The 135,334-nt window shown below is 40.1% G+C and overlaps 1 long non-coding RNA gene across 1 annotated transcript; it reads right to left on the minus strand.

Annotated features, from left to right (window-relative positions):
* Positions 1 to 36,018: 36,018 nt before the first annotated feature.
* LOC150040143 (uncharacterized) lies at positions 36,019 to 86,835 on the minus strand. Its single transcript, XR_016534061.1, has 5 exons — positions 86,725 to 86,835; positions 83,902 to 84,004; positions 66,866 to 66,995; positions 36,809 to 36,880; positions 36,019 to 36,105 (listed from the first exon to the last, which is right to left on the minus strand). It is a non-coding gene; the product is annotated as an uncharacterized LOC150040143 (long non-coding RNA).
* Between the last annotated feature and the right edge of the window lie 48,499 nt (positions 86,836 to 135,334).

Below are 135,334 nucleotides of genomic sequence, written 5' to 3' on the forward strand. Positions count from 1 at the left end.
CTACCACTTGAGCTTCAGCACCACTTCTGGCTTTTATTTTCTATGTATGTGGTGCCGAGGAATCAAACCCGGGTCTTTGTGCATGCTAGGCAAGCACTCTACCACTGGGCCAAACTCTCGGCCCCATTCAGGAATTTAATATCTATAATTACATATATAACTTATCTTTATCATATGTATATATATGATAGCCACTATAGCATATATCATATGACCTTAGAAGAAATGCATGCTGTACATTGGGTGTATATCATACATATGATATGTGTCTTATGTGCATATATAGTATATATATAAGATACATGTGATGTGCTGAGATATATAGGATATGTGTGAGATATATATTTCTTTTTTCTATTGTTATAAATCTTGAGAAACAGAGAAGCCACATTTTGAGCAGCTGAATTGGGATTCTTTATTGGAGAGCCAGGTCTTGTCACAAAGACTTGTAGCCCCTCAAATATACTTAACACTGTCAGAAAACTGAGCCATGAGAGCAGGGGAGGAAAGGAAGAATAGAAAAACAATACCGACAAGCCAGATCAACCCCAAAGGAGAGCTGAAGTAGGATGCCGTGGTGACTGGAGAAGCGCCAGGAGCCAGGAGACACAGGACATAAGGCTTGGTGTCAGGGCACCTTAACTGGTCTTGGTCAAAGTAGTGTCAGGAGCAGGGTCACAGGAAACTCAAGAGTCTCTCAAGTTCAAGGCATAGGACTGACAGGTCCACTCACCTGTCATCCAGGTCTCCACCCCAGTCTCTAGGAATTCAGGCAGGCCTCTCCCCTAGGAGGTAGGATATCACCTTCCTCCACCATGAAGATAAGATGGCATCAATTAAACCCAATTCCCTGTCTACTATATGGCCAAGATGGCCCCGACTGGACCCAGCCTCCCCATTTCATTATATATGTATATCTCACATACATACTTATATAAACACATTTATACACACCTATCCTATATCCTATATATAACAATACCTTTTATCTGCTTATTAATGGCTGTAGATTGCAATGATTCATGTAACCACTTTCTTACTCTTGATAAGTATGTAGATTGCTCCTGATGTAAATGCAATTAAAAAAAAACCACCTTAGATGTGGAATACAAACTCAGACAACAGGAACATTTTTTTCCCCCTTAGGAGAGCTGATTTGCCTAGTCATACCGAACCTTCACAATTGCAATCTGTTTTTAAATACTAGTGCTTTGTGCATAGCAATTATCTAATTGTTGAATGAATAAGTAGATGAATAAGTAGTCATTGCACTTTCAGTGTTTGATAAGGCTACTGGCCCACGAAAATCATTCAACATGTGTTTGTAGAATGAATGAGTGAACTCAGGCAAAAAATATTAAAAATAGTCATTCATGTCTGAGATATGATAGAGATGATTCTAGAATATAATTTACTTCTCCCCCCCCACCCTGCCCTTGCAAGCAGCCAAGCCCAATTACATACAAATACTTCCCAAAGTGAGGGCTAACATCATACTTTGCTCTCAGTAAGGTTTCAGGAAATTAATTGCTCCATTTCTTAAAGACTTTTTTTTCTGTACCATAATTAAAGGGGGAAAAAACTATCCACCATAGCACTTATCTATAATTACTAATGAAAACAGGTGTCTTAAATGCCTTTTCAAGTTGAAACATGAATGGTTCATTATCATAGCAGGCAACTCCCAGTATCCAATTTTCAATGGGATGTGGAGAAGCAAACAGAATGTGGAGAATTGAGGGGGGGGGGGTGTACAAAGGAAATGGAAGCATTCTGGATGCTGTTCCTTAGAAGAAACTTGGCAGAGGGGCAGAGGTTGACAAGCATTAAAATAAGAAGCCGAGAGCTCCTTGGGAATGCAGAATACTGTGTCATTGAGAAAAGTACAAAACAGTAGCAGCAGAGAGGAATAAAAGCCTTTTACTCCCAACCCTCCAGCTCTTGATTTCTGTGAATTTGTGAAAATAAAAGACAGGCCAGATGTTAGACAAAAACAAAATCTAAGCACTAAAAATTAGAGATCTGTGGGATGGGAGGTATGTCTAAAGTGGGAGAGCGCCCTTCTTTGAGTGCAAAAGAAATTGGTGCCATTTCCTGATGCAATGCATTCTGGGAGGTATAATTTAGGAGCTAATACACAAAGCAAAAAAAAAAAAGATGATGGAACTTGGCTTGGCCAGGCTGTCTAGGACACACGTCCACGTGTTTGGGTGATGGACATTTTTATTTGTATGGAGGAGGCATTGCAATCCCTGCATCTTAGTTATGGTTGAAAACAGTTGGAATCAATACTTCCTCTTATTTTGTCCTTTAAACATACCCTGGAGTAATCTAGAGGATTTAGTGTGTCATATCCATCCCATTAATGATAAAGCTAGTTAGCACTTGGCCCCGGCCCTTGTTATGATTTCTGCAAAATCCAAGTCCCAGAAAGCTGTTCTGTGTGAAGCGTTTCCATGGTCCTTTTCCCCCTGGGAAATTCACTCTGGAAATGGACAGTCTCATAGCAGATAAATTTGATTAGCTGAGTTCATCCCCTCTTTCCTTAAAGCCTTTTGGGTCACAGGACTCCTTTTATACTTAAGAACTATTAACATCCCACCAAATTCATAATCTCTGGAGCTTTTTTCTATTTTTTTTAAGCAGAGAAGCATTGGTTCATAGTTTCTAGTTTTCCCCATCAAATTGTAAGTTCTTATCAGCATGGGGAAAAAAAAGTCCAAGAGAAACGGAGCCAAAGGACAATAGTTTCTTGGTTTACCCAATGTATGCGCTTTATAAATTAATCCTTCTCTTCCCTGGCAGGGGAACCTGGTGATTTTCCCAGTTACTGTTCAGAAAGCATAAGACACCCTGTTTCAGATTTCTCCCCGAGAAGGAATCACGTGTAATCCATACTTACACTGTAACTTTTTACGTGCTAAATTGGGCGGCCTTACTCTTAAGGAAGATGTGCACCCCAAGACTGACATGTCATGCCACCCCAGTCCTCTAGTTCCAAAAGTTGGTTTTCTACTTAAGCCAGGCCAATCAGAGCACTCCTCTGGCAATTCCCTAGAATTTCTGCTAGAGAAGAAAGCATTGCATATCACAAAGCTGAATGAAGAATGGTGACTGGGATCCCCGGGGGACCCCAAACATTTCCCTCCACTTGGAGAAAGCCTGTGCGGAACATGAACATAAGTCCAGGCCACTCCATCTAAGAGATGGAGAGACACAGTGCTCACACCCACAATTTCATCCTTGGATCCATTCCTGCCTCAAACCAGTCCTCTTTTTATTTTTGTCAGATACACTAGCCAATCCATCTGCACCTCACTTTTTTCCCCTCCTTGAGCGAATTTGAAAAAAAAAAACAACTAATAAATGACCACACATATCCGGCACCTCTTTCTTGCTGCTACATTCTAAAAGAACTCTTCACTGTTATCTACCATGTTGTCTATTCCTGGGGTTGGTGCTAGGCACTTCTTTCTGTCATCCCATCACACAGCATAGGGGCCCCCTCGGGTTCCTTGCCTGAACAAGCCTCATCATGTAATGGAACCCACATAGATTCCAACATCCCATGAGTTCCGACAATCCCCAACTCCCCACAGCTCATCGTTGCTGGGATTGCTGAGTTCTGAATCTGAGCACTTGTCTGCTTGGTTTGCAGACTTCAGCACAAACCTTAAACAAGTGTCTCAGAAGTGATATAAAAAGCTTTCTTTGCAGCGGGTATCAGTGGGAAAAGGAGAGGCTCCTGTCCACAGTGTGCCTGCTCTGCCAGAACGCTCAGCAGCAGAGTCACTGTCTGACAAGAGCAGGACGAGAAAGTGTTAGAAGTCTGTCTGGGTGTGAGGCCGTCTTCAGTGGAATGAAGACATGCAGAAGGGAATGGAGAAAATGGTTGGTTCCGTCCATGGCATTCATGAACCTGTCGGATATTACAGGACTAGAAGAACTCTGCCAAGGAGTTCACTTATCATTGCAGATTTTTTTCCTCCTCTTGTATATGTATGATATTCAAAGAGAGGATGTTAGGAGAAAAACGACACCAAAACAATGCTATTTATTTCTTTTGTGTGGGTATAGATCAAGCCTTCTTTTTTTCTCTCTTATTTCAGTTTTTATATACGTGGATGATATTTTCTTTGCAACAGGCTTGAGTTTGCCTAGTCTAGTCTTAACTATTCTGAAAATACTTTTATGTTATAATTGATAGAGAAAAGAGAGACAGGAAGGAAAGGAAAGGAAGGAAGGAAGGAAAAAAAGGAAAGAAAGATCAAGATTTTTAACTCTATATCCCCATACTTTAGCAAGAGATGTGGAACAATAATGTTTGGTAGGGAAAATTATTTTTTTAACTAGCCGTTTCTCAAATTCTGTTCCTATTTTGAGAGTCCCTGGAAGCTGTTTAGCCTCGCCTAACTACTTAGTGTACTGAAAGAGTGATCATTTTGTGGAGGTCATTTCCCTACCCCTCTTTCTATCTGACACTATGTTTATGGACTATGACTCAGCCCAGCCAATCAACAGCTTCTAACCCTTCTCTGGTGTAGGTGATTGGTTCAAGGGTAGATGAGTGACATAAGCCCATCCAATCATAGTGAATCTTGGATATTTGGTGAGGACCATGGAGTGTACAGTGCTTTTCTCTGGGACTCTACAATGATGGAAACCACTGTGCAGACATGGATAAGAGAACTGCAGAGAAACAGAGCTGCAAAACAGTAAACTCAACTCTGTTTTGGCTCTCTGTAGCAAACCACACTTGAAATCCATCCTAATTCTGGACTTTTCTGTTGTCCAAGTCAGTAAATACACACGCACACACACGCACACTCATTCTCTTGTTCATTTTATAGCCAATTGGAGTTTACTTTTTCATTCCTTGGAAGTCATGTAGGTAGAGTCCTACTTTCTTCCTCATGAACTTTTCTCCAGTGAGAGTTAACGCTTCAAAATTAAGTCAGTCCTTCCAGGTGGTGTGATTGACTTTAGCTGAAAGTGCAGGCTGCCTTTTGATCTTCTGGGAATTCTCCTTTCCTTTCCTGTAATCTGATCTGTCAGCATTTATTGAACGCTCACTTTGTTCTGAACCACAAAGCCAGATGCCCCGAGACGTCCCAGTAATAAGGGAGATTCCATCTCTAAGGTGCTGGCCGATAGCAAAAACAGAAGGAAAGCCTGAGCCATGGCTTAGGAAAGGAAGGTTTCTCCGGCTCCAACTGAACTGTGTGTCTTCTTGGGTCATCCATGTCCTTCTCTGAGCTTTTGCTTCTCACCTACAACATTCACCACTTACCTGGCTGACAATTCTTCAAGATCCTCCCCAGTGTATGCCTGCTGCCTCACTGCACATTTACAAATTATGGAAATGTTCTCGGTGTTGTCTGTGTTTGGACTACAGAGCCTCAGGCTTCCTAAGGCAGCCAACATTGGTTAAGAGTTGTGTTCTAGCAGTTGAAGATGTAACAGTGAATAGAAATAGTGGCAAACATAATCCCTCAGAGTTTATATTCTGGTGGGGGACTCAGATCATGTACTGATGATAAGAGATACAGATCCATTTTCACGGCTTGCAGACTCTATATTGGACATGTCTGTCTTGGAATTGCCTTGTTATTGGTAACACCCAGATCAATGCCCAACGCACTGCTGCAGCCTTTTACAGACATGCATGTAGTTCTGCTGGGCCGGGCTGAGGTTCAAGAGGGAGGCGTTAGTCTCCATGTTCTACCAGTTTTACTACTCCACACTTGAATGTCCATTTGTTTTTATGTTGTTAAAAAGTTTTATTTGTAGATTTCAAACAAATGATAAGATCACCGTGTGCAATCATTTTACCAAAAAAAAATGGTCTCTTGGAAACAAATTATGAAAACATATATCTCGAGGCATAGTATTTTTTAAAAAAGTATATGGTTTTTTGGTTACTTGTCTTGTTCTTTGATGCCAGTATTAGAGCTTGAACTCAGTCACACATTCTCTCCAAGGTTTGTTTGCTGGTTTTTGGTGGATGGAGGAGGCTCAGGGTTGGTGCTCAACTACTTCAGCTGTGCCCCTAATTGCAACTTTTTATTGCTTAATTGGAGAAAAGACTTTCTTGGATTTGTCTGCCCAGGCTGGATTTGAACGTGGAACCTCAGATCTCAGCCTCCTAAGCTTCTCAAAGTCCAGGAGGGAGTCACGGACACTCGCCTTTCATCCTTTTCTTTGCCCACCCTTAGACACATGTGACCGGACTGTGATGCTCGCCTTCCCTGTGTTTTCTGTCCATGAGCTTACTGTTTCAAGTTTCCCTGACACAGTGCTGAAATGCAAGATAAGCTTCGTTCAGCCCTGAGTTATGTGGCTGCCAACCACAGTTCAACGTTCATGAATCACAGTGTATTAGATAAAAGGTCTTTAAAGAGCAACACACAATAAACAAGGTTATGTATTGATTGGCTGAACAAAATTCTGCAGCCAGGGGCAGGGAGGGAATCCTCCTACAAGGAATGGCTCAGGACTGGCTTACTGAGAGTTTGTGAAGTCCTGTACAGAACACTCAGAAGAGGCAGCCACTCGGCGTGCCAGCCTGTGTTAAGAGGGAAAGCAAAGCAGGACAAACGAAGGATGGCCGTGCTTAAAAGGGTGCTGTGTGCGTTGCTCTTTGTGTTTAGTTGCTGCTGGTGACTGGTCTGGCAGAGCAGGAGGGAAGTGGGTTGCAGTGGGAGAGGAGATAAGGTTGAGGAAATATTGGGGGCCATGCCCAGTAGGGCTTTGTGGTTTCCTGGGGATCAGGCTTTGTTCTGATTGCAATGGGAGCTGGTCATTGGAGAGGAGATGCATGGTGTGTCTGTTGTTTTTTTTTTCCCAAAGTCTTTCCAGCCATGGTGTGGTAGACAGGACAAGAGCCAAGAGATGGAGGCAGAGGGGGGAGATAGAGATAGGGGGACAGAGTGGGGAAGTCCATAAGGAGGCAGTGGTGGAGGGGACACGGGCAGGGGGCTCATGGTGGATCTTTTGTCATTGGCCTACTGCCTGAGCAGAGGATGCTGGGAGTCTGAAAGGCTCTTGCTTACTGCAAAAGTCCTTGAACTTGAAGCAATCAATTATCCTCCAAGTTCTGTGAGTGCACCTTGGTCTGGTGTTCTCTCTCTCTCTCTCTCTGTCTCTTCCTCTCTCCCTCCCTCCCTCCCTCCCTCTCCCTGTACCATGTTCCTCCTGAGAGGAAGCTATAAATAAACAAAGATCTGCTCTCATTGGGGAAACAGTGCTTGGAGCCGCCTTCCGGATACATTAATAATTACCCTCTTGTTGCCCCCAAATTAATCTTGTTAGGAGACAGCTTTGCCACCAGAAGGAGTCTAATCACCAGATAATCCCAGGGCTCAAATATCCTGTAATCACCAGTGAAGCTTTCTCATGGCTGTAGCGGTCACAAAGGGGGCAAAGGACCCCTCTGACACACGCTTTCCCAGGCAAATCCATTGCAGTGATTTAGGGGAGACAGTGTTTGTTTTAAAATCTAAGGATCTGAATTCTTCACGGACGGAGCCACGCTTGCATGTCATTTGGACAGATTGGATGCAAAGAACAAAAGAAAATTCAGATTCAAAGAGAAGGCATGAGAATCCAAGCCTCACTACTTCCTTAGAGGTCGTAGAGGAGGAGGAAGAAGTACTCGTGGAGTCTGTATTTCATTCATTCACTCATTCATTGTGTCTTAGACATCTACTATGTGTCAGGTGTCGTTTCGGCATTGTGCCGAAGGCCACGTGATTTGCTTCCCTGACAGATTTACAATCATTTAATTAAGATTCGAAGAATTGGTGCCCAGGGTGGAACACAAAACTCTGGAGTCAGGTGGTGTTCAAAACTTAACCCCGGTGGCCAAGTAGTAGTTGTGGGACTGTCCTTGGGTTTGAACTCAGGACCTGGGCCTTGAGACTCTTTGTGCTCAAGGTTACCACTGCAGCCACAAAGTAACATCTGGCTTTTTCCGTTGATGTGGTACTGAGTTATCAAACCCAGGGTTTCGTGCATGTTAGGCCAGCACTCTACCACCAGGCCACATTCTCAGCCCTTTCCTTTCCTTTCCTTTCCTTTCCTTTCCTTTCCTTTCCTTTCCTTTCCTTTCCTTTTCTTTCCTTTCCTTTCCTTTCCTTTCCTTTCCTTTCCTTTCCTTTCCTTTCCTTTCCCTTCCTTTCCCTTCCCTTCCCTTCTCTTCCCTTCCCTTCCCTTCCCTTCCCTTCCCTTTCCTCCCCTTTCCTCAGTTTCCCCCTGCCATCCCCACCCACTAGTTCATAGGTCATTTTCCGCATAGTGTATACTGAATAGTATAGTTGGATTTGCTCATTCTCTCTCTCTCCCTTTTTACAATCCCTCTCTACTCCCCCCAGAAAAAAATGAAAGTAAAATCAAATACCAGTACCACCACTACCAATATCAACAACATGTTTCCATTTCCTTAAATAGTATTTCAATAAGTGTCTATAGTGTTCAGAGAAGTTACACCTTAGGGTTCCTCCCCTAAGGGTCTCAAGCTCTAGTCTATGTGTAAATGCCTCAGTCCTATTTGTATTTGGATATTTGAAATTTGATAGGGAAGGGGGGAAAACCAAGACGGGTAGGGGGTGTGGGGGGGGAGAGAAATGGGTACCAAGACATGTGAAAGGGTATCAATGTATGTGAATTAATGCACCTTCTATCTGGCAAATATCATGTAACCCTTTTACTAATTACAATAAAAAAATAAATAAATAAAAATGCCTCAGTCCTTAGCAGTTTCTCATATCCATCTATGAAGATCTAGAGAAAATATGTGCCATTTTGGGTTTATTCTTATTCATCCTCATGTGCCCTTTGTTTTCCTGCCTTATAAGAGACTTAATCAAGCTTTCCTAGATTTAAATGAAGAACCGTTACTTTTCCTTCCATGGGATTTCTTTTCATTTTATTTTTTCTTTTAGCAAAGCTCCTCATTAGAAAATAAAGAGCTTGTATTTGAGAGTTAGGACTAACATTTGTCACTCTAGACCAAGTGCTGAGAAGCAACTTGTATTCAGGTAGAATATTCTAGTGGGTAGTAATAACTAAAAGTTAAGTACTTATTATAACTAAGCACACTGCTAACACTGAATGGTTGTTGTTTACTATTTAATCCTTACTACCACCCTGGGGAATTTTCATTTGCTTGCTTAGCAGATGTGGAAATGGAGGCTCTTTGTGAATGAGTGGTGGAATAACTTTTAAAATTCATGCGATGTGATTTTGTTGCCTACTTTTTTAGACATTGGAACACAGCTTCCCTGGCTTATAAAAATCCCAATGAAATAATTTGAAACCATTGCAAACATTCCAAATCATTACATGGCTACAGGGCTAGCAGTTTGTCTCTATTCCTAGGAACAGATTTAACGTACAGGAAAAAAAAGTTTCTGAATAAGTGAATGATGAATGAATAAAGGCAAAGGCAAAGGGCTGACGATGCAGCCCACGTCTAGCCACTTCAGTTTAAAAGAATCAGTTTTACCTCACTGAACAGCAAAGGCAATTTTTTTGTTGGAATCAAATATCCTCCTTTATTGGAATCGTATTTTGGTAAGTGTACCTGGCCTTGGGGAATTGGGACCCTCGCTTGAACCCCTTTATCTGCCCACATTATCTCAGCCTTGCTATTTCCTGGATGTCTTCTTAGGCTCAATCACACACTAAGAACACCATTTTGAGATGGGCATGGCTCATGCCTGTAAATTTAGCTACTTAAGAGGCGGAGATCAGGAAATTGCTATAAAAGGCCAGCCAGATTGGAAAGAGTTCCTGAGTATCTCAGTCAGTGGCACACATTTGGCACCCCCATTTGAGCCATTTAGGTTTGCTTTAAAACCATCAGTTTTCCTTCATTGAGCATCAGTAGAGATTCATTCATTCATTCACTCACTTATTCAGCACTGTAGCTGGGTATGATACTTCCTCTCATCGCCAGGGACCCTAGGCAAGTGCACAGTGGAGTATCACAACTTGGGCAGGCCCCTGACTTAATGTAGGACCCTATGTTGACCAGTAACCAGCACATGAATGAGCTGGAGGCACGCATGACCCCAGCAGTTGAGTACCTAGCTAGCAACTGTGAGGCAAATAAATAACTAAGAACAAGAATACCATTTTGAGGGCTCCAGATGTTCTATTGCTATTAGTTTCCACCCCCATGACACACTCGTGTATACACACACACGCATGCACGCACACACACGCATGCACGCACACACACGCATGCACGCACACTCATACCCCTTAGTATATGTAGATTACTTGAAGGGCCCTTCATATACCCCCTAAATGCATTTCTCTATGGAATAAAAAAATGTCCTATGTGAGCAGCAGCTGGTGAGGCACACCCCACCCCTTGCCACTCTGTACTAGTCTAGCATCTTGTAAACATCTGTGAAGCAAGGTGAGAGATCTGGGGAGGAGGGAGGGCTGGAATTTGAAATCGGTGCATTTGTATCTCCTTATCATCCATGTCCCCAGGAACCAAGTGAGGGTACCCCCATCAAAACGAAGCACACAATTCCTCAAGAGCGGTCTTCAGGTTAAGGAGTTGGCCTGGAAGAGGTCATGCATGGGCTGGAGTCTCCAGAAGGTTCAGGGAGCATGAGAGTTCAGTGTGTTGAAGTCAGTGAGAGAGGAGAGCCTTTGGTTTCACCTCTGGTTCGCTTCCTTATTGTCTGAACTCCACATTTCTTGTGGTGTGTGGTGTTTGTTTATGGACTCCGGTACAGTAAGGTAAAAAAGAAAATCATGCCTTTTTAGAATTAAAATGAGGTAGAAGTTGTGGCTTCCTCTACTAACTACCTTCCTGAGCCTCAGTTTCCTCATCTGTAAAATGACAACGAACACTAGCCAACTGGTTGGGATTGCTTAAGGGTGAGGCAGTGAAAAAAAAACCTGGGTTTTCAAGTTTGCATCTCCTTCTCTTTTGAAAGTTTCAAAAGGAAACTTTCAACCTAGTTCAGAGTTAATACCAATTTCATATCCGATATCTGATGCCTGGAGGGAGTTGAAAACCCAATTCAGGTTGCTTTAACTGCAAGAGAGATTTTACAAGCGCTCCGAGATTCAAGATGGAATGATGTCTCCACCAACCCATGGGAGGTTGCAAGTATCATCCATGGGAAATGTGTGTAATGCACTAGATGTGATAGTTTAAGGATAAAGTGCTTATCGAATTGTTTCTTTACCCTCTGATAACATGGCCAAGAACTCACATGTGGGACAACACCCCTCTGTATGTTCATCATCAAGGAAAGAGACCTACACTCAGAATTTAAAATATAGCTTCTACTGAATTAAAAGTTTATTTTGTATAAAAATAGAGAATTAAAAATGTTGGGCTGGGAGTTTGGCCTAGTGGTTAAAGTGCTTGCCTAGCATGCATGAAGACCCGGGTTCAATTCCTCGGTACCACATACATAGAAAAAAAGCCGGAAGTGGTGCTGAGGCTCAAGTGGTAGAGCTCTAGCCTTGAGAAAGTCCAAGGACAGTGCTCAGGCCCTGAGCTCAAGCCCAGGGCTGGCAAAAAAAAAATGTTTCACTTCGTGTGTGTGTGTGTGTGTGTGTGTGTGTGTGTGTATGTACATGCATACATGCTGGACCTGAGGCTTGAATTGAGAGCCTGGGTGCTGTCCTTGAACTTTTTTTTTCTGAAGCCTGGCACTCTACCACTCGATCCACATCTCCACTTTTGGCTTTTTTTTTGGTGGTTAATCTGAGGTAAGAGTCTCACTCCTGCCCAGACTGGCTTCACACTATGGCAGAGCTACCCATAGAGCAAGAAAGCCCACTTCCTGTAAGCAGTTAGTTGCTGCTCATCTCATTGGGTCAAATTGCAACCCATTTTCTGAGTCAATCAAAATGTCTTCTTGGAGTATGTGGGTTGTTTTGGGGGTGAAGGAATGAAGGGAGCCCAGTACGGCAGGTCTTAGACTGCAGATAGGCACGTACTACCACAGACCTCTTCAACTGCACCCCTCACCCCTGTGTGAGATGGGAGAATCCAAAGGGAATGCAGACTTGAAAGAGAGTCTTCCACCCCTCCACTCCTCCCAAAAGTTAAAAGGAATCACAAATGTGAGATGCAATTAATATGAAGGTGTGGGACCGAATGACTCCCTCTGGCCAGAAATTGATGAAACCCTCCCATCCCCCAGCCAGTTAGTTCCCGGTAGAACCCGACCTCAGCCTCCTTTTCTTCACAGACATGGACACCAGGCCTTTAGTTTCAAGGAGCCTGCATCTTATTTTATTACTACTTCCCTCGCTTTGATATGATTGATTTTTCTATTTAAGAGCAGAAAAAAAGCCACAAAGCAAAAGCAAAATGCATGCCTAACCTTTTAATAATTATATTTCTGTTGTTTAGGTCATTCAGGAAGCAATATGAACTTGTGTGTGTGTGTGCACACGCATGCATGCTGGTACAGTGATTGTGTCTGTGTGTTGTGTGTACCAGGAGGTAGTGAGATTGTGTGTATTGTATGTCTACATCCCTAGTTGAATATGTATTCACGTATGTGGGCCTGTCTCATGTCTTCAGATGTCTGTGTATCTCAGGATTTAAGGGCAAGCCTAGATGCATGCAAATCACAACTTTGCTGTTAAGTTATAGGTTTGTTTGTATCATGTGTGCATTTGTGAGTATGTGAGCTCCTTAGGGCAGGCACATGTAAGTTTTGCATTTGGATGTATACGTAAGCACCTGAGTAGATTTGCTTGCTTTTCACAGATGTACTCAGACACATAAGAATATGTACGCATGTGTGAACAGGGGTGTGTCACATCAATACTTGGGTTGAAAGCCTTTGAATAGAAGCTTGTGTTAGTGAGCATCATTAGCAGTTGTACATCTGTTGTGCTTGGGTCTATCTGAGGGGAGTATTTGAGGTGTGTGTGTGTGAGAGAAAAAGAGGGGCAGAGGTCTTCAGTTGATTTTTATCTTTGTCTTCTATTACTTCTTGGACCAAATACGTTCTGCTTTGCTTCTTTGTCATCATGCTTTGTAAGCAGAATGTATTTGGTCATGATAGTAAAGATGCAAGATCCTATCTCAGAGAGGGTGGGAGGAGAGGGTAAGAGAGACAGAGACAGGGAGAGATAATTAACTAGTTTCTCCCGACACCTTCACAGTGAGCACTTCCTGTCATTTTATTTTTAAAGGGGAGTACTTTTCAAAACACAGGTAGGAAGTTGTTTTTTACAAGCATCCTTGTGTATCTGAAATTCTTGGAAAAACCTGGAGTCAGAAAAATCTAGCCTCTTACCTGTAAAAACTGCTTTGTTTACATTTAGACAAACCCGCATATCTGAGAGAACACACTGAAAACCCCTAGCTTAAGCTGTGTCTTTCACCGTCTCACGCTCAGGGCTTGCAATGTGACACATGATGCTGGGGGTATTTTCTTAGGGCTTAAGTGGAGGAAACTGGATTTGAATCCTATGATTTCAGAAAATGCAAACCATAGAACCAGCGTTGTGCTTATTCTTTGTCTAGTTTAACTTTTTTGATACAAGCACGGGGAAACTGAGGTCCAGGATAGGGGAGACCCTGAGAACTGGAGAACGATTCCTATAGAGCTTAAATGTAGCCAGTTGATGTGGACCCTTGCGCCTTTCTCCCTTGTCTAGCCACCATGCTTTCTTTCTGCTCCTCCAAGCTCTCTCCTGGAATATTCTGGATCTTCCCGTGGTTCATTTCTTCTCATCACCATTCTCAAATCTAATATCTACCACACAGCGAGCTCTTCCTTCTAGGCATCAGCTACATCATGCTTCAATCTCTTCCAGGTTTGGCTAGTGGATCACTGTGTTTTTGTGGTCTTTTCAACATATGACAATCAACTTCATTATCAATTTTACTGGCCATAGGCACGCCAAGTCAGATGAGATGGCATCCTTCCCACATGTGTCTATGGACGTTTTTCCAGAGGCAATTCCAGTTTAAATCAGTGGACTGACTTAAGAAGACCCTTTCTCATGCATGCGGGTGAACATTATTCAGTCCACAGAGGGACCCTGGAGAGGAACAAAAGGAAGAAAGGGAGATTTTGTTTTCTCTCTCTTCTTGGTCGAGGACATTCAGCTTTTGGACACAAGGGCTGTTTTCTTTGTACATGGACAGAATTTTGGCACTGGTTTGTCTTATTCTCCAGTTTGCAGGTGGCTGGCTGTGGGGCTTCTCAACCTCCATAAATCTGGGAGGCCATACCCAAAATAAATTTCCATCCTTTAATTCTAAATATATCCTATTGGGACAAAGATACGTTGGCACAGGACGCTGTGGTTCGGCCTAAAGAAGCTTAACATTTTCCTTGGAAAGACCTGCTGGGGTTGCAGGAGTTATAAGTGACCAAGTCTATCTGAAACAGGCTTAAGCAAAAAGAGGTACATAAAGGAAGTACCTGGATATAGGAAAGAGGGATGAAGGAACAGTTTTTGGGGGGATTGGCAGGGAGTCTTTCTATATCTCTTAATTCAGGCTCCCTATGACTGGCTACATCAAATTTCTATTTGACCAGTTTGGCAAGAAATCCCCACCCCGACTCCTTATATTCAAATTAGAAGACCCACAAAGAAGTCTGACTAGTCCAGCTTATATCCCGTGTTCTTCCCTGAAGCCAATCATTTGTAGCTCATTTGAAGAGGTATCTCTGATTGGCCAGCTTGATAGGTGTGTGTAGTTGTTTATTGTCACTTTGCCATTGATTTTTTGCTTCCTGGGCTATTGATAAACCCAGTCCCCAACTGTCCTGGTGGCTGAGAACAGCTTTTAGGAACTCAAATTCTTGGATATTTCTTACCTGCCACCTGGGTAGCTTTAGGGAACCAAAGAAAGTTGTCCAGCCTTGAAATGGAAGTTATAAGTTAGGCTGATGTGTACAGAGGTGGGAGGAACAAGAGAGGGGAACATTATGAGTGCTTGTTGGTGCAAGGGTTCTGTGTGTGTGTGTGTGTGTGTGTGTGTGTGTGTGTCCACACACATGCATGAATTCTTTGTGTATGTGTGCAGAAATATACACACACACATGTGAGCATGCTACAGACATATGCACTGGGCATCGATGAGAAAAATAAAATCAAAGGACTGGATTGAAAATAAGACTTGAATGGCCTTGAACTGCCATGGGGAAATCTGTTGCCACATGAAAACCTGACATCAACAGAGCTGAAGCTTTGGCTGCCAGGCCTTCCCTTCTTCTAAACAAGTGTTATCTCAGAAGCCCATGAGGACGTCCGGTAGACCAACTTCCAGGTTCTGCCATAGTTCCCCCATTGCAACAAACCCACTGGAAGTGAGTTTCTTAACCCAGTAGCCCTTTAAATTAAAAAAAAAATCCCTTTTCATTGCTGCTGGCCAAAGGCATTGTTATTAAAGTTTTGTGTGGAATCCTGCTTGCCACCCTTTAAACAACCAAAGATGCCATCTGGTTGAGAGAATGGATCCCTCCCAATTGAACGAGTGCAAGAGTTTCCGTAGTGATTTTCTTCAGGAATGACTTCTGTCTGCCATGTTTCTGTAGTTGGCACTCCACAGCTCAGAGAAATGGGCCAGACTCCCTCATTTGTGATGGCCTTTTCATCTTGTCTCTTGCTTCTGCGCTGAACCTAGCTGTGATGTTGGAGCCCACCCTTTCCCCTGCAGCCCATCAGGAACACTGAGATAGGAGGCCCCAAAACATGCAGTGCCCTTGACAACAAAGGTTCCCATGGATATGGACAGACCTTTACAATTCTTTTATTTTTCCCCCCTCACAAAGGACACAATTGCTATTGTTTGCAATATGTCTTTTTCTGACAGTCGAGAAGATGTGACGGATGAAATGGTTTGGAAGAGACTGGCTACTTCAAGCGGCTGAATAATAACACCATTTTTTTTCTCTTGTGAGGTCTATCAAGTGTTCTGGCCAGGGGGAGGAAGAGGGGAGGGCAGGGACCTGGGTGCATGTTCGGCTGGATGAAGACATTCAGTGTCAGAACAGCAGTGTTGTCTTCTCACCTGAGGTATTGCCACAGGATGATGATGAGAGAGCTAGACAAACAGAGCCAGAGACAGAGGAGAGAGGGAACAGAAGAAAGGCAAGCTCTTGAAAGGCCATTTCAAGCGCCTGCTAAATCTACTCCCTCAAAGATATTAATGACTTTTTAGCACTGTTCCCTTACTCTGCATAGCGGACAAGATCATGTGCCATCTTTGAAGAATCCTGAACTCAAAAGATGGAAAGAAACTTTAGGATACTTGCACAGCAAACACACTTTAAAACAAAAGTTATTTATTTTATCAACAAAGCTAATAGGAGAAAAACAATCCCCCCCAACCCCTTCCATGATGCACTTGATTTTTTTTACCCTTGTGTGTGTGTTGTATATGTTATTTGATAGTGTCTCGTATCATATTGTTTATCCAAAGCTCTTTTGGCTGTACTGTTTGTGTCCTGGCTTCCGTGGTCCTTACCCGAATTGCCCAGGAGCTGCCAGAGATGGACAGCCTTTAGTGAGGGCTGGGCGTGTCTCAGAATCCTTGAATTTTGTCTTCAAGGTTAACAGCTTGCCCACCAGGGAATTCACCCTTCACTTTCTCTCTCCATCCCAGATTGTGTTCTGAGCCAGGGATAAGTCAGTGATGACATCTGGTTTTCATTATCTTTGTGCTGACAGGGAGATAATGAGTCAAATTGGCCCTGCTTATGAAATGAAGACCTAGAAGAGAATTATCATCAGACTCCTCAGTGGGGAGAGCTAGGAAAGGGGATTTAAATTGAAGTGATAAGTGCCAATTTGGTTGGCATTCAGGCAATCTGTCAGGTCTTGCTTCGTTTGCATGTCATCACTAAATGAGACAAAGCAGGTGACCAGTAAGCAGGGAGGAAGGTAAAATAAGGCTCGTGTACTATCATGATTCATCTCCCATAGTTTTCTGAGGCTCCAGGCCACACATCGAATGTGAATTGTTTTCCTTAGACCAGACAATAATCTTGCCTCGTAGCTGTGGCTTCGCATCTCTAGTTTGCAGGTAGCCAATTGAGTCACCATGTAAGAGGATATGTCCCGCTCACATCTCTGGCTGCCACATCATTTCCCTCTTCACTTTTATGGCAGTTCCTCCTCTCTTCCTTCTACTTTGCTTAGCTGCTAGGGGAGATGAAGAAGGGCTAGATTTAATTTCTACATGGTTGGGGGGGATGTGGAGTAGATTAAATTTCTTGGTGATCTTCCTCTCCTTTCTGCTGTGAACTTTAGTCCCTGTCACTTACCATTTGTGTGACCTCAGGGAAAAAGCATTTGATCTCTCTGAGCCTCATGCTAGCCATGGAGGTGATGATAATATCCATGTTACGTGGTTATTGTGATGATTCAATATGCTGTATACATAAAATTGAGTCTGGCCCATAAGTAGTATGGGATGTTACTATTTTTATAAATCATTGCTGCCATTTGAAGAAAAACAAATACTGCAAGCAGTGATCTGGCTAGAAAAGAGGCTAGAAAAGAAGACATTTGTGACAAGAGCTAATCATTTGTTAGTGAAGTTGCCGGGCACAACAGTTGACTGGAAACGAACGATGTATGTGTCACTTCATAATCGAGAATGCTCTGAGATCAGATGCTTTTGACAGAAATGGCAAGTTCAGATATTTCAAATGATGATGTCATTTATTGCTATCTGGAACAGGAAACTCAGACAAGATTCCTTCTTCTGTGTAGGCTGATGCAGGGGATCAGAGGACCCAGAGTTTGCAATTTTGTTTCAGTGTCTCTCTTTTGTTTTGCCCCATGTTGGCTTTACCCATGGGCTAGCCACCAAGTGTATGTGGCAGTCCTGAACATTAGGGGATACAGACCAGATGACATCCCGAAATAAGATACTGTTGAGAGGGTGAAACTTTTCCCAGAAATCCCTTGTTCGTGTTCATTGGTCAAAATAATGCCCCATGGTGAGCCTTGAGCCCATGAGCTGAATGGAATTCCTTCTACCTGAAGCAGGTCACTCTTGGAGCTGAGGGTGGGGTCAGTCCACTTAGGAAAGGTGTCCCAAGAGCTACATGATGCCATGAAGAAAGGAAGAAAAAGTGGATGTGGGGCAGGAAAACATCAACGTCTGCTTCCTGGAGGTTGTGCTATTATTATTAGTAGTAGTAGTGTTTTCTAACAGAGAAGAAAACTGAGGACTGAAAGGTGATGTAATTTCATAGCACTATCCAATCAAAAAGTGGAACACAGACCCACCCATGTCTGGGAATAAGATATATGTCATTTTGGGATCATGCCAGAGGTTCATGGTGTATGGAAAGAAGATCCCACCATTTCCTTGAGCATATGCTGTGGGCTAGACACTTTGCAGACCTATCATAAGAATCGTATTTGTGTATGTGTGTGTAGGTGTGTGGGGGTTGTGGGGTTTGTACTCAGCCTGGGTGCTGTCCTTGAACCCTTCAGCTCAAGGCTACTGCCCTACCCTTGAGCCAAGCCCCACTTCCCATTTTCTAGAGGTTAATTGGAGATAAGAGTCTCGGGTCCTTTTGTGCCTGGGATGGCTTTGAACCTTGATCCTCAGATCTCAGCCTCCTGAGTAGCTAGGATGACAGGCGTGAGCCACTGCAACCGGCTTCGTTTTTTTTTTTAAATCAACCCAATGAACTAGGCATTTTAACTCCATTTAAAAGTGTTGCGAAGGTAAGTTGAGGTTCAGAAAAGGGTTATGGTTGGCTGGAGACCACTAAACTAACCAAGCAACAACACTAAAATAAACTTTGAACTCAAATGGGTCCAGCTCCAAAGCCCCAACTTTTTCCTATAATCTCCCCCCAAAATAGAATGTCCTTCTCACATCCCTCTATTTTGGGGATTCATATGAGGAAACATCCAACTTTTAATGAGGATCCTGTTGCATTTCAATTCAATGACCTAGTTTTTTTTTTGGTAAGCATTTTTCTTTTAGAGACACTTTCAAAGCACATGCCCCAGTGAACTTTTTCCTTTTTTTGTATTCAGAGTTCTGACCTTTCCTTCCCACCCACCTTTATGGAGAGATGTGAGGATTAAATATGGTAATTGGAATGTACCTTAGTCCTCATGGATAGCCAGGAGTATGGAAATGGCTCCACACTGGCTTGGATGGGCGAGAAGAACTCTTTTTCTCCCTCCCTAAGCCACAAGTAAGGGGAGAAGTCAGGAGAGGATGACTACGTGACAGCTGGGACCCTGCCTGGGTCTTGAAGGGCATGACCTTGACAATCTCTCCCTGAGTCTTCTAAGATCTCTTCTAGTTCTAAGACAGGATTGGTGATTCTGATCGGTGGAGAGACACCTGACAAATTCCCAGATGACATATTCGTGTTTCATTTGCACTGATCAAAAGCAAAGATGATGATGGTTGGCAGGGAACAGCTTTCTGAGTGTGGGTTTCAAGTTGACCTGTGTCTGACTGTCAGCCTCAGATAACTTCTGTCGCGTTTCCTGGATTATAAATCGCTACGTGGTGCCTGCCAGAGGATTCCTGTTTCTTTGCATTCCTTCCCCTCCTCATAGTCTATACCAAATTATGATGGCTTAAGATCTTTGGGCTGTGAGTTATGCAGATTAGCAGAGACAAAAGGAGAAGATTTGTTATACATTACTTAGGTTCCAGAAGCACACGGGAACAGCCACACTTAAATTCCACGAGGACTTTTTTTTCTTCTAGCTATTAAATGAGATCTTCTCTGTGTGTCTGTTTTGTTCTTACCACTTTTAACTACTCCCTCCGTCCCCCATTGCTCTGATATGAGAAAAACATCAACTTGCCAGGACCTCCTCATTACATTAACAGGACCAGCCAGTCACATGGCAAGACTACTCTCTCCTTTTCCTCTCTTTCTCCTTATGTCTTCCTCCCCTTTCCCCTGACACCCCCAGTCTCTGTTTTTAGACAGGAGATCCATTAGCCTGACAAATGTTGCATTTCACTGTTGGTTAGAATGCAGACCAGTGTAGCCACTATCTAGGAAGTTAAAAAAAACCCATAAAACTAAAGATACAACTATCCCTTGGCCCTGGACTAACACTCCTGGGCAGCTACCAGAATGAATGAAAGGTAGCGTACAGCTGCACACACCTGTTTACTGTGGACCTTTCAAAGCCATCATGTTATTTGTGGGAAAATGGAAGGAACTGAAAGGCCACCACTTTAAAATTGGACTCACCAAGGTTGCTATCCTATCTTGGGAAGGAAGAAGGAAGGCCAATTGGAGGTGATGAGTCTACATAACAGACTTAATAGTTGAGACAACTACACAGAGTGTGTACTCAGTTTACCTTCTATGTAGGTTCAAAACAACGTAAGTCTTTTGTGCAAATAATGTATAGAAATCACTAATAAGGGGGTGAGTTGCTTAAACACCCCCTTCTGAGATTTCCTAACCCACACAACAGAGCTAAGAACCAATGGTTGTAACTCTGTAAAAATCACCCAGCACTCTTCAGACTTCGATCGTCCTTAAAAAAAAAATGCATCGACATTCCTTATCCAATCCTACCCACTTCCCTTTAAATCAACACACAGAAAGTAGTTGATCAGGGACCGGGAGTTTGGCCTAGTGGTTAAAGTGCTTGCCTGGCATTTGCGAAGACCAGGGTTCGATTCCTCGGTACCACATACATAGAAAAAAACTGGAAGTGGTGCTGAGGCTCAAGTGGTAGAGCTCTAGCCTTGAGAAAGTCCAAGGACAGTGCTCAGGCCCTGAGCTCAAGCCCAGGGCTGGCAAAAAAAAAAGGAGTTGATCAGGAGAAATAAAACCTGTGAAATCATGATTTTCACTTGCTAATTATATTTTCCCTAAAATGCATTAAGAGGATGATTTTTTTTTTACTCTCACACTACCCAGACACATCTTACATGTCTCCTGTGGCCTCTGTTATCACACTTTGGTGATACTTTTTTCAATACTTGTGAGGGAGCTTTATAAGTTCAGTGTTATACAAATTCAATGGGCTCTCATCATTTTTTACCTGGGCAGAGCAGTTGCTGTAACTACCTAGAAAACAAGGGAACAATGACAGCAGAGTGGCTTTCCCAGGGGAGATTTCTCTGCTCTTGAAGTTTGTCTGTATATCAGGAACAGCCTCTTGAACCTGTTACCCCGTTGTCTCAGGACTTTATAGTTTCCAGGATGCTCTGATAGTACCTCCAGTGCGAGATGGTGGATTAGAAGAATGTAGGGAATTGGAGCGAGAGTGCGCTTGACTCTTAACAAGACCTGTCTGAGTTTTTATTATTGTTCTCCTAATGATCAGAAAACAGGAATTAGTCCAGAAGCGTCCTGTCCATGGTTCTGACAATCGCTTCTCCTGCAAAGTGGGGGTGGGAGAGATAATGTCATTTCAGAGCCTCATCTGTGCGTGCCTTCCCTGCCAGCCTGTGGGCCTAAGGCTGTGTCTTCTTGATAAGAGGTCCAGACAGCTGCTTCATACTTTAAATTGGTGGTTCTTTGTCCTGTGTGCTATGACAAAAGGATTGGGAGTAGGCATAAAAGGAGATGCCATCATGTGTGTGCATGTGTGTCTGTGTGTGTATGTGCACATGTGTGTATGTGCACATGCATTGCTGGTCCTGGGGCTTGAACTCAGGGCCTGGGTACTGTCTCAGAACTTTTTTTTTAATAGGACCTGAGGCTTGAACTCTGGGCCTGGGTATTGTCCCTGAGCTCTTCAGCTCAAGGCTACTGCACTACCCCTTGAGCCACAGACCAGCTTTGAACTGCAATCCTCACGCTCAACCTCATAAGTAGCTAGGATTATGCCACACCTGTCTATCTCTGAACTTTTTGCTCAATACTAGTGCCCTATTACTTGAGTCACTTCTGGCTTTTTGGTGTGAAATTGGAGATGAGAGTCTCCGGGAGACAGGTGCCCGTGGCTCACGCCTGTAATTCCTAGCTACTCAGGAGGCTGAGATCTGAGGATCAAGGTTCAAAGCCAGCCCAGGCACAAAAGGATCTGAGGCTCTTCCCTCCAATTAATCTCTTGAAAATGGGAAATGGGGCTGAGCTCAAGGGTAGGGTGGTAGCCTTGAGCTGAAGAGCTCAGGGATAGCACCCAGGCCAAGTTCAAGCCCCATGACCCACAAAAAAAAAAGAGTCCTATGGGCTTGGAACTGATAATCATACCTCATTTTCCTGAGTAGCTAAGATTATATAAGTGAGTCACCAGTGCCTGGTCTTATTATTTAGAATGAAATCCTGTCTTAATTGAGATGTGTAACTCTAGGACAGTTCTCCATAATCCCTGTTTCCCCGTCTGTGTGATCACAGCTCTGAGCACAATGGCTCTTTGCTCTCAGTGTGAGAATTCAATGGAGCAATGGTGAGATCTTAGAACAGCGCAAGACGCACGGACAATGCTGGTCCATCTGCTAATTATAAAACGTATCAATGCTCTACTGTCTCTTCAGGCCTTCTGTCCTCTGAATGGAAAGTCTATTCTCTTCATCCTCAATAGCAACCCTGCTGTTCACCTGTTTAGGTCCAGAATGAACCTTGCCTTTCTCTTTACCTCTCATACGAAGTCAGTGGTGTCACATTCCTCTGCCTCTAGGATATCATCAGGCCCTGGACCGCGGGTATTATTAACATGGAGAACAAGAGCTGTACCCTACATGCTGAGAATTGATTTTAAGTGATGGGGGATCAGCACGAGAGATGATACTTCCAAGCAAGGAATTGCTTTATCTCCATCAGTCTACTCTCCCTGCAGCTTTTATTATAAGATCGGCCTAGACTAGGTTAATATGGCTTTCAAGATAATAAAGAGGAAGAATCAGAATCCGTCTAGTCTCATTACACTGAAACCCTCGCTCACCTGATATTCAGATACATAGAAATCACCCTGAAGGTGGACAAGTCAAGCAAGGTGAAAGGAGCAGGAATGAGGCTTCCCCTGACTGGTTCCGGAAGCAAATGGGGTGGATGTCAGGAATAATGCAGTTTTGCTAAGGTGTCTACAGATGACCAAATCCCAGGGAAGGGGCCTGGCTGGCTGGGGAGGGGGGAGAAGGAAAGAGTGATGGAGGACAAATAATATCATGATGCCTATGTGTGCAGAGAGCATAAGGAAACTTACCGGAAGAGCTGTTTACTCGAGGGGTGGAGGAGAGGGGAATGGGAAGGAGCGAGAGCAAGAGATGAGGTTAATCTGGCTACATTGCCATGTGTGCCCTTAAGAGTCAACCTGGGGAGAGCCCTTTGCCCGATTAAAACATGCTGAAGAAAAACAATCACCATAAAGCAAAGCAGGCCAGGTTTGGGAGCAGATAAGCACTAGCCGTGGAGGGGTAAAAATGGGTGAGTCACTGATTCCATAAGAGGGAGTTATTGCTCGAGCTTCGTATTTATTTGTAAAATCTTTTATGCACCTATCTGATAGATAGAAGCTTCCACTAAGGAAGATTTGTTTGGGTTTTGGGGACAAGTGATATTTTAGTGACTCCTCTTAATGGTTATAGGAGAAAGTCTGCTAAAGGTAAAATGTTAACATACAGAATGCTGAAGAGCTAAATGGCAAAGGATTGTATACACCAAACTCGGTGCCAGGCCTGTGCTATTATGAAACACTCACACGAATACCAAACCACCACCAAATGCTACCACCACAACCCTGAGGGCTCTCCCAGAGATCGGCAAGATACTTGGTAGTTTTTCAACTTCCGTAGGTGATTTCACTGTGAGGTCATTGTAGAGAGCCCCTGAAGGGGGCAGACTTCATCCCCTCAGGAAGGTGAAGAGAAGCCAGAAGCCAGTGACTCATGCCTGTAATCCCAGCTACTCAGGAGGCTGAGATCTGAGGGCCACAGTTCAAAGCCACCCTCGCTAGAAAAGTCTGTGACACTCTCTCCAAGGAATGAGCCCAAAGCCAGAAGTGAAAGAGTGGGTCAGGTGGTAGAGTGTCAGCCTTGAGCAATGAAACTAAAGGAGAACTCAAAGCCCTAAGTTCTACCTAAGTGTGACCCAGGGTGTTCGATAGACCCACAGAGAGAGAGATGGGTGTGGTGCAGGGGGTTTAGAGAGTGTAGAACTCCATCATCCTTCCGAAGATGAAGGACTGGTTTGTAGGGATGTCAAAATCATTTGGAAAAAGTCGGGATCTGCGCAGGTTTTCTTTTTAAACACCAACATGGCCACTGAAGTAGATAATTTGAGGGAGAAGGAAATTAGCATGCTGTGTGCTTTCTCAGAGAAAGGTCTAGAAGATGCTAGAAATTTCGTATGTAGTGACGACTGGATACGAGCACCCTGTGTACAGGAAGGTCAACCTCCCCTGACCTAACCTGCTGTGGTTAACCTAACTGTGCCTGACTGATGAGAACGAGTCCTTATTCTACTCTCTGTTGGCTAGCTATTTGGAGAAGTCTTGGGTTCTTTTCTGCCACTTATGTCCCACTGTTGGGACCCTTCAAAGACTTGACTTGCATTTGTGATGTGTTCTTTGTAAGAAAGATAACATTTTGAGAAACTGCAAAGGGAAACTGAGCCCCCACCCCCACCCGTTTGTTTGGTGCAAAGCGTATTTGCTTTGATAGAAATATATCACCCCGAAAGAATGTGTTTGGAACCTTAATCTCTTAGGCAACAGAGGCAGAAGGAAGGGTCTGGGGTGTGTGTGTGGGGGGGCTCAGTTCCCAAGAGACAATGGGGGATCTCAGTATCTTCCTGCCACCCACGGTGAGCTCCCTAGGAAAGGATGACATGTCTGGAGTTCATCCATCTTTCCTTACCCATTCCCCCCTCTCCTTCTGCCATCCCACCTTCTGCCATGAGATCCTGCAGGGTGAAGACCCCTGATCCTTACTCTTCCCTGGGGGAGTTTGCAAGCTCCAGAACCGCAAGAAGTAAATTCATGCTCACCATACATCACCCAGTCTGTGGTATTCCCTTAAGGCTGTGCGAAACAGACCCACGGTGGTGTTCTGGGGTGCCGCTCATAGAATGAGGGATGAAAGATGCCACTGTGGAAATGCAAAGGGTGCAGAGTGGGGGCCGTGAAGCAGCTAAGTCCCTGTTTCTGCCATGATAGGTGAGGTGAGCTGGGCAGGAAGATATTAGCAGCTCAGCTGGCCTGGCAGGTGATGGAAGCGGATGAGTCTCAGTCAACTGCTCTGGGCTGAAATGCAGGGAGGGGAAACCAGCTAGACTGATGGAGAGGGAAGAGAGCCAAAAGCAGAATAGGGGATTTTCTTTTCCTACCTCATTTGGGGTCCAGAGGCACACTGTAGGTAGGTCAAGTTACTGTAACACAGAGGGCATCTTGAGCCAGCTTTGTGGCTGGTGAGGGATGGAAAGAGCTGGGGTGTTGTGGAGTCCTGGAGATTTGGGTGTTGTCTAAAACTGAGGAGGATTACTGTTGCAGAGGCAACAGCTGCCTATGGTGGATGGACTGCAGGCAGCGGGAGGGGTTCTAGAATCATCATTGGTCTAGTTACGAAAAGCAGCCATGGTAATAATGCCATTTCTGTAGAGAGAGAAGCAGGACCTGGCTATCTTACTCAGCCTCTCCCAGTTAGGGCAGGAGAAAATGAAAGCAGGCATCAAATCCAGGCTGTCCACTTCCAGAGATCTGGCCTAGATAGCTAGCCTGTGTTGGAACACATGTTTTGCACCTCTTTGTTTTTGTTTGTTTGTTTGGAAGGGATGATGCTGGGATTTGAACCCAGGGACTTATGCATGCAAAATAACACACTCTACCACTGGGCTATACCTGCAGCTTCCTCTGCCCCCTTTTTATTCTTTCATGGCTGACTGGAGAGGCTAGCTTTGAGCTTTGATGCCAAGGTCGTTGTCATCATCCAGACGATGCTGTCTCATACATGGGTTTCTTGTTCAAGGTCACATCCTCAAGTTCAAGGCAGGTTCTGCAAATATTTGCATGCACTTTGCATGGTATGCTTACCCTGCCACCCTGGTCCGATCTCAAATTCCTGCTCGCTGCAGCTGATTCGGTGCCAGGGAGGGTCAAATGCACGAAATTCTGGAGATCCTAGGAGAAATCCCACGTTTCCTCTCGGCTTTTACATCAATTACGTCCTCCATAATGAATTGCTCATCAGCTTCTGCCGAAGCTGGAAGTGATTGCCTCAGCAGGTAGCAATCATTTTATGCCAATTGCCACAATTATCAATCCCGTCAGGATGATTGGAACACAGCAATAGGGACCAGATGAGTGCAAGAGTTAGTGAGTTTGTTTTGGTTTTGTTTTTTAAGACATGGACTAATCTTAAAAACTTGGCCAATGAGAAATTATGGCTTTCCCAAGATGAAGATTTCTTAGCATCGGGGGAGTGATTAGAAAGTGCATCCATTTCTGAGTCTCTCATATAAGGAATTGAATGTATTCTATACATAGAAAAGGTTGGATGGCTCTGAAACATCCTATGGGTTCAATCTTTCTTCTTCCCATCCACAAACATACTGACACATGCACTTCTCTGACTGGTGTGTTGAATTTGAAATAACTATTCATTAGATGGCATTAGAAATATATATTTCCCCACCCCCAAGAAAATAATTTGACACCAGATGCATAAAAACATTGAAGATTCATGTACTGTTTTTCTGTGTCATTTCTGTTTTGGAAGTTTATCCTAAGGGGGAATAAAAAAGATGTCAAGAAAGATTTGAGTATGCAGTGTTATCTCGCATAGCAAAATATTAGAAAACACTTCAAAGTTCAATAAGAGCAGAATAGTTAAATAAATTATGGCTCATTAAATGATGGCATATTATGCAGCCATTAAAAGTCATGTTTTTGAAGAGTAGTTAATGACACATGAAAAATGTGTGTGTGTGTGTGTGTGTGTGTGTGTGTGTGTGTGTGTGTGTGTGTACATACATGGAAGGGGCAGATTTATATTGGATTGAAAAGCACAGAATTACTAAGCATGAATGTAATACTGAGTATGATGGGGCATACCTGTAATCCCAGCACTAGAGAAGCTAGAACAAGAGGATCACAAGTTCAAGGACAGCCAGGGATATAGAACACGTACAAACAAACAGAAAAGACTATTTTTCTATTTATTTGTAATGGTAATTTCCACCATCAGTATGCATTATATTTGCAATTATTAAAAAAGAATAAATATCATTAAAAGAAATACTGCAACAGAATCTTTCCTATATGAAATGAGATAAATCCCTTCAGTCCTAGCCTAATGATATCCTGTCTTGAACACAACCTGCTTGGTTACTCCTGCTTCTGTTCAGGGCTGATTTGGGCACGGTCTCAGACCTGCCCTGAACTGGGGCCCAAACTCCCTCCAACTGTCTCTTCCCACTATGACTCCTTGTCGCACAAGGAATCACCTGGAAGACAGCCACACCTACCGGGCACTGGTGGCTCACACCTGTGATCCTAGCTACTCAGGAGGCAGAGATCTGTGGATCGTGGTTCAAAGGCAGCCCAGGTAGAAAAGCCCCTATGAGACTCATATCTCCAACTAACCACTCAAAAACTAGAAGTGGTGCTGTGGCTGGAGGGGTAGAATGCTAGTTTTGAGCACAAAGAGGCTTAGGGACAGCTCCCAGACCCTGAATCAGGATGAGACTGGGGACTCTGTACCTGCAACTTCAACTACAAGAAAGAAAACAAGCAGAACAATGCTTAACCCAGCAAGAGGTTATACAGCACAGATATCTGGAGACAGAAAAATCTCTCTAATCATCTCAGGTCGACAACCTTCTAATGGGATCCTGACTGTGTTCCTTCCCATTTTGGTGACCTTGACCTTGGGGAAATTACTTTCTCTGCTTGCTTCATTGTTCTCGAGTCTCCAATGGAACAACAATAACAGTGGTTTCGATGATAAATACTGTTATTATGGTTGAATCTACTTGATAGACCAACAGTGTGTGTGGGGGGGGGGAGAGCTTGGCTGAAATGTGAATATGAAATGATTGCTCAAGCTTCATGTTTGAAATGGCTATAGGTCCTACATAATCTATTCTATCCCCAGCAGCTCCCTGGCCTTAGTTTATAGGCCCTCCTCTCTTCTTACCTGGCCACCCTCCTCTTCGCTTTTTCCAATACAGGTAGCACAAGGGCCTTGAATTGGTCCCTCTCTAGACCTGGTTATTCATACGTCTATTTCTGTCATGTCCTTTCCTATGAGAGCATCCAATTGAAAATTTCTACCATTCCTCCCTTCTCATCACACTGGTTAATAAACAACTGTTGGGTAAGTGCATAGATAGATGGGTGGGTGGATGATGGACAGATGCGTGTGTGGATAGATGGGTTGCTGCATGGATGGATCCATGCATGCATGTATTGATGATACATGGATGGATGGTTGAATGGCTAAATGAATGATGGATACATCAATGGATGCGTGAGTGCATGGATGAGTGGTTCTACAGAGCATGAGTTAAATGCCTTTTCCTAAGACACATGGGTCGAGGCTCTCTGGACAGTACAGAGACTAGAGGGTGGTAGATGGGTAACAACAGACTGAACAGACGGTATTTACTACTTTCACCAAAAGTGCCCCTTCATCTCCTGGTCTAGTAAAGTTCCTGAAGAAGTAAAGCCACAGGCTTGCCTCTCTGTCTTTTCTAGGTTTCCTAGTGTTCCTCAGGAAACAGCAGTACTGGTTAGGAAGTATGGTGTTGAGTGCTTTGTAACACTCCTCTATAACCCCAGGTTGCTGTGGATGGGATCAGTAAGAAAGGAGAAAGCACAGAGAAAGGTATGGTTCTCAAAAGAGAGAGGACCAGGCAGCAGACAAAGAAGTGGAGACAACCTGCTTGAGTATCACCTTATGAAAAGCAAAAATCTTACTATATGAATGTGCAAACTTTACAAACCTCAGTCGCTTTCCACCACCAAGGCAGAGTTACAGTCACGGCAGAGTAAACTATCATTGCATGGCGAAATGGCCATTTCTAGTTCCCAGAGAATTGGTGGCCCATAGGTTTTTTTTTTCATAACCCAGTTCAAATCCCTGTTTCTTACTTCTCCTGTTTTACTGGTTATTTTTCCCCCTCATGGGCAAAGATCTCCCTCGGTGGCGATAATTTCCATAATCTTGTCACCTTAATTGCTGCTGTCACTGTAAAGAATTGAAATTAATTTTGATTTCTTTTTGTTTCTGCTTAGCACTTCGAATGTGACTAATAGGATTATTTTTGGCATTGGCTTGGAGCAGGGTTTCCAGGAGTTTGAAGAGCAACGTTGGCCTGCACTTTTCCTCAGGGACCACTTTCTGTTCAGAGTCCCTCCAGTCTCTGGAAAAATCTCAGGGAAGAGGGTCATTTGGTTTGTGATCATGTTGGCCATGGCATATACATGGAGCAAGCTTTGCACCATGATGTCTGTAGTGGATATTGTTTAAATGGCTACTTTTTAATTTCCTACACATCGACTCCATTCCTGTTCTGGTATGAAACTACCAGATTCTCACAGACTGTCCTTGACCTGACCTTGTGTGCTTGTATGATAGGGTTCTAGCCAGTTTCCTTCTTCGTTATTTATCTATATTCTGATTATGTAATTATATTGCTTGTCACCATTTATCATTGCATATGTCTCTGTTGACCCATTTATTCTCTGCCTCTTCCCATTGATTTTAAAGACCATAGCAGTAAAGACTACCTTTGCTGCATCTTTTTAACCAATGGATCTTTTGTATCTGCCACTGTGCCAGGCACATGGTAGGCTGACACCATACATATATTTGATAAATAAACAACTAGTAGGCTACACAGACAAGACACTGCCTTGAAGTCATTCTAGTAGCTTGTCTCTGCCTTCCTGGGACAGAGCACTTCCTGCACAGGCCTATTTGAGCACCCTGTGCAGGTCAGAATGTGACAGCCACATACCATGTGGCTCAGCCAGGACCTGGAAAGTCCAAGAATTATGGGGCTTAGTCAGCTGGAGTCTTCTGCTGTGTGCTCAAATGCTAGCTTGCTTCGTAGTGGTTTGGAGAGAAGAATCTGACAGACCACCTGTAAGAATATAACCTACAACTCTTCCCTTGTGCACGAAGTATTGCTAAGTGTACCCTTAGTTCATTTATTCCTCTCCCATCTTTCTACATTCTCTGTCAACATCAACCTATCATTTACCAATCAATCTACATCCAGGACTCTAACTATATCTAATCTGTCCATTCTGTCAGCAAGTACTTTGAAGATCCTGTATTATGTGCCAGACATCTTTCCAGGTATTTGAATGCAATGATAAAGAAAACAGATGAGTCCTATCCCTAAGGAAGCTGCTGATAAGTAGCAGGCAAGGAATTGGTAAGGAGTCTAAAGCCATATAATTACAAAGGCAGTGCCATGGATACGAACACACTCACACTTGCCCCGCCCATCAGTTCTCTTCCATGACCTTCATCATCCTCAAACACCTGAACCTCCCTCACCATCTCATTTCCCCTCCTCCTTATCATCTCATGGTTTGTTCCGTCCTTCCATCCATTTTTTTTTTACCTGATGGACTTCTGTTGTTTCTGTCTCTCTGTCGAGCTCAGGGGGTTTTGTTGTTGTTGTTGTTGTTTTTCCTCCTTCAAATCCAAAATGATTTCTCACCTCCTGCGCTGAATCACGGGTTCTGGGGCTAGCCTGAGCATTGCAGGATATGGAGGAGTGTCCTGGCCTATGCCCAGTAGATGACAGTAGCACCTCTCTTCACTGCTACTTTTTAGAAAGTAAAAGTCATTTGAAAGAATTTCCGAATATTTCCTGGGTGGGAAAAATGCGCGCTTGGTTGAGAACCACAGCTTGGAAGGAAGGGGGTGGGGCTTGACTTGTCATTGGAAGGTGAAGTTGCCCCACTTAGACAGCCTCCACTGTCAGTCAACCTTCACCCCTTCCTCCAGCCAATGGTTGGCTGCCATTAAAATTCCCCCTCCGAGGAACACTGGACTGATTGCAGGAGTTCCACCCTGTTGCAGGTTTCCCATGAGACCAACCTAGCTTTCCACAAGCTTCCTAAAGCTGCATTTCCTGAGCCTAATTCTTTCACTTCTTTGGTTCTTGTAAGAGCTGTCCTACATTCTTCCAGTGAGCTCCCCAATTTTTGTGATTTATCACCAAAGGATCCTAACTTGCACATCCTCCTACTCACTTTCCAATTTTTAGGGTTCCAGTAGTAACATTGCCACCTCATCTTCATTTGTCTCTCCTTCCTTCCTCTCTCCCTGTCTCTGTCTGTCTCTGTCTCTCTCTCTGTTTCTCTGTCTCTCTGTCTCTCTCTTTCTCTGTGTGCTGCACCGTGAATATCTTCTCCACCTCGCCCACCCACCTGGTTCTCTATCCTTCAAGACCCAGGGCTAATAATACTGTATGAATATTCCAGACACCCTTCTTTTTCTTCCACATGGCTGCATGCCTTGACTGTCCTATGTATTCTAATTCACACGGGGCTGTGTTTGTTTGCATGTTTGTCTTGCTGCTGTGGCGTGATCTGCTTTGGGGGTGCTCAGAGCACCCGGCTCCTTCTCTAGTCATTTCTCTTTGCATGGATGAGTAGGTGGATGGACGCACTGACCCCGAGCAAGGACAGAAGGTTTGAGAATTGTCCGTCTTCAGGACTGAGAGCAATTGTGCTGACTTGTCCCAGAATAAACCTTTCGTAGGTCTTGTGCTCATATGTTCAAAGTGCCTAGGGCCAAAATCAAAGAGTTATTTCTCCAGATGCACAGAGGACAAATAGCATAAAGTCACTGTGACCTCTGAGATCCTGCTTTCTTCAAAAATAACATGGCTTTTTCCCCCCTGCTTGATTATAAAAGCAGTACAAATAAATTGTGGAAAAGTTATATAATAAGAGCAGGCCAAGAAGGAGAAAATAAGGATGGTGTATAACCCCAGCTTGTAGAGTTACTTTCATACACTTTTTGTTACAAATTATCTCCCATTTGATCCTAAATAATGCTCCTTTTCAGCCAGGCAGGGTATGATCTTTGCTACTTAGGAGTGAGAAATAGGAGGATTGTGGTTTGAGGCCAGCCCTGGGGAGGAGGAGGGGAGAGTCTGAGCCTTTATCTCAAGTGGCTGAATTCAATGGTACATGCCAATTATCCTGGCCACAGGGGAAGCACAGATAGAAAGATCACAGTCCAGGCTGCTACAAGGCAGAAAGCAGGCCTTTATCTTCAAAGATAACCCATGCAAAAAGGGCTGGTGGCCTGACTCAAGTGCAATGCTTTCACATAGCAAGTGTGAACCCTGTGTGTGTGTTGCCCATTCACTTGTGGATGTTTTTGTTTCAATGTTGTTACTGCTCCTGTGAAAGAATTTTTTTTTTAGGTGTCCTAATCATTCCCTTTCAAATGCATAGACACATGTCGCCCCAGTGGTTTTGTAACTTCTCACTTTTGGAATATACTTAGGATTTCCAATCTTCCTTTGCTCTCTAAGGAGGCAGTTACATCTCAGAGAAGCAAGGGTCATTTTCTTCTTAGTCCCTTATTTAGCAGAACCCTTCAAGTTGAGCAAAATAGCCATACTGTGCATGATAACAGGGGCTAAGACCATCTATTCCTATGCTGATAGCCACTGTTTGGAGATATTATAAAGTTATACTGAGGCAAGTGGGTTTTGTGCTGATTTAATCAGTAATGAGCAGTGGTGTTATTTAATAAATTTTACTGCTGGTTATCGAGGTGGCTGGGTCGAGGTGGTTGTCATGAGCCACTTAGAAATGCAGTGGGTGAGAAGAAAAATAAACCCTCCCTCCTCAAACTTAATGCTGTAGGAGAAAAGTGTGAGCCCAGTGTGGCATTTTAGTCTTTCTAGGTAAGCCATCTTGTTGTGTGCTGTCTTGTTGTAGCTTGCTACACCCAGCTATGTGGAACAAACTTTTGAATTTGCCCTTGAAATTCTAGAACAGTTATGGGATTATTTCTAACGAGTGGCATTCATGGTCTCTATTCAAATGATGAATTTGGGTCATCCAGAAATGTGGAAGGTATTTTTCCATTTTATCTCTCTGATTTTGTCCTATTTTTTTTAAAGGGTTGCTTTTTAGAAACACCAGTTGGCGGCATGCTGAATCTCTAAATTTGGTTCCCCACATCTTCTGTTTTATTGATGATGATTTTGTGTCATTGTTCTTTGACTGTCTTCTGAGCAAGGTTTTTGCATTGGTCCTGCACAGCATTGGTTTTAGACCCCATGGTTTCCCATTGTGTTTAACGGATAATTCCATTTTGCTCTTAAATTTTTGTATTTCCAGTGTTTTTTCTTCTCTGCCTTTTATACATTTTTAGTCAGTCTCTTTTTAAACAAATAATAGTTATATGTTTTTATTGCCTGGCATGTATTTATTTTCCTCCATCAAATATTCCTCAATCCCTCTGGGATTCCCACAGTGATATATATTTACCCTAGAAAATTAGAAAAGAAAATATGGGTAAGAAAGAATATGTAAATGACCATTATTCCATTAACTCTCAAAAAAATCCCCATCACAGTTAATATAATGAAATGTTTCCTTTCAGCTAAAATTTGCATTTCTTTTTCTTTAATCTTTTAAAGCAAAACTGAGGTGTCTTTAGCATGTACTGCTACCCTTAACTTTTAACTTTGAAACAATTATAGGCTTGTAAGAAGTTTGAAAAAAAAAGACGTCTCTCGTGCCCTTGGCTCAGTTTTTTCACTGTGCCATTGAATATAACCTTGACACAACCTCAACACCAAGAAATTTACATTGGTTGTGTAAAATAAGGTTTCCCTGGTCACAGATTTGATTGATTGAGCATTGACCATCATTTAGCATGAGCTCCTTGGTGCATGGAAGTGTGTGTGTGTGTGTGTGTGTGTGTGTGTGTGTGTGTGTGTGTGTGAGAGAGAGAGAGAGAGAGAGAGAGAGAGAGAGAGAGAGAGAGAGAGAGAGAGAGAGAGAGAGAGAGAGAGAAACAGGGGGTGGGAGAAAGAGAGAGACAGAGAGAGGGAGAGAGGAAGAGAGAGAGAGAGAGAGAGAGAGAGAGAGAGAGAGAGAGAGAGAGAGAGAGAGAGAGAGAGAGAGAGAGAGAGAGAGAGAGATTATCTGTAGTTTTATCTGACACATACAGGCATGGGCCAGACAAAACCCAAATACAGAAATCAACACCCTGGTGTTGCCCCAGTCCTCACAACCTCTACTCCATCTGCAGGCTCTGGAACACTCCAATTTGCTTCTCTTTAGTCTTGCCATTGGCCAATCATAAGGCATAAAGCCTTGGTTAGACAGAAGGAGTAAGCATGAATTATTTATTATTCATTTTGGAGATCTGTTACAGAACCTGGTGAAATAGCTAATACTTGAGCATAGGTACATTTCCAGATCACTGAGAGTACATTTGCAAATGCTCTCACAAAAACTCCCTGAACACTTTTGAGACAACTCCTCTATTAATTAGCTTGACTTAGTCATCCAACGCTCATACCATTTTGTACCCCATAAGTGCATATGTAACTATAATTTTCAAAAAGGTATATAAACAGAATCATACAGCATGTACAAAGCTGATAGTCTAGTGTAGGGTCTGCTGCCCACTATCTAGCTACTCAATAGGCATCGGTTGGGAAGATTATATATAGTTCAATGCTGGCCCTGCAGGAAGTTTAAGACATCGTCTTGACAAAGATAGTAATGGTGGTACACATTTGTCAACCTGGGAAGTATAGATAGAAAGATGGCAAAAAAAAGTGAGCCCTTATCTTAAAAACAACCACAAAAAAAGGGCATGGTTCAAGTAGTATGCCATTTGCATAGCATATTGAAAGGCCCTGAGTTCAAACCCTAGAGAAAATGGGAGGGGCTGAAGGGAGGAGGAGAGAGGGGAGAAGGGAGGTGAAGAGGGATGGTGGAGAAAGGGGAGAAGAGGAAAGGGAAGGAAAGAGAGAAGAAAGGAAGGAATTAAGCTATTGTGAACATTCATGCATAGATTGAGATTCTGCATTATATATTGTTTTTAAAAAGCCCTCATTTTCAAAATTGGTACTTGAAGTGTTTCTCCAGGTCATTGTTGAGTTTTTGGAAACAGTTTTAATGACTGCATAGTATTCTACCATATGAAGGTAGTTCCATTTATTTAACCACTTCTCAACAAGTTCATGTTTCTTTGAGTTTTATTGACAGCCTACCAACTGCTTTTTAGAGTTTTTCCTCCTCTTTCTCATCATAAATCTTTTGAAAATATGTGCACTTTCCATGTAATTTTAGTGCAACGGCACATTTCAAGTACGGTAAGAAATTATTTTCCTATATCCCAGATTGTTGGATTTTAATTCCTCTTTAAATCTCTTGGAAATGGAAACAGGGTCAGGCAAGGCTTGATGTTTGCCAATTGACACTATGGGTGGGTTTTCCTGGCTTTCCCCATTGAGCCTGGGAGTCTTGGTGAATCTTCATCACCACCTAAGGGAGGGCTGATGAACCCGCCTGGCTGCTGTCCAGAGTGCTGAAACCTGCCGGCTATAGCTAAGCGTGGGCAGAGTCCAGCTCTTTGTCTCCCTGACATGAAAGTGAAAATGTATCCATGAATTTGTTACAACCATGGATTCCTTAGCATGGCATTTCCAAACAGCACATTCAACATGAGCCAAAGGACAAAATTTCTACTGCTCCAAACTGCTGCTCTGTGTGTGTGTGTGTGCGTGCGTGTGTGTGTGTGTGGCACACCCTGTATCCTGAACTACCCTTCCCCCCACTTTCCAGCTCACATCTTCTTTGCAACAAGGTCCCACTGTTCATTCCTTCTTCAGTCACAACTCTGGCTATCCCAGCCACCAAGTGGCTCTAATAAAGCAGCTGCATTGTGGAGAAGAGGTCAGTGGGGAAGTCAGTACTTCATTAGAACCTACTTCCTCCACACCAGAGCCACACAGATCTCAGCTCTCAGGGCTTTCCCTCTCCACCCCCCTGCCCTGCCCTTCTTCACCTTCCTGTTCTGTCTCTGGTGGACAAGAAAGAATTCCTTGCTGGTGATTTCTTCAGAAGTCTGTGAGGGTGGGGCTCTTGCCAGCTTTGCATCTTGATGTGGCTCGGAGTGATTTTCACAGGGATGGGGTGTTCTACGAATCAGATGCTTCTCGCTTTCCCTCCTTGCTACCTAGAAGTCTGCAATAGTTTTGTGATCTCAAAATTTTCTGCAATACTTCACTGCTTGAAAAACACTTCTGTGCATTATCTCAGCTCATTCATCCCATGTTTGAGTACTGGTTATATAGGCCAGGCTCTGAGAATAACATAGCCCCTTCCCTTTGCTTTGCCTTAGAATTTGCCAATGACTTCACACAATATTTAGCATAAAACTTCCATCACATTCCTAGTTCACTCCCCCCTCCACCACAGTTTCCATGTCCTATCCATACCCCCCACCCCCACACTTCTCTTATAGAGCCCACTACCCACTTCCATCCAGAGAGAGTAGTTATTACCCTGGAACCTGCTTATGACTTTGGTCTGAGATGTTCTTTCTACATGGTCCTATAGCTTACTGCTTCTTGTCTTTCTAACCTCAGCTTCCACGTCCTCTCCTACCAAGATCAAATATTGGCAACAAAAGCACTCCCCCCAACAACCCCTGAGCCCCAAACCAAATCATTGCTCATAGCTGCAGTCTGTAACTAGACTAGGAATGAGCAAGGCCTCCACCAGGACTCAGGTTAGACATTGTGAACACAGTGGCACCAAGCTTTCACATCCCTTGGTTTCTTGCTGTGTTCTTTCTCCTATCTGCCAATCTTCAAGTTGACAAGACCTTGCCAAGAGATGGGCAATAAGATGATGTCAGCCTAAAAGGGGATGTGGTAATGCTTACAGATCCCTTGCCAGGAACTGCTGTTGGCTTCTCTTCTCTGATTTTGAATCTGCTCATGTATAAGCCCACATTCTAGAGGAAAGAAAATAAAATAAAACAGGATTAATTTTCAAAGTGACCCCGCCATCTCTGGAAGAGCACCATTAACCTTATCTACTTAGGAACCTGGTCAGCTTCCCAGCCCCTGTTCCAAGAATGATTCACCCTATTGACGTGAGAAAACAGAGGCCCAAACACACTGGTCCTGGTGTTTACCCACAGAATGTTCCACAGGAGGCTCAGTTTGACTTTTGCTTCCCCCCCCCTCCTCCTGAGGAGATGGAGGAGGGCTGGTTGCTATGGCGACACAGGATGCTGACATCTTTGCTTGGTGCTTCCAGGGAAGGTTTCCTTTTGTTCTTTCTGGGTGGAGGAGGGATGGGATGGGTTGAGCTGAGAGTGGTGCGCTGAGATTGGAGCCTCCACTCCCAACCAGGTAGATGGCATCTGATCTAGAGGCCACTGGTTGTGACTTGAACTCCCATCCCTGTGGAGATCAAGTCTCCACCTTGTTAGTCTCGGCTTCTTCCTCAGGATAAAAAAAAAGAACTTTGCTTCACAGAGGCTCTGCTGAGCAAATGAAGTTGTTCTTTTAAGTGATGAGGTGGACACCTACATAGGATAGAGCAAGGTGATAGGTGTTGGCCAGTACAAAGTTATCACAGCCATGGTCATCTGGATGTTTATCACCAAGACATTTCCAGGAGCTTCTATGGAGGTGACAGAGCCAGGGCTCTGGGGCAAAGAGAACAGAGGTGAAACCTTTACCCAGCCATTTATGAGCTGGTGAACTCACTTATGTGCTCAAGTTCAGGTCCACCATGTTGTGAACAAATAAACTCACGCACGTGCCTCAGTTCCCTTATCTAGGAAAACAGACGATAGAATTTCCCCCTTCCTCCCCCTCCCCTGCCACTTCTCTTCCCCCCCCCCTTTTCAGGGTTGTTTTGAAGATTCAGCAAACTTAGTTCAACCCAAGCATCTGGCACATGAGAGTTAGCCCAGACTGGATTTGAATAGATATCAAACAGCAGGGTAACATTTGATTGTAGGATAATATCTATCACTTAGGAACTTTCAAAGGCACTTCATTGTCAAGGAAGAGTAAAAAGGAAAAGAAAAGAAAATAGTATCTTACAACCTGTTTGAAATAAAATCGATTCCTTAGACAGCTCTAAAATGACCAGTGCCAGGTAGGCCTGGGTGGGCAGTCCTTTGGCCAACCAGTAGACACTTGTTAAGTACCTTCTATGTGGTCAGTTGTTTTTTCCTTTTTTTTGCCAGTCCTGGCGCTTAAACTCAGAGCCTGGGCACTGTCCTTGAGCTTTCTCAAAGCTAGCTCTCTACCACTTGAGCCACAACACCACTTCTGGCTTTTTCTGTGTACTAAGGAATTGAACCCAGGGCATTGTGTATGCTAGACAATGCCATTGGGCCACCCTGTCCTGTGGTGGTCAGTATGTTTTCTGGCATTCCACGTAAGGGAAGAACATCAAGAAGGATCCACAAGGCAATGTGTGAATGAGAATGTGTATTATCACACCAGGAAGATCATTGGAAAAGGAATCCAAATGGCTCCAAAGACCTTCCAGGTGAAAGGCTCCAACGCTGTCTGCTGCTAGGGTCCTGGGTCTTTTCTAGGTCCTGGGCACCCCATTTCTTGCTCTGCTGTGATGAATGCCCAGAGTCTCAGCAGAGTAATGGGAGTTACTTCTGTCATTGTGCCGTTGTGGTCTTCCTGTGGCTTCCACCCAGTTCACGCTGGCATAGGTCTCTTTGTTTCCCTCTTTGACCTGCCCTCTGTGTGTCCACCACATGGCATGGGCACTTGGTAGGTTTGAGGTTGAGTCTCATCAAGTCCATTGGGTTTGCTGCATCTCCTGGCAGTCCATGCAGGACACTGGATGTACAGCCTGCCTTAAAAAAATGGTTCTTGGGCCAGGAGTCCTCTAGTGGTAGAGTGCTTGCCTAGCATGCACAAGGACCTGGGTTCAATTCCTCTGTACCACATACATAGAAAAAAGCCAGAAATGGTGCTGTAGCTCAAGTGGTAGAGCTCTAGCCTTGAGAAAGCCCAAGGACAGTGCTCAGGCCCTGAGTTCAAGGCCCAGGACTGGCAAAAAAATGGTTCTTGAAGATCATGCTTCCCATCTTATGCCTGGGGATGTCAATGCTCAAGGCAAAGAGCACAGGTCTCTGGGGTCTACCTTGGTCCAGCTACTGAGTGGCTGTGGACTTGTGTGGTGACCCAGGCGAAACAACTGAACTTTCTGTGCCTCAGTTTCCCTACTTGTAAAGTATCATCTGTCCTCTCATACCATTCTAAGACGGATTACATGAGAATGTATATGCATGGGAGGATGGGGTTACAGGCACGAAACTCAGTCAATAATGGCAATCAGTAGTAACCATTATACAAATGTACTCATCCCTTGGTCTTCTTTTAAATTATGAGATTCTTGGTAGAGTTAATGAATGTTAGCATTATTAGCCTCCATGTCAAGCAGGACACCAGTAATAGGTGATCAACCACTGATTACCTAGAGTTCCAATCTTGCCACATGAGCTGTGTGATGTTGAGCAAGACATCCAACTTTTCTGAACCTGGTTTTAAAAAAAATGTATGCTCTGTTAAGATTATGTGTGTGTGCGTGTGTGTGTACACATGCATAAACACACGCGCACACACACAAAAGTATGCTCACACACATGCCAGAACTGAGTGTTGAACTCAGAACCTGGGTGCTGACCCTTAGATTGACTGACTGAATGATTGGTTGATTGATGCTTAGAACTCTCTGGTTAAGCCACAGTATTAATTAGACATGAGAGTTTCATAAATTTTCCTGCCTGGGCTGACTTTGAACCTCAGATCCTCAGATCTCAGCCTCCTGAGTTGCCAGTGTTACAGGCATGAGCCACTGGTACCCAGTTTACACTAACAAAATTTCTAACTACCTTCGTTCCCTTTAATTCACCCTACAAATATTTTTAGTGCCCATCTGTGGGGGGGGGAGGAGAGGGGGTGGCTGGGAACATGGATCCTACCAGAAAGTTTTGAAGGCCAAGATGCCCCATTAGATGGTAGTGTGCCCTTTCTATATGGAAGGGCTCTCTTCTAGAAAGACTCAGCACTGAACCTGGGAGTAAACTTAACTTTGGTTTGAAAACTACCCAGATGATGGAAACAGACAAAACATCTGTATTGATCTTGAAAGCCGAGGTCAGACAGGAGGTCCATGTAGTACCATAATTAGATTTGAAACCATTGTCCTCAAATCCTTGCTTCATATTATGCAACATGAAACTAGAAATGATTCCTTTCCTGGGAAGGTGTGACAGCTTTAGGGCCAGGGACACTTAATGGAGAGGGAAGAAGTTTGCGGGGGAGGGTGTTGGAGGTGAGAAAAGTGAAGGATGGCTGTTGGGGTCAAGTTCACTGGCTCATAGGCTGTCTCTCAGGGCCTATTATATTCCAGACAGAAAGGTTTGAGTGGAGACTGTATATGTTCCTTGGATATAGGCCAAGTTCACATACTGACCTTGCTGGCTCTCCTTGTTCTCATTGAGTGAGGTCAGTTGCTTGAAAGGAGATCTTCCGCTCTGGTTCTAAACTATCCCTCACTCTCCCCCACTCCAATTCCAAACTGAACCAGCCCACATGCAGTGACAGGTAGAAGCCATTCCTTCAGGAGAGGCACTAGGAGCCAGCTGTTAGAATGTAGACAGAGTAGCTTCCAGTCCTTAGCTGGGGCACTGGTCTGAGTGAGGTATACTCTGTAGGTAGGTGGGTGGGGGTGAGTGGATGGTTCTAGAAAACCATTCTTCCTGTTTTCTTAGTGGGCAAGAATTCACATGGAAATGATCTGAAATAAAAGAGTAATTTGAAATTATTTTGAACTTAACCAAAACGTTAAAGTTGGCAGACCTTGACTCTTGGTTGTGACAGAAACATGGTGAGTTTCAGGAAATCAGAATACTGGGGTGATTCGTGGAAGGCACGTGAGCAGGTCATGTGTCTGAGTGGAAACTGGGACTTTTCCACATTTCCACGCCCACCTCTTCTATCAATTCGTCTTATCTTTGAATCGCCTTTTCCTACCCAATCTCTTCACTTAGACTGGCATTCTCCACTCCTCTGTGGGAGAATATCATATGATATCTATGTGTCCATGTGAAAGTAGACACAGATATCAGCAGGTCTCAAGCTGATCTGGCAAACCAATACAATCAATACAAGTTCCCAGTATCCCGATCTCAGAGGAGGACTCTGATTGGGTCAGGTGTTTACCTGTGGACCATCGATGGTAGGTTAATGTTTTTTTTTTCTATGATGGCAGTTTCTAGAACAACACCCTGGGGGTGGACTGGAGGGGGGTGACAAAGCTATCCAGGCAAACACAAAGTATGAGGATGGAAGAGGTTATTTATGATAGCCAGGTATAGTACCACAAATCTGTCATTCCAGCTACTTGAGAGAATCACAAGACCAAGGCCAACTCAGATAAAGGTAGTAGAGGGACTCTGTCTCCAAAAACACAAAAATAAAACAATCAGTATCTAGGGATGGGGTGTGACACAAGTAGTCCCATGTTTGGCTAGCATATGTGAAGTTCTGGGTTCAAGTCTTACACCAGAAGAGAGGGAGAGGGAAAAGGAGAGGAGGAGGAGGGAGGGAGGGGGGAGGGAAGAAAGGAGGGAAGGAGAGAGAGAGAAAAAGGGAGGAAGAAGGGAGAGCATAGGATATGAAAACAACAGACTTAGTGTTTTCTTACTGTAGCATAGCTTGGCTGAGACCCTGTCAGAAGCAGCTTCCTCCATTACTTTCTATTTGAGCAATATTTATTGACTGGTAATTGCTAACCTTTGAGGCCTGGCTGTCGTATGATGTAGTTAGATTTGGTTGTGGACTAGAGTCATACGAGGAAAGGAAGGAGGCCAGCCATTCTGCGTGCTCCTTCTGTCTGCTGTACTAGTGTTTTATATCCACACACTGCGTGGACTTAGTATCCCTTTGTTCTGACGTGGAGACAGAGCCCCCACGAGGGGAAGTAAACTCAAAGTCCAAAGCGAAATAAGCGGAGATAACAAATTCTGAAAGTGGTGAAAGAGCCCAAGTGTTCACCCCTAAGCCTCAAGCTCGCTGGTAACTACATTTCTCTCCGCCTTGGTGTCCTTTCAAACTTAGCAAGAAGTTTCAAGAATAAAGTTAGATAGCCAGGAAGGAAGGAAGGAAGGAAGGAAGGAAGGAAGGAAGGAAGGAAGGAAGGAAGGAAGGAAGGAAGGGAAAGAAAGAAAGAAAGAAAGAAAGAAAGAAAGAAAGAAAGAAAGAAAAGAAAAGCAACCAAGCCAGCTCTAAATGATTCATGATACCCAACATGCATATTTATAGACTCCATCGAGAGTGGAGCACTCGAGGCTCTCTTATGCACACCCCCATACATCTGGAAGCTTCTATCAAGCACTTGGAAGAAAGAAAGACTATGCCACTTATTCACCCACACGTGTCTGTGAGGGGATTTGAACTCTCCGTGAACTGCCACCACCACACGAGCCAAACTCTTAAGTGCCCAGCTGGGAGAATAGAGCTCCAAAATTTGAATTCTGCTCCTGGCTGCACCAGTCATTCTTTCAGTTAGTTGGATTATTTTTTTAAGTTACCCCTCAACCTTGGAGCACCAGCCTCACCCCTCCTCTCTCCCTCTCCCCCCCCCTTCCTCTTCTCCCCTCTCTCCCATTTGAAGTGTTATTTGCTGTGATCATTTGCAAATCTTTATACTAACAAATGATCTCTTTATTCCCTATTAAAGAAACTCCCGTCCTCCTCTTTCCTCCTTTTTCCTTTCTTCCTCTCTTTAACCTTTCCACCCATCATCTATCCTATCCATTCCCTATCCTTCTATCCATCATCCATCTATCTTCCTTCCTTTCATATCCATCCATCCATCCATCCATCCATCCTCCATTGGTTTATTCAACAATAGTTTGCTTCATCCTTTCCCTGTGTAAAGCAGTAGAGCACTCAGATGGCAGGTGATGGCTCTTCACTGGGCCTCACAGTATTTCCAGGCTGGCAGAAGGCAGAGACAATGCAAACTGTCCAGTAGGGAGCAATGTGTGAGGTGTGAGGTTGGGCAGGGGAAGGGCTGGGTTAGTATGATGGGTTAGAACTCTGGCTTCCTGCTGTCACCTGCTGCACATCTGGAAATTTATGCTCAGGAGAAAGCAAAGAAGAAAATCTTCGAAGGAAGGGCAGTTGATCTTTCATTGGGAAGCTTTGAGGATTCACAAAGGCAGTTGTGCAGCCTCAACTTTGGTGTCTTTCCAATGCTTTGGTGTCTTTCCAGCTTTGCTGTGGGATGTATGTTTAAGTGAATAAGATTAGGGTCATTCCTAATTGCTTATAGAAAAAAAAAGACTCTTGTTTATGGGCTGAGAATGTTGTTTTTTCAACTAATTAGCTTGGTGGGGCTGAACAAAGAGTTGTTTCTGACCCTCCCCAGGCAATTAAACTAAATGTTCCTATCCTGTCTTACAACTCCCGCCTCCTTCTGAGTTTCTGCTGCCAGTGAATGGCACGCCAGGCATGGACACACGCTTTTGCTCTTGTTTTTGCTTTTTAGTTTGCAATGCTAGGATTTGAACTCAGGATTCTGAGCTTGCAAAGACAGGTGCTCTATCTCTTGAATCACGCTGCCGACCACTTGCTGGTTTGATTATGTTCCAGATAGGATTTTGCTTTATGCCTGGGCCAGCCTGGACTGCAATCCTTTTCGTTATGCTTCCCCAGGGTGTACCACTGTTGAGATGGAATCTCAGAAACAATTTATTTATTTATTTTTTGAACTAGACTAGCCTTGAATCTTGATCTTCCAATCTCTGGCTCCCAGGTAGCTAGAATTATAGACTTGAGCCACTGCCACTGCCCCACCTTTTTTTTTTTTTTTTAGAGAAAAGGTACTAGAAAACAGTGCTGTTTTCTTGAGTTCTATTATTGTTTGTATACTGTCATAAGTTGCCATGTTTATGATGACTTTGCACAGTAAGGATAGGAACCTACAGAGTTATTACAGGACCTAGGTGTTTATTGAGTATAGGTTTTACCCATAATCCCTAGAGACGCCTTCCTGCATCCATAATCATAGTGTTGAGATCCAGAGAGACTGAAAGTCCTCCAGCCCACCAGCCCACTGTCCCAAAAGGTCAAAATAGAATTAATTCTGGGAATATCAGCAAAATTAAACTTTTTTTTTAAGTCAGTCATGGGGTGTGAACTCAAAACCTAGATGGTGGGTGTCCCTGAGCTCTCTTTTCTACCATTTTGAGGTACAGCTCCACTACTGGTTTTTGAGTGGTTAATTGGAGAGAAGAGTCTCATGCGGACTTTTCTGCCTGGGCTGGCTTTGAACCATGATCCTCAAGACCTAAGCCTCCTGAGTAGCTACTATTACAGGTGTGAGCTTAAAAACAAAAACATTTTTTGAAAGACGGCTATACTTTAAAACTGATATTTATTCAGGAAATACAGAAGCACCACATAACCACTTTGACACAATAAAATAAGTGAGAATAATGTGTATTCTGTAAGCCTGAGCATTTAGGTCTTAATGACAGCTGTACAGTGAAATACTTATGAGCAGAAAAACCTATCTGTGAAGCAGTCGACAAGCTAAATGTCTCCATGAGTATCACTATATTTGGTAATTGTCTGCAAATGCCAGGGTGAACAGCCTGTCTTTCACAAAATTGATCAAAGCTGGTGATAGGTCACCTAAACTCTTGAAGTCTAGGGTGTGGCTATGTCTGTCAGTATGGAGTCCATCACAGCAGAGGAAATTCTGTTCCAGGTCCCATGAGAAAGGTCAGTTGCTGGTCAATGCTTGACGCTAATTCCATAGTACTCACCACACAAAAGGAAAATTTCTTGACCTGATCCACTCAGATTCCTACACCCATTTCCTCTGTAAACACCAGACACACCCAACACCATTCAAATAATAATGGCAACAGTCTAGTGGCAGAGTGCTTGCCTAGCATGCATGAAGACCAGGGTTCAATTCCTTGGTACCACATACATAGAAAAATGCTGGAAGTGGTGCTGAGGCTCAAGTGGTAGAGTGCTGAGCCTTGAGAAAGTCCAAGGACAGTGCCCAGGCCCTGAGGTCAAGCCCATGACTGGCAAAAAAAGAACTACACAACTACTATATGCACAATGATAATATATGCAGATCAAGTTCCAGGGGTCAGGAAGAATATATAATATCTAGGCAGGCAGCCACAGATGGTGACTGAAAAGAAGAAGGTTTTTGAGGTGATATCAATAGACAAAGAGGGCTCTTGGGAAAGCAGTCCCTCATCTGAAAACAAAGTGAGTACTTAGCAAAAAAGATTAAGCTAGGAGCTAGTGACCCACACCTGTAATCCTAGCCACTCAGAAGACTGAGGTCTGAGTATTGTAGTTCAAAGCCAGCCTGGGCATGAAAGTCTGTAAGACTCTTATCTCCAATTAACCACCAGAAAAGCAGAAGTGGTATAAGTTTTAATGTTAATTTGAAAAGGTATAGCTTTTAAAATAAAGGGTATAACCTTTATTTGGTGAAGAGCTCAGGGACAGCGCCCAGGCCCAGAGTTCAAGACCCAAGACTAACCAAAAAAGAAAAGAAAAGAAAAAATTATTAAGTTCATGAAAAAGTGGTTGTTCAAGCTTATCACAAATATTTCATGACCTGCTAGGTATAGTGGAACTGTAGATTTATTATTATTATTATTACTATTATTATTTTGCTGTATTGTAGCTAGGTTTTTCATACATTAAAAATATTCACTGTGTTCTTAACTAGAAACTTTTCTCTGGTTTGGTATCCTTTCCAACATAAAAATATGAATCTTTACATCTTCAAAAACCTATTAGACCTTTCTCTACCACTTTTCTTCTGAAATACTTTTCCAATTAACTTTCAATCCATTTTGTGTCTGATAAGAGATGAAACAGTGCTTCCTAGTTAAGATAGAAACAGCTGATATGTGCATAAGTTAATGCTGTACCGTTCCATTTCTTCTGCTATCGAATATAAGGAGTTTTGAGAAAGTGGGGTAAAACCAAATAATATTTTTTTTAATTTGTCTAGATTTTCTATGCAAACTTTCTCAAACATTTTAAATAAATTAATATTAGGCTTGAAACTTTTGCACAAAAGTTTTCAGTGATATTGCTTTGCCTATTAGCTCTCTCAAACAGTGTGACTATGTGGAGAATATTCAACCTTCATCATATCTGGAAAAGTCAGGGAAGCAAATATAGTTTGAATTATGATTACATGGTTTGATATTGATTCATTATATTTTAATTAACTTTTTGTGTATGTATGCCAGTATCTGGGCCTTGAACTGATGTCAGGCTGCTATCCACTAGATTTTTCACTTGATGTTAATACTCAGCCACTTGTATAACAGCTCTGCCTTTGATTTCTTGGTGGCAAATTGGAGATAAGAATTTCCTGGGCTTTCCTGCCCGTGCTAGCTTTGAGCTCCTGTCCTCATATGTGAGCGTCTTGGGTAGCTAGGATTATTGGAATGAGCATGTGCCTGGCCATATTTTAGTTAACTGTTGATTATATATAGTACTGTTTTGTGATGGATAATATAGTACATTTTACAAATCAAGTAGTAATATAATTTTGAAAGTCATTTTATTTGTGTCTGTCAAAAACAACCAAAGCAGATTAGAATTTATAGATATGGGTAAATGTTTAGATAGAAAAAAACAATATCCGTAATGGTCCATGCCTTAAAACTAGTACCACACATTGATGTAATAGTACAGAAATATGAACCAAAAATTTGATCAAAATGATTGAGTTTGACTTGTTGCCCCCAATAAGGCAATAAGTTAACTTCCAGAGTCTCTCATCAAACTTTTGGGAGGCAGTTGTCTTTATTTCAAAGGGTATTGGTGTTAGAAGCTTGTTAGGATGGTGTAGTAGAGGGTTCCAAAGAATAAACAGAACAAGGAGGAGAAATGCAAGATAATGAGAAAACTGTCAAAACTGTGAGACATTATTGACCTTTTGGGAAATCATATCCCAACCTACTGTCGTTCCAGGACATGAGCTGTAAACTTTCTTCTTTATGTAAAGTAAATTTGGGTTGTGTTTCTCTTGTTTAAATTACTGCATCTTAAATAACATAATGTCCAAATAAGGGAAAAAGTGTTTTTAGGCTGGGCCTAAAAAGAGAAATTCAACATTTCTGAGGCTTTTCAGATTAAATTTAGTAAGTATACAATCAATAGTTTTATTCTTAGTGGACAGATTTGAGGGCTTGCCATTGTATTACTTTTAACTTTTTAAAATTTATAACAATATTGTATTTTTTCTTTGTAGGGCCAGTATTCCCATCAGAGCAAAGAATGAATTCCATATTCTGTAATAAAGTTTCATTTGTATCTCCAAATCATGGAGAGTACAGTTTTTAAAACATATTACTGGGACAAATTACCTTAAGCCTTTTGCTGTCCTAGAGTAGATATTTTCTTTTTAGCATTATCATTTCGGTTGTTGTACTTCAAAGTTGTTATGTCCTTGAAGCAATGTGCCAGAATGTCAATTTTAAAAATCTTTCTAAAGCCAACAGAGATTTAACTCTTCAAATCATTTCTGAGAGCCTACATAATCCCCCTTAAGTCTCCTAGTCTTCCATTTCAAATAGTTCCATCAGCATTTTTAACTTTATATTGATCTGGTAAACTAACTGGAAAAGAAATGGTGTAGTAATGTGAAGGCTGAGTGAGGCAGAGCGGGTACTCGGTATTAATAGACACTCAGAGCAACATAGGAACTGCTTGAAAACATCAAGATTTAAATGAGTCAAGTCAATGCTTGTGCATGTTCTTGATCTCTAAGACTGGACACACACATTAGTTTCCCTTTCTTAATTCCAGTCATAGTTTTAACACTTTAAACCCCCATTTGTGCAGCTATTTTAGAAATACAGGAGAGAGGGTAAGGTGAGATGAGAGTTGATTTGGCTTTAAAGTATATAGAAATGACGTGATGCCCAGGAGCCTTCAAAGCCACCATGCCAAGAAATACCAGTGCTTATTATATAGTGAGATTTTGGAAGAGAAGAATAATAATATCCTCCTCTGGTCTTACAGTGTGAGTGTTCACAGTCCTGTATACTTTATCATATCCTAGTGAATTTTTGTCTTTTACTTTCCAATGTTTTTACTTGGAGAATTATAGGCACATTCTAGATCAAAAAACTCAATAGCTATGTGCATATGATCATACAGAAATACGATTTATAGAAATGAACTACAAGAGATGGAGATAAGACTTTGGTTTTTGCTGTTTGCCTTTTGATTTTTGCCTTTTGTCTTTTTGATGTTTGTCTGTTTTCTCCTTTGCCACCACTTGTGATTTCTGTACCTTTTGTCTGGTATGTATGTTATCTATTTGGGGGAGGGAGAGGGGCACTGAAATGGTGGGACACAGGGTGAACAAATGTATTGGTGATACTCACTAGATGCTATGTTGAAAATTAACTATAAAAATTGTGGGAGTGGACTGGGAGTTTGGCGTAGCGGTAGAGTGCTTGACTAGCATACATGAAGACCCGGGTTCGATTCCTTGGTACCATATACTTAAAAGCCAGGAGTGGTGCTGAGGCTCAAGTGGTAGAGTTCTAGCCTTGAGAAAGTCCAGGGACAGTCCTCAGGCCCTGAGCTTAAGCCCAGGACTGGCAAAAAAATTGTGGGAGAGTTGGTTACCTCATATTGTAACGGTATTTTACCTTTTATCTGATATATTGTATATGTTTATTTGGTTATTTGAAATAGGATAGGGAAGGGGGGAAAACAAGATGAGTGGCGAGGATGGAGGGAGGGAAATGGGGAACAAGACATGAGAAAGGGTATCAATGTATGTGAAGTAATTCACCTTCTATCTGGTGAATATAATGTAACCCTTCTATTAATTACAAAAATATATTTAAAATGTAAAAAAATGTGGGAGAGGAAAGCATTTAAGAAATAGTTACTGAACTGTCGAGTTTAATTAGATCTCTAATTTATTTAAGTCTCTTTTTAACAGGGTCTGCAACAAAAACTCAACAAAAGTTAATTATAATTACAATTGTAATGGTGAAAGGTTAAGATATAATCTGAGGTATATACCCTGCTATTAAGGAACTGGCATTTCTTTTGGGAAAGAAGCTCAGTTCTTCCTTGAACACCTTGAGGTTTTTGAAGAGTAATAGTTCTAGTACAAGAATGGATCACATAGAGAATATTAGGCATTATGGAGGAACATGGATATGATAAAGCTGTCTAGGTATATTCTGGTACCTATACCTATACATCCTAGGCCTCCAGCACTTGTTGAAATTGTGATTTCACTCCCATAGCCTATGGACTAAGGGAGTTAAAATTACTTGGGTACTGAATCAACATTTTAAAGTGAAGACTGTCCAGGAATGTTCATATGTAGATCTGCCTGTAGAAATTGGAGCTAACAAAAGCAGAAATATAATGCTCCACAAATACTGTCGGAAAATGTAAATTTTCTTTTTTAAGGTATTTTTATTGTAATTAATAGAAGGGCTATATTATATTTGCCAGATAGAAGATATATTACTTCACAAACATTACTACCCTTTCTCATGTTTGCAATTGTGATTTTTCTTCTGATATACTTTCTACTCAGGACTTATGTGATCACTGGGAATACGGATTTAAAAATAAATATAGCATTCTCAATTATATTTACATTTCAAATAATTAACTGTGTATGTATGTAGGTCTCACAAATTTCCTGAGAACTTTTTCAGATTTTCTCAGTGGTATGAGCTTCATTTATTCTGGTAGTTTCTCGTTCCTGAGAGCTACCTTGAACTATTATGTAGATTTCTGTATGTACTGCAAACTCCAAGTATGGGGTTCTTCTTTCATGGTAGAGATTATTGCCCTACCCTTATACTCTTCCTTCAAGTCTTAACATGTACATAGTTATCCTCATACTAAGTAGGTATTTTTACTGTTGGTTTCACAGTGAGCTCTACAAAAACAAATTTCACCTGTATAATAAGATTTCTATTTCTCTTTCTAGACTAAATCCTATAGGACAAGAATTACTTTTTGCTTTACCTTTATGTAGTCTGTTGTACTCAACATGAGAAACCTGCTGAATGAACATATGTAGAATATACAAGGAATAATAAGTCTTATCAGTGTGATTATCATTAACAAGCTACCTTTTTATTTTCTTGCCATATTTTCACAATGTATTTCAAAGATATTAATAGCCATTCTCTTTTATATATTAATGTGATGTTTGTGAGCAATAATTTTTCTATTGTGTGGTGGCCAATTCTGGTTCCTAAAATAATAACAAAAATTCATTGAGCAGGAAGTGGTGCTGTGGCTCAAGATGTAGGGTGGTAGCTATGGGCTGAAGAGCTCAGGGCCAATGCCGAGACCCAGAGTTCAGGTCCCACGACCAAAAACAATAAAACATTATTGAGCACCCTACAATGTCCCAGTTGCTGTTGGAGCTGCTTATAGATATCTAATGTGCACCATAGCCAACCATGAAAAGATCAATGCTAACTTGGAAAACAGTAATTAAGAATCCGGAATGTCAGTTAATTTAGTATTTCACAGGCTATTGATATTAGGACCAGATTAATTATTAATTCTCTATATGGACTGAATCACTAAAAAAATCAAGATCAAAACAAAATCTATTGCTGCTATGTAAAGGAAGTTAGAGGCAGCGTTAAGAAATAATTCAACAATTTGGTGCTGCAGTTTCCAATACACAAGATGCACTTCTGCTTAGATGATAAATATTATAATAATTAAACAAAAGCCATATAATGAATGATTGTTGTCCTTAATCTACTATGTTATCTTTCATCTCCTTTGCTGTCCCTTGGGTAACTCATATTGTTACAGTATCTCACTTTGTTATCTGATATATCGAATTTATTTGTATTTGGTTATTTGAAATTTGATAGGCAAGGGGTAAAACCAAGACAGGGGGTGGGTGGGGGAGAGGTTAATGGGTACCAAGACATGTGAAAGGGTATTAATGTATGTGAATGAATGCACCTTCTATCTGGCAAATATCATGTAACCCTTTTATTAATTACAATAAAAAAAGAAAAAAATAAATAATATAAAACAGTTTGATTGATATTAAATTTTTGCTTAAAATCTTACCTTTTGTTTTACTTAGCCATAAAAATCATCTCACCAGAAATAATACAGTTTTATAAACCGTGGCATTCTTTCAATCCAGAGATATTTTAAAATGGTGATCTATGTTCATAATCATGTTTGAAACTTAGTTATAGATTATTTCTTTTTTGGAAATAGCTCCTATAAATTAGTATTCTACCTCTTATGTGTTTTTTATTAAGATTTTACATATGAATTTTTCTACATTTGTTTTAAATGTTTGATAATACAACCTTTTTAAGGTTTACAACTCCCAGCTCACAGACTACAAAGTGTTTTAAATTAGTAAGAAACTGGAGAAAATATCAAAGATGTTCAGCTACAACTGCCATGTTTAGAATAGATTATTTGTTATGGTTTGTAGGCTTTTCTAACTCTCAAAAGTCTCTCAAAAAAAGGTGAATTTCTTTGAGCTTTTTTCTTCTCTCTATCATACTTGGTGTTTGTCCTGCTGTCTTTTTAGACATAGCACGAAGCACCTCCCAGATGCAGTCTCTCAATCTCAGACTTCCCAGTCTCCAGAACTGTGAGACAAAAAAAAACTTCTACTGATTATGATTGACCCAGTCTGTGGTATAGCGACTGCATCACAAAACAGACTAAAAAAGAAAATTGATATTGAAAAGTGAGACTATCACTATAGCAAATAGTTAAACATGTGGAAGCAGCTTTGAAGCTGGATAAAAACCAGAAGAATTTGGAAGAGCAGGCCAGAAAACCGGTATTGTCACTCGCAACATATTGAGGTTTGTGCTGGTGAGGATTGGGAGAAAGAAGGGTGCTGTAGAGAAAGTCTGAATCCTCTAAGAAGAGTGCTTAGGTAATTTGACAGAATGCTGATGGAAGTATAGTTAGCCAATCTATGGTGGAAATGGAGAACAATTTCCTGGAAGATGGAGTAAAACCCATCCTCTCTGCAGTCTCTCTCTGCTTTAGAGCTTTGTGGAAGAAAAATATATGATAGATGAACTTACAAAGCCAAAGAAGCAGGGTTGCCAAAGGCTTTGTGGTGTCAACCACCACTGTGTGTCCAATAGAGAACACATGCAGAGAACTGGTATAGAGTTTGGGGTCTAATGTTGCTTTCCTTGTGTGAATTTACGTGGGTCCTGTTGTCCATTTCTTTTTTGATGTATGTCCTTCCACTGTGTTTGAGAAGCACTTAACCTTAACACTTTGATTTAAAACATCCTAGCTAGACAGAATTTGCCTCAGGATGAATCATGTTTTAGGTCTAGTTATGTCTGATTTAGCTGAGAGTTTGGACCTGTGAGTTGCTGTTGAGTTGCTGTTGGAATACGTGAGGATGTGGGGAGCTATGGAGTATAGAATGGATGTATATTGTGTTTGCAGAAGACATGAATTAGACATGAACTGTGGAGGATCCAGGGCAGGATGTTCGCAGGTGGAATGACTCCTCTACACCCTTTTGGAATTTCATTGCTGTGTTGAGGTGAGACCTTTAGAAAGTCATTACATCATGACAGTGCTGCCTCATAAATGGAGTAATGTTACCGATACTAGATACAGCCTAATTTTTATCGTATTTACATACATATGTTGTATTTACACAAAAATACATATCAAATACTAATAAAAATGTGACTTATTGGACTGTTATCTTAAGGGCACTTCTAAAATTCACTTCTCAAAAAGGAGAGTGTTGCTAGTATGGTATATGTATTCTCAAGTTTCTCCATCTCTGCATGCCACTTGCCAACGATCAAATGTTGCTTTCTTTCAACATTTTTATGCAAAGTAGAGCCTTAACATCAGTAAAATCATGCAGAAAATACCCGTGTCCTCTTTTATGACTGTCAAAGTTTGTTTTATAAACTTGGTGACAAAGCTTAAAAGTGGATCTACCTACTCCATCTCTTAGCAACTACCCCATGATTTTATTTTCAGCTCGGATGTTAGAACTTGTACATTCCATGTGGTGATTTGGTATTTAGGTCTCTTGCTTTTATCCTTTCTCTCTCTCCTTGATCTTGGTTCTCAAATTCTTAACACCTTGGAATCTCCCCAGTGCTTTCCAGACGTAAGTCATTTTATATTTTAGTCATGTTTGCTTGTTGTTTGCAGTGGAAATATTGATCCTCAATGAGCAAGTACTTCACCAATATTAACAGAAATCAAGCCAAGCAAGTTTCATGTTTTTGAACTGTTCTTTCTGTTTTGCTGGCTAATTTTATGATACAGAAATTTAGTTTTCTTGGGTTGACTCATAATTCTACAGAAGATCCTTCTCCAGCACCTACCTACTCACTCTCCTATCTCTTCAACAGGGCAAACCCTACTTCCTTGAATAAAAGATTTCTTCCTGGTGTCTATCTTGCATGAAGAATGTACAAGGATCATTTTATGTTCTATCCAGATGCTTATGATTGTTTCTACTTTGTTTAGAACCAAGGAACAAACTAGGAGATTGGTCTTAACTCTAAGGAGAAGGATGAGTAAACCTCTTCTGTTCTTTTTCAAGCACCCTATTTTCTGTTCTATTTCAAAACTCTATGGTTAAAATCTGCAGGTTTGCTGCATCTTTCACTACTTTGAGTAGTAAGTGACACGTCTCGGTCTCGTGATGTTGTTTCCTGTATTTTCTGCTTTTGCTAGGATGCTGGTTCTTATTTTCAAGACTAGTGGTTCTTTGCGAAGTATTGAGAAGTTGTGGATTTTTTCCTTCTCTACCCAGGACTTGGCAGAAGGAAGCCATACATTTGTTACTTTTTAATCTATTTTCTGCTTTAGAAATGTAACTCCAATTACATTGTTCTGATTTAGTTTCTTTCCAAATATAACTGGAGTATGGCCATGGCATGTGTACCAGTTCCTCCTAGGATGTCTATTTCAGCTTAATTCTTTTATCCCCCTCATTCCCTTATCAGTGAAACATAGAATTCTTACCATTGCTCCTGTGGATTTGGAGCATCTGGACTCGTGGGAACAGCTAATTCCCTTCATGACCTCTTGCTTAAAACAGTTCCTTATTTAAACATTTCCTTCTATTATGCTCTTCTGTTCTGGGGTATCCAGAGTCCTTTTATTGTACTCATCATTCCTCCCATCTAAATAACTTCCTCAAAAACCTGGCTGGTATCTCTCAGCTATTAGAATTGGTCAGCATTTCCCATTTTTTAAGAAAATAAAATTATTTATGTGGTAATCTTATGTATGGATCATTATAAAATCTCATTATCTGTACCTTAAATAAGTAAAATGTATGCAGTTGTGGCAAGTGTTTCTTTCTTTGTCAATCTCCTTTCTCTTGAATTATCTTTAATTCATTTTGCGAAATTGCCTTTCTTTTACCTGGGCACTTTCCTCCCCTATTCTGAACAATGATAAATACATCCCAAATGCATGATCTTGAAAGTCAAGTTAAGCTGTGAAGACTTTTGAGTGCTGCTTTTAAAGATGAAGAGGAGGTTAAATGAGAACTTGTTAACTCTAGTTCCAGTACCCTGTTAGAATATGCAGTAGTTTGGATACCACAAAATACTTGAGTTTCTGTTTGTATTGCTATCCTATTTCTTTCCTGATTATGAGACATCTATCACTAGCTAAGAAAGCTAATTTACCACTGATACTTTCCATTTTGCTTTTGTGGTTCTGTTACTCCCAGGTAGGGAAGATTGATAGAGGAGGACAAAGGGAAACTGATATAAACAATACCAACAAGGAAAAAGACAGCTTTTCCTTTGATTTTTCTCACCTTTTGTACTCATATCATCTCTTTTTTTCTATATTCATTTAATTGTATTCTCTTTCTCCAAACGAGTTTTTAATACATTTGGTTCCAAAAATTCTCCCTTAACCCTTGCTAACCAATACTATTCAATCAAATGGGTCGTAAAGACTGTCTTGATTTCCATCATAATCTCGGCTACGTTAAAATCATAACTATCCCTAAAAATTCCCCTTTACATGTTTTCTGTGCCATACAAACATCCTTGTCTTTCTTATACAAATTTATCTGAAAATAACTACTTGTAAGTAAAGTCTCATACAAGTTTGTATCTCTTTTATGATATGAATTATGTCTTGGTTGCATTAAAATTCAACAAGAGTACTATTTTGAAACATGTAAGCAGAGGAACGTCTGTTTTGTGATTCTCAAATAAATGTTCAAATTTGTCATTGGAAAATTAAGGTTAGTATAATTATATTGTAACTGGGATTGAAAGTCTATAGCAAAGAACTAGTGTTAGTGGCCTCCAATCCTAAAACTTCACTCATCTCATTATCTATTGATTCATACACAGTAGGCTTCTCATTGACACTGCTGACTTACAGGGACAGCAGTAAAAACATAACAGTAATTCAGAAGGAACCCGAGTTTTGTCAACTTAGCTACACATTTGTGTATCTTCTCCATGCTTTCTGATATGTTAAATTCTGAAGTATGGGGAACATGGTTTCAGTTACCTGACATAATAAAAATCTTAACATTACATGAGATTTAGTAGAACAGTCTAAATTCATTGGTATACTTTTATGTAAAATTGAATGGAAGCATGATTTTCTAGCAGCACGAGTATCAGCATGGAAATTAGTTAATTCATTTCTCATGCAATAGTATAACGATGACATATATACACAATTCTAATAGCTTGCTACAGTCAGAGGGTGAAAGGTCAAATTGTGACTGCTCCACTAATTCTCTCTGGTTGAAGTTCTCTTTATTTGCAACGCAACCATCATCTTCCTTCAGAAAGAGGAAACATGTGACCTTCCAATGTCATTTAACCTCTCTCTGTTTGCTTACCTTGAAAATGATGTCAAAATACCCCAACTCCAGTGTGAGTCAGTGGACATTTTCCTCCTCACAGCTGCAGATGTTTTGTGTAAAGCAGTATGAGTTCTTTCAAGAATAGTATAGTATAGTATAGAAATGTTTATTAGAAGTCATAGTGTGAGGTTAGTTATCTGACTCTAATCACAAGTAATAAGACCTGCATCGATGCATTGTTCCCATGTGACTTGATACTTCCGCACAGTTCTAAGTATCTCTGACCTCAGAAGGCCTTTTCAGGAAGGATTGTCATTGGGCAGAAGTTTTAAATGTTTCAGAGGGAATACAATTGGAAAAGGTTTTGCTTGTTTTCTATTTGGCAGCTCTAGGATTTGCTTGCTAGGCAAACATTATTGCTGAACTTCTAGCCCTGGGAAGATTGTGAATCCTGCTCGGCCTGGTCTCTTTAGCCCTTTTGCTTTGTTATATTTAGGAGGCATTCTTATAGAAAGTAACATTTTCTTTCTTACATTTAAATAACACAAATGTAAAAATGCCAGAAAACACTAATAGTTCTATTTTTTTCTGGGAGTTTGAAGTCCTTTATAATAGTTTTAGGAAGAAGATAGCTCTATTCCCAGATAACAGTTGTGAAGAAAACAGACGTGCTCTCACGTATGGAATGACTTGCGTGTGAGTTGTGGAGAGCGTATCAGAAGGAGCCTCTTCCTCACCTGGACGAGGTGTAGCCCAGTGGCCGTGGCCAGCAGTGCAGTGCAGTGCACACATCCCACTGGCCTTATGATCACCGGGTCTGAGTTGATTTGGGGTTTTCTCACTTGGCATATTACCATTGTTTTTGTGTATATTTAGTTGTAAGTTAGGGGAGTAGTGAGCCTTCTTTAGTTTCTTTCAGGAATTTTTTTCCCTTAAACTCAATGTATGTTTTAGGTGATGCTGAACCTACCTTTGGAATTCAGAGTTGGGCTCAGGGCCTTGTAACAGTCAGAGTGCATCAGCATGCAATTGTCTCTATGCGTTTATATGCAATTACTGGAAAAACATACTAGGCTGGGAAATCTGGAGTACTGGTTAAAGGCTTTTTAAAGAATTGGCTTCCAAATAAAGTTATCATCATGAAAATATTTAAATATCCTTGGCAAACAGAAGCTCTGCATGTTTACTTGAAATATCACCTCTGCCTAGTAATATGAGGAAGAGAATGAGCAGGTGGGGTGTGGACACCTGAAAAACCAAAACACTCCCCTACAATTTCAGTTGTATAAATGATAAATATACACAAATACTAAAGTAAAACACATAATAACAATGCGAAAATACTCTCTATAATACTTTAGTTTGTAAAAAAAATACTGAACGACACAGCGTAAGGTAAGAGTACACATTGACTTATGGAAATTTTGTGAGTATAAACATTTGCTGTGGTGTATGGCACTGAAGTGTTGAGGAAAATTGACTTGTATGAAATTTGTCTGAGTCAGTCTAAATCAGTAGCTGGACTTCGCTGTTACTATCTAGTGTTTGAGGGTAGCAATTGTGACAGTAGGTAACAACCTTCTACTAAATATTTTCTTTCAAAATGTTGCCACTCATTCAGTGAAAATTTACCGAGATGAATGTGTGGAGTGTACTCCTATCTGTTTATCTGACTAAGTATGTTTCTGTATATTCTTCTTTGTGATATCACAGAGGTTCCTACCTAATGCTAGACTTCCCCTTTATAATATCAGTATCAAGAATCTGTGTAGGAACACCTTGTAATTTGTAAGTAACATATATAAATAATAAATAAAACATGTGAATAACACCAAAGCTAAATATTTTGGATCACATATGATTAAATGTTTCTGCCAATATCTTTGAGAATAGGAACTGCAAAATACATACTAATTTCTTTGAGTTCAGCCTTTGGTAATTTTTCTTCACCCTTGTCATTGCCAGAAAATTCTGGATGTGAAATACCCTTAGTTTAATTTTAAGTAGCTCTGTACCAAAAGGAACTCGATCATACTTACTGTATTATTTTAGTTAATATTCTGCTCAAAATGGCTACCCCTGGGTAAACAGAACAGCTTGAAAACTGCTACCCTAAACTGCTGGGTTATCTCACCCTTCACACCTTTGCAGACACCTGAGTGGAGAGGTCATACAGCTTCTCACCTATGTCAGTCCTGATGACCCCTGGCATGCAGAATCCAGCTCCACAAATGGCCTTAAAATTACATTTTTGAGCATCTTATAATAGAACTGTTAACATATTAACAATCTGTTAGCAGTCTGGATTGTCATGAGCAAGAACCCACGTACAGTATGAGCCATCATTTATTTTTGGTCCCACCAGGAAAGTACAACATTTATTTTCATAAACTAAGGCAATATAAAAAGCAAGTTGAGATGCACCAAATGGAGTACTGAGAAACAATAAAATGTTGTTGACTCTTTAGTGGACAGAGGACAGCCAGGAGACAGGAAACTTGTTCTTTTACACAACAAGGCAAGCTATTCACTTGTCACTCTGGGAGAGTCTGAATTACTCCATTTGATTTTTCCTTAACCAGGGGTTGCTTGTTTCTGTAATTTATAATTCACAAGTATTGTTTTCCAGAGAGATGCTCTGTTGGAAACATGTCATAGTAGTCTCTTAGCTAACTGAGAAACATTGAGCTACTTTGATTCTCTTTTGGGGATAGAGAACTATGAATCTACACTTACAATGTGCAATTCTTTTCAGTTGGAGAAGAATGAATGTCTATATAACAAAGGAAAATGGAACAGTCCTTGTAGAAAATAACTTTACTTACCTTAACTTTGGCAACTGATAATTTGCAAGGACGGAAGCTAAGAATCTTATTATACATAGTATGCATTAATCTTATCGAAGTGACTTTTATATTTAATCTTTGGATTTCATAATTTTTCTTTCAGTCTTGGTGTTTTCATGTGGAAACACTGGCTTGAAGTCATTGAATAGACTTTATTTTTGCATAAACACTGCATATTTTCACTTTTTCCCAAGCCCCCAAATCATGGAATTCTGCAAACTAGTCTTCACAGTGGGAAGGGCTTCCTGCCACCTGGCTCCCTGGGGAGACAAGACTCCTTCATGTAAGGGGGGGGATTACAACTGTAGAGGATTCCTGCGCTGTCAATCCAGTTTTCTGTCTTATTCACACTTTTTAGCAAAAAAAAATTATCAAATCAGCTACTCTTCACTTTCTTCTGGAAAGTGTCCCTTTTTGCAGACATCATTAACATTGACATGTCCACATAAGCATACTCGTCCTTTTTGTTATTCTCCCTCCTTGCCATCCCAAACCCTTCCCTGCCATCCCAAACCAATCACAGAAAGCCACATTTTTCATGTACATACATGTGCATAGAGTATTCTGACACTTTTAATTTTATCTTAATGATCTTAATGAGGTATTTTAACCTCATTCAGGTTGACCCATTTATTTGTTTCTTAAGTTATAAAATAGTAATTGAATGTCTGCCAGGTGCCAAACAACTATTTCAGAGATTCAGAAGTGAACAGACACAGATAAAAGGAGATTCCTGCCCTCATGAAAACAAAAATTAAAAGATGAATGTGGTATACATATTTATAGATAGACATAGGTATGTTCATAATCAAATAAGTTACCTAGGTTATAGAGCAACAGGTGAAAAAGAGAGCATAGGGAATTTTTAAAAGGATGAATCAGGGGAGGTTTCAGCAAACAATGTCACATTTGATGAAAGGCCAAGCTGTTGTCAGGAATGGAATTGTTACAAGGATATCAAATACTTTGAGTGTGAATGTTCCCAGCAGAGGAAATGGTAGACTCAAAATGCTTTAGGTCTATTTCAAGACAGTGAAGTTGTCAATACTGCTAGAGTACAGTGACTCAGAGAAGAAACAAAAAGAGATAAGGTGTCAGTCAGTTGGTCACTGCTGTGATAAGTACCTGAGACAAACAATTTGAATGGAAGAAGGCTGGACTTTTCACTTACAGTTTGGGAGGTAACAAAAAAGATTTTACAGTTCTTTTCCTAACATGATCTTTTTCTTTACTGCATCATTGTAGAGGATAATGTATTTGAGTTGAGTGTTTTTTCAGATGTAGAATTGGCCTATTTTTTGATTTTCATTTTCACTCCTTTCTTCAGTCTTTTTGGCCTCCAGTCATTGCCTATGATCTCCCCTTTCCTGAGAACTTGGCCTAAGTTCTACTCAGTGATTTCCTCCATTTTGAAATCCTCCCAGTGAGTTCTGGTTCACTCTTTCAAAGTCTACACTTTGTTCTCTTCTGAGGTTCTCACAAGCAGGTTTGATTCTTTCTCCCTCAGGTCTGGCATAACCTTTCTATTGATCTTCTGTTACCTAAAATTTAATGTCTTCATGTACTCCTATTGAAGTTACATTCATGTTCATGTCTTTCGCATTATAAATAGAAATTCCCAGGGGAAGGGGCAGTTCCTGATAATTTGCCTTCCATCTTTCGTGTACATTAAAACCATCTTTTACAGATAGTAAACATTAAAAATTCAGCTATAGAAAGGAAATTATTTTTAAACAGTTGGAAAACATAATGACTGCTCTCCTGAGGTTCCCTGCAGTTATAAAGAAGAGTCATACTGTTATCAGCAATTCCCTTGGTAACTTTCTCAAGTTGAGGGAACTGAGGGAAAATCTCGGAACCTGATGCTATAATGAGGGACATAGTATTTTGGAATTTTCTGTCTTTTACCTTCCCAGGACCACATCCATCTACTTTGATGTTGCACTAAGCAGTCAGAGATTTTGGCAGCTTCATGTGTATCATGCAAATATCTTTTTATCCAATCATATGAGAATCTGATGATTACAGGGTATGAAACCTGGAACATTTATCAAGTGTTGCCATAACCCTAATTAGAAATGTTCATAGGGGTATAGAGAGAGGCATTCTGGAAACTAAGATATTCATCCACTTCCTCTGCCAAATGCTAGTCATATTCTTGGTATGTATTCAAAAAACAAGTACTTCAGAATTTGATAGAGTACTTATATGCTAGCAGGAAAACAAAGCATTGATAATGGTTTTAACAATATTTGTTTTTATTAAGTAATTGTAGGAAGAAGTTTCAATCCCCAAAGTTAGGTTATGAATTCAGTGTGTTAGTGTTTTCCTGATAAATGTTTTAAGAAAGGGGGTTGTGTTGAGATGAGAGAGAGACAGAGAGAGACATCAGAAGCAAGGTTTACTTGGGTTTGTCTTATGTATGTATGTGTGTATGTAAATGAGAACTTGTAAAACTAATATGTTCTAAAATGGTTAAAAATAACCCTAAAATTCCAGAATAATGTTACTAATAGAAGGTAGATTGACAGTATTCATAATTACTGGGGTCCAGTATAACAGTAATACATGAGGCTTGCACAATTGATTTTTATTAATAAAATAATGTAAATTTACAGTTACTATAAAAATTATCATTGTATGTCATTCTATTTTCATTTGAAAAAATTTAAGACACATTAGAGACATGCTATGATGATGGACAGAGGTGGCACTAAGGCTCATGGAATCAGCAGAAGTAGGCGAGAATGACAGAGCTCAGCGATTCCTGAGCTCTGGGGCCCTAGAGGCCTGAGTGGGTAGTGGCAATTTCCCCACAAAAGTACTCTGAGCACAAAATCAGAAGTGCTTTGCAACTCAGTCCTATCAGATTTCAAGACGAATACATATTTTTGACCAAATGGCATTTACTTTAAAATGGGAACTGGTGGCATTTGAAAAAAAGAGCAGCCATTGCTCTTTATGCCAGACATAATAGTTATTTAATGCTGACCTCATGGAGACAGACAAGTGTAGGGAGAGCAGTTTTTATTTTGAGTGATCCAGAGTGCATGTGTGCGTGTCAGATGGGACTTGAACTGTGGAGGCTCTGTGGGGCCGCCAATCTGAAAACACAGTGACCTGAACTGGCCACATCAGTAATGGTTTCCCCGTGATTCACACATTGCTGCTGGAATTCTTCTTTTTTTTTCTGTCAACACCAAGACGACTTGGTGTAGCGATTATTATTTGCATCCCTCACACACATATTCTTTCTGCACTATATTATGGTTTGGGTGGGAAAAAAAAGAAGAAAATAAAGATTGCACATCAAATAGTTGACTTCTCTGATTGAAGTTTTAAAAACTGATGGGATGATTCATGAACTCTGTCCCTGAAAACAGAAGCAAACAACACTCTCCAGCTGGAGTTGATAGACTATCTATGCTGTTCTGCTCTTAGATTTCTACGCCATGGCTCATCCACCCCTTCATCACAGTCTCTTAGGTGTGTTACCTTTTCCTGCAGAATCTTGTTGTACTTTAGTCATCAGGGATTTCATAAGTTTGTGAAGGGTGCCTTGATATTGAAATGAAATTCTGACTGATTAAAAATAAGTATAAGCACTTTACTAAAATGTTTCTTAATGTTTTTCAAGCTGTTTGATAGGTAAATCCTCATATTTTATTGTCTGCATCGCCATTAGTTGATTTTTCCTAGCATAAGTCCAACAAATGAACTCTGAAACAAATGTCTTTCACATGTCTTGGTACCCGTTTCCCTCCCCCCCCACACCCCCCACCCGTCTTGGTTTTCCCCCCCTTCCCTATCAAATTTCAAATATCCAAATACAAATAAATTCAATATATCAGATAACAAAGTGAGATACTATACCAATATGAGATAACCAAGGGACAGCAAAGGAGATGAGAGACAACATAGTACATTAAGGACAACAATCATTCATTATATGGCTTTTGTTTCACCATCCTGGAGGTCCTTTCAATAAGCTTCACATTATATGTCCTTATGTATCAAGATTTTGCTCTATTGCAAATCTTTTAGACTGCGCGTATATTTTCATTATGGTCTTTTTTGTTATTTCATCAGAATTAGCAGTGCAAACTTCAATTGTTCTTAAGGGCTGAATGGACAATATTGTTAAAAATGTTTTCTATATTTTTAATTTATTTTGGACGTTGATCAAGTCTGACCCAGATACAAGAACTGGAGTGCTTTAGCACTCCAGGACTTGGGCATGATGGGTAGGTAACATTAATCACTTTTTGGGTCCCATCCAGTAGATAACTGTTTAGTGTTACCAGTTTCTCCAGGCTCTTAAAATATCATTTAATTATCAAATTTGCTATAATATAGGCACTTTTAGTTAGATTTTATGGAAAGTTGATCAAAAATAGGGTTAATTCACTAAGCCAGAGCGCAACCCATCACTTCCATTTCCAACTGGAACCAACTATAGATAGAAGAAAATTACAAATTAGTGAGTTATGTTATTACTAATCACGTGGGTAATATTGAAAGTAGAAAACAAAAGAAAGCTATCATGGTTAGATTCATTTTGGCTTATATTTTTCCTTGGTTACTCCAAAAGGGTGCTAAGCTTTCCTTGGTGCTTTCCACTGTTAATCCTGTACTTGTGACTGAAACCTTATTGGAAACAGTCATAGCAGATGCAGTTAGCATGAGATGATTACCAATGACTGTGAGCCATCAATCTAAGGACTGGATATCTTTTTAGAGAAGGGAGAAGGACAGTTGGACATAGGAATCCTGAGGGAAGAGAACCATATAAAGATGGACACAGAAATGAGTGAGGAAGCTCCAAGGAGAATTGCCAGATAGATATACCAAGAAAAATGTGTTTCCAGGCCTCTTAGACACACACACACACACACACACACACACACAGACACACACAGACTTATATTTAGGTAGTGGAGTATTGATACACACTGTGAAAGAAAGAATGGACGCTAAGGATGAATATTCACCATGTGCTAGTAGGCAGGAAGTTTTGACTTTTCTTGGGTGCAAAATTTAAGCTGCAGTGTGAATGATGAAAAGTAGTGACACCAAAGAATGGCAGAATTATGATTCTGCTTTCTGGGCTGAGAGATAATATTCATAGCATTAAGTATAAAGTTTGAACTTTTTCACACTCTGAACTTTGGAGTTGAACTGTGCTCAACATGTGCATAATAGGGCATGGCAGGAGAAGGAACGTGAGTGAAGGAGGTGAGTTTATACTTAGTTGTTCAGAAAATGCCAAATACTGTCTGGACTTACATGCTACATTCTGCTTCATGACAGTAGAGAAAAGTGAATCTTATAAAGCCAGGCTTCTATTCCAGGACTATAGTTCTACAGAATCAACAAGTAGGGGAGGTAGGAAAGGAAACCCAGGGTATACAATACCAGATATTGTGCTCTGTTCATTATACTGTATTATTTCTTATCAATAAATCACTGTTAAATAAAGGAATATGTAAGTTGGTGAAACTTGGTGAATATGAACATTTAAAACATCTTACTTTAAAATAAATTGGATATTTTATCTTGAAAACTCTTGTTTGGACAGTTATATAGATTCTCAATGGATATAGTTTTATCTTGAATTTGAAATGCCCCTTCTGTTTCCCTAAGACCTGTTCATCACAAACCAGTATTTTCAGGCCTCGGATGATCAGAAGCTCAGAGTTTAAATCTGGGTAGTTATGAGATTTTTAATCTTACCCAGTATAGGATTTCAAATGAAGAAACTAAAATGTGTTTTAATTTGAGACAAGTTTGGTGGCATTTTATACTTCAGTGGGTTCTAAATTGCAAGACCCTTTTCACCTTCTACCACTGGTTCCTTCTGTTCACCTGCCTGGAGAAACAAGTGTCATATAAAGTGATGGCAGAACCATCTGTTTCTGTCATTTTGACTGCACATCAGTTTCATTGCATATATGTAAATGCTTGAAGTTCTTTACAAAAGAACTCTGTGATATTATTGATTTTATGAGTTGTGATGTTTTTTGAGGTCTTGCTTTAAGTAGCAAGTAAGCTTTGAGTGCAGTTCATGAAGAACACCTATTTACTCATTTTAGGGTTAAACCAAAGCCAGTTTCTAGAAAGATGGTGAATATCTTTTTGATGTCTGAGCTCTCGAACAGGGTCAGAAAATCGTATCAAAATTAGGTCAAACATAAGGTTACTGGTGTGAGAAAACCATCCTAAGTAGAAAGAAGAGAAACTTAGAAGAAATGGGATCCATAACGAATTGTTAATGATATCACAGTGGGAATCATAACCAAGGAGTAGAAGAGTATATGATGATGGGAATAATTCATTAGGTGAATAGAAAAGATTATAAAGAATCTTTTACCATTTGAATATTACTATATAAATGTCCACACATATGCATAGATGGTGATTTTGAAATTTAGAAGTTTAATTAGCTAGCTCAGAGACTTAAGTTTCTGTTTCCTGGTTCAGGAGAAATTTTGGCCTATTATTGGATGAAATAGAGAGCTACTGAAGATTACTGAGTAGAAGAGTTGAATGACAATGGAAAATTTTATTTGTGTAAAGAAATAAAAGAATCATTAAGATCTGAAAGTTGAGTCAGAGTGTGCCTCTGAGATAATATCAATGAAGTATTGCAAACAGTGGTAAAGAAAATATCTAGATAGCACTATTTACTATAGCAAAGATATGGAAGCAACCCAGATGCCCCTCAGTTGATGAGTGGATCCACAAGATGTGGAATTTATACACAATGGAATTCTAGGCTGCTGTCAGAAAGACTGACATTGCCCCATCTGTAAGGATATGGAAAGACTTAGAAAAATCATATTAAGTGAAGTAAGCCAGACTCAAAGGAACATAGGCTCAATGGTTTCCCTCATTTGTCATAATCAGTAGATACCTTGGGCTCTCCTAGCAGAGATTTCCAATAGAGCAAAACCTAGATACACAAGGTCACATAGTATGACACTACATGAAAGGACCTCCAGGATATAGAAACACAAGCCATATAATGAGTGATTGTTGTCTTTAATGTACTATGTTATCTCTCATCTCTTTTGCTGTCCCTCTGCTATCTTATATTGTTACAGTATTTCACCTTGTTATCGGATATAGTGTATATATGCTTATTTAGTTATTTGAAATCGGATAGATAAGGAAGCAGGGAAAACAAGATGAGGGGCAGGGGTGGGGAGAGGGAAATGGGGACCAAGACATGAGAAAGGGTATCAATGTTTGTGAAGTATTGCATCTTCTATCTGGTGAATATAATGTAACCCTTCTATTAATCACAATAAAAATATATGAAAAAATAGCTAGTAAATGAATGTGCTAGCCTTCTAGCTCCATGGCAAAATACCTAAGAAAATCAGCTTAACGGTGGCAACATTTGTTTTGGGATATAGTTTCAGTCTGCTTTGGGGAGAAGCAGAACATCATGGTAGCAGGAATATGTGGAGGAGGAAGCCATTTATTCACGTTAAGTAGGCAGGAGAGAGAGAGAGAAGAGAAAAAGGAGAGAAGTGGAAGAAGGAGAAAGAGAATTGAAGACTGGAGAGCAGAGATAGAAGAGAAATAGGAGAGAGAAGAGAGCAGAACAAACATCATTTACAAGGACACATTTCAGGGATGCATTTAACAACCTTAAGTCCCAGCTCAAATTGGAAAGTTTTTATCCCTTCCCAATAGCTCATCAAATTATGGACACATGAGTAGGTTGATCCTTTGGTGAGAACAAAGTTTTCATGATCCCACCACTTTGTAAAAAGCATATCAGCAGGCAATCGAATCTTTAGCATATAGCTTTGGGGCAACATTTTAGATACCAGCCATAACAAAGAGGAATATATCTTAGGGGACATTAATTTCATTTTTAATCATGAGCTTGATACGCAACCAGAAATGAACAAGAGGAGCAGAGATTAAAAAAAGAATAAATATGGTCAAAATATATGCGTGTTTAGAACTGTTATAATAAAACCTCTTTGTTGTTAAGTCTGGGAGCTTAAGCTAGCATGTAAGATATGGGAAAGAAATCACCAAGTGTCCAAGTGGTAAGAGAGGAAGCAAAGGTTATTAACTTTCCGAGAGGTAAGGGACCAGATGGCATAAGAATATTGTTCATGAATAGAGTGAGTGAAGGCTGGAGTTGATGAGCATTTCAAATGCTGAAGGAATGTATTACTTACGTTTCATAGTTTTTTGCAGCTAGTTGTTCAGGAAGCTGAAGTTTCTCAGGGTTTTTGCTAGGTGGTGCAGTACAATCCTTTCCAGAAGTGATTAATACAGGTAGGGTTCTGTTTGAATACAGAACAGTTTCTGCAAAACAAAGGAAAAGAGCCTTCCTGACAGGTGGTTCCTCAAAAGACTTAACCTAGAGCTCCCCTATGACCCAGCAATTCCACTAGTTGGCATTTACCCTGTTGTCCAGAAACAAGGACATACCACATCCACTATCACAATGACGTTCATTGCAGCACTATTTACCATAGCAAAGATATGGAACCAACCCAGATGCCCCGCAGTTAATGAGTGGATCAACAAGATGTGGTATTTATACACAATGGAATTCTATGCTGCTGTCAGAAAGAACGACATCGCCCCATTTGTAAGGAGATGGAAAGACTTAGAATAAAATCATTTTAAGTGAAGTAAGCCAGACTCAAAGGAACATAGGCTCAATGGTTTCCCTCATTTGTCATAATCAGTAGAAACCTTAGGCTCTCCTAGCAGAGATTTCCAATAGAACAAAACCTAGATACATAAGGCCATATAGTATGATGCTAAATGAAAGGTCCTCCAGGATATAGAAACAACAGCCATATAATGAGTGATTGTTGTCCTTAATGTACTATGTTATCTCTCATCTCTTTTGCTGTCCCTTGGTTACCTCGAATTGTTACAGTATTTTACCTTGTTATCTGATATATTGTATATATGTTTATTTGGTTATTTGAAATTGGATAGGGAAGGGGGGAAAACAAGATGAGGGTCGGGGGAGGGAAATGGGGACCAAGACATGAGAAAGGGTATCAATGTTTATGAAGTAAAGCATCTTCTATCTGGTGAATATAATGTAACCCTTCTATTAAGTACAATAAAAATATATGAAAAATGATTCTGAGCTGGAGAATGGGCTGCTGAAGAATTTCGAGGAAGTCCTCCCAGGAGAAGATAGTCAGTGCGCCATGCCTTGGGAGTAAGACTGAGTTATAAGAACAGAGCATATGCATGACACTCTGGAGACCATGAAAATCACAGGTGGTGTTGTTGAGTTTGAATAAATAGCATGAATTAAAGGTAGAATGATTTCCTGATATGAATGGTTTTCTCATGTGGAGTGGAATGTTACTGTTGTTGAATGAAGGAACAGGAATCAAGACACTTATTTTGTAGTAGTCACATTCTGATTTCCTGGAACTTCAGTTTCTCCTGCTTGGACCTGTGGCAAGTACTCCCTGCATTATACACTGAACACACCACTCACCATGGTTTTTAGGCTTCATGAAGTGAAGGATCTGAACAGTTCTTGAAAAAAATGCGGTATTATTTCAGATGTAGTGTAAAATTTCATGGAAACATTAAAATGTGGTCAAATTGTGAAAAAATGAGTCAGCAGTTAAAATTATGTATCAGAGTAGCTTTTGTGAACTGGCTTTTGTGTACTGTGCACAGAGGCAGTTTCAGACTTTTAATTCCAAACTTGAAAATGGAAAATAACTGTTAAAGAAAATTTTTTTCTTTCTGCTTCAAACTGAGAGAGAGCAAGTTGTATAACTGTTGCTTTACAGAAGCAGCTGGTAGCATCTGTCAGGACAATTTGCAGCTATTACCCCCTCTTACAGATCTGACAAAATTGAATTGCTGACTAACTAATGTAGTTGCGGGTGAAAGTCACCTTTCAGTCACCCAATGACTGTGAAACAACCCTATTTTAAAAATTCATATTGCTGAGTTGCATTTGGAAAAGTGTTGTCCTCTTATAAATTATATTTTAAGATACATTAAATTTGCTTATGCAATATGTATATTTGTATACATATGTCTACGAAGTATGTATTTATAGAGTAGAAGAAAAATCCATCCTCCTCTCTCCATGATGTGCTCCTTTTAACAATTGAAAGCGGTCATGAGGAAATGGGGGGATGGAGGGGAATTTGGATGAAGGTAAATGGAAAAAACAGAGATATTTTGAAGGTTTTTTTTCCCAGTCATTTTGTGTCTTTTGAGTTGGTAATGTGAGGCAAATATTTGTGTTGCTGATACTGTGCTATAGTCTACTCTTGTGATACAGAAGGATAAGACCTAATTTAATGTGGAAAAGAGCATGTACAGAGATAATGAAACAGATCTACATTAAAATGTAATATGTTATGTGTACTATGAACCAAGGAAGGTTTGCAGATCAATTTGCATTAGAGCAGATACTGGTTTTCATTTGAAGTGTATTTGGACATATGAGTATCATGAGTGGTTGCAGGAGTAAGGTGTACTTTTCACCTACATTTGCTGATAGTCACCCTTCAAAATGTATATGATGCCTGATATACTACAGGGGCAGTAAATATATGTATAGAGAGCAGACCAATGGAGGCAGTAAATATTGTATGTTCAGAGAGCAGACTAATGGAGGAAACAAATATATGCAAAGTCTTCAGGATCATCTTGATTTGAATTGCCAAACCCTTCTCCCACTGTGCAGTGTTTTGTTGAAGCCCCATGTGGCCTTTTACTAGAATGAGTAATCAAATCAGAACGCATCCTGGAATATTTAATTGTGGATCACTGTCAGTCCTGTATAGGGAAAAGCAGTGGATCCTGTGTGGAGATGGGAACATAATTTCCAGATAAGGAGAGGAATTTGCAATGACAAGGGTTTTTGAAGGACTGACTCCAAGGACAGAAAGAGGGACAGTGTACAAAGAACCAAACCAGAGATTATGATATAGCATCCAAGAGAAACTTTGAATTTTATTTAAAATCCTTTCCCTAAGAGTGAAAAGAGAATGACTTCATGGGCTCCGTTCCAATGGGACTTCCCATGCTCAAGGCACTGGTATATTTTGAATAGAGGAGGAGGAGAAGGAAAAGTGGTCATTGGGAGGGAACAGATGATGCAGGGACTTTTGACTACAGTAAGAGTTGGTTCTAGGAGCAGAGGTAAACCATAGTAAATGTTTCCTCAGAATTGTGATGTGGCAAGTTGCTGTTCTTCAAAAGAAAAGGAAATGCCTGTGTCTGGCAGTGTGGGGAATGAATGCTAGGGAACAAAGCTGCCTGTGGAAGACCTTTGGGAGTGACAGGGAAGAGTTGTTTTGACTAGAATGTTGTTGGGGAAACAGAAGTAAGTAGGTGGTGCTGCCATTGATTCTGACTGGCTGGGATGGCTGACGTGGGGCACATGTTCAAGGGTCCTGTATTAGCAGTGGTGCATTAGATGGCCCACATGTCCATATCAAAAGAGCACAGGCAGTACTCAAGATGAACACTGGGGATCACATCAGTACATAGGCACTACTTGAAATGGATTCAATTCCTAAGGCCACAGGTCAGAGAAGGGGAAAGTAAAGAACTCCAAACGCTGATCACCGTACCCTAGCGAGAAGAAGATCCTTCTAGAGTAGTAAGTTGGAGACAGTTGAAATGGCTGGTCAGAACTCTTACCTAAGTGGTTGTGGTAGCCTTTCTTGTCTCTACTGTACACTTCAACTTCCTTCTTTCCCTCCTTACTGCAAACTTACCACCTTGTTTTTTTTTTATTTTATTTTTTATTGTAATTGGTAAAAGGGTTACATGATATTTGCCAGATAGAAGTTGCATTAATTCACATACATTGATACCCTTTCACATGTCTTGGTACCCATTTCCCTCCCCCCCACACCCCCCACCCGTCTTGGTTTTCCCCCCTTCCCTATCAAATTTCAAATATCCAAATACAAATAAATTCAATATATCAGATAACAAAGTGAGATACTATACCAATGTGAGATAACCAAGGGACAGGTAACGAAGGGAGCTAGGTCTGTGTTTTTTTTTTTTTACCTTTTTTTTTATTGTAATTAGTAAAAGGGTTACACGATATTTGCCAGATAGAAGGTGCATTAATTCACATACATTGATACCCTTTCACATGTCTTGGTACCCATTTCCCTCCCCCCCCACACCCCCCACTCGTCTTGGTTTTCCCCCCTTCCCTATTAAATTTCAAATATCCAAATACAAATAAATTCAATATATCAGATAACAAAGTGAGATACTATACCAATGTGAGATAACCAAGGGACAGCAAAGGAGATGAGAGACAACATAGTACATTAAGGACAACAATCATTCATTATATGGCTTTTGTTTCACTATCCTGGAGGTCCTTTCAATTGGCTTCACATTATATGTCCTTATGTATGAAGATTAACGATGGCTTTTTGAACTTGAAAGTCAGTTTATATTCAATCTCACTTGAAGACAAAGCTAAATTATCATTTGCTTATGAATGGCAATGTCACAGCTGTGTGTGTGTATATATATATATATATGTGTATAACTACATCTATATATTCACTTTCCAATAGCATTCCATTATATTAACTCAGGTTGTCAAAGGATTTCTCCTAGACATCTTTTTTTGCATATAATTTTTAATGTAATTAATAGAAGGGTTACATTACATTTGCCAGATGGGAGGTGCATTACTTCACATACATTGATACCCTTTCTCATGTCTTGGTCCCCATTTCCCTCCTCCACCCCCACTCTCATCTTGTTTTCCCCCCTTTCCTATCCAATTTCAAATAAACAAATATGCAGTTTTTTCTCCTCAAAAATGTTCTGAGAGGATGCTTTAGACAAAAAAATTTAGAAAGGAACACCTTCCTCGGTTAGATATGATGACAATGCAATTAAAATATTTGCATTTGCAGTATTCTGTCTGGATAAAAGATTCCCCCCCCCAGGAAAATGTGGATGATGTTTTAATTTCCCCATGGCCTTTCAGAATTCTGTTAGCAGTGAAAAAAAGTTTCAAAGTATTATTTCTTACCATAAGTTTGAAAATACCTTTTTATTTCCTCCTGCATATAATGTTTAAGTTCACTTTTCTCCTATTAGCTTCTTTCTCCAGAAAGAATAGTTTCATTTAGTTATCATGAGCTTACCCTTTTGGCATTTTCTTATTGATACACATTAATGTACAAAGCAATGGGTTCTGCTGTGACATTCTGAATGTTCATATCATGTCAACTCCCTTTTAAAAGTAATTGTAATTTTAAAAATTATAGTGAAGGGGATGTACAGACGGGCTACAGTTCGGTAAAAAGTACACTTCTTTTTTGGGTAATGTCACCTCTTCCCTTGCTCTCTCTCAGGCTTTCCCTCCCATTCCCCCACTCACAAGTTGTACACAACTTGTATTCAACAATTTTCAGCATAGTGTCCAGTGAGCCCCACTGCTGCATTTGTTTATCCTTTGTCTCTCCATTTCTGTGCCTCCCTTTAAACTCCCACAGACAGATAAACAGACAGAACAAAATGGAAAGACAAGAGAAACTAAAAAGAAAAAAAAACCCTCACTTTCATTTCCTGGAGTTCATGTGGATATATAGTATTTTGGATGATCAGATGCACATAGGCAGTGTGCCTTTCTGTTCTTCTCCTGTCTCCTCCTTTGGTTTCACTATATGTGAATGCCTAGAGACCTGTATAATTTCTTATGCCCAAGTATTTTAGATCTAGTTAATTTTTGTGTTTTTTTTTAAAAACTATCTTTAAGTAGGTGTACAAAAAAGGAGTTGCCACTTTATGTATCAACCTCTTTCTTAACTCCCCTTTCCCTTTCTATGTCTTCTCTAATCTCAGATCTTATATGAGAACACAAAATACTACCCTTACAAAATCAAGCCCGTTGTTTATATGCCACACACAAATCTCCATTTCCTCACTACCACTCAGAAGAGAGAAGACCATGGTTACAATAACAATACTTCAAAGACAAACTATACATTTAAGTATGGTAAATAAAAATCAGAAACAATAATAAGAATAGAAAAGTAAGAGATTGGGCATGTGTAGGATACACTAGGAATTAAAATCATCAATGCTTATATTAAAAATGAGGTGGCAGGAAAAGCAAAAAGGGGCGGAAGAAATAGTGTTCTGGATCTGGAATAGAAATGTGAGGAGAGAGGTAAAGTCCCCCTGTGTGCTGGAAGTGGAGGATTGAAGACAGAAGAAAGAGAAGGTAGCGAATAGGCTCTTAACACTGCTGAATAAAGGTGGGTAAATTTCTTCTTCTTCTTTTTCTTCATTTCCTCTTCCTCCTCCTCCTCCTCCTTCTCCTCCACGCTGAAGCCTCTCCTTTTCCTTTTCTTCTTCCTCCCTCCCTTCCTCCTTCTCCTCTTCTTTCTCCTATTTCTTTCTCCTTCATTGCCTTTGTCAGAGACCCAGAAACTTCAGGGGAAATAGGTCATTTACAGAAGGATCTTGGGAGGTCTTCCCAGGGTTATGCCCTGGCCTGAGACCCACAGTTTGATTTACAACTATGTTTGCCTAGCAAGTACACTGATTCTCATTAGGTTCCGTATGTAAGTTGATTTGGGGAAAAAAAGTTAGAGGATGGAGAACATTGGGGGAAATTAGAATTTCCTAAAGGCATCCATTAGTGCTGTGTTGCTGCTAGCACTGAGTGTTTTACAAGCTGACAGTCACCTCAAAAACTTAAAGGAAAGCAGTTTCTATAGCAACAGTGGAACCATTTGAAGTGTGACTAGATAATCTTTTCTTATAACTAAGAAAGCAGAGATATGGAAATTCATTAAAGATGTATTTCATATCTTCTACCTAATGCACATTCAGGGCAAGTATACTCTTTGACATGTCAAATATCTTGCTGCCATCTCAGTGCATTAAATACTGATGCACCTTAATGGTTTGATTAGCTTCCCAAGATGAATTTTGGCTGCTAGTAATCATGATTAAGGATATGTATTCTGGACTTGATTGCCTTGGGTTCAAACACTAATACTCCCAATTTTAGTTCATTGCTATATCTGTTCCTGAGTCTTTTATCTTTAGAATGAAAACAAATAAATCTACTCTGAATGTAAGCCTTAAAGAAGTGGAAATATATAAGCAGTGTCTTGTTGGTGAAAATAGCTTACCAAACACTGCCTACTGTAAATAACAAGTCTTTCAGAAATGGACTGGCTTCCTGTTTTCACAGATAAAACTGGAATTCATAGTCCATTTAAATAAATGCAACTACAGTTGGCTCAACTTTCTAACATTTCTATTTGATCCAGGCATCCTCACTGGCATAGTCAGTAATACAAGATGAGCACTGTGTCATTACTTCCTTTTAAGTTACATATTTGCCCAGTAGGCCAGGGGAATGATGTGCTGTCAACCCCTTTTCAGGGTCCACTGGTAGAAGGAACATGGGAAGGCAAAAGGCCCCTTTGGTGGAAGCTTATAATCAGTCTCTCTTGTATTCTCTGCATGACTCCTCATACTCTAGCCTTGGCTTGGTTTCTAGAATAAGAAAGGGTCCTGCTTCAGGATTTCATGAGTACTATTCCTTCACGGGCTCATTTTCTTTTCTTGGTTCTCCCGATAACTGGATGTTTGTAATCACAACAGTTTCAGCCCAGATGTTGTCCCTCTTTCAAAAATTGTTTTGCCAGATCATTTTGTATCAAATCAATCCATTAAAAATTCTTAGTGTATTTACAATTTGTAATGATTGACTTAAATTAACTTGTGGAGCTGCCTGCCTCATGGATTCATGTTTCATGCAGGAAGTGACTGGTTTCTTTCTAGTGAGGGATGTAGGCACTTAGTAAGTGAATGATTGAAAAGAGTGGACAGGCACACAGAAGAGTAAGTCCTCATTTGGACCAAGATTCTACTGAGTTCTTAAAAGAAAAATGGGCAGTGCGAGATAGGTGATGTAGAACTCAAGAGAAGCATAAGGGAACATATAAAGGATTTCTTTTGAACCTGAACACATAACTACCAGGTCAGGCTTCCTATTTCCTGCACACCCTTGAAAACTGCTTCTCCTTGTCTCACTTCTGTTATTGGGTAACTTTTCCTTTCACAGTCCTCCCATTCCAATCTTGTTATCCTCCTACTTATAGAAATGAGGTGCCACCCTGTAGCTCTAAAGCAGAATATTTTGTTAAAACATTCACATCCACAGCCACAGGGGATTGCTTAGATAGCACAATCATGTTTATGTAGCCAGGAGCAAGAAACGATGACTTTCCACTGGAGGAGATCACTTAGCTAAGAGCTATGGGCTTCCATTAACCGTGATAACCACAGTCTAATTTCACTGCGGAATGAGAGCTGTGAGATAATTAGGAAAAGTGCATGCCAGAATGCCAGTGCATATTTCTCCTAAATTAATACAGCCTCATCAAATAGGTTATATTAAAAACAGACACTGTATGAAACAAGATCATTGATTGTCTTAATTAATATGAATCAGCAGGCAGAGTCAGGGCCTACATTAACCTTGGCAGTGGTTGAGAGTCTGGGGAAACTTCACTGAGCAAAACTGACTTGGAGGAAATAAATCTGTGCTCTGAGTCTGGATATTGTGCACTGGAGCATCTGTTCTGATCTCCATGTCCAGTCCAAAGGGTCTCCTTTGTAGGCCAAGGGAGGAGAGCAGACCATACAAAACAAAAGTCTCCATTATGGGTCAAAGTTCACAGGTGAAAATAAACCAATAAAATGACAATGTCTAACATCTTTTGAATAAATAGGATTCCAAAAATTAAATCTTGAGGAGAATGGGCAAAAGATTAGAAGTATTATTGATCAAAATTTCTAAGCAATATATGGGTCATTTCCAAATGCTTCTGATAATTACAGTGGCTATGTATCCCAAGGGAAATTAGTTTCAAAGTCCTTCCTTTCTTTTCCTTATGGGTTTTTTTTGTTATTGACATCTTAAGATATTTTAATTTCTAGGAGGAAGAAATTTTTGTTCTGTTTTGAATGATATTCCAAGAAATTCTTAGTTATTTCAAGCACAGCCATTTTTAGGTTGCCATATTTAGCAAACATATATGAACTGCCCAGTAAAATTTTAATTTTAGATAAACATGCAATATTCAAGACATCCTTGAACTGAAAATTTGGTTCTGAAATTCCAATTTAGTTGAGAGTCCTTTATTTTATCTGAAAAAGTATATGTGGCTTTTATATTTCTGAAACCATATTTTCTTTTTCTTTCCTTTGTGGTTTTTAGAGAGGATTTCAAAATGTATTCCAGGGTGACCCTTGAATTCATGATCCTCCCGTCTCACCTTTCAAAACCTTGTTTTACAGGCAAGAACCACTACTGTGTTCACATTGTTTTTAAGAGGAGTATCTACTTCATTTGCAGCGAAGAAGACTAGAATGTGTTAAACAAAGTAAAAAGTTCTATAAAATTGCAGAGCAGTACCTAATATTTAATTTAGTTAATTGGTGGGGATGTAAAATAAGTAAGGTTCACTTTAGACCTATGTCATACATTGGATGTGATGGGCCTGGATTCTGAGGACAAATGTGTCTCATTTCCAGAGCTTGTTCTCTTTCAACTTGTCTTGTTGCTTGCTCTTCAGGCCCAATGTTTAGTACTTGAGTTCTAGTATGGACATTTGCGAAAGTGTTCTGAGATTTCAGGCAAGTCCTCTAATATTTCTATGCTTCATTCTCATAAAGTACAATGTCTTGCTAAATATAAATTGCTCTGAAACATTTGTTGAATTGAATTGGGTACTCATTTGCATATGGATTATAGGGAGGGTTGTGGTATACAGCAGAGGGATTGAGAGTTCAGGTTTTCTGGTCCACTGACTCAACTCTGGGCTTATTTAATTTCTTTACACTCTGTTTTCTCAATGATAAACACGCCATAATAGAATAACTAAGCCACCACATCATTATAGAGGATAGAATACATTTTAAGAACACCTACCATGGAACTAAGCTTTTAACAACTGCTCTTTAAATTTCAAATATAGGAGATTATAAATGAGCAAGACACATTGAAAAGTTTGGGTGCTGAATAAAAAAATACAACGAAAATAGGACTTGCTTTTAATCCTTGCTCCGATGGGGGTAATCAACCCTTTCCAACATTTTTGGGACTCACCAAACTTACATTTCTGAGTTCAGGTTTGTAATCAGAATAAAGGAAAGGTAAGAGCTCTGGATATAATTTTTTCTAGCTTTCCTTAGCTAGATAGTCCCTTTCCTTTGAGTATCTGTGACTACTTTTTATCAAGACTTAGACATCTGAGAATGTGGTAGAGCCAGAAAGAAAAAACAGGGTGCACATACCAACATCTATAAGTAGATGATAGAAGAAAGATGGCCTTCCATTCTGTGATGTCACGATATCACCTTCTTTAGGAGTTAACCTATATTTGGGAGTTTTACTCTGTGAATTAAGAGAATATTTTATGTGGTTTTTAATATAAACTATATCACTCACCAATGTGATTGGTAAAAACTAATCTTCAAAGTCTAAGTAATGGCTCTGAATAGCACTGAATTTTATTTTCTTTTGTCATGATTGAAGTTTCTCTTCCCCAAACTGCCAAGTATTTATTGGAATATAAAGAATAATTTATGAATAGATCTACTGAGCAAAGATTAACCTTTTTCTTTGTTGCAAAACCCTAAGTCCACTGGAGTGAAGCTCTAGGAGAATTAGAATGGAAGAGCTCATCAGCTTCTGTTGCAACTATAAAGAAAATGACACAGCAGCATGAATGATGAAGAACTTAAAAGGAAATGCAATAGTTTTTTTAAAACCCTATTTTAAAATTTTACCTGTGTGATTTCACCAGTGGAGAATAAAATTCTTGGGATGAAAGCTTGCAAAGTGAAATGTTATATGGTTCACGTTTTGTAAGAAGAGACTGCATTTCTGATCTGCTTTTTAAAGATTCAGATAGCATTTTTGAAAAGTTCCTCTTCATTCTGAGGTTGAAGGTGGAGCCCTTGTGCTGTGCCCAAGGGGTGTTCTCTGAGAATTGCATGAACAAGCAATTCTCACAAGGACATAGGACAGTCCAGAAAAGAAATGTTGCTTATATTTTTTAACTTCTAGTTTACCACCTACCACATCTTGTATAAACTGGGTAAAAGGGAACTTTGTGGCCATGGAACAATCAGCCCTTTGAGCCCTGGAAGTTGAAGGTGTTTTTTTCCCAATGGCCTCTAGTTTTAGTCATTTCTGGAGGATAAGAGGAAATGGTCCCTGCGCATGCATGTTTCTATAGCATGATCCTGATGTGGTCTGTTTCACAATCTGTATAATCAGGGGATTTGAGCCTGTTGCTGTTTACAGTTCCTTTTCCCTAGAACATTCTTTGAATTTAAGGTGAGTTTCTTTGTTTTGGTGCTGGCACTAGGATTTAAACTTAGGGACCTAGCTCTGTTCCTTGTAGTTCTACCCCTTGAGCCACAGCTCCACGTCTGAATTTTGGTGGTTAAAGAGTCTCACAGACTTTCCTGTCCCATGCTAGCTTCCAACCTCCATCTTCAGATCTCAATCTCCTGAGTAGCTAGGATTACAGGTGTAAGCCTCTGGTAAGGTGAATTCCTCTTTGTCTTCTTCTCTCCCTCCCTCCATTCCTTCCCTCTATTCCTCCTTCCCTTCTCCCCCCCTTTATTTCTTCCTTCTTTCTGTTTTCCCTCCAGATCAACTTGCCTTGTGAAGATCTAGGTATGAAAGCAAGGACAGAAAGGTAAAAATGGGAAGGAGATAAAAAAAATTCACAGCAATCAAATCCCTACTGTGTTGCCAGAACTTCACAAATAACATCTCATTGTTTTTCTTACCGGACCCTATGAGGGATCTGATTATTGGCACTGTTTATTTTTAATGTATAGAGACACGGTAGGTCAGTAGTATGATATAATTTGTGCAAAGACAGGCACTGAAGTAGTAGAGTTGGGTTTTGGACATTCGTCAATCCAATTCTAAATTTGTGTTTTTGTTCCATTGCAAATAAGGCTTTGTGTATATTTGCAACAGAAGATGTAGCCAATCATCTCCACCCCCTCTTGGGGTAAACGGAGGATCTAAATTAATAAAACATAGCATGGATTTAAATTATGTGAAGATGTTATTTATCCAACAGTATCCTATTTTGCCAAGAGCATGATAAAGATAATTAACAGACTGTTTTGACAAGTGGCACTGTCATGCTAGGCATTGATTTTCTCAGTATTTCACATACTTGAGAAACATTCAGGAATTACTTTTAATATTACTGGCAAATATCTTTGCTTACTTAGTTTATACAGCATTCCTTTTGATATCATGTCATAATTAGACATATCTTCTCTAATTCGAATCAAAGAAGTATCTGAAATACCTTCTAACATTTTTATGTTTCTGAAAACCTTTATACTTTGTGATATTGTTAACTGTTATTATTTAGTAATAGTCTGTATGCTAGATATAATGTAAACCATTTGGATTCCTTGAAGATGAAAATAAGCAAATTTTATTTTATTTAATGATTACAATTTTGAAAGAAATCACAATTCTTATCTTCTTTCTCCATTTTGTGTTTGTCCAGCTCTTTCTTTTTTGTTGTTTTTCTTGCTACTGTAGGTCAAATTTTTCATCTGTATTGGGGAATAAACTTTTTCTTAGCAGTTTTTTTGGCCGATATAAATCTCATGGTATTTTTGAAGGTTTGCTGCCATGTTAGTTGTATTTTTTTTCCAGGTCACAATGAGGTACTGGTCAGTAAAATAAAGGGTAATTTGTTAGACTGTGTTCTAATAAAGTAAGACTTCTGAGCAAGACACCAGTGGCTGACATATGAAATGCTACCTGCTCACTATGCTGAGACCTGGAGGATCAGTTTGAAGCGAGTCCAAACAGAAAATTCTTCATTTCCAATTAACCAGCAAAATGTTGGACTGGTGGTGTGGCTCAGGTGATGGAGTTCCATCACCAGTACCAGAACAAAAACCCAAACGATGATGATGATGATGATGATGATAAAGATAAAGATAAATTATATGGCAGACAGCATCATAATGATTTCTACTCATAAGACATTCTGAGATGAGATACTTAGTATTTATGAAGTTTCAAGCATTTATTCAGTTCAGTGTCGTGATTGTATTGTTCTTGCTGTGTGGGCGGGAGTGAGTAACTTCACTTTTGAATCATAGTGAAACAATGAAGGCTTTAAAGATAGGGCATGTGAATAGTAGGTGCTATTTTGGCTCTGAAAAAAATATACCAGTGAACTCTGCTGCCATTGCAAAGGCACCTGGTGAGAAACACCTGGTGCTTTTCTTTTCTATTATTAAAGAACTTGATGTCAGAAAATAAAATGAAATAAAATGCTGCCAGTGACACATTCTGAAAAGATGGGTATCAAATCTTTGGCTTACGGAATTCATAAGGACTTTGAGATAATAGATTATATTACTTATGAGTGTTTCCTTCTTACAGTGGTATGTGTGGCTATTTATAATGATTCTGTCATAAAATATTTTATATGGACTCTCTACTATACTTCAGCAACAAATAGTAATTAATACTTTGGCTGATGTCTTTCAAAGTATTTCCCATGTGCATACATAAACATATAAATACTTTTCTAACACAACAACCCTGCTAACCAGATTACTTTTAGGACTTGTGAATATGAATGTTTTGGCGAATATTGCTTTTGCACATGTAAATAGGAAGTGTGAATTTTTTTCATATGGTTATTCTTTTGAAAAAACGTCATGCTAGTAGCCACAGAGCTCTGATAAATAGATACACTGTAATTTATTGAGTCTTGGACTACTCAGCTATTACAAATTGCACTGTGATGAACATATCTGGTTCGTCATTCATCTCTGATACCTCTTGATTCTCCCTCCACAGCACTGTGGGTATGTTCTTGGACTGTCCTGTCCACGTCAGAATATTAGCATCCCTCGCTTCTACCAAAAGATGAGAGGAACCCTGACATCTCCCTGTGCCTCCAGACAACCCAAATTTCCCCCTCCTTCCCATGTTGCTAAGGATCCCCTTGGGAATCCAAAGCTTCTCTCTGGCGGGCCATGGACCCAGAATAAATTCAGTCAAGAAAGGATTCTTACACAGTTTGCTACTGTTTTCTAACTAGCCAATTCTAAGGTACATTAGTCCTCAGTTTCTTTAGCTGTTAACTGGGAAGATGATCTACCACATGGAGTTTTGGGGAAAATTAAACACAAGACATTACAATGCCTCACACCTGGAAAGCACTCAGTTAGTATCGTACCTACCCAAATTGAGAGCATCATTTATGGTCTCAACTTATTTCTGTCCTTTTAGGCTCTCTAAAAGAGGCATGCCAGCAACAAGAGTTGTCTTCAAGTTTTTTGTTTTGAGCTGTGTGGAAGGGATATTTAGGGAGGTAGATATTTATAGTTATGCACGAGACATCATCATAGTCAGTATTTGAGTTATGTGGAACAGTATGTCAGGCAATGTGGGGAAAAATACTGCATTTTATATCTCATACAGTTTATATTTCAATTTTTATATTTGGCAGCATGTTAGTAAAGTGATGTGATGTATATAATTTGTAAATGAAAACACACTGTGCTTTCTTGCCCCAAGTTATTTCTTTGCTCATGGGTGTGAGAACAGCATTTATTTTGGAGACCACTTGCTGGGAAGATAGAAATTCTTTTTTTATTTTGGAACAGAGGAAAGGAGTTGTAAATTTCACTGCCGTTCAGAGTGCCTACAATTCATTGTGTGTTATTTCAACATCATATGCATGAAGTTCATCATTCTTGGGGTTTTCAATAACCGCAGAGTTATGATTTAAGTGTTCCCACCCCAGTCTTTCTTTGAAGATTGATTAAAATAGGAAGGAAAGTGAAATGTTTCCTATGTTGTGGATTGCCTTTCCTTCTGCTTTGAAAATGGGAAATCAAATATAATATGTTGTCCCTTTTGCAATGTCAACAACAAATATCTCGAGAAATACTGCCCTAGTTAATTAAGTCTTTTCCTGGTCCCTCTGTTCAATCCTCATTGAAATAAGGTGCCTAAGATATGTGGAGTTGCTAAACTTCAAACCTGCAACCTAATAACAGGTTTTAGGAGCTGCTGGAGGGAGTGAGCTGTGTATTTGGCAGTGTATACCATGTACATTTTCAGTATGTGTGCATTCATATTTGATTAAGAGAAGCACCACTGGGACATGAACTCAGGACCCTGAGCTCTCACTTGGCTATTTCAACTATTTCATGCTCTACCACTTGAGGCACATCTCCACTTCTGAATTTTTTCTTTTTGCTGATTAATTAGAAATTAACATTTCATGAACTTTTCTGCCTTGTCCCCAGCTTATGCTATTTATTATTTTTATTGATGATGATGATGATTTTAGAAAATACTTGGTTTGAACTTATGGCTTCATATTTGCTGAGCTTGCTTGCACATCTGGTGCTCTAGTATTTGAGCCAAACCTCCAGACCAATATCTATTTTTATTCTGATATAATCAAAGAGAGAAGAGAATCTCTCATCTCTCAGACAAACCCAAAATTTGAAGAAATAAATGAACAATAAGGTAGAAAGTTAATGAAACAGGACTGTTTCATCCATATTAATTGTCCCGCCCTTTCATGTCCAGTGTAGCTACCCTACCTACTATGTAGAAAATATTTGTGAATAATGTAATTTCTATGCCTGCAAGCAAAACAGTGCACATGCTTTTTCTTTTATTTATTTATTTAGAAGGTGCATTAATTCACATACATTGATACCCTTTCACATGTCTTGGTACCCATTACCCTCCCTCCCACACCTCCCACCCGTCTTGGTTTTCCCCCCTTCCCTATCAAATTTCAAATAACCAAATACAAAGAAATTCAATATATCAGATAATAAATTGAGATACTATAACAATATGAGATAACCAAGGGACAGCAAAGGAGATGAGAGACAACATAGTACATTAAGGACAACAATCATTCGTTATATGGCTTTTGTTTCAATGTCCTGGAGGTCCTTTCAATTAGCTTCATACTATATGGCCTTATGTATCAAGATTTTGCTCTATTGCAGATCTCTGCTAGTAGAGCCCAAGGTTTCTACTGATTATGACGAATGAGGGAAACCATTGAGCCTAAGTTCCCTTGAGTCTGGCTTACTTCACTTAATAGGATTTTTTCTAAGTCTTTCCATTTCCTAACAAATGAGGCGATGTCATTCTTTCTGACAGCAGCATAGAATTCCATTGTGTACAAATACCACAACTTGTTGATCCACTCATCGACTGAGGGACATCTAGGTTGGTTCCATATCTTTACTATGGTGAATAGTGCTGTAATGAACATTGTTATGCTAGTGGATTTTGTATGATGTATTAATTTGTCCTCCCACAAAAGGGAAATGTCCTATTCCTTTACATAATTTTCAAAATTCCCATTGAGGCAGAGTATCTTTCAAATGTGTCTTCCTTGGCCTGTTTTCCAGATGTATGACTGGGAGTGGTGTTTTTAGATGTGAACTTGAAAGAGCTCTTCCTGTCCTGCTGGTTGCTTCCCTGTTTTGATGCTGTTCTGTTGCCAAAGAAACCAGAATGGTGTCTCTAAGATGTGCCCTTGACTACTGAGTGAGGAAGAGACTGATGGTACCATCCACGTTTCTCAAGACTGAGAAACAACACTGGAAACTTCACTTGAACCACTCATCCACAAAACTCAACAGACTAAATAACAGAACACGGATCAAGCCTGTTGGCTGTTTGGCAGGCAATGTGTGATCAACAATGCCTATTCTTTCGGCTGGATTCTGTTGGATTTATCAGTTACACCTTAACTTACAATGCCATCAGGGACTGAGACTTGATTCCCCAGTACTCAGAACACACAGAGCAAAATTACTTAACACCTTGGCCTGAAGTAACAATATCTATTTCACCGAGGTCGACCAGACATCCAGTTCTGTGGGAAGGTACTGCTGTCCATCACAACTATCCTATATGCTATTTTATTATTTTTTCCTGCAGCTTTCCTCGGTGTGGGGTAGTAAAAAGCTTACAGAGAAAGATGAACCCGAGCGGCACTTTGTAGAGGCATGTAAAGAACAATGCCAATTGTTATGCATATGGATTATTAGATGTACAACACTCAGTAAGCTTTATGCATGTTGTGTTACCTAGAGAGAACATATGTGTTATTAATATGATTTTAAAACACAGTACCTTTTCCCATGAAACTCTGATGCTCTGAGTAGTTTATATTCTCTAAGCATCTTTCCTTTTCCTCTTTCATCAGATTGCACTCTTAAAATTCACTGCATGGTCTCTGTAGGTAAGAGGAAAAGACTTAGCACTGCGATGGCCTTTCTGTTAAGCTCAGACAGTCCACATTTTCTCTGATTCTGGGATACTATTATGTTTTGCAGCCTCCTACATATTTTTCTTCTTTCATAGACAATTTCAAGTTTAATATTATATGTTTAAAAAGTGAGATAATTTTAAGGTCATAAAAATTTTGGAATCCTGCAGGCTTTAAAATACATGAAAAATGATTTAAAAAACCCTCACAGAGCCATTATTTCCATCTTTTCTAAAACTCGCCTACTAGTTAGCTGCCTTGTTGTGGAATTACTGTAAGTTGTGCTTTAAAGGGATTAAGATTAACTTGATTAGAAGAAATGCTAGTTACTAAACAATTAAGACAGGAAAAAGGCCTGTATGTTTGTATGTTAGTAGGATATTAATGAAATCCATTTGGTAGAAAACAAGCCATTTTAAATATTAATTTTAATATGAACTATTCTCTGGGCAAATATTTCATAACTCCACACTATATTAATATTAGAATTTTCCTGATGATTTGTGGCATTGAGAATAATAGGCGTTGTCAAAATGTACTGAAGGTGTCTCAGAAATTTTTCTTGAGGATTCACTGAAATTAAAACAAATTACATGCCTCAGGATAATCTTTGCTGTACCTCTAGTCTGGTCCTGAAATGACTGATTTGCAGTTCTGAAAGAAAGCTCAAAAAGAATCAACTAGATAGAACTGTGATAAGGATAAGCTTTACTGATCAATTAGAAAATAACCTCAGGCACAATCGTTCCCCAAGCTAATGCACTGAAAAGCAGGCTACTAGTATTGTTTTGTGTAAGGTGTGTGTGCATTCATTTTGGAGGTGTTGAATTCACCTCTGGGCCACATGCTTGGTGGCTGGTGCTTTACCACTGAGATATTATTCCAAGCCCTTTCAATGTTGGTTATTTTTGAGGCTGGGACTAGCCTGGGGTGGACAGGTTTGGGCTACATTCCTGTTAGCTGTGCTCCCATGTGTCACTGAGGATGAAGGCAAAAGCCATGTGCGCCCAGCCAGAGATGACGGGTGCTTGCCATCAGGGCCCCTGGCTGATATGGAGTTGGGAGTACTTCTGACTGGAATGGCCTTGAATTGCTCAACCCCCTGATCTCCACTTTCCAAGAAGCTAAAATTATAAAGATGAGCTCTCAAACCTGGCTCAAAAATGAATATTTTTTCATATATTTTATTGTAATTAATAGAAGGGTTACATGATATTTTCCAGATAGATGGTGCATTAATTCCCATTCATTAATACCCTTTCACATGTCTTGGTCCCCATTTCCCTCCCCCCGCCCCCACCCCTCTAAAAGCAAATAGTTTTACTACTGACATTTCATGTTTTTAAAAACATGAGCAACAAGCAGTTGTTATAATCTTGCTTTCATGTTTCAAGTAATTCCTGTTTTATTTTATATATATACATATGTATTCTTTACTCATGCATTCTTTTAACAATCATTAATTATCTACTTTGTACTTCGTTTTATATGGAGAGCTGTGGGAAATGCAAAATATATGATATAATCATTGCCTTCTGAGAGTTTCTTTGGAATATTATAATAAAATATGAGAAGAAAATGAAAAAGGTCCAAACGTAGAAATCTCATTCTGAGCACCAAAATGAGCCGAATCGGTTTTGTTCTTTTCTGTTCTGATTTTTGACTTTTTTTTCCTTTTTCCTTTTTGAGACAAGATCTGGCTATGTAGCTTAGGCTGGCTTAGAAATAACTACATATGTACTCCAGGCTGGCCTCAAACTTAAGATCTTTCAGTTTCCATTTCCTAAGGATGGGATTATAGGCAAGTGCTACCATGCCCAACTTGAGTTTAGTCTTTAATTACTGTGCAGACACAGACACAGAGTAATTGAAGAACCACCTTAGGAAGAGCCAAGATTTCAACAGGATTAAGGCAGGAAAACAGGCTAGAGTGGGGACTAGTGGGAGTAACAGGGGCTGTGATCAGCTGAGTAGTTTATCTGGAGGGGAAGCCTCTACTCTGCTACAGCTTATCATCATGAGGCAGGACTGTAAGCCTAGAATGGTCAGTTGTTTCATTGTTTTAAGGAAATTTAAATTTTAAACTTAAGTCTTCTGACACAAACACACACACATGTGCATGTATACAGCATACATAATAGATGTATATATATATACAATAATATATATGTGTGCACATATACACAGACCCACATGTATGTTAATTAATTTAAGGGTTGGTGTTAAGGTTGGTGCTGTACCACTCAAGCCATACCCGTACTTCTGAATTCCTACTGGTTAATTAGGTTTAAGAATCTTACAGACTTTCCTGCTCAAGTTGACCTCAAACCGTGATCCTCAGATCTCAGCTTCCTGAGTAGCTAGGATTGTAAGTGTGAGATACTGGTGCCTGATATAGGTCTTCTGTTTTGTTAAATGATGGCTCAAATGTGTAGAAATACTATGCTGCTTAAACAACATGGAATGGGACTAATTTGATCTACTGGGCCATTAATTCTCAACTTCTGGCCTGTAAGTTGGAGTCTACAAAAATCTGGTAGTGGAGGCACAGCCAACTTTAGGATTCGTCCTTGTATTCTTTTTGCCTTTAGGCCTGTGTGGGCGGGGTGGAGGGGTCTGAGTTAAGTTCTATTGCTTGGCACCGCTCTGCTTTCCCTTTGTGTTTGGGGACGCGCTGTATTACTCACGCCTCTGCATCCCTCTGCGGGTGCTGCACGGTGGTGGGGAGTCTCTCACTCCCCTCGGGTCTCCGCTGTCGCCTGTGTTCCGAGTCTGGGTTCCGCTGCTTGCTGTTCTGGTTCCGCGTCTGGGTTCTGCTGCTTCCGCCGTTCGCTGGCCCGGTTGTATGTTGGTTTCTGCAGCAATCGGGCACCCAGGCTGGCCCCCTCCGCCCGCAGCCGCTTTTCCCGGCCTGCTGCCGCTTTTCCCCCCCGGCCCGCCGGCGCTTTCTGTGGCTTGGAACTGGCGGATGGAGGTGGGGGAGGGGTCCTCGCGTTCCGAATTCTTTGAGAAAGTTGGATGTGAGCTTTATCTGGATTTCTTTTCCACTTTGAGTCCTTCTCCGTTGCCTTTTGAGTTTGTTGTTGTGGATTTCTTAAGATAATTGGCTCGTGGGACTCCTTAGTTCTCTCTTTTTGTGAGAGAGAGCTACGCAGCGTCCCTATTGTCTCGGGGCCATCTTCCTTCCCTCTCCGCATGCGTGCTCTTCACTGGGCCTTGGCCCTCGTGCTCACTGAGCATGCGTGCTCTTCGCTGGGCCACGACCCTTGGTGCTCAGTGAGCATGCGTGTTTGCCAAGGCCACGCTCCCAGCTCATGGCCCACGATGGCAGCCGCGAGCAGGTGGCCCTGATGCCCTTCTCCCCACAAACACGCGAAGCTCAACACCCGCCATTGCCTCAAACGTGTCTCCCAGAGCTGAGGAGCCCGGTAAGTGACCAGGGGCCGCGTTTAGCCGCTCAAAGTAGAAAGAACCCCAGGAAGGACAAGGGTGTCCTCTTCCCCACCCCTAACACCCCTGACCCTGAGGAAGAAAGAGACCAGGTCTTTCAGGTATCTGTGCCGGGGCTTGCAGGTGAATGAACCAGGGAGTAGAGACCCCAGTTGGGGCGACACGGGGGCTGCACGGGGCCTGCATGGGGCTGGGGCCTCATGGTCTGAGAGGAACGAGGGGCCTTGACTGGGCTGGTAGGTTTTGGGAGGATCTGTGCATGCGCGAAGTTGTGCCTTGTGCAGCTCAGGCTGGAGGATCTGCACCTGCGCGAAGTTGCGCCTTGCGCGTGTCTCTCAGGCGGGAGGATCTGCGCATGCGCGAAGTTGCCCCTGGGCGCATTTCCCAGGCCTGAAGCATGCGATGCGTGAAGCCTTCCAGTGGGATTTTTCATTTTTTGGTTTTTGCCGTGAAGATTGTTGAGTCTGTGTCTTGCGGGAGTCACGGTGAGACGGCTTTTGTTTACATTTCATTAGCTGTCAGATAAGGAAGAGTTATAACCACAGCTCAGCCGCTCGGTGCCTTCCTGGCCCTTGCACTTGGGCCGGCAGGCTGAGTGTCCGTGCTCAAGACTGGTGCACAAATGTGGAGCTTCCGTTGGCTATTACTGTTTTATTTTTATGTTTCCCCACACATAAAGCTGCTGTGAACATGTGTGCACAAGTCTTTGTAGCAGTATATGCTGTTTTTTTTTCTTTCTTTCTGGAATGCATTGCGAGGCATGAATACCTTAATCATACAGTAGGTGGGTGTTTAAGGTTTGGAGAAACAGCAAACACGTTTTCTGACGTGGTTATACCGTTTTAAATTTTCATTAGCTGTTTCAGAGAGCGAGGGTTCCTTCACAACAACACTTGGTACAAAGGCTGCTTAAAAACATTGGATCTGCTGTAAAGGTGATTTTTTTCCCTCCTTGCTCTTTGGCTCATGTGCTTCTGACCAGTTTGTTAGGGCATTTGCTTTTGAAGATGCCAAGAGAGTCATGATGTAGGTAGAACAAGAATTCATTCTTTATTTTTTTAAATTTTTTATTATAATTAGTAAAAGGGTTACATGATATTTGCCAGATAGAAGGTGCATTAATTCACATACATTGATACCCTTTCACATGTCTTGGTACTCATTATCCTCCCCCCCGTCCCCCCACCCGTCTTGGTTTTCCCCCCTTCCCTATCAAATTTCAAATAACCAAGTAGAAATAAATTCAATATATCAGATAACAAAGTGAGATACTATAACAATATGAGATAACCAAGGGACAGCAAAGGAGATGAGAGACAACATAGTACATTAAGGACAACAATCATTCGTTACATGGCTTTTGTTTCAATATCCTGGAGTTCATTTCATTTAGCTTCATACTATATGGCCTTATGTATCAAGATTTTGCTCTATTGCAGGTCTTTGCTGGTAGAGCCCAAGGTTTCCACTGATTATGACGAATGAGGGAAACCATTGAGCCTAAGTTCCTTTGAGTCTGGCTTACTTAACTTACTATGATGTTTTCTAAGTCTTTCCATTTCCTAACAAATGGGGCGATGTCGTTTTTCTGACAGCAGCATAGAATTCCATTGTGTACAAATACCACAACTTGTTGATCCACTCATCCACTGAGGGACATCTAGGTTGGTTCCATATCTATGCTATGGTGAATAGTTCTGCAATGAACATTGTTGTGCTAGTGGGTTTAGTATGTCCTTGTTTCTGGTTGGTTGGATAAATGCCAAGTAGTGGAATGGCTGGGTCATAGGGGAGTTCTATGTTTAGCCTTTTGAGGCACTGCCACACTGCTTTCCATAGTGGTTGAACGAATTTGCACTCCCACCAACAGTGTAGTAGTGATCCCTCCTGGCCACATCCCCTCCAGCATCTGTTGTTATTCGTTTTCCTGATCCTGGCCATTCTAACTGGAGTGAGGTGGAATCTAAGAGTTGTTTTGATTTGCATTTCTTTTATGACCAGAGATGTTGAGCTTTTCTTCATGTGTCTATAGGCCATTTTTTTAAACTTTTTTGAAAATTTTTTATATTGTAATTAGTAAAAGGATTACATGATATTTGCCAGATAGCAGGTGCACACAATGGAATTCTATGCTGCTGTCAGAAAGAATGACATTGCCCCATTTGTTAGGAAATGGAAAGACTTAGAAAAGATCATATTAAGTGAAGTAAGCCAGACTCAAAGGAACTTAGGCTCAATGGTTTCCCTTATTTATCATAAGCAGTAGAAACCTTGGGCTCTACTAGCAGAGATTTGGAATAGAGCAAAACCTTGATACAAAAGGCCATATAGTAGGACGCTAAATGAAAGGATCTCTAGGATATAGAAACATAAGCCATATAATGAATGATTGCTGTTCTTATGGTACTATGTTATCTCTCATCTCCTTTGCTGTCCCTTGGTTATCTCATATTGTTACAGTATCTCACTTTGTTACCTGATATATCGGATATATTTGTATTTGGTTATTTGAAATTGATTAGGGAACGGGGGAAAACAAGATGAGAGGTGGGGGTGAGGGGGAGGGTAATGGATACCAAGACATATGAAAGGGTATCAATGTATGGGAATTAATGCACCATCTATCTGGCAAATATCATGTAACCCTTCTATTAATTACAATAAAAATATATGAAAAAAAAGAAATGAAGGATACCTATAGAATGATCTTTGAGTTCTAACACAATAAATAATTAGATTGACTGATTCTCATTTTCCACCTAGCTATTACTGAAAATATGTAAAGAGAAATTTAGTAGCCAAAGACTGCCTGAGTAAGCTGTTTCATATGCTGGAGTAGGATTTGCCTTTTAAATTGTTTACCCATCACTTAAGGATAGTTTACTTTCCAAATGAAACATTAATTTTTTAGGATGCTGTTTCTTTTCTGGTCTAAAGACTACTTTTAAGTAACAGTTTAAAATGTTGACATGGAAGTTGAATAAGGGCCATAAGTAAGTTTGATTAATATGTATATCATACCTAAATGCAAGCAGTCATAATTATAGGGAAATTATCAAAGCTATAAAGCATTTCCTTTACAAGTACTGAGTGGAGAAAAGAACGGGTAAGATTACTGTGTTCAGTTACTCAGCCTATTCAGTCAAAAATAGTGTTTTTCGTAAGAATCTAACATAGTTTTCAGAATGTAACCAAATGCAATCCTATTACTTGTTGCTGTTAAAATACTGTGTAACAAATAATCATGAAATGAAGAGATTTAGAATATTCACATTATTATCATGAGTCTATGTGTTATCTCAGTGGTTATATAACAGTGTAGGATGAAGGTAATCCAAGTTGGGCTAGCTTACATATCTGTTGTCAGTTGACAGTTTAACAAAGGAGCCTAGACTAGAATGATATTAGCTTGGACAACTCAGCTTCACTCCATCTCTTTCATATCCCTCACTCATACAAGATTAGCTCACTTTATTTTGGTCATAGTAAGGATCTAGGAATGAGTCAGCTCATTAACAAAAGAAAGAAAGCAAAAATATGCATACTTTAAAAAACCTGTACTTGGGATACATAGACTAGTATCTTATTTGCTAGAGCAAGTCACATGGTCAAGCCTACAGTCCGAATGGGAGAGGACTACACAGTTCTGGGGAAACACCATGGATGTGATATAACCGCTATTTGGAATTTAGAATCTTTAATGCAGTTAATCTACTAAAACAGACTTTTGTGTTTATTTAGGGACCATGAGAATAGGCTCTGTCTTTGAAGACTTCAGGCCACATTGGTTGCAGTGTTATTGATTGCCCATAGAACTATCAAACTAGTTTGTATATAGTCTAGTTTGCTTCTTCAATCGGTAATTAGTTTTGGACCTGTCACCAATGTTTTGAGAAGTTTTATGAATATTGTAATTACTTTGGCACTTCTCCCCAATACAAGCCTTTATATTTCTTCTCATAGGCCAAACCTTATTCTTCCTTTCATATAGAAGTTATTGTCTTTGATTAAAAGGAAGCCTCTGAATGAGAGGAAAAACTTCTTTCCAGTATTTCTAGAAGTGGATTTTGGTAGACAAAGGAAAAGAAAATATCTACTAATTGGCATAAATTCCATATGGGTATGATGTGCCATATAGAACTATGGCATTCTTCAAGGACTCCTAGATTTAGGATTGTGTGCATATTGCAGGGAATATTAGAAAACTTTATCCTACAGTACCTCCAGAAAAATAATAAAAAGTCATGTTGCTATTGGAAGACGACCCGTCATTGCATCAAATTTTTCTAACTTAAATTTTTCATGCATAAGCAAGCACTTACCTTGGCAAAGTCTCACATTTTTCAGCCCAAGAAATAAGTGTAGTGTTTTCCTCAGTCAATTTGAATTTCCAAAGAATATGTTGAAAAATATATATGCCTCTACTTTAGAGTTAATTAGTAACTTATTCTTCTCTTACCACTGTAAAACAGAAAAGGTCCAGACTAAAATTTCATATGGGAAACTTCAGTGCTTAAGAGGATAAGAATGAAAAACCCACAGCAGTTATTTTTTAAGACATAAAGAAAATGCAAATGTTTGTGAGCTTAGGAGATATATGAAACCACATAAAGCAGCTATCTGTTAAAATAGTTCAAAAGCAAAAGTGTGGTTAGTTATTGACTGGTTTTAATAAGCCTGAATGTTGTTAATTCACTTGCAAAGAATTTCAGTCAAAAGTCAAGTCTTCATTATTTTTCAGTAAGCATTTCATGGTCAGTGTTGGATTGCTTGTAGTTGTGCTCAGCAGCAGGTGGACCAGATGCTGAACGTTAAATTAGCAAAATAACTAGCTAAAATTCTCCTTGCAAGCTTTGATTCCTCCTTGCCTTCCTCCCACATATAAAAATCAGAGATAAGAAAATATATTGGAACAGACAGTTATATAGCCATGGGTTCTTTTTATAAAGTGTATCACCTTGCTTGCTCCATCTATTGACTTCTGTAACGTCCTTGTATATGGCTGGTGGTGGGATCTGTTTCTGTTCCTCCTTCAGAGAATATTTATGTAGATAGATAGCCAGGCAAATACAGTTTATACTCAAATGCTGCAGCTTCTACTTAAATAGAATTTTCTACTTTTTTTTGTTTCCATTATGCCCTCTACTACAGTTCAAAATGGCTGTTGCCCTAGTTACAGAAATGGGGAGGAAAACATTCTTGGTCATTATGAATGGAAATTAGCTTATATATGCTAATAGTGAGAAATTCAGTATCAGTATTCTTTCATTCCAATTCAGCTTTCCTCTGAGAAATTGATCCTGAAGCTAAATGGTTGGAGCTCAACTACTTTACCATTTTCAATGAGTGTGCTGTCAGAATACCATGAAAAGAGAAAAAAATAAGCATCTGATAATTTGCAAAAAATTGTCCTACAGAAAATAAAATTTCTACATGTCCATTGTCACTCAGCTGCACAGGACTGCTGAGTTAGCTAAGTTTGCACTCTAAACAGATTCCACTATATTTCTAGAATAAAAAAATCCATCATCTCAAGGACAGCTATGCATTTATGGACATATTACTTATGATTTATGAAAAATTAAAAATTCATAGTTGCATCTGTGATTGCAGTTCAGTTTCATTGTCATGGCTCTACAAAATAAATTGGAAACAATTCAACACCTAGAATAATAGTGACGCAATTAAATATGTTTTTAGTGTTACATTAAGTGTAAAACAGATTGTTTATGGTGCTTGTTATCAACAATGTGTTTATCATGTTGATTACAATAATAAATTCTAACCGATGCCTGGCCGATTCTGTTTTTATCTTATAATGTAGCACATATTCCTGCGGCAAGTAGCCATCAAAACAGAGAAGACTTAAGCCTGTAGGACATTTGAGAAAAGTACCAGGGTTGTTTCTTACATCATTGTTGGCATAATGGATAGCTTTCTGTTTTGGAAATAAGAATATGAATGTAAGGTACTATGAGACCACTTTCTCAAACAAAATTCTGAAGTCCATATTTGATGAATTTTCTTGAAATCATTGACATCCACAGTGATACTTATAGGAACTCCAATAGATAGTTTTCTGTTGCTTTCCCTCTCCATAGCCCACAGGCTAAATGGGGATTGGTGGCCCAGGACATGAGGATGTACAAGTAGAATCACAGCTCAGATCTAACTGGGCACAACGCAACTCTACCTGGAAAACTGTGAACATAAAAAGCAGCTGGAGACTTGGCTGAAGTGGTAGAGTGCTTCTCTAACAAGTACGAGGCTCAGAGTTCAATTCCTAATACTACGAAAAGAGAAGTCCAGTTGGAATATTAATAGCATTTGAATTTTGGTCACTTCTTTGACCTAACTGGCACTAATTAATATTTTTTTCTCTTGTATTTTTTAAATAACTCATTAGTGTTTGCCTTTTCCTTACTGTAGATGCTAGTTTATCTGATTTTTTGAAATTTTAATGAAAAGCCAGGATATATCTTTAAATTATTAAGTTATTAATACTTACTAATTTTGCTTCTTTTTTTTGTCAGTCGTGAGACTTGAATTCTGGGCCTGAGCTCTTCAGCTCAAGGCAAGCACTCTACCACTTGAGCTATAGCATCACTTCCTGTTTTCTGGTGGTTAATTGGAGATAAGAATCTCACAGGCTTTTGTGCTTGGGCTTACTTTGAATCAGGATTCTCAGATTTCAGCCTCTTGAATAGCTGGGATTACAGGCACGAGCCATGGCTCCAGGCTACAACTTGCTATTGTTTACTGGAAGAAATACCATGTATTTCACTTCTTGTAAAGTTTTGAAGACATGTGTTGTCTTTTTCTTTGAAGTTCAGTTATTAATTTTTGTGACAGAATACTTACATAGGCAATGAATCTTTTGCCTTCATCTTCAATAGCTACTATATTATTCTAATTAAGAATAAAATTAAAACAATATAAAGGCAGAGATTGTAGTATCTTTTATTCATTTCTGTAGTCCCAGAGCCTGAAATAGTGTCTGATATATATAAAAGGCAAATAATACATATATGAATGAAAAAAATATGAATCAGAAATATTAAGTAATTTAAAATCTTTTAAATCTTAGAGCTAGTATTTAACATTAACCATTTTATTTTTGTACAGTTAACTTTTGAAGTTATTCCAGGAAGTTGTTATATAAGTCATAAAAGGTTGCCTATAGTTTCTCTTTAATTCACCTACATTGTGTTGTTTGGTGAAGTAGATCAAGGCTCTCTGTGAAGAGTTGTCAGTGTTTTTCTGAAGCATTGGTAGATGCATAATGAATAAGAGTTATGTTCTATGAAATGTTATTTTTAATTGGAGTGTGTCCATAATTTCTTCTTTTATTCTTTAAAGATTTTTTTTATATTTTATTGTCTGGATAAGGTACAGAGGGGATACAGTTATATTTGTCAGGTAGTGGGGACATTACTTCTCCAACCTTGATACACTTTCTCATGTTTTTGCCCCCTTTCCCTTCTCCTACCCCCTCCCAATCATCTTGTTTTCTCCATTCCTTTCCCCATTTCAAATAAGCAAATAAACATATATACAATACACCAGGTAACCAAGTCAGATACATAATTTCATTTCTGGATCATAAGTTATACTTCAGTGTGTTGATCGGGATGGATTCTGAGCATGTGGGATACATTTTAAATAAGAAGTAATTTTGTTTGCAGTGTAATAGCTAGTACATTGCAAACAGATCCTGTGGACATTGCATTTCCATCCATATACATATTTTAGGTTCAGCAGTTCCAAACAGTAAACATTTGTGTTGATTACTACTTTTGCTGAAGAGGTAAAAAAGCGTGACTCCAGTGTTCAATATTCTTATTGTTTTCCTCAGATATTCAGTGTTTAAAATTTTGCATTCTTGTAATGTACCTTTTGGTAGACAGTTTGGTGACATGCCCCTGAATGAGAGCTAGAGTATAATCAGTCTGCTAATGGGAGCAGAAAGCAACTTCTGAAAATGATCCAGTCCACCTTGTTAATGTCCAGCCTTATTTGAGCTGACTGACTTAATGCAGCTTAATTAATGCCTACGAATGCATGCTTAGTGCATGAAGTGGCTTGCACGTGGAATTTACATCTCTGGAATATCTAGCAGCTTGCTGAAGTCCACAGAGGTGAAATAAAATTCCCACATCTCCCTGGTGGACACCCATGCTTCATTCTGTAAACCTGTATCCTTCAGAGATTGAAAGGATGTTGAAGATGATGGGAAGTGATGTTACAGGATACCCTTGGAAGGATTTATGTATGAATAAGAGCTCTCTAATTCCATGATACCCCTTTATAATATCTTTTTTCTTCTCTCAGTTTTTATATACCACAAGGATCTTTCCCTTCTCCCACTGTACTGTCCCTCTTACTGACCTTTAGGCCTGTGTTTGTTGTGTTTTTAGCATCCCCTTTCTTCTAGGTAGATACCGTCTGTGAATTACCAGACCAAAAGTTAGTAACCACAACATGTAAAGAACTAATTAGGGCCAGGAGCATGGCCTAGTGATAGAGTGCTTGCTTTGTATGCATGAAGCCTTGGTATGACATACACAGAAAAAGCTGGAAGTAGTGCTGCAGCTCAATTGGTAGAGTGCTAGCCTTGAGAAAGCCCAAGATCAGGGCTCAGGCCCTGAGTTCAAGCTCTAGAACTGGCAAGACAAAAACAAAAACAAAACTTCAATAAACTCAACAAAAAATGAAAAATAACATATAAATGAATAAAATTTTAAACTAGTATTTCAGATGCCATTTTATATCTGTCCTATTCTTTGGACATTTAGTTTGCTGTCTTCCTTTGCTTCTTTATATACACTGAGATACACATCACTCAATCTAACTTTATTTTGTTGAAATTTACTACTATTTCTTTTACATTAATTCCTAGGAGAGTGAACCCCTGGAGAAAATAAAGCATACATTCATATATAAATTACTTTTTATTGAGCCCAGGTCCTCCCTGGTAGTTCCTGAGATACTATCCCCAACTTTATCTGAGACAGTTGAATAATTATACATACCCCTAGTGTTCTGCCTCAGTTCTTCCTATTTTTAAACCTAAAGTTCATCTCTGTAAAGGTTAACTGAAGTGTTTACTTTGTCTCTTCCTACATTACTCTGTACTCACATTGCATAGTAAGTCTGCTCTTCTTGCCCTTCAGCACCATTCTGCTCTTTATTTGGGAAATTGAGGTAAGTGGCAAGACTCCACTTGTTGGAACTCCTAGAGCTGGGTTTCTGGCCTTGTATATATGTCATTCCAAATTGTTTGGAGTGGAATAAACTTGTCTTGTTGTTTCCTTAGCATTTGTGTTTATAAAATATTTACTATTAAAAGAGGCCCACATTAGGATAGGTCATTTGTCAGCTTGACAAAGGAGGGGAGCAGAAAGGTTTTTGTTCTCATACTTTGCCCGCACGAGTCTTGATTATTATATTAGCTGTCTAATAGTGACAAGTGAGTCCAGCTCCCTGGTCACCTCATTAATTAATGAGATCAGACACTTACGGGAAGATAGAGAAATCACTGCCCCATCATTGGGTGTCTTTCTATCAGGGGCCCAAATCAAGAAGTTTTAAAGATATTAACAAGGACAGCAAGCAGGCAGTTGATATTAATTCCCCTGAAAGCAGTAATGAAGCAATCAGCTTCAAAACAAGCCAGCAGTAACCTGGTGGAACCTTAAGACAGTTGGAATCATCTAAAATTAAAGTTACTTTTTCCTCGTATGAAAGTGTGTTTTTGGAGGGTAGTGAAAGCAGGCAGAGGTTAGGCATGAGACAGATTAGGCTTCAATCTGTTATCAGTGTTTAGATTGCTTGCAAGAGAAGCTGTGCAAAAGCTGAGTATACCAGACAAATACCAGCTGAGTATAGCAGAACTGGTATTTGTTTGTGTAACAACTAGTGGCACAAGTTGGGATTCTTTTTTTTTTCATATATTTTTTATTGTAATTAATAGAAAGGTTACATGATATTTGCCAGATAGATGGTGCATTAATTCCCATACATTGATACCCTTCCACATGCCTTGGTCCCCATTTCCCTCCCCTCACCCCCACCCCTCATCTTGTTTTCCCCCGTTCCCTATCCAAATTCAAATAACCAAATACAAATATATCCGATATATCAGGTAACAAAGTGAGATACTGTAACAATATGAGATAACCAAGGGACAGCAAAAGACATGAGAGATAACATAGTACCTTAAGAACAACAAGCATTCATTATATGGCTTATATTTCTATATCCTAGAGATCCTTTCATTTAGCGTCCTACTATATGGCCTTTTGTATCAAGGTTTTTTTGCTCTATTGCAAATCTCTGCTAGGAGATTCTTATGTATATTGTTCTACTTAATCAGAGAGGAGAATCACTTATGGAAATAGCAAAGAGTTCTATTGTGGAAAAGGATAACAGCTATAGTTGGGTGTTGAACACAGGCTGAGAACACGGTGCAACATAGACTGCCGTCTCAGATACCCCACAAATAATTGGAACTTGAAATCATTGTGCCTTGATGTGTGAATAGCCAAGAGCACTGAATTTCCTTTTCCTTTTGCTGTTGTCTAAAGTACTGCAAAAATTGGTGTTGGCAGGATACCCTGAAACATCATCCCTGTATGAAGATTTCAAGTGTTTAAAGCATTTGGTAGTATACATAAGTGATTGGCTCTCTCTCTATCTCAGGAAACAGCAGCTGCTTCTAAATGAAAAGTGCTGCATAATCCCATAGAAATCTCTCTGACCACACTGTATGGAGTCATGAGACCAGTTAATGGAGACTTACATATCCTAACATGACCACCCAAGGCTTTTTAAATCCTCCTCAAGTGTCTATATAGAGAAGGGCAGTAAAGACTTGTACTTCAGTTTCCTCAGTGGCTGAAGACATAAGGACATTGAGTGTTTAAATGTCCAATGATTCCTATGAACCATGGCTGAATAGTGCTTGTGTACAGAGAGGGACTCTGAGGCAATAATGCAGGCGGACCTAAGAGGGGAGAACTCCTGAGATAATTTTTATGTAGGAAATAATGCTAGGCTTTATACAAAGACTGGTTTTGCTGGTAAAAGCAAATCTTCTTCTTGCCTAACTTGGATACCTGGACAAATCACCTTAGGCTCTTCACAGGATTTTAGGTAACTCCTATGTAATTGTATTATGTTTAGCAAACAGAAAAGTCTCCAGTCCACCTCTTTGTCTTCCAACTAGAACACATGCCCTTTAAAGATACGAATTGTGAGATACTGTAACAATATGAGATAAACAAGGGACAGCAAAGGAGATGAGAGAGAACATAGTACATTAAGGACAATAATTTCATATTTTATCCATAGTTGTTCACTGCCCTTTGGAATATTTGATTTGGCTATGATTTCCATTTGCATGTTTAAGCACATACTCCTGCAGGAATTAAAACTTGCCTGTCTCTCAGGGTTACACTCTGAGCTGTAACTTCCTTTTCTAGTGCAGGTACTCTTTACTCCTGGTCAGCACATGGAGTTCATTTGGCCAGAACTGGTGTTCTGTAGCCAGTGACCTCTGTGAGCAGTTCACATGAGTGGTGTTTTTGGTTAAAGTCCTAATTAGCCTTCTACAGCTAAGGAGCATGGGTTATGAATCTGCTCATTATTATGAACGATAGGGCCAGTGCTTAAAGATTGCCAGTTTGGCACCGAATCATAATTATTGATGAAAAGGCCTTGTCCCAGAAATGGAAATCATAATCATTATATTTAATCTTTCTATGGCTAATGTATTGTTCCCCCTAGAGAAACAGATGCCAGAGGGTGCTATTAGTCATAGAAAGTTCCCCATCCAGAGAAATCAGAAACACAGGAAGCTAAATCCTGGAGATTTTAGCTACTATTTATCCATGAGCCTTTACAAAAGATGTAATGCCCAGAGTCTTCGTGTCTATATATCTGTCCTACATAATTTCACCAACTGTTGATCCTTTGGGGGTTGTTTTTATTCATGAATTAAGGTGCTTAATAAATGGCTAAACAGAATACCTTTTCCCAGAAATTCTTACTGGACCCTGAGCAAAACATTCTATCAGAATGGAATGTGGAAATAATCCCTTTTGGTTGAAACACTGAATTTTACAGACAAGAATGGACTGGTCCAGGACACTGTGGTCCCAGACTCCCTGCTTTAGATGATAATATCTATTCAGTTTTCTTGGCTTGAGTAAAATTACATGAATTCATTAATTTAATGAAAAAATTCATTTAAGAGAATCTTGTTAAAAAGATGAAAAAAATAGTAAATTGACTTTGTGGCCAAAGGCAGTGTTTCTGTAATTTATATAATAATACAATTAAATTAGATAATCTTTAGAAACTATGAGTCTAATTTAGTCTGGGTTTTAGATTCCACTTCTTATTTTAGTTGAAGATGTGCCCCACAATAGCAGCAGAGCTAGAATTCCGAGATTATATATAGTTCATTGTGTTTCAGACATTTCTTAGCGCTACCAGCCTGTCTAACTAGTCAAAATATTCATTCCTCTTCCTAATCTCCTGTCATCTCTTACCCTTCTCTGCCATTTCTACTTATAGCATGCACTTTATATCTAGTGTAGTTGAAGAAAGGCACAATTGCAATTTTGCTTACACACCTCCAAACATTTATACTGACCTTAAAAATGGTAGTTGGAGTACAGGGGTATATCTACCCCTTTTTAGGCTTTCATCCTTGGCATTGTAGCTTAATGGATGTAAATATGGGTTCTGAAAGCTGCTGCTTAGCTTCAAAACTTACTGCATTCATTTACAACCTAGATGACCTTGAACAAGCCACTCTGTGCTTCACTGTTTTCTTTGAAAAACCTCCGAGATTAGTAAGAGTAAATGCCTCAAATTTCTGTGAACATTAGATGAGCAGATATTCATAAACACTAAGGGCCATGCTGGTACATGGAAGCTGTTATATTGTCCTTTACTTTGAAGAGACAAAATACTATATAAAATAATGGGTTATGAAGGTATTAAACTTTCAAAAGCACATGTAAATAAATTCTCAATTAGTTAAATTCATTTCTGTGGAACATTTTTCTGAGTGGCCTTAGAGAGACCCATTTCTTTCCTTTGCATCATTTGTAATGCTCAAAATTAAGTGTAGGTTGTATTGTATAGGAATGCAATTTATCAAGATGATAAATTTGTCATGATGAAAACATCTGTGCTCATTCTAGTCCCATTTAGGAGACAGATGCCCTTTAACACAGAAACTCATCTGTCCTCGTGTAAAACTTAAGATGAAACTTTTGGGGAATCCTTCACCTGTGGTGCAAGTGAGGCGACTGCTGTGGAGAGCTTTCTTTAGCGTTAGGAACCAGCTTGCAGTGGATCTTGGACTCCTGTTCTTGTAACTAATAAACCTACTTTGTAGAACTTGTTACAGGACTGTGTTCTATTTTTTGGACCCAAGACAAGGTGATAACTAGATGACAGTGACCTTGCTTCAGATTACAAAACCTCACAAAAAGCCTGTTTAGGTAGATAACTACAATGAGGGACATAAAGTAGCGAAATGGCTAGTGGCTAATAGTCGGCTTCCCAAACTCATGTTCCTGGTACCTTTATATCCTATAGCTTGTTATTATACTGATCCAGGTCACAGACGCCAGTCACTGCTTAACTGAGATGCAGTCTACTGAGTGAGTACCCAGAACTACAGGTGTGAGTCTTGGGTACTGAGCCCACCACTGGCTTTTAATAGCCTCTGGATAGTGGGCTGTCACCTTGAGCTTAGAGAATTTGGATTGAGTGGTCTTTAAATCCATTTTCAGGGATGTTGTTTATTATTCTGCTGTGGTCAATGGAACCAGAGTAGTGACTGTAATGAGAACTTAGGTCTGCATATCAGGAGACTGGGGGTTACCTTCTCATCTCAGCAACCTTGACCTGTTTGCTTATACTGTGTATAGCCCAGACTCCTTCTTGTGTTTACACACAATGTAACTAAAGTATCCACTGCATACATTTTGCATGTCCAGTGTGGGTTAGCAGAGGCCTTGGCTTTCTCTCACAGCCTCCCAGGGAGTGGAAGATGGAGGCTTCCCTCCTTGGGGCTCTACCCATATGACACAGTCTTGCCCATTTACCTCATATTTGGAAAAATGAGAATCTGGAGAATTCTGGACTAGCTTTTGATTTCCTTGTCTCAAAGTGGCACATTCCCCCTTTGTTTCCCACTTCAAGAACAAGATGCAATCATTAACCCTTTTCTCTTTCCCATCTCTGCTCGGCAAGCTAAACTGTAAGACAGCTGAGAAACGTGGGAGTTCACATGTGCTATTTGTTACATGTCTTTCCATATCAGAAACGCAGGAGTTCACATGCGCTATTTGTTACAGGTCTTTTCATGTGAAGGAATTTTGAATTTGCATTTTGCTGTTTATTTCCTGAAGTAGTGGACACACATTTTTTGAAACTGAACTTAAACATATATGAGCCATATGTAGATGAGACTGTACCAGTGGAGACAGCATAGGTGAAGCCTGGTGCCTGGCTGTGTTGTTCTACATAGCATGACAAGAAGGCTTTGTAATTGCACCAGGGTGCCTCAAAGGACCACTAAGAGCACTTCTGTGTCCAGGGTAAGACTTGCCTAGCTTAGTGACTTCGTAGTTCACAGCCACTGAAATTTTATTTGCCATTGATCATACCTAGTGTGGCTTTATTAAGCGATGTGCCCAATATGGTGGCACATGACTGATGTCTCAGCTAGCTATTCAGGAGGCAGGACGGTGTTGTCTGGAGCCAAACAAAAGAAAGTTAGTGAGCTTCTTTCTCAAACACCAAATACAAATGCAAATCAAAGAACACCAAGAATTACTAGGTAGAATGATTGCCTATCCCGTGGGAGGCATAGGTTCAATTCCTAGTGCTAAAATGTCAAAATAAAGCGAAGCAAAAAATAGCAGTGATAATACTAGTAGATTCCTTTCAAGAAGAGGAGGTTTGGACACTATTTTATGTTATTAACTCTTGTAGAATGGGTTGTATCTCATGAACTCTTGACAGAATTTTTGGGGAATAGTGTTTACCCTTGGATATACAAACAGATTTTGCATGGATTGTGGGAGTCAGTAAGACAATGCTGTGTATCACAATCCATTCTGCTAATGTCAGTAGCCGATATGTTAAAATTTTTAAAATTAACATCTGAGACATCATTCTCAAACACAAGGTTTCCTAATTCCTTGCCTAACTCATCATCAGTACTATTGACTGTGTATTAGAAATTAGAAATAAAATGAATAAATAGTAGTAAACTGTATGAATCAGATATAATACCAAATCTGAAACCAGAGTCAGGTTAATATTTTGAAAGTATCCTAGGCAAATACATTGTTAAAGCACTTTTGTGAATTGCCTCTATCTTTAAAACATCCCATGAAAAACAGGTTGTTATTCAGAGGAGAATAGTGAATCTCAGGGGTTAGTACTTTTGACCCTTGTCTACTATTACATTAGGAGATATTTACAGACAGCCATGCACTCCAAAGGCAAATTGTGAAAGAGGTTGTAGTGACTTTCCAGCCTTGTTTAATGCCATTGTTTGCTTGCTTTTTTTACATTGCCAGCATTTAAATTCAGAGTTCTGAATTATAATTTAAACAGTAAAGAAAGCTTTGATTCCAATATATTTTTATGCAGTTCCATGGTTTATTTTTCATACAGCTAATGAGAATAAACAAATGACAGATGACTCTGTGGGGCAATATTGTCTTTTGATCCATTGAAAATGTTTAATAGTTTATATAAATCAAGCCCAGTAAAAAAGTGACTTATTTAAACTGGCTTCAAGGCACTGTACACAATAGTAATGACTCCATCTATTCTTCCAAATGGAGGAAGACTGAGAACAAATGTTGGTTATTAACTATTCATATATCCCACACCACAGCACCTTGACCTTTGTGTAGTACTAGCGACTGCATACAGCGATAAAGATTGTAAAACTAAATAATGTATTTATCTTCATTAAGTTAATTTAAGAGCTTTATTTTAAGAGTAATATTCTGTTGATGACATTTATTTCCTAGAGATCCCTGAGTTATGATTAGGACAACAGATCTGTGTTGTTTGGCGTAAGTAGTATTCATGAGTATTTGTTTCTTGGATTTGTGACTGTAGTAGGTATGATAATGATTCCTAATCTCTACAAGTTATGAATATCTTGAATTGTATAGGAAAAGGGCCTTACAGATAGGATTAAGTTTGTAGACCAGGTTTTAAAATAAGGAAACTCTCCTCCATTGTAAAATTTAGGTAGACCCCATTTGATCACATGAACTTTAAAACAAAGAAAGTTACCTTGGAAGGTAGAGAAATGTGATAATAAGAAAGGATGAATTATTCATGGCACAAGAGACATTTATATTACTATTGTCTTAGAGAGGCTACATGGAAAACAGGATGAGTTTGGAGACTGGTGTGTCAGGCCTGTAATCATAGTTACTCAGCAGGTTGAGATCCGAAGGATTGTGGTCCAAGGCCAGTCAGTGAGGAGTTTTCTAGACCACATCTGTAAAATAACGAGCAAAGAGCAGGGCTGTACTGACTTAAATGGTAGAGTTCTGGCCAACCACGTAAATCAAGTAAGCGTGCCTGAGTTCAAAAATTTTATATGTATTTGTGCATGTGCACGTGTAGCTTAAAATCAAACTATATGTTGGCTATAAGTAACTTACTTTACATTTAAGGGCATGTGTAGGATGAAAGTGAAGGAAAAGAATAGACATCCCATGCAAAAGGCAAGCAAAAAAAAAGAATGAAGTGGCTATATTTATATCATACAGAGTAGAATTTCAGTAAAAATTGTTCTAAGACATAAACAGAAACAATATGTAGTTATGTAAGTTCCAATTCACCAAGAAATCATAATAGTGGTAAATACATAATCACTATCATAAGAGTAAATATATAAAGCAAAACTGCCCAGGCCATTGAAAGTCATCCTGGAGGGAGAAAGGTCATAAGATCTCTCATAACCAATTGCACACACCTATCACCCCAGCTGTACAGGAGGCAGAGATCTGGAAAATCAGAATTTAGTATAGGCAGAAGCTTTCATGAGATCCCACTTCAACAGGTGCTGGGAATGGCGGCATGTGCTAGTAGTCCAGCTAGTCTGAGAAGAGTGAACAGGAGTATCAAGGTCCATCACTGAGGCTCTATCTTAAAAATAACTGCAACATAGATCTGGAGTTTTGGTTCAAGTGACCGAGCACCTTCTTAGCAAACATAAAACCTTGAGTTCAAAACCCAGGACAGTCAAAATGAAACAAGAAGTGTTTCAAATAAGTAACCTAATATTATACATTACACATTATAATGACATTGAAAAAAAAGGACAAATGAAGTCTAGTTTGCAGAAATTAGTATTTAATGTAGAACCAAAACAGCAATAGAAACAAAGAAAATGGAAAATCAGTAAAGACAAAAATCAGTGAACTTATAAAAATTAAACTCCTTCAGGGGCTGGGAGTTTGGCCTAGTGGTTAAAGTGCTTGCCTAGCATGCATGAAGACCCGGGTTCGATTCCTCGGTACCGCATACATAGAAAAAGCCCGAAGTGGTGCTGAGGATCAAGTGGTAGAGCTCTAGCCTTGAGAAACTCCAGGGACAGTGCTCAGGCCCTGAGCTCAAGCCCAGGACTGGCAAAAAAAAGAAAAATTAAAGTTCTTCATCTATACTAAGAAATAAACAATATAAAAATAAATAAATTTAGATAAAAAGCGAGGAGGTATTACAATGGATGCTTCAGAAAGAGAAAGGACCATTAGAATTTATAACAATTATCTGAAAGAAAAATAATTGACCTAGGGGAACTGGGAAACAGTCCTACAAACATAAAACACTTATGCATTTCATCATGAAGAAATGGAATGTAGAAATGACATACAGTCATTTAGGAGAAAAGCTTAAACCATAACAGTTCACTGATGAACCATACCAAACATTTAAAGGAGAATCAATAATGACTCTTTAGTTATTTCAAAAACTAAAAGAAATTGATTTTATGAGGCCAGGCATTGACTTGTTACTAAAGGGTAAGTTAAGATACCTCAAAGAAAACCCAAATCCCAATGTTGATTGAAGCACTGTGCACCATACTCAAGAAGTGGTAAGGGCTCAACCACAGGTAAATGGACAAAGTATATGTGTTATATACACAAAATTGGGTATTATGGAACCCTAGCAAAGAAGGGAGTTCAACCACAGGCAGCTGTAGGGATGAATTCTGAAGATGTTGTGTTAAGCAAAGTAACCTCATCACAAGACAACAAAGACTTGTACAAGTTACCTAAAATAGCCTCACGGTGTTGCAGTGATGGGTAGCCGAGAACAGAGGCAAGAGAGTTACTGATCCTGGGCACTGAAACCCAATTGTACAAGATGAATAAATTCTGGAGGCTCTGCTTTATGGAGAGAGAAGAATCTCACGGCCAGTAGTTACCAAAAAATAAAGAAATGAAGATTTAAAGGGTCATGACCAGATTAGGACACTCATGATTAACTGAGGATTTGCTATGCTTCTTCCAATGAACTTGGCTTCAGCGTCCTTTATTTTTGCTTTGTGTGCCATTCTACATTAGACCTTACTCTGTTTCTCTTACCAGCTTTCATTTGTTTTATTTTTAGTAGAGCTCAGAAGACTGAGAAAGTTGGTTGCTGTGGAAACAAAACCCTTCTTTTTCACAAATATTTTTCTAAATGTCATGCTTAGGTTCTCCCTAAGCCTGAGTTGCTATGCCAGTGTCCCTCCTCTGTTTGTTGGACAAGGCTGGACAAATGTGTTTGCCACAAGTTCCCAAGTAAAAGCACTGCTGTAGTATTCTACATTTAATTTCACTTGAAGACAGGGCATGAAATTCTAGGAATTATTTAGCCTTAGAAAGAAGTGAAAGAAACAGCCAGAGTAGTAGTTACAGGGAGCACTACTGCCCAAAGTGTCTTCATGAATCAGTGTTTCAGTGATGGTTCATCATCACTTATGAGCTGTCATAGCATACCAGGTATCCCCTTATCCTTCACAGAATAACCTTAATATTTATCTGTGCAGTGTTCAGATATTTTCAAAGCTCTGGTAGCTTAGGCAATGTCTTTAAATCTTGACCCTCACTTTGTACTAAATAATTTTCATAAAGCCAGTACCTATAAAAAGTTTTAGCAACTCTATTGTGTGAATTAATGAAAGATAAATACTGTACTCATGATTTTTGAGGACAGAGTTGTGTGTGCTATACTATTTGAATCATGTCCCTGGCCCTTTCTGCTTTAGTTATTTTTTTTTCCTTTCTAAGAGTTTGAGTTTTTTTCTGGGTTGCTTTTCTGCCCCAACCTTCCTATCTCCACTGATATTATTGGTGTTTGTTTCTTCTAAGAGACAGATTGAGATCATTTATAGGCTCTTGTAGAAAAAAAGCCTTGGTAGTTATCTGTTGTCAATCATTACTTATGATTCATGCTACTGAAGGTGATTTTACTATAATTCCAGTTTAGTTGGTACCTTATTGAATGCTTGTGCCATGTTAGGAAGCTAAATATCCATTAGTAAATCCTTTCTGGTACTCACCGGAAGTCTGAAAAGAAGTTGAATGAATTATATTTATTCCAAATGATTTGAAAACATCAGTTGTCTAAAAAGAGTAGGTATATCATAGCCTTTAAATATCAGTTAGCATTAACAATTCCTGGTTAGGAGATGATTGGGAAGGGATGGAGGAAGAGAAAGGGGTACAAAAATATGAGAAGGGGTTATCAAGGTTTGAGAAGTAATGTACCCCATACCCGATGTATGTAACTGCAATCCCTCTATACTTTATCCTGATAATAAAATACAATTTAAAAACTTCATTGTAAATTTACATCCAGCTTTTAGGACAGTCTCCAGTGCTTATATTGTAGAGTGAACCAGATAATAAATACTCAGCATAATAAAGTAGTAAATTATATTGCACATAGGAACATGACATCAGAAGGATAAAAGGAGAAAAGTTCAAACAGGAATAAGGATTGAAAATGCATGAGGCAGGGTAGCAGTGGCTGAGTGGTCTTTGAGAAAGTGACCTATGAGCAAAGTGTGCAGGTTGGGGGTTTGGTGACCATCAGGGAGAAACACACAGGCAGAGGAAAGTGATGATCTGAGCTGTTTCATGTTAGAGATCACCTGCCACCCTGAAGTAACATCAAGTATGTACACCACTGCACTTGGTGGGAGTGAAGGGCGAGGAGGAGATGGGATCAGAGAGGAGGCAGGCAGGGCTGCTGCTATGCTTGCAGATAACAGAAGGTCTTGACACTCTCTTCCGGGAGTTTGGCTTTGACTGAATGAAGAGAGACTATGCATGCCTGGATTTTGGACACAGCCATGGTAGCATCTGACTTAGCCTTTGCAAAGACCTGGCAGCTCTGTTAAGAATACCTCTTGCCTCATGTCATTGTTGGTCTTCTAGCATATTCAGGAGTCTAATTTTTTTGCAGATATCTATGAACAACTTCACTTCTGGGCATTTCACAGTAGATGATTAAAATGCATTGACTTCTTTCTATTTTAAAATATTGAAGCTTTTAGAATAATGTTAAAAATAACTTTCTTGCCCAAATCTAAAATATAAATTGACTAATTTAAGGAAACTTTCTTTCTCTGATTACTTATTATCACTCTTACATTTGAAAAGCCTCAGGCAATTTTTGCAGGTGCCTCCTTGTGTTTTTACAGTTCATAATGAGATCCTATTTAGACTATATTAGTTAATTAATTCTTAACAATTTTATACAGCTTGCACTAAGTATCAGCGTTAATTAGTAGGTTCAAAAATGTTAACTTTTTCAGGAGGGCTTATGTTATAAAATTACATGTTTTCCAGGTTCTCTTAAATTGAACAAAGAGAATTTACGGTTTCTGTGCCTTGACTATTGGATTGTTTCTCTTCTTTGACTCCCACTTGTTTTAATTTACAGCAATATTTATAAAGTAAATGATCTTTTGAGAATATGATTACCTGAAATTAAATCATGGTTAGTTATAGATGTAACAGTATGCAAAGCATTGCTTAATAAGACTTTTGACTTTTCTTGTTGGAAATGCCATTATGTTTAGTTATATAAAATACGTAAAATTTAGATTAAAACTTGTTTAAGTCAGGTGCCACTGGCTTATACCTGTAATCGTAGCTACTCAGGAAGCTGAGATCTGAGGATTGTGGTTAAATGCCATCCCAGCAGCAAATCCATAAGACTATTATCTCTTCCAGAAAAAAAACCAGAACTGGGGTTGTGGCTCAAGCACTAACCTTGAATGAAAAGCTCATAGACAGCAACCAGGCCTTACTTCAAGCAGGACCCACCTATTAAAAAACTGAAAACAACAGCCCAGTAAACCCGTTTATTTTCTCTTTAAGAAACAGATTAGACCTATTTGTTATGAAATGGAAAGACTTAGAAAAAGTCATATTAAGTGAAGTAAGCCAGACTCAAAGGAACTTAGGCTCAATGGTTTCCCTCATTTGTCATAATCAGTAGAAACCTTGGGCTCTACTAGCAGAGATTTGTAATAGAGCAAAACCTTGATACAAAAGGCCATATAGTATGAAGCTAATTGAAAGGACCTCCATGATATTGAAACAAAAGCCATATAATGAATGATTGTTGTCCTTAATGTACTATGTTATCTCTCATCTCTTTTGCTGTCCCTTGGTTATATCATATTATTATAGTACCTCACTTTGTAATCTGATATATTGGATATATTTGTATTTGGTTATTTGAAATTGGATAGGGAAGGGGGGAAAACCAAGATGGGGTTTGGGGGGGAGGGTAATGTGGACCAAGACATGTGAAAGGGTATCAATGTATGTGAATTAATGCACAATATCATGTAACCCTTTTATCAATTACAATAAAAATAGTAAAAAAGAAACATATTAGAGCAAATCATTGTGATTGAGATAAGTCAAGACCAAAGGAACAAAAGGCATATGGTATCCTTAATATATGGATATTAGATCCAAGCACTACACCAGCAATGACTCAATGACCCAGGGCTTCATGAATGTTAGAGAAACACTCAACCACTAGGCCATGCTCTCGGCCCCTCATGAATTGCTTTCCTCTGCACTTTACTTTCTTTTTTTTTCAGACCAGTTAGAATTTATTGTATAATCATTTCCAATACCAAAAACTGTCATCATCTGAAGTATCATGTACATTTTAAAAGACCAGTGAGAAATGTTTGGGCAATTATGCATTTTACTTTCTAGACAAAATTAAGTATTGATAACTTTGTATATTTTATTCATGAGAAATTCAGTCCTGTTGTATACAATGTGAATATTTACTCTAAAGTCTAAAGTTAGTCCATGTAATTTTGTGCTAAAATTTATATTCTCTATTTCAATGTGTTTTTCTCTTAATTCCCCAGGGAACTTGTTAGACAAAGTTCAGGTTTCATTGTAAAAATAGCTACACCACGACCAAGGGTATATTCTCCCACATTTTAACTAGTCCTCATTTGGTAGAGCATTCCTTTCCTCACAAAAAGTGAAGGTTATATTATTTGTACAAATATGCACAGCATTGATCTAATCCCACTATTTTGTTTGATGAAGTGAATATACTTAATTAGTATATCTATCTGAAAGAGAGACTAAGACTTTTTTCACTAATACTGTGATGTTACTAAAATGAGGTTTAATTGTAAGTGTGCTGGTCTTAAAAGTGTGCTTATTTCAATTGCCCAACTACTCAGTGTTTTAGAAACAGAATTCATGACTGTGTTAAAAGTTTAACATATAATAATATATCAAATTCTTCATTTCCCTTACTGGTAATGGAGGAACAGTATAAAATTTAAATGAGGTCTGATTCAACTTGAAAAATTGATGTGTGTCTGCATATGACTGCAGTACATGTAAAAATGAAGAAATAATTTACTAATCAATTCAGAAAGTTATCAATATCAAATATGACATGAATGTCTTGGTTATTATGAATTCTACAAGGAGAATCAATTGATTCTCCACTCACTAAAATTCATTTGCATTGTTATTTATGGTGTAATTTGCATTACCATCAGATGTTCTCAAGTTAGCTTTTGCCATTAGAGAACTGTAAGATAGCCTGCTGAGTAAGAAGTCAGCTTATGGATGTAATAATCCCTCCAGAGTGCACTAGACAGTATGGAGCATGGCCCAGAATGATTTCCAGTAATCACCCTTACTCCTTCCATGAATAATTCTTCTCACTGGTGATTTAATTCTGCTTTGTGGGAATAGTTTTCCAAGTTTTCTTTATGGGAAAGATCACAGCACCTAAAAGGATGAAAAGACATTGATTAAAAAGAAGACTAGTGTGTATGCAAAATTTTAGCCAACAGCTCTTGATTTTACTGAGACTTCTTGGTTAAATAAGGTTCATTTTCTTAAGTACCACATGACTACAAATACAACCTAGTACCTGGCGGTCTTTCAGTAGGTTGAGCCAGCTCCTATTTCTCAGATTTGAATGGTTTGGGCACTGTAGATTCCTCAAATAGCATGCATTTGTTGAGCAAATACACTTGGAAGTGGTTGCAAATGGCAACCATTTAGATATGAGGAAATAACTCACAAGTGTTGACATGCACCTTTAACTGTGTTACTCTGGGTAAATTTGAATATTACAAATTTCCAAACCCAAATAGCAAACAATTTATCCTTGAATTCTAATTGCTAGATTTGGAAATCACATTGCTGCCATATGATTCCTCTCCTCCTCATATTTTGATCTCTATCACCCAGAAGAGACTCAAATTTATAGGGAATTAGAGGGTGTAATAATACAAGTTCTGCCTTTTTCCTCTTTTCAAATACACTTCACCTTCAGTGTGTCACTGTAGCAAAAGTGACAGTGCTGGATCTTTCCTAAGATGAAGCATCAATTGTTGACTATTTAAAGCATTATGTGTTCTACTTCTCTCTGTAGTCATTTTGTTTAAAATCATGTTTATTTACAAGCACACTACGATGTTCCTATTTATCTGTCCTTTGGAAAAAAGGAACAGCTTAACAGAAAACCTCCACTCATATTTAACACGATTGGCCAGGCTTCCTTTAGCCAGCATCTTCCATCGCTGCAGTATGATAGTTTCCACACCACCACTTCCTTCGCACTATTCAGCCATCAACGTATGTCTGGTGGCTTATAGATTAAATCCAGGGACCAATTTTAGTATCTCTTTTGAATTAACTTCCCTCCGTTTTTCACAGTCTGAAGAAGCCCTTTCACTTTTATGCTTGAAGGAATTATTTCTTGCCTTTCAGAAAACAATTCTACTTCCTGTCTCTTCCTTTCTTCTACACCTTTCATTCCTTTCCACATTGTGATCTCTCTCTATTTGTCAAGCTTTAGTATCTTTGGTTCTCTCTTCTGCCATTTCCTCCTCTTCTGCCCTTGTGCCCACATTGCACTGTCAAAATTTCAATGATCATCTTGAGCTGCTTCTTCCAACCACATGTCCCCTGCCCCGCACCCATCTCCTGGGATTCACTTCAGTGTAATTCAGAGCACCTAATTCTTTGAGTCAAAACTTAAAATGGTAAAAATAAAATTCACTATTTCCTTCCAATTCCCTTTATTTCATATCTTGGATGATGGTAACACTTTATGAAAGAACAAGTAGTATACCCTTAATTTCAATTTTTTCTCTTCTTTCCCAGTAGACAATTAAAATCATATCAATTGCTCCTTGAATGTTACTTACCTCTACTTCAAATTGAGTTGGTATTTAAACCACTATATCTTGATTTAGCTGATGAAATAGTTGAAACAAGACAACCAATTCTGACTCTACAGTTGCCACATCACTTTTTCTCACCTTCTGCTTTCTAATATTGGACTTTGCATAATTCTCAGATTAATTATGGATTTCATAGTTGCAGTCCTTTCCATACTGATTCTTTTACAGCATGACTTACTAAAAGCATCACTTTCTTTGTGGAAATTCTCTTGGCTTTTCTGAGCAGAATCAGACCTGGCTTCTTCGGAACAGAATCTGCTTGTTCTGGCTGAGTGTTTAGACTTCCTCACACACACTGTATATATAACCCATTTTCAAATATATATTGACAGATTTTTTCCCCATTCTTCAGATTGGCTCTTCACTTTGTTGATTATTTCCTTAGCTGGGAAGAAGCATGTTAGTTTGAGGTAATGCCATTTTTAAATTTTTACTTTGGTGTTCTCTGCTTTGTAGGTCTCATCCAACTGTGTCCTTTTCTATTCCAGTGTACAGAGGCATTTCTCCTACTTACTATTGTAGAAGTTTTATGTCTCATGTTTAGGGCTTTAATATATTATGACCTGATTTTTGTGGCTTGTAAGTGGTTTTGATTTTGTTTTCTGATATGTAAATCTCCAACTTTCTGAGTACCATTTATTTAAAAGACTGTCCTATCTCCAATGTGTGTTCTTCCCTATCATGTTCCAGATCTTATTAAGAAAGTTCCCAGCTTTTCCTCAGTGTGTAAGTTAGCTACTGCCTCATGAATGGACATAGTTATGTGGATATGGGTTCTTCTTTATTTTTATTATGAATTGATATTATATTTTAAATATCACATAACTTTCCTGCATGTATTGGTACAATCATATGGCTATGTGTTTTATTATAATGATGTTGTGTATTATAATTGTTTGTTTTCTGTGATGTAGCAGTATAAACCCTTGATGTATCTGGCTTCCTAATAAGAATGCAAAAATGTGGTTTATTTATGCTTCTTATGTAAGTCTTAGCCATAGTAAATATTAATGACTGCCTTTTTGAATTGTTTAGGATGAAGGGTTAGTAATTGTTTAAAGATAATTCCATAAATCTCCACATGATTTCATAAATTCTTATGCTTATAATTGATCCACAAGATCTTTTCAATGTACGTATGTGTCTGTGTTTGGACTCCTACCTAAAGATATGCTTGTTGTCCCTCACAAGTTAGAGAATTCCATGGGAATCTTAGATTTTCATAAACAAGAATCAATTCAGGTCATTTTGCTACACCTCTTTTTAGTTGTGTCTAGAATTCTTTTGTGGACTGACATCTGTGCTGTGTTCATGCTTTCTGTTTGAACACTCACAACATAGTGGTTTCATGATTTTATTTTGACTCAGGGAATGTTTTGCTTATCAACTTTTCAGCAAACATGACATACCTGAAGAAAAGGATTTTCACTTATTCTAACTTTGAAAATTAGTAATTATATAAGAAAATACTTTTTAAATTTAAAATGTAAATTTTTATAATTTTAAAGTAGTTGTACAAAGGAGTTCCCATTCAACAAAGTCATTTATGAATACCCTGCATCTTGATCAGTGTCACCCTTTCAACATTCCCACCCATCCCTCTCAATCCTAACCTTCCCTCAGTTTTCCCAATTTTGTAAGACATATATTAGGTTTTATAACTGCATCCTTCCTTCTTCCTCTTTTCATTTGTCCTTATCCTGCTTTCCTTAATACTTCCTTCCATATTTTCTGGCATTATTTTGTTGAACTGTGAGTTAGACTTTCTAAGGAATTTTATCCTTTGACTTTTTCCCTGAATCTATCATAGTTTGATTCATACACTTATGTACACTTGTATACTACCCCAGAGTGATTACTTATATATCTATGAATTAATTTTGTGTTCCACTTATAGGAGAAAAGATGCATCCTTTCTTCTCTTTGGACCTGATTTACATTACTTAACACATTTTTCCCAGGTCCTTATGTTTCCAGAAAACATTCTTTATATTTTTGGTTTGCTCACACATAACTGTATCCAGTATTATTTGGTTATTTCCCCTGTACCTAATACATCCCTATGGTCAAAAGGCTGTGCTGACTGCTGGTAAAATGAACTTCTCAAGAGATAAGCAGTATATATGATAGAAATAAACCTTAACCCAAGGTCAGTGAGCAGTTGAGCGGTATGCAGATTAATATCTGCTTTCATCTTGTAGCTACATATCAGCATTTCATTTTTGTGAATTATAATTCTTTATGCAGAAAAATGTTCCATGTGGCAACTTCAAAGCAGCCTGCTGAGAAACTAAGAGAATATTTAATAATGGTCGTGAGCAGTGAGGCCTGAGTGATCAAATGCAGGTCTTCCCAGGTAGTATTGGTTATTCTGTTGGGCAGGTAGCTTCAAACACCATGTATAATCCTTTGAACATTACCCTCATCTCCTAGTACCTTCACTATCTCCAGAAGGTGTTACTTTCCTTGTCCTTTCTTAGCAAGGAAAAGGTGCTTTGTATTATTTATTGACCTGATAACATATTCTTGGAGGTATAATCGGAACGTATCAAACCCAAGTAAGTTGTAATTGTAGGGGCCTCAGAAGTAGCATTTTAACCCATTTATGCTAGGGTAGAAGAAAATTTCCGTTTCTTATGGAAAAGACTTCTAGAATTCCAGTCAGGCCTTAAACATTTAGAGTGAAATTGAGGGTTTATTTGCATTCTTAAAATCATCTAAGAAAATGTAATTTGGGAATCATCTCTCGTGTTCAGAGAGCTGGTGAACTATAAGTAGGTTACACCTTAGATCCGAGTCTTTGTCACTTTCAGTTTTGAAAATGACAAAAGATTGCTTAAAATTAGTTTTGGAGCTGGATGCTGATGGTGCTTGTTTGTAATATCCTCGAAGCTTCTTAGGAGGCTGAGATCTGAAGATCAAGGTTTGAAGCTAGCCCAGGAAGAAGAGCCTGAGAGACTCTTCTTTCCAATCAACCGTTCAGTAATAGTGGAAATGGCACTGTGCCTTAAGTGGTAAGAGAGCTAGCGTTGAGCACGAATGGGCTCGGGACAGCACCCAGACCCTGACTTCAAGCCCCAGAGCCTGCAGAAAAGCAGTTTTTGAGCACAAAGAAAACTATACATCATGCATATCAGTAAAAATCATTAAGAAGAATCAAGGAGCAGCATTCTAAAATGACAATAGCCATCAAACAAATAATTCAGTTTGAAATCATAAGGACTTTCATAAGTATAGTCTACTATCATAGTCTGATTTTATAGGACATTGTTCTACTGAATTACTGTCACTATTGCAGATAATGTGAATGAAGCCAACTTAAAAACAGTTAATTTGGGAAAGAAAATTGCTATATAACATCCAAATAATAAAAATGTAATTAGAAATAGCATAGAGTTTTGAAAGAGTTTTATCTTTGGTGTTTGCTTTTCACGAGGGAATCAGTCTATAGCCCCTAGGCTTTTCTCTGCCAGACATGATAGCAAGTGTTTCCTGGGACTCTTCGCTATTGGTTTTATGTCTCCTTCCTGCTGTAAGTGCTTTGCTGTGCCACAGCTCTGTACCTGTTTTTCCTGATACCAGTAGCCAGTAGAGCCAATGCTGCTCCTCTCTTGGGTGCATCTAACATTTATATTTAGAGGTGTCCAATTCATTTCTATCTCATTTATTTATCTAACCATTTAATTGTTTACTGCATATTGAGTTTGAAAAAGAGCAGAGGCTTAGAGTTGAAACTATCAAGAAAATGTATTATAAGACGTCAGGCTAAGACAATAAACATCTGTACGTATATCTACCAATTAAACTTGATTCATAATATATTCATTTACATAAACCAGTAAGTCAGTATATAGAGACTTCTCCCTTATGTCTACTTTATTCATTGAAATAGGCTTTTCACAGTATTTATATACTATGATATGAATTAGACTCTTAACAATCAACTTTTTTCTATAGTACCTTCTATATAGTGTTATTGATCAATATTTTTAAATAAATGATTAACAAAAATAACTTTTCCTTTCATTGTGGCACACTTCTGAAAGCTCTGTGCTTCACCATTTCACTCATTTCCATGGAAACCATGTAAGTCAGGTTTCTGGAAAATAAATATTACAAAGGAAAATAGAAAAATCCAGATGAAGCCTTAGATTCTTGCTTACCTTGGCAAATCAGTTATATCTGACAAGTGCTACAGAGATCAGTGTTGTGGAGAGATTGCAGTCACTGTTATCGTCCCGGCTTTTTCAAGTGAATGACAGCTAGTTGTCATATAGTCAAGGATTATGGGAAACATAAGTGTACTGACCCTTAGCACATGGGGAGCCTTTATAAAGTTACTTAGATTCAACACATTCTTAAGATTTCTTTATTAAACAGATACATAAACCTAATATTGGCAAGCTATTAATAGATGCTCATTCAGGCCACATATATTGCTTGCCTACTGTGGTTCACATCTTTTTCTGAAAACTGAAGATACAGAAATGGGAGGAAACTTGGGGTTTTCTCTTGTCATGATAGGGATGTTTTGGTGGGACATGCTTCTTTCTCTTTTTTTCCCCCATTTTCGGGAATCTCATGTGGTTAATGCATCTGACTTTGTTACCTGGCATACTATATATACACACACTTATTTGTTTATTTGAAACAGGGAAGGGAAGGGAGAAAACAAGATGATTAAGTGGGGTGGGGGAGGGAAAGGAGGACAAAAACATGAGAAGGGGTATCAAGGTTTGAGAAGTAATACACCCTTTGTCTGACAAATATAACTCTAACCCCTTTATACATTATCCTGACAATAAAATATAATAAAAATGCCACCATGAGATTTACTCCAAAGTGATAACATGACTATTGAATGTTTTCTGAAAATGACATTGCAGAGATTGATATTCACTGAGAGTAAAATTTCTCCTAATGTTCCCCGAGTCACTGGACTCAGTACACCACAGTAAAGAACATAGTGTGAAGTGGTACAGTGCCATAAAACTGGCTTGTTCCTATTTGTAATAAGCAAGTCCTGTTCTGCACTTGTGCTGATCCATGAGCCAATCTAGTTCCTACCTTCCTCCCAGTGTCAAGAATTTCTCCCTCATCTTTCCTGAAAGTATTGTGTGATTGCAATTCAAGGTTTCTGTTCCTGCCATATGCTTTCTCTTAATGTCAGAAACATGTGTATGCCCTGGTGTACTTGTTTAGATACTTTGTCTGCTATTCCTATAGAAATCAGTTTGGATGACAAGTAGCATCCATCTCTGAATTCTGTTATTTTATAAGGTGTCTCTATTCTGCTGTAATTAGTCTAATGGCTCTTTATTATGTTAGACTATTTTTCTTGAAATATTGATCCTTAATAACTTCTGTAGTCACTGCTAAACACACGTACGTTTATTGCACATATATACAGTAGAAATGAATAGAGAAAATGTGCAACTTTATTGAAGGACAAAATTGTACATTATACAGTTCTATCAAAAATTATGTAATTCAGCTATTTTTAGACTATCAAGGGATTAGTTATTCAGCAATCACCAAAACCAATTCAAAATCAATGAAAGCATATAATGTGGTATTTTTGTGGAGGATTTTTCCCACTTACTATAATATTTTCGGAGTTTATTCATGTTGTAGTATTCTAACATGATTTTGTCATGCTTTCTTACTGCTTATTTGCTTGTGGGCTTTGGGTCGTTTTCACCTGTGGGTTGATTGACGCTACTGTCAGTAGTGGGTGACAGAAATTTCATTTAGTTTGGGTGTGTGCCTAACGGTATAATTGCTGGACCACATGTAGGTCTGTATTAATCTTCTGAAGAATGGTTAGGCCATCTGTGAAATGCTGTACTTCTTTATGTTCCCGCCATTCTGAGTTCTGATTTCATGATACCTTTTCCAACCCTGGATTTTATGGGGCTCTTTTATGTAACCAGAATGGCAGATGTTTCATCTTGGTTTTGATTTATGCTTACCTGAAGATTATGCCTCATTTTTCCTTTCCAAATATTTTATATTTTTACCTCTCATGGTGGCGTCATTAATACAATTTTAAGTACTTTTGGTTTAGACTATAGGTGTTCCAGTGCCATTTGCTAGAAGGACTCCTTTTCCCCATCTCTCTTTCTCTTTGGAGATGAGACAATAGAAAACACAAGGGCTTGTTTCCAGATTCTCAGTTCCTTTAATCCACATGTGCTGCCATGATGTTTCAGTTACGGTGGCTTTTCCATAAACCTTGTAATCAGAGTTCCAGTATTCTAAGCATTTCACCCCACGGTCTGGATAGTGGGAATAGAGGAACATTGTCTTCTCACCTACAGTCATTAGAATTTACCTTCTGTAACATGGAGCTGAGCGAAGGGAGGATTGAACGAGAAGGGCTGGCATCCTTTTCCTCATATTTCTCCTGGAACTCTGCCCAAAGTACCATAACTCTTGGTTGGTTTATGAAGGATGGGGAGTCTTATGTTTCTGACTACGTCTGACTGTAATGGAGTTACTATCCTGTTAGGCTGGGAGAGGTGAAGGAGGGAACCATTCCTCTCATGCCACAGACTTTCCCTGTTTTTATTGGATTTTATTTGATTCTCTTGATTAAATGTTTCTTCATTTTTCTGTATGCCCTTAGGGCCATTGCTGGAGACTTTAAGTATTTAAATAATTGTTGTCAGACCCCGTGGGGAGCTGGTTTACAACACTCCTCCCTCTTCACACTTTAAAGCTGTACAATAAGACTAGTCAGTCCTAGCCTGGTTTTCACATTCATCAGTATACTATGGGATTCCTCTGCAAATTTGCACAGGTTTCCCCAATGAAATCATTGATTATTCTTTGTTCTGGGTTGGCCTGGCAATATATTAATCCTGGCACTCTCGTCCCTCACTGTGAAATAACAAATCGTTATTCTCTTACATCTTGGTCTTTATGAAGTTACACTAATCAAAATGCACATGAAGTTATAAGGGCTTCCTTTTTTTGTATGAGTACTGAGCAGAATTTCACCTTATTTGGACTTTCTAATAGGGATAAAAGTCTGGTCTATCTTGGATAGCAAATCTTTATTGGTATATTTCCAAACTCTTAGGCATCATCAGTTTTGGAGTGAGAACAGAATAATGACAGATGTTTGAATTGAGGTCCTCATCATTATTACCGAAGAGAATATATCTTCAGACACTGGATAATATACAACGTTATCTGAAATAGAAACTCTGTTATTTAAGCTATTGGATATTACCTGTCCCAATGGGTATTGGCACAGTCTTCAAATACATCGGATTTTGGATGAAAAAAATAAGCACATGCCCTACAACCTGTATTTGATAGTTATTGTTATTGCAACTCGTAAGATAAATATTCTGACAAATTTTTTGTGGTCTGACTAGATAACTTTCTTACGAAATATTTATAAAATATATTCTCTACATAAAATTCTTCATCGTCATTCTTAAGTATATATCTTGTAAAAAATTACTCCATTTCAATTACTTGTTCTACTTCAGGTTTTATTTTTATAAAACAAAGCTTACATATCCATATAAAAGTTTGTTTCTGGTAAAATAAAATTCAAGTTCTTGTAGCAAACGTAGTACTTTGGATTTTCAGTACTAACTGTAGAACTCTTGATTTCTTTTTCAGACAGAAATATTGAACCTTGTAATAAATTTACAGTTTTTATTTTAGTTTTCTCTTTCCCCTCTCCCTCTTGAGTCTGCAGTATATTATGCTCAAGTTCTGCAGTTGTGATGTGATATTTCTTTCCTGATGATTCCTCGAGGTGGCTTATCTTGGCAGCTGGGGTGGTAAGGAGAGGAGGAATGTAAGAGGTAAGAACCTCTGTGGTTCTGAAAATGTCTCTCCCAACTCCTTCTGGGACCATTCCCTGCTCGCGTTTATGGTTCCTAGAGCCAGCTGCAGAATTTCTTGAATTCTGTGTCAGCATCAGCCGGCCCCTGATTAAGACCCTGGGATCTTTATGGTCCTATGTCAAAACGGATCATGGAAACACAGTCCTATCCATGGCGTGCCAGAACATTGTGCCAAGCATGCTGTACACCTCAAACTGATCTGTCCTTCCCAACAAACGTTTCAGGTTAGCACATTTGTTGTTATACCCATTTTACAGATTAAAAAAAAACCAAGGCCTGGGGATATACTGGAAGCTACAGAGATAAGGGCAAGTCAGGCTTGGAGCCATACCTGTTTGATCTTAACCATCATGGTGGGTACTGACTCCTGGGTTGGGGGTGCGTATGTTTTTCTTCATCTACTAAGGTCCTAGAAATTCCAGAGTCCTTAGAGGCACCAAAGGCACACGGGACCCACATTTATGCTCCAGTTAGCTACGGCAGGGTAACGGTATGGAGATATGGATTTTGAACAGTCGGCAATCCACCGTACATGATTGTATTTATGATTGTATTCGTTATGATTGTTCTTGCCATTTTCCCCTTGTGTTTCTATTCTTCTGAGATGATCTTTAATCATAGCCAAAGCTGGTGCTTATGCAGAGAGAATGTCATCTTCCTCCTCCTCCTTCTCCTCTTCCTCCTTTTCTTTTCCTTCCTCCTCCTCCTCTTCCTCCTCCTCTTCTTCTTGCTCTTCTCTTTGTCCTTCTCATTCTCTTCTTCTCCTCCTCTTCTTGTTCTTCTCTTCATTCTCCTCCTCCCCTACTTCTTCCTCCTCCTCTTCTTCTTGTTCTTCTCTTCATCCTCCTCATTCCTTTCCTCTTCCTCTTCCTCTTCTTCTTGTTCTTCTCTTCATCCTCCCCATTCTCTTCCTTTCCTCCTCTTCTTCTTGTTCTTCTCTTCATCATTCCTCATTCTCTTCCTCTTCCTCCTCCTCCTCTTCTTCTGGTTCTTCTCTTCATTCTCTTCCTTCCCTTCCTCTCCTTCCTGCTCTTCTTCTTGTTCTTCTCTTCCTCCTCCTCCTCCTCCTTCTCCTCCTCCTCCTCCTCCTCCTCCTCACTCCAGGTGAAGGCTACAGAAAAATCTTGGCTCTTCTCTTCAGTTCAAGATGACTATCTAGCAAAGATGGCTGTTCATGGCCTGCAGCGGGTTTGACCACCAAGAGTTGATGTCTGTTCCTTTCACTACACTGTGAACAAGTGTGTTTGTAAATGTAGGTGTAAGAAAGGCTGCAGACTCAGTGTCTATGAGGTATAGAAGTGACATTATGTGAAGTGAGCTGAGATGAAGTCCAGACATTTAATCTTCATCAACAGTGGCAGCGTTTGGGGCTGGGGGAATGTGGGCTCCATGATGACTGGTTTTTCTAGGAGAAACTGGACATAGGTACTTTATTTTAGTATAAAATCCCTTACGTTCATATATTGTCACTCATTCAAATGAATGCGACCATGTAGGTCCAGCAAGATGTCTCTGTGGCCTTCCTGTGACCCCAGCAGTAAAGGCGGGGTCTCCCCTAGTTTCATTTACAAGGCTGATTTGGTTCTGTGAGGCTGAGCCAAAACTAGATGAAGAACATAAGGCATCCATTTCTTTCTCTGCTGGGGAGACAGGAGTGGGGAGCTGAGCAGAGGCCCATGGGGGGCAACTTGTCCACAAAAGTAGTTCATTAAAGCAGGTACCCCCAGCCTCTTAGGACAGACAAGATTTGAGACGGTTTTCCTTTGTGCCTGTAAGGACGTCACACATGGAACTGAGAGATCGAGGGGAGTCATCATCCCTTCTCCACCCCCACCCCAGGAAGACCCCCCCACAAAGAGGGGGGTTGATATTTTTCCCCTTTTCCTTCATCATCTGTTGATGAGATGGGGAGACAACAGCAGTCTGCTCGCTGTGGCTTTAATAGGGCCTCACAGCATGGCTTTGCCTGTTGATGTGATTTTCAGGTTTAATTCCACTTCCTTCTTGGGCTGCACATCTGGCAGTCATAGGACATAATTCTTGCTATATTTTTCACAAGCTACTCGGAGAAGGGCTGCACATCTGGCAGTCATAGGACATAATTCTTGCTATATTTTTCACAAGCTACTCGGGTTTGGGGGTGGGTGAGAGAAGGAGAGAGAGAAGGAGGGAGGGAGGGAGCGAAGGAGGGATTGAAGGAGGGAGACAGAAATGGGGAAGGAGAGAGAGGGTTAGAAAATTGGAGATCTGTCTGGACCAAAGGGCCCTCTTGCCTTCCTGAGGTCACCTATCAATTACTTAATTGTTGGTGGGCTCCTGGACTGATACTAGGGGTCTGGTAGTGGATATGGGAGATACAGTTCCTGTCCTCAGAGAATGTCTTCTCCATTTGGTGCTGTAGTGATCTTTTCAGATACCAATGAAGTTATATTTATATAGTTTGTGTGTGTGTGTGTGTGTGTGTGTGTGTGTGTGTCTGTGTGTGTGTGTGTGTGTGTCTGTGTGTCTGTGTCCTAGGGCTTGAACTCAGGACTTGGGGACTCTCTCTTTGCTCTTTTGTTCAGGACTGACACTCTACCACTTGAGCCACAGCTCTGCTTCTGGTGTTTTGTCGCTCCATCGAAGATAAGAGTCTCTTGGACTTTTCTGACCCGACTTAGTTTCGAGCCATGATTCTCAGATTTCAGCCTCTTGAGCAGTAAGGATTATGGGTGTGAGCCCCTGACGCCCAGCTCTGATAAGCATTGTTATTTTAATAGAATGAATTGAGTAGAGTACAGACAATGCCTATGACCATGGGGGACCTGGGAGACCCACTGTGGAGTGACCACCAGAGCCAAGACTTCAATCAGGAAGAGGAGGCAGCCATTTGCACTCAGGGGAAAGGAGTCTTCAGAGAAGGGGGGGAGGAGAGAGAGAGAGCGAGCATGCAGTAAGGGCTATACTAAGGGCCTGCATAGGGATGAAAGAAATGGCAACGTGGTCAGAGAATGGCAAGCTGTTGGGAGATTTTTTGAGTGATGAACTCAGAAAAGTAGCCCAGGGCTCCATCATGCAAAAAGTGAGTTATCATCATTGAATTGTCTTCTAAACAAGACGAGTATGCTCTCCTTAGAGCGCTGTAATCAGAGAAGGGAGGCTCTCCAACTCGTCTGTAGATATCTATGCAAATGTATACACAGTTATTAATCTACATATTCATGTATTATTTTGTGGTGCTGGGGATGGAACCTGGGGAGGGTGGGTCTCCTCACACGCTAGGCAAGCACCTCAAATCCATAGGAGGATTTACAAACTCTCACGCTGCCTGTGGAGTTTGGAGAGGATTGGGTCAGCTATGGGTTGAGAGCCCAAAGCCACTACAGAACCGAGCCAGTAAAAATAATAATTGCCTTTGTTTGCTCTTGCTTTGTTCTCTGTGTTCTGGCTAGTCAGACTTTTCCAGTAGTATGGTGAAGACCCAGAAGGAGCCATTTTCGGTGAGGAAACATTTTATTTTTGCTTATACTTGCAGAGGATTCAGTCAGGGATAGCTTGGCTTCATGGCTGAGGGCCCAGGGTGGGGTTGAGTGTTGGAGCCCAGAATTGCTCACCTTGTGAAAGCCAGGAGGCAGAGAGAGGGACGGGAAGGGGCCATGCAGAACACCCTTCAGAGGCAGGCACTTCCTCATCCAGGCACTGTCAACTTAATCACTACCACCTCCAAATAGTGCCAGGAACTTAGGGTTCCAATAATGAATGGGTCTAATCATCTCCCCCTCCCTCATTCTCCCACTGCCATGTCTGAGCAGCGCTGTGTCGGGAACCAACGTATGGAACCCTCTGGGATGGGGTCGGGCGGTTTAGCTTTGTTCCTTTGGCCGAGTCCTTCACTGATTCTGTTCTGAGCCACGAGCTCTTCAGCGCTCACTGAGTTGAACCTGAGCAAGGCATACAGAGAGCAGAGATGCAGGAATGCTCGTGAAGCCCGGCCTCAGCATTGGCACACTGTCATGTCTACTTGATTCTTTTGGGCCAAGGCAACCATGGAAGCCAAACTGAACTCAAGAGGTGGATAAATAGACTCTACTTCCTAAGGGGAGATACTGCCAAACTGCACAGCCTGGGTGTGATCCAGAGACGGGAATAATTACAGACATCTTTGCAAAGAACCTGCCACAGGCAATGAGGGGAAAAAAAGCAGAAAGACTATTCAGGAGGCTGGTACAGTCATCCTAGCCAGACAAGATGGTGGCCCAGAATCAGATGTTCATCCTCTTGTCATTTGTGTCTCAGTGTCATGGTGACTTACTTCTGGAACTGGAGATGCAGGGGTGCTACATCCAGTGGGGGGTTTTGTCCTCACTGCTATTCTTCCACAAGAAATCATTTTCAACTCCCTGCTAAAACTAACTAGATTGGCACTGACAAACACCAGGCCACCTGCCCAAGTCTACCCGCTGCTGAATGATGGAGCCAGGAGCTATACATTCCCACTATCATCTTCTAATTAAGACCCCCTCCCCAACAAGGGAAGTAAATGGCCTAGTTTGTATTCCCGTGTGCTCTCCATTGGCTTCCACTCAAGGCCTCTGGGCTGTCATCTGTGAAATGGGCTCCCGCCCCCTGTCCCACACCATTGTAATGAGAATCAAAGGAGTTGCTGCCTCCAAATGCTGACCCCTGGGGCTTGGTGTGGGGCAGTCTACAAGCACTTGCTGAATAAATGAGAAAGGAATGTTTAATTATGGCTCTCTGCTGTGCAGATGGAACTATTGGTGCTAGAGGAAAATTGCAGGATGTGGTTGTGAGAGAAATGATGGTAAATTACCTTTTAGATCGTCTCAGGTCACTCCTTTGAGACTTTTGATTGGCTATGAATTCTTCTCTTTTCTTTCCTTCCCTTTCTCCTTCCCCTTCCTCTTTCCTTTCCTTTCCCTTTCCCTTTTCCTTTCCCCTTCCCCTCCCCTCCTCTCTCCTCTCCTCTTCCCTCCCTCCCTCCTCCCTCCCTTCCTTCCTGTCTTGCTGGTCTGCCTATCTTCCAGTGTTTGTGCTTAAGCTCGGGGCCTTGTGCTCTTACTTGGCTTTTTCATTCAGTGATGACACTGCATCACTTGAGCCACACCACCTTCCAGCTTTTTGATGGTTAATTGGAGATAAAAGTCCTTGTATTTGTCTTTCCTGGGCTGGCATCAAACCATGAACCTCAGATCTCAGAGTCCAGAATAGCTAGATTTCTAGGAGTGAGACACCGGTGCCAGGCTCATGAACTCCATTTACACACAGAATGAAGTTACTTTTTCTTCTGCCTCCTATTTGGGTCCTGGGAATAGACTAGAGCCACCCGAGGGACTAAAGTATAGAACTCTCTGTTTGTTTCATTTGATAATAAATAAAGTTAATTGGAGTTTGGGGTTGAATGGGTAGAGAGATTGGGGTGGGGGATGTTGATGAGGTTACTAAGCACCCAGTAATGCATATGAGATGGCCCTATATGAGTGTCCCCACTCTCGCTGTCACTTGTGTAGGAGGCTTGGCCTCTTATACCTTCATAGGACGGCTGTGTGTGACATGGGGCGTCAGAGAAAATCAAGCAAGGAAGGCACTGCCAGCCCTTTTCTGTGTCTAGGGAGGCCATAGGAGCAAAGCACCTCTTCATGTTTCTTCTTTTAGCAGAAACTTCTACAGGGAGGGGAGAGTTAGTGGGAGTTTAAGAAAAATCCATCAGCTCTCATTTTGCCAGGTGTTTAGAAAGGTAACTTTGCTTCCGCACAAGAAATTACATGAATTATGTTAAAATCAGTGCTAAGGTAATAAAATTACATGCTCAGGACGCTTCTACAGAAAACTATCTTTGTCTGGCAGGGTAATTGGAGTGAGGGAAGACAAACTCCATAGCCGCCTCACTGTTACACAAAGAGGGAACGAAGGAAATTGTCCCCATCGTGTTTCTGCTGCGTGGAACGAGCTGCTGTTCCCTCTCTCCTTCCTAAATACATCTGTGGATTTCATCGCAGAGCAAACTTAGGGCATGGGGGGAGCTAGGAGGGGAATAAGGGGATTTTAAAATAAATGCACATCTTAGGAGGAAATGTCAAATCACCCAATCCATTGCAGTGACCCCTAGAACTGGGCAGAGATCCACCAGGATGGTGGTTGTTTTGACAGCCAGCACCCCACTGCTGGTTTGGATGAGACTGCATCCAATTGTATCTCTCTTTTTGCCTCCACTGTGGGGGTGGGGAGAGACAGGAAAAAAAAAGAAAGGAAGAAAAAAATCATCCTTGATTTAATGTCTGAGAAAACTGGAGAGATTGGAGAAGGGACATCTGTTCTGAAAGTTTCATTTCATTTTATTTTTTTTTTTCTGAGTCAACACTGGAGTCATTTAGAGGCAGAACTGATGTACAGGATGCATTGGCTGGAATAGAAAAAGCTGAGGCTCGGGAGAGGGACCCTCATTTGTATCTCTACCTGTGCACAATGGGATTTGACCTTTTACCATGATGGCTCAAATGAAGGCAGGATTGAGTCTTTCCAGGGAATAAATGCCCTGCAATGTCTGGAACACTTTCTCATTGCCTTTGGCTCGAAGCATCAGCCAGTATCCAGTGGGGGTAGAGGCCAAAGTCACCACTGAAGAGCCTTTCCTGATTATCACAGCACCTTGGGCTTGTCCCCTCTGCCCCATCCCGAAGCTTGTAATAATGTGGCATCATTGCCTTTAAAAAGTTTTTATCTTTTTTCTCCAAGCTGGAAGTGATTCTTTTTTTTTACAGGTATGAATGTAATTTTTATGACTAGAGTCTCATGTTTCTGCCCAGCCTTGAATTAGATGGCGAGTCTCCTATCTATGCTGCCCAATGGCAGATATCAGCCACTATGCCCAGTTTGTTCGTTGACCTAGGGTCTTGCAATTTTTTTGCCTGGGCTGTCCTCAAAAGGGAATCTTACTGATCACAACACCCCAGAGGTCATGAAAATCTACTCATTCCTGGAAATTACAGGCATGAGTCACAGCATCCAGCCTATAGCTGTGAGTGTCTTTGCCCACTGTTGTATTTTCAGTGCCTAGAGGATAACGTATGACCAGTTCAAGTAGATATTTTATCGAGTGAATGATTGATCAGTGCCATCTTTATACATGGCTGCTTCTGTTAGAAAAGAACTCATTTAGATCTGCTTCTTTCCTGCTACAAGACACTCTGACACATTCATGCTAATGAGTCATGATCCAAGGGGGAGAGAGAGGGTTAGAGAGAGAAATACAGCCCAAGGATCAGGATGCTCTTTAACCTTGACTGATGACCTTGAAAATGGCCTTACCCCTTTGCCTTTGAAATGACTGCTGTTTTCTGGGAAGTATGCTAGTCAGGAAGAATTGGAAACTTTGTGAGTTGTCAGTCACTGTGGGATTTTGTGCGTGCGTGTGTGTGTGTGTGTGTGTGTGTGTGTGTGTGTGTGTATGTAAACTCAATCTATATTCCATTGTATGCCTACATGAACTTCATTCTCTCTGGTATCTGTTCATTTCAGAAGACAGGAATGGCCTCTGCTTTGTCCTGGATCATTTGGCTTTTCACAGCAGCCCTACCCAAACCTTTCAGGCATTATGTAGAGTGTTCCCAGTTTACAGATGAGTAAACTGAACATTCTGGAAAAAGACTGTGTCTATACAGTGAGTTAGCAACAATGCCAGTACTAAAAAAGAAAAAAAAAGTATAGTTTCATTGGAGACGAATTATAGAAACTGCAATGTCTTTAAATTTAGAAAACAAAGTTAGCTCCTGCCAGAGTTGTGAGGCAGTTTTGACGTCCCACTGAAAGCCACCGCTCCCATTCAATTCTGTTCTTAAAGTAGGAAGGAAAAGCTCTCGGGTGTGTGTCTCTCCGCCCATGTATCACTATTTTTGCCTCTCCTTATACCCATGGCCTAGTTTTCTTGGGCTTCTTCGCTATCAATGGGCATGTTATACTAGGCATTGTCCTTGCGTAAGGTTTTGAAGTTTCTCGGGTATTATGAACAAGGTCTTAGACCCCAGCTGGATGCTGCAGCCTACTTTGGCTCTGTTTTCTTTCCTTAAGAAATCTAAAGGATAATGTTGTCATTTTCCTAAAGTGGAGGCCATAAAGAAAGGCTGCCCTCACACTGAGACTCCGCCCACTTCTCAGTGGAGGTGGAACCATTGCTAAAATTGAATTGTATTGTGCAAGGCCTTGTGGTCTTCTAACCGATGGAGAGCAAGCCGAGCCTTTGGGAAGGTGGGGTGACCTGGAGGAGGGAAGGCGTTTGATACCCAGCCTGATGGGGATAGGAAGTCAGTCCTTTACCTTGTCATTCCAGGCACTGCTTTATTGGGGAAGAGGAATCAGCCTAGCAATGGCTGCTGGGGATCTAGGAGGCCGCCTTTGGATGAGAGTTCTGTTTACTGTGGAGCTTTCAGAGGAGATTGGGTTTCTGTTTTTGTTTCTGCTCTGGACTTTACCCAGCCATGTGTCCAGTAGCCACCTGCTACTGGAAGTTGTCTTTGTAATTTGCTGGGCCAGAAGGGGACGCAGAGGGAACTGTGCTGGAGATTGTAGGAGGGAGAGTGTGGAGCTGGGGGCTTGATCTTCAGCCAGTGGAATGAACGTATACAATCGAATGGAAGGGAATCTGAGGAGACATGCTCAGGTTCCCAAATAGAACACCCCGCCCCACCCTTCTCCATTTCAGACTTCAGAAAATGTCAGTGTGTCTGTACTGTGTCTTGGCTTTCTATAACTTCCAGCTAGGAGGCAGTGCCTAAGCTGGCTGGCTGAACTGGCCTGTGGATTGTTGTTGCTTTTTCCTTATCAAGCTTTTCCTCTTGTCTGTCCATCTTGAGTTGGGGTGGGAGGGTGTGAAGGACAGAAGCTGGATGATACAATAAAGTGGCTGCCACTACTTTGGCACAGTAGAAGCTCTTTCAGTCTGCTGTCTCTCCTCTTTCCATCTCTTTCTCTGTCTATCTCTCTTTCTTCATATCTCCAACATTTGTGTTTTAGCAAGTGGGTTCACATGAGGTTGTACTCCTTCCAGTACTTAAAGACTGGGGGTATCTGAGGCAATCAGCTTGAGCTCACATACTGGATATAGGCGAAACGTCATTCTTACACTCTGGTCCCTCCAAAGGATGTGTGTGTGTGTGTGTGTGTGTGTGTGTGTGTGTGTGTGTGTGTGTGTAAAAGACAAGGAGATGAACTGAATGAACTCTTTATGGCTCATTGTTCCCTTTGAACAATAAAGTTATGTTGGATAATATTGTAAAGTATAAAGTGAATATCCATGAGTCATTTCGATAAAAATGGGTCCTATGAATATTGAGGGGGGAAGAGAGGACTCCTTCCATAGAGACTACTGCCCAGGAGAGGGAGGGGTGAAGCCACCAGCTCCTTCCATGTACTTCTGGTTCAGTGATCCCTTTGAAGGCCAATAGAAACAAGGAGAGTTGGAGAACCTGTCACAGGTCACAGCCAACAGGAGCCTAAGGGAGCAGGATATCCTGGGATAGGATTATAAGTGGCAGGTCAGTTGAAAAAAATCAAAGAAAGCAGAATGGACTGTGAACTTGGGTTAATAATGCCATCTCATTATTGGTTTGTGTATGGTAATAAATGTGTGAAAGGAATCTAGGATGTTAACAATAAGAGGTAGTAGGAAGAGGGCATGTGGGGACATTTCTTCTGTCTTCTCAGATTTTTCTGTAAATCTCCAAGTGTTCTGAAAAGTGAAGTCTATGAAAAAGTTGTTAATCATGATCATATTTTACCTTCTGGAGTTCTTTCTCCTGGACAAATTTAAGACTCCCAGAGAGTCTTGTAAGTCTAAGATGTCAGAGGCAGCTGTAACTCACTGTGTGGGCCTCCGTCGTCCAGAGTCCTGTTCTTTTCTGGTGGTGATGTGGCCCCCGCATTGTCATCTGAAGGAATGCACCAGTTCGGGGAATGGGAACTCAGCCACACGCTAGAACTCATGTCCACCCAGAAAAAAGTGTTTAGATTAGGGAGGGTGTAGCTTCCCTCCTAGAAAAAAAATAAGAAAATCAATAGGTAATTTGTTTCTCTGCCAATACAGCCTTGTGAAGATGCCTCAGTTAAATCACTCTTTACATTGGATTTCCATTATTCATCTTTGCTGCTCAGCTGGGAACTCCCAGGTGGAGGGGTATTTTCTCAGTTATCTGTGTGTTTCTAGGCCTTCATCATCCTATGTCAGCTGAACAAAGCCTGACTCAGTGAAAGATGACTGGGTAGTGTTTAGACATACAACGCCAAAGCTCATACCCAGTGGCATGGCACCGGAGGAGAGCAGGTGAGACAGATGGCATTTCGGAAACATGGTTGCAATCATGTACCCTATCCCACAACGACCACCATCACCTCTTCCTTCTCCTCCTCCTTCTCCTCCTCCTCCTCCTCCTCCTCCTCCTCTTCCTTCTCCTCCTCCTCCTTTTCCTTCCCTTCCTATTCTTCTTCCCCTTCATTTCCTAATATTGTATTTCTTTTGAATTTTATGTCATTTATGATTTGCTATTATTATTATTACTATTACTATGTAGTTGTACAAAGGGGTTACAGTTCTGTAAGTCAGGTTAAGAGTACAGTGACTCTTTGTCGATATCACCCTTTATTTTCCCTGATTTTCTTCCCCCTTTAGTCAGTGTTTGTGTGTCAATGCATCCAGAAGCTAGGTGACTCTCTCAGGGATGCTTCTTTGTGAGGCTACCTGCACACTCTTGCTGTCTGGGTGCAGCATCTATGCTCCTTCGTCTTCGATGAACCTTACTCCACATCAGTCCCCCAAACTCACTAGACATGACATCACATCTCCTTAAGTGACCCCCTGGGTTAAAAAAAAGGTAAAGTCAGGATCTGAGGAAGAGTTGGATCCCAAACAATAGAAGGGGACTTCTTTTTTTTTATTGTGATTAATAGAAGGGTTACATTATATTTACCAGATAAAAGGTGTGTAACTTCACAAACATTGATACCCTTTCTCATGACATGGTCCCCATTTCCCTCCTACCCTCATCCGCTTATCTTGATTTCCCCCCTTCCCTATCCAATTTCAAATAACCAATTAAGCACATATAAAATATATCAGATAACAAGGTGAAATATTGTAACAATATGAGATAACCAAGGGATGGCAAAAGAGATGAGAGATAACATAGTACATTAAGGACAACAATCACTCATAATATGACTTTTGTTTCCTTATCCTGGAGGTCTTTACATTTAGTGTCATACTATTTGGCCTAATGTCTCTAGATTTTGTTCTATTGTAAATCTCTGCTAGAAGAGCCCAAGGTTTCTACTGATTATGACAAATGAGGGAGACTATTGGGCCTATGTTCCTTTGAGTCTGGCTTACTTCACTTAATAATGATTTTTTCTAAGTCTTTACATTTTAGAAGGGGACTTCTTAAAAGATACAAAGACGAATGTAGGCAAGAGAGACACAGTAAGTTCAGAAAATGATGGGGAAAAAAATGAGGTGTTACAGTGTGCAGTGAGTCCCATGCAGGTGGGGCGTCCTCTGTAAAATGTCACCCCTTAGGGGTGGTTGGTTAACTTTTCCCTTTATCCATATCATCTCCTCTTATTACTCATTCCAATGTGAACATGCGCCTGACTCATTTCTACTCCTTTCTGGACTTAATTAGGTTTGTTGTTGTTATTATTATTATTTTTGCTTGTCTTTGGAACATGGAATACCCTTCTCAGGTTTTTCAAGTGACTCATTTGGCCTCAATATTGTCACAGACACAGGGATATATTTATGGTGGGGGTGGAAGTTTTCCCAGAAGTGGGCATGGTTAGATTAGATGTAGCCCAAGTTTCTTTTACAAATGTGCATTTAAAAAAAAAAAGAAAGAGGGCTGGGAGGGACAAGGGCTGGGAGTGTGACCTAGTTGTAGAGTATTTGGCTATTATGCACAGAGACCCAGGTTCGATTCCTTGGTACCACCTACATAGAAAAAGCCAGAAATGGTGCTGTGGCTCAAGTGGTAGAATGCTAGCCTTGAGAAAGTCCAAGGACAGTACTCAGGCCCTGAGTTCAAGCCCAAGGACTGGAAAAAAAAGAAAAGAAAAACCCTACTGGATCGTTTATCATGATTTTAAATGATAGACAAAATGGAAGGTCCTTATCATTTCCCTAATTGTCTAAAGGAGCCACAACGTACATGGAATTTGTGTGTGTGTGTGTGTGTGTGTGTGTGTGTGTGTCTGTGTGTGTGTCTGTGTGTGTGTGTGTATTCCTGCTTGCAGGGAAAGCAGAACATACAAGTTCCTAATTAGAGCATTGACTCACAGAGTTCTCTTTGCCTTCCAGGCTCTGAGTTCTGCCTCTCTCCCACCTGTTTCTGACGTGTGTCTTCATTCCTAGCAGGTTAATGTGGAGGCCAACCCAATGTGTGCTTCTTGAATAGAACACTTAAGTGCAGCCCTGTTGCAGAGTGAACAGCCGGTCTCCTAAGATCTTCCTGGCTTTTGCTAAGCCTATTATGATGTTTCCTAGGAGATGGGACTCAGCAGAAGGCAAAGGGTGTTTTGTTGTGTGTTGTCAGGAAATGGAGAGTCCTATTTACTGAACTGGGCCTGGAGATTCATTTCTGTATTACTCATCTCGTGTTCCCAAGTCAGGTGTTGTGGAACTGTGTGCATCCAAGGTCCTAAGTTTTGGGGGCTGAGAATTACCTGTGTCAGATAAATAAAGAGTAGGATGTGAAATTCTCCAGCCTACTACTGGTTTGACGTAAGAGATGACTGGCATCTTAATCTGGCTTCAGTCTAGGAAAGGGTTGGAGAATTCACGAAGGTTCCCAGGGCAATGCTGTTCTTGCTGGTGTAAGTTTACCGAGTGCCAAACCTCTTGCTAGGCATTGCATTGGGGGCCTGGGGGCCGAGAGTGGGGTGTAAATTAGCATCTGTCATCGGTAACATAATATCCATCTGCTCTCAGCCTGCCATCTTACCTATTGAGGGGGGTTGAGATCTGAGTATTGTGGTTCAAAGCCAGCCTGGGGACAGAAAGTCTGTGAGACTCTTAGCTGTAATAAACCACTCAGAAAAAAAACGGAAGTGTCAGTGTGGCTCAAGTGGTAGAGTGAAAGCCTTGAGGGAAAAAAAAAGAAAGAAAAAAGCTCAGAAAGAGTGTGCAAGCCCCGAGTTCAAAAACAAGACCAAGGGGGGAGGGAAATGGGTACCAAGACATGTGAAAGGGTATCAATGTATGTGAATTAATGCACCTTCTATCTGGCAAATATCATGTAACCCTTTTACTAATTACAATAAAAAAAATTTAAAAAAAAAGAAAAAAAAACAAAAACAAGACCAAACAAAAATCCTGAAATGCATTTTTTTTAGATCCCAAAGGAAGATATAATTAAAGAATTCAGTAGAATCCGAACACCTAGTGCAGGGCAGTGTTGCTTACGTGGAGAGAACTTACTGAACCGAAGGCTGACATTTCCTCTTTGCTCTGGATGACGGGGAAGAATTCCTTGAGTGCTGTTTGTTGAGGCCAGAACATTTGGCAAATGTGTTACCCTAAAGCAGGCCAAGAAAAGTTGGGATGCCTAGCTGAGTCATAAAACAGTTAAGAACTTTATGAGAGAGAGAGAGAGAGAGAGAGAGAGAGAGAGAGAGAGAGAGAGAGAGAGAGAGAGAGGAGGATTTCATTGTGGCAGCATGGAAAGCAATGACGCTCCCATCCTCGCCCCTCATGCACTCACATTGCATTCCTGTATGTATCCTGCCCAGTCTGACCTTGTCCATTACACAGCCTCTGTCCCTTCCCCTTCCTGGTACCCACACACCCCGGTTCACCCATCCCTTCCAGGAGCTCAGCCCTGTATCACTTGTTCTTAAGGACCAAGAGAGTGCATGGTTGTCTGCAGAGATGTTAAGCAACCCAGCAGTATTCAGATGGCATCTATAACTACCAAGAAAGTGTTGACCCTTTCCCCCACCCCAGGAAGGGGGGGCTAGAGAGCCCACAGGGAAAGCTCAGGCTTTACAGCTTTTAAATTATGGATATTTGGCTCGGTGAAGAAGGGAGGTGACCAAATCGTGTGCACGAGGAACATTTGATATGCGCCCATCTGGGCTGCTGCTATTCTGGATGGTGACTGTACAGAATTCTTCCCTGTGCTAGCCCGAATGCCTCCTCTGTTCTCCTTGAAGGCCTGGAGTGTTGATTTCTCACACATACAGTACGGTAGTCCCTTTGAGCTGTTAAAGCTTCTGTTTGGAAGCTTTAAACCAGGAGAGAATTATGGGGGAAAGATGGTGGAGAGGTACAGAATGCCCAAGATATACCTGGTATTATCCATTGTGCCCCAGATCCACTGAAAAAAACCCAAAACAGCACTGGCAGGGACATGTCTGTACCTTTTTTTTTTTGGTTGAATGTGGGGCTTGAACTCAGGGCCTGATTAGTACTCTATGACTCTGCACCACAGTGCTACTTCCGGTTTTCTGGTGATTCATTGGATATAGCGTCTAGGCTGGCTTTGAACCATGATGCTCAGATCTCAGCCTCCTGAGTAGGATTATTGGCATGAGCCAGCAGCACCCAGCTGTCTGTGCATTCTTGAGATAGGAATCCCCATTGTTGGATGGGTTCACATGTAGCCAACAATAGATAGGGTTGGTAGCAAGCCCTTGACCTGGTAGCTAGCCTTGATCCTGTGTCTGGGGGCTTGATGGCTGTTGGAAAATCTTGTCTGGCTTTGGTTTGTGCAGCTGGGGCCTCCTAGCTCTTCTCCACAAGTCTCTTACTGTCCAGTGGTCTTCCTTCCCCCACCTCCCAAGTGCTGGGATTACATTGTATATGGCTGTGGAAGTAAGTAGTTCTTTTGGAATCAGGCAACATGTACCCTTTGCAGTGGGAGCTCCCGGAGCTGCCTATGCAAGTATGTTTTACGTTCTTAAATGCTAACTGAATTCTGAGTGTGTAGGCTTTTAGAAACCATTCTACACTCTAAATATGAAGTGTAAAAAAAAAGAAATCTTTACACAGAGACTCATGTGCAGGCCTGTTGCTCCAACATCATCATGGGAAATATAAAATATCTCCTATTTGTCTGTTAGTGGAAAATGAGGGGGAAATGATGGCCCGCCTAAATATTGGAATAATGGTAATTTCTTTTAACAATGGAG

This window comes from Megascapheus bottae, unplaced genomic scaffold (assembly GCF_031878675.1).
Source record: "Megascapheus bottae isolate mThoBot1 unplaced genomic scaffold, mThoBot2.hap1 HAP1_SCAFFOLD_118, whole genome shotgun sequence".
Classification (NCBI taxonomy): domain Eukaryota; kingdom Metazoa; phylum Chordata; class Mammalia; order Rodentia; family Geomyidae; genus Megascapheus; species Megascapheus bottae.